General features: G+C 46.9%; 3 protein-coding genes across 5 annotated transcripts; 2 read left to right on the forward strand and 1 right to left on the reverse strand.

Moving 5' to 3' along the window:
- Positions 1–11,412: 11,412 nt before the first annotated feature.
- Positions 11,413–35,189, forward strand: RAD21L1 (RAD21 cohesin complex component like 1). Its single transcript, XM_048497941.1, has 14 exons — positions 11,413–11,489; positions 12,520–12,695; positions 14,933–15,062; positions 16,462–16,561; positions 17,714–17,823; positions 19,857–20,042; positions 22,356–22,448; positions 23,294–23,398; positions 24,919–25,142; positions 26,265–26,352; positions 29,735–29,835; positions 30,148–30,246; positions 31,699–31,776; positions 34,587–35,189. Exons 2-14 carry the CDS (start codon positions 12,552–12,554, stop codon positions 34,773–34,775), a joined length of 1,647 nt encoding a protein of 548 aa, XP_048353898.1. The 5' UTR covers positions 11,413–11,489; positions 12,520–12,551; the 3' UTR covers positions 34,776–35,189.
- A 5,281-nt stretch (positions 35,190–40,470) lies between these two features.
- SNPH (syntaphilin) lies at positions 40,471–100,003 on the forward strand. 3 transcript variants are annotated; one of them, XM_048495830.1, is made up of 5 exons: positions 40,471–40,578; positions 90,061–90,145; positions 92,114–92,320; positions 96,399–96,548; positions 98,043–100,003. In XM_048495830.1, the coding sequence occupies exons 2-5, from the start codon at positions 90,102–90,104 to the stop codon at positions 99,259–99,261; spliced, it is 1,620 nt and encodes a 539-aa protein (XP_048351787.1). In that variant the 5' UTR covers positions 40,471–40,578; positions 90,061–90,101; the 3' UTR covers positions 99,262–100,003. The 3 variants fall into 3 exon arrangements, with proteins under 3 accessions (XP_048351787.1, XP_048351788.1, XP_048351790.1); XM_048495831.1 differs by having other exon boundaries at positions 92,213–92,320; XM_048495833.1 differs by lacking the exon at positions 92,114–92,320.
- Positions 100,004–113,810: 13,807 nt separating this feature from the next.
- On the reverse strand, positions 113,811–128,309 carry SDCBP2 (syndecan binding protein 2). Its single transcript, XM_048497942.1, has 6 exons — positions 128,271–128,309; positions 127,766–127,941; positions 125,127–125,298; positions 120,992–121,083; positions 119,792–119,901; positions 113,811–114,214 (listed from the first exon to the last, which is right to left on the reverse strand). Exons 1-6 carry the CDS (start codon positions 128,307–128,309, stop codon positions 114,195–114,197), a joined length of 609 nt encoding a protein of 202 aa, XP_048353899.1. The 3' UTR covers positions 113,811–114,194.
- Positions 128,310–143,031: the final 14,722 nt, after the last annotated feature.

Genomic DNA, 143,031 nt, shown 5'->3' on the forward strand with positions numbered 1-143,031 from the left:
GTTAAGAGCAGGTGGATTCTAATCTGGAGAACCGGGTTTGATTCCCCACTCCTCCACCGGAGTGGCAGAGGCTTATCTGGTGAACCAGATGTGTTTCCCCACTCCTACATTCCTGCTAGGTGCCCTTGGGCCAGTCACAGTTCTCTCAGAACTCTCCCAGCCCCACCTACCTGCAAGGTGTCTGTTGTGGGGTCAGCTCCCATGACCTCAGGTGTGGGCTGCGTAAGTTCCCATCATCCCCTGCCAGCATCATGCTGGCAGGGATGATGAGGGCTAGCAGCCTGGCTTTATCAAAATGGACTGGCCAGCTATTCCCACCTATCCTAAAGTATGTCTGTTTACGGGAGTAGGAGGAAAGCTCCAGAGCTTGTAAGCCACGCTTGATGCTACGGGAGAACGGTGCATGAATAAGAACCGTCAACTCCTCGCACTTCTTCTTCTTCTTCATTCCACTCTCTCCAGAGGTCTGTTTATCAGGCTGCAACCAGCCGGAACGGCTCTCTTGTGCCCAGCTGAGCCGGGAAGGCTCCGATTTCCCTCCTTCCCTATTAGTATTCATGGATTTGCTCAACGGCCTGAAATCCAGGAGAGCCTCTGCGGCTGAAAGTGACTCAGAGGTCAGCCTGGATGATTGACGGGAGCAGGGCAGCATTTGGTCAGTCCGCACAGCTAGCACAGAGCAGAATAGCGAGCACCTCTTTTAGAATAAGTCGCAGGAATCACGATCCCTTAGCCTTGCAGTGGTAGGCGTCAAATGAAGTAGCCCAAAGATCTTGGATCTGAGTTATGGCTACACAGGGCTCAGATTCAGGGGGGTTATTTTCCATTCCTGACTACCTTTGCAAATAGAAATAGGTATTTTTTTTACCCCTCTGTTTTCTTTAAAGGGCTGTAATGTTGTGGTGTCAAATGGGGAGGAATCAGCTTCAGTTCTTTCTTTCTTTCTTTCTTTCTTTCTTTCTTTCTTTCTTTCTTTCTTTCTTTCTTTCTTTCTTTCTTTCTTTCTTTCTTTCTTTCTTTCTTTCTTTCTTGGATAAATTCATATACCGCTCACCCCCGGAGGGCTCTTATAACCATGTGGGTGATGGTGTGGTGTAGTGGTTAGTGTGCCCCTGCAGACAGAGCTGTGTAGAAACTATATCACATTTTTTTATCTTGTCCTTTCCGTACTGATATTTGGGACATAGTTCTTAGGAGCAGCAGTGGCGTAGGAGGTTAAGAGCTCATGGAGGAGGAACCGGGTTTGATTCCCAGCTCTGCCGCCTGAGCTGTGGAGGCTTATCTGGGGAATTCAGATTAGCCTGTATACTCCCACACACGCCAGCTGGGTGACCTTGGGCTTTAGTCACAGCTGCACCGAACTCTCACCCCACCCACCTCACAGGGTGTTTGTTGTGAGGTGCAAGGAGGGTGTAAGCCTTGAGTCTCTTGGGAGAGAAAGGGGGGGATATAAATCCAAACTCTTCTTCTTCTTCTTCTTAATACAGTTTATCCTTTCCATCACAAGAGTTAGCCCCCATCCCCCCAGGTGATCTGGAAATCCATGTAAACAAATTTGACCCTCCCTTCGTACCCGAGAGTCTGAATTTGTTCTTTTTCTTGTAACTTTAAAAAAGATATTGTGTACATTTATGGTATTAAAAGAGAAAATGCGTTGATATTATACAAAACTACCCGGTTGTCCAGATTAGAGTCCCATAGCCACATGTCTCTGAGATTTCTTTCTGAAAAGTCCACACCCAGAACCCGTCCCGAACAGCAGTCACTAGATGGCAAATCACGGTGTGATTTCACCTGCCCTGAGATCGAATCCTGCAGTGCTGTTGCTGATTAAAACTAGTTAGACAAGACAAAACAAGCCTTTATTGGCATAAAATAAACACGAGGAACAAGCGTATAGTTATTACTCACCAGTTATAAACACTGAATTTACTAAAAAATATATATGTGGTCCTTCTGCTTAACTATAGAACTCTTCCTTCAACTGAATTGGCTCACTTAAAAGCGTCATGGGATACTTACAGAAGCTAGAAAATTACTGCTGAAGCTATATGGCCTGCTAGTACATGGTGAATGTGAGATTAAGTGTCCATCACGATTCTACGTCTATTACCTCCTAGCAGAAATTTTGCTTGTTCGCAGACACTGTGTGGATCCATGTTGTTCAAAAAAGCATAGGTATCTTAAGAGCATCGGTTAGATTGTTATAACAGAAACTGGAATGAGATGCAGATTACGGGCATTCTGATTTTGCAAACCTTACACATTGAAAAGGGTATGACTGGAGTGTCTCCCACCTAAACTACTATTGCATGGACATAGCCTCCTCTGTTTATCGATTTGTTGATATCTGCCATAGAGCAGCATAGAAGGCATTAGGTTGAATCTGGCCAGAGTTAAGGCTCTTCTTAGATTAAAACTAGTTACGGGGACGCAAGCGGTTCTCACGCGCTCTTTTGCTTCCTTCCAGCTGGAAATGCAGCGTGGAAATCCAGTAACTACTGTAGAGAAGCTGGTGACTGCACTGCACAATGACCTTGCGGGGAGCTGAAAGTGGAGTGCACCGACTGGGAGAGTTGTGATCCGAGCCGCAACGGGTTTGCCGCGAGAGCCCGCTCCAGTTCGGAAGACCCGGGTGCTCCGTTCCTACCAAGATCCTCCTTAAAATGCGCGATGGCGGGCGGAAGGGTTACATCAGTAACGAACCTCTGAAGATCCGTGGGGAAGTCCGCCTGTTAGTTGAAATAACCTGAGTCATTTTGCTATAACTTCGTGTGTAACGTCGTACTGGTTTCAGTCTTCAAGAGACCATAAAACTGGGGTGTTGTGTGGTTTCCTGGCTGTGTGGCCGTGTTCTAGTAGCATTTTCTCCCATGCAGCCCGGAAACCACACAACACCCCAGTTCTTCCGGCCGTGAAAGCCTTTGACGATACATTGACCATAAAATTCCTGCTTGTTCTTCCTGCAACCAACACAGCGAGTCCCTTGGATTTGTTCATTACATTTTTTGTTTAAAGCATTTTTCGCTGCCTTTCCACCCAACCCCGGACCCCCAGGGTGTGTATGCCAGCTGTCAAAATGCTGCCATCAACTATCCCAATTTCGGCCACCTGAATGCAAATCAAAGGTTTGCAGAATTCATTTGTGTATGGATAATATACTCAATTATTGGAGCAGCAGTGGCGTAGGAGGTTAAGAGCTCGTGTATCTAATCTGGAGGAACCGGGTTTGATTCCCAGCTCTGCCGCCTGAGCCCCACCCATCTCCCAGAAGGATAGTCGATCTCAGACCACAAAGATCTGTTCCTTGGGGAACAGCAGTGGTGTAGTGGTTAAGACCAGGTGCGCTCTAATCTGGAGAACCGGGTCTGATTCCCCGCTCTGCCACTGGAGCTGCAGAGGCTTATCTGGGGAACCAGATTAGCTTGTGCACTCCAACACAGGCCAACTGGGTGACGGGCTTAGTCACCGTTCTTCGGAGCTCTCTCAGCCCCACCCACCTCACAGGGTGTTTGTTTTGGGGGTGGGGAGGGAAAGATGCTTGTAAGTGGCGTAGGAGGTTAAGAGCTCGTGTATCTAATCTGGAGGAACCGGGTTTGATTCCCCGCTCTGCCGCCCTGAGTTGGCGGAGGCTTCTCTGGGGGGATTCAGTCTAGCTCTCTGCAGCACTCCCACACATGCCAGCTGGGTGACCCTTGGGCTCGTCACAGCTTCTCAGAGCTCCTCTCAGCCCCACCTACCTCACAGGGTGTTTGTTGTGAGGGGGGGAAGGAACTAAAGAGATTAATCAGCTCCCTTTGAGTCTCCTGCAGGAGAGAAGGGGGGATATAAATCCAAACTCTTCTTCTTCTTCTTCTTCTTCTTATTTATCTCTTCTTCTTCTTGTTCTTCTTCTTCTTCTTCTTCTTCTTCTTCTTCTTCTTCTTCTTCTTCGATTCCCATGATTCCGTTTCTCTCTCTCAGATGTTTTTATCTGAGCTGTTGTTTTTTTAAGGGATACATGTTTGGTGGCCAACGTCGTTCTCCTTTCCCCAGGGTATCCTTACAACCACCCTGCAAGGTAGGCCGTCCAGCAAATTTTCACAAATAATTTGGACTCCTTTTCATTTTTTTATAGTTGTATGAAGGAGGAGAGGAAAGGAGGAGGGTCAAGGGAATCTTCCCAGTCTGAACAAACTGGGGTGAAGTCCAAAACGGAGCAAATGAAGTTTGGTTGAAGCTGGAATCAATTGGCTGTTGTGGGTTTTCTGGGTTGTGTGGCCGTGGTCTGGTAGATTTTGCTCCTAATGTTTCACCCGCATCTGTGGCTGGCGTGTTCAGAGGCAGGTCATGGTAAGATGTGTCCATGGAGACATGGGCAGGGTGGAGGGCGCTTGGAGGTAGCAGGGTCTGCTGCCACCGTTTTTAGCAGCGCCGCCCGCCAATGTATCCCTTACTGATGACTGTAAACGGGGTCAGGGGTTCTCGGACTTCCTGCTGCCTCATGGTCTTCGAGTGCCCTGACCCCACCCATGTCGATGACATATGGACGGGGTCGAGGCACGTGAAAACGATGAGGCAGCAGGACTTCCTATTGGTCGCGTGGGGCGATTTGTGCCCCGACCAGACTGGTAGGAAGAAGGCGCCTGGGGACGAGGGGTACCCCTTGTCCCCTAGGCAGATACGCCACTGGTCGAGGCCCACCCACCGTGGTAGGAAGGGGGCGAGAGTGGGCCTGTCATCTGGTCATGGCCCACCCACACTGGGGGAAAATGGAGGGAGGGCAAGGGCCAGACATAGATGCAGGTGAAACATTAGGAGCAAAACCTACCGGACCCACTTGACTGAAACCCCACAGCAATACATGAGGTTTTCTTACACAACGTCAGCCCTTGTCTCTGACTGACAGCAGCTGTCCGGGGTTTCAAGTAGGCGCCTTTTTCATCATCTGCTTCCTGCTCCTTTTATCTTGAGGACTGAATTTGTGACCTACTGCATGCTATGTGGATGCTTGGCCACTGATCCAAAACCACATCCGTTGTGGGTACAGAATCGGCACTACCAACAGCAACATATTTTAACTTAGGGAGCTGGGTACGTTTAGTTTGGTGAAGAGGTGGCACGGTAGCCATGTTTAGATATTTGAAGGGACGTCACGTCGAAGAGGGAGCAAGCTTGTTTTCTGCTGCTCCGGAGACTAAAACCAGGAGTCACGGGTTCAAGGTGAAGGAAAGGAGATTCCATCTAAACATCAGGAAAAAAAAAACTTCCTGACTGTCAGGGCTGTTCGACTGAGGAATTCACTGCCTCAGAGAGTGGTGGAGTCTCCTTCTTTGGAGGTTTTGAAAGAGAGGCTGGATGTGGCTGCCCTGTCAATCGGGAGGATGCTTTGATTGTGTGTTCCTGCATTGCAGGGGTTTGGGCTTGATGGCCCTTGGGGGTCTCTTCCAATTCTATGATTCTATGAGATCTCCAGATCTGTAGGTTTTCTATTCAGATGCTCCCACCAGTGACCTTGCTATCTACAGGGTTACTCCCAAGCTATAGTCTTCATTGTTACTCATACTTCTATTCAGATGCCCTCAAACTATTGACCTTGGTTGCCGCCTTTGTTACTCATGCAGACCTCATAGACAAAGGTTTCCCCACCCACCCTGGACACTCTTTGGCACACACCCTGGACAGATATATACCTCCCACTTGCTTTTCCAACATCAGATCCTCTGAAGATGCCAGCCACAGATGCAGGCGAAACGTCAGGAGAGAATGCTGCTAGAACACGGCCATACAGCCCGGAAACCACACAGCACCCAAGAGAAATTATTAATGCCCCGCCCCCCAGATTGCCTGGCCACGCCCCCGTTGTGCCCCGCCCAGCCCCATTGGCGCTACGCCACTGTTTGAATCCCACCACCATGGGAACCTGTTACTAAAATTTTTGGATCCCACCACTGGGGAGGAGGGTGGGGTTTGGATATGGTTCCCCATTGGGTATAATGCCATGTAGCTTCTACACCCCAAAGCTGCCCTTTTATCCAGGGGAACTGACCTCTGGAGCTAAGTTCTAATACTAGGAGAACAAGGTCCTACCTGGAGGTTGGCAACTCACTGGCTGATGATTGCATCACAGACTCTGACGTTGTGTTGCAATTATCAATTGTAGCAGGCGATGTGATTTATTGAGAGCCTGGCTGCATCGAACATGCGTTGCATTCTGTGCATGTGCAGAGGCACCAAGCCTCTTCCTCCAGAAGACTGATCTGTTTTCAGCCTGCGTTGTGTAATTTGGGAGTGTGTGTGTGTGTGTGTGTTTTAATTTAACAGACCCCAGCATTTTGCACACCCACCCGACCACTGACGGCTTGGATTTGTTACGTTCTTTCTCGTCCCCTCACCCGCACCTTTTTTTTTTATTGAAAAGCCCATGTGTTTGTGCGCATGCCCCATTCCTCCCCGCCCCTCGCGGTTCGCTGATAGATACAGCGCATGCGCTTGACTCCGCGCGCTCTTCCGTTAGCAACCCTCTCGTCCCGCCTCTTTTCTTTCTCACATGACGCCTAGGCAGCAGCTTCGCAGTGCGCATGCGGCCGGTGTCGCTTTGTGAAGGCGAGAAGAACCCTGAGAGGGAGGGGGGGAGCGAGTGAGGTGCGACGAGCGCGCGTGCGTGTTATTTTTGGCGGGAATTTGATCGCTCCCTTCCTCCACAAGAGGCACCCATCTTTACAATTATGGCCCATCTGTTGGCCGCCTGTTGAGGGGTCTGCCTCTCTTCTCACGCATTAGTACAACCCCCTACGAAAACCAGAGAAGCACCAGGGTCCGCTCCCTCTCCCATATACCCTGTTCTGTTCTCTCCCTCAAAGGGGTGGTTTTGGCCATGAGGGGCTGAGTTCATGGAGCCCCCATGTCCAGAGGCAGTTTACCTCAGAATGCTGGGGAGGGCTACTCCCTTCTGTGTGTATTTGTGTGTGTATATATGTATGTGTATGTATGTATATGTATATATATGCATATGTGTGTGTGTGTGTGTGTATATATATATATATATGTCTACATATGTATATATATGTCTATGTGTATAAATATGTATAAATATGTGTATGTATAATTTATATGTATAAATATGTGTGTGTGTGTATATAAGGAGGTAGTATATAGTAGTAGTAGAAGAGGAGGAGGAGTTTGGATTTATATCCCCCTTTCTCTCCTGCAGGAGACTCAAAGGGGCTGACAATCTCCTTGCCCTTCCCCCCTCTCACGGCTCTGAAACAACACCCTGTGGCAGGGTGGGTGGTGGCTGAGAGGATTAGCTCAGAGCTGTAGCCGCCAAGGTCACCCACCTGGAATGTGTGGGAGTGCACATGCTAATCTGAACTCCCCAGAGAAGCCTCCACAGCTCAGGTGGCAGAGCTGGGAATCAAACTTGGTTCCTCCAGATTAGATACACGAGCTCTTAACCTCCTACCACTGCTGCTCTCCTTATATATATTCCTTATAGGCTACCAGAAAGAAACCAAATCCTGGGCTCAGATGATCAGGCCCAGCCGACAGTTTTCTCATAAAAGAGGGCAATTGACCTAAAGCAGGAACCTTCAGCTTTTTTATACTTTTAATGCCCCAGACCTGCTTTCTCATCATTGTTGGCTGTTCTGTCCTGGGGTAACCTTAGCTGATCACTTGTACTCTTCAGCCTGAACCTTCCCTCCTGAAAACTAGAGTTGCACAAACAGGCCTGTAGAAAAATGGCTTTTTCAGGACTGGCTGACTAGACTGCTTGTGATATTTGTTATAGTTGTAATTTGAAATGTTTGTGTGTTTGCTGTACGCTACCCCAAGTCTGAAAGGGGTGGGGCTGCCTATTAAATCTTAATAATCATCACTAAACACCACAATTTGAAAATTGAGTTTCAGCAAATGTGGCAGAAACCAGCTGAGGCCGTCCCAGTGGTAATCGGCACCCTGGGCGCCATTCTAAAAACACATGGGCAGCACTTGAAACGTCTTCAAATTGATAAAATCAGCATCTGTCAGATCCAGAAGGCAGCCCTGCTGAGATCCGCACAAATACTACACCGATTCATTACAACCTCCTGGGCCTCTGGGTGGGGAGCTCAGAATTATGTAATGTGAAAGGCCAACAACCAGCTAAAGAACTGGCAGCTGTAATAATAATAATAATAATTATTATTATTATTATTATTATTTATTTATTTATTTATTTATTTACTACTATTTGTTTTCAAAGCTTCTATACAGCCCCACTCCCGGGGGAGCTCTGGAAGTGCACATACTATCTGATATAAATAAAAGTTATTAAAATCTTTAAAACAGCGATAACAACAACAATAGTAATAATACTAGTAATAATACTAGTAATAATAATAATAATAATAATAATAATAATAATAATAATACAATAATAATAAATAATAATGGCACATACACAACTCAGTGTGCCAAGATGACCCACTGGAATTTATGGGAGAATTACAACATAAGGAACAGCTAAGAACTGGTGGGACACATTGTCCAGAGAGAAGTAATGGAAAATAGAGAAGGTCCAAGATCCTGTGGGACTTTCGAATCCAAGCGGACATAAAGTGTTGAAACCCACAATACTACCAGACATCACCGTGATCGTGAGGGACAAGAAAGTGAGCATCATCGACATAGCAGTCCCCGGGTGACAGCAGGGTCATTGAAAAAAAAAGAACAGGAGAAGGTGCACTAGATACATGGCGATTTGAAAATGCGAGGGCTTCAGCGTCTATGGCACAAAACCAGCTGAGGAATTTAAGTCCCAGTGGTAATCCAGCAAGCTGAAGCACATCCTAAAACACTAGGGCAGCACTTGAAACATCTTCGAATTGACAAAATTAACATCTGTCAAATTCAGAAGGCAGCCCTGCTGGGATCCGCACGAATCCTACACCGATACATTACAGCTTCCTAGGCCTCTGGGTGAGGCTCGAATTGTAATGAAGGCCAACAACCAGCTAAAGATCTGGCAGCTGTGAAATCTACAATTAATAATAATAATAATAATAATAATAATAATAATAATAATAATAATAATAATAATAATAATAATAATAATAAAAAAATAGGTTTAACATGTAGAAAGGGGCAACTGAAGCTTTTCAGGGCGGGCAGGCAAATAACATCACCAAAATAACATCCTGCTGTTACAGGGACAGGGCGTTTTCTTCAGGAAGTTGGCAACCAGTGTTACTGTGAGGATAAAATGCACAAGGGAGAACCATGATGTACATGGACTTGAGTTCCTTGAGGAAAGGGCAGGCTAAAAATCAAATAGAACGAGTAAATGAATTCTCTTTTTTTGCTTAATCCAGGAAAACCCACTTCATAAGTGATGACAATGCCTCTGGCGTGGGTCCGTGAGTTAAACAGAGCTAAATCAGAAAATCTGCCTTTGGTACCCAAACATTGATCCTTGTTGTAAAAGAAAATGTACCGGTATTTCTTCATTATCATCAAGCTTTAATAGACATAGATTAAAAGTTCACATGAAACCGATTAAAAATGCATCAAATACAAAAAAAATACACCAAGTACAAAATACAAGCATAATTTTAAGGAAAGTGCAGAGGGAATTATTCACATAAGTTATCAATCGAATCCTAGCAACTCATACATAAAATCCTTCAAATTAGAAGTAAAGATTAATAAGACAATTAACACATTGATGCTTGTGGAATTTCAATGCATTCTCAAAGCAGGCTTTCATTGTTGAAATCAACTGGCTGTTGTGGGTTTTCTGGGCTTTGTGGCCATGGTCTGGTAGTTTTATCTCCTACTGTTTTAGCTCCTATCTGTGACATGTCTTTGAAGATGCCAGTCATAAATGTGGGCAAAAATTGAGGGCTAAAAGTAGCAGACCACTGCCTCACTGCCCAGAAACCCCACTGCCCAGAAAACCTATATTCTCTATTTATCTGTACACCGCTCTGAGCCCTTCGGGGATAGGGCGGTATACTAAATTTAATAAATAATAATAATATTAATATTAATAGAATCATCCTGTGCAGATCTAGTTTCATCCAAAACCCATTGAAATCGGTGGGACTAGACTTCAGTAATTGCATAAGTGTGCTATAACAACTTGATCCTAAAGAGAGTGACTCCCTTCCAGGCTTATTGACTTCAGTGGAGGTAGAAAAGAGTGTAACTCTCATAAGGATTGCTTGGTAAATCCCATTAGGGACTCACTTGTAAATAAACATACAGAGATGTATTGCCAAAGGCTTTCACAGCTGGACTTACTGGGGGGTTGTGTGGTTTCCGGGCTGTATGGCCGTGTTCTAGTAGCATTTACTCCTGACATTTCACCCGCATCTGCGGCTGGCATCTTCAGATCCTCAGACATTAGGAGAAAATGCTACTAGAACATGGCCATACAGCCCAGAAACCACACAACACCCCAAACATACAGAGAGTCATATGTCAGCCTCCAGGTAGGACTTGAGAATTCCCCAGAATTACAGCTTCTCTCCAGACGAAAGAGATCAATTCCCTTGGAGAAAATGGATGCTTTGGAGAATGGGCCCTGTGCCATGATATCCCACTGAGAACCCTGACTTCCCCAGGCTCCATCCCTAGATTTCCAGGAATTTCTGAAGCTGGTTGCTTTCTGAACCATATTCTACTTCCCATCCTCTTGTGGCCATTCCCTTGTGGCCAGGCGGGACTTGGCAACCCTACTCTAGTTGGTCCGGTATATTTCAAAAAAATAAACAGGGCTAGTGCACGCAAATACAATCAACAAAACGCTTTGCACTCCTTGACTCTTAATAATTCTTCACTGTTCCTTGCTGTCCTCTCACAATTTAATCAGCAAGTCTACAATAAAAGCTGTCACACTTCCACAGGGCAGTGAAGACTTTACGAGATCAGGCTATAACCGAAAATACCAGGGTGGCACTTGAAACATCTTCAAATCGAACAGCCCAGCGGGTTATATTACTGTTCATGACATTGCAATTTGAGTTGGAGCTCAACGGGACCTTCCATGTATGATTTATTTTGAAAGTCTGAGAAGTGCTGGATATTGCGCTGAACTGGAAGTTTGAATATTATTGTTATTTCTGTTTTTTGCATTGATATACAGAGTATTATATGTAGCAGTTTGTGAATGATTTATGGAGATTTTTGGTTTGCTGATTAAATTGCAAAAAACCAGCAAGACATAGTGAAGAAAATAATTCAATATACAGTACGATATACAGTATCGTACTGTGAACTGAGTACAAGGTGGTTGGTTGATTCTACTCTAGTTGGTGGCAGAAAGGGGTTTTTTCCTCCAATTTGAAATCATGATGATACATACGAAATCTACACATTCATTTGTGAAACTGAAGGCTAAGGTTTTCACGTGGTTTTGTGTGTCCTCCTTGTCTAGCAAACTGAGGGGTAATTCCTTCCTGCCAAAGCAACCCTAAGGAGGTAGTATTGTCGATTCCAAGATCTTTACCAGAGCACAACCTTTACAGGTAATCCTAATGTTCTTTTTCTTGTTGGTTTGTTTTATGACTTGGACAGTAACTGCCATTATGTGCAGAGTTTCATCAAGCACATTTAAAATCAAAAGAGCAGAATTGAGATTAGAGTTAACTTGGCTTCCATATTCCTTATCAGTGAAAGATTAACTATGCTGGCAAGCTGAGTTTAAAAAAAAAATGGTTTGCTATTCCAGAAAAGAAATCCCATTCTTCACCATTATTCTGTGACCACACATGCATTCTTTTCCATAATATTCTGCAAGCTTTTTGTTCTTCCCAAAAGAACTATAGTTAACAGTGAAGTCTTATTGTTTCAGACAGTCCAGTTTCAAACCATGGTATAGTTGTTTTGTTACTTTGTGCATATCATCCAAGATCCAGAGGTGGGATCCAGCAGGTTCTCGCAGGTTCCCGAGAGTAGGTGACTAATTATTTGTGTGTGCCGAGAGGGGGTTACTAATTGGTGACTTTGCCATGTGATTTTTGCCTTAGTTTTGCCTCCTCTCAGCAGTAGCGCGCAGAACTGGAAGCAGTCTAGCAGGAGTGCGTGCGTGGCAGCCTGCGCCTGCGTGCATTCGTTTCCCGCCCAACGACCGGCGCAGCGGCTGCGTCCTTGCCACAGCCCAGCCCAGGAATGCCCTGCCCCTGGAATGCCCCGCCCCCGTCGTACCCCACCCATCCCCATTGGTGCTATGCCACAGTTTGAATCCCACCACCATGGGAACCTGTTACTAAAATTTTTGGATCCCACCACTGCCAAGATCTAATATATAAGAAATAGACCTGTTTTTATGCAAAGCCACCTAGAGTGTATACACAAAAGTGTAATTTGTTTTAACCAATTTATAAACAAAGCTTTGAAGTCATACGAAAGCATTGTTTCTCTCCTACAAAGCCCTTATTGCAAGTCATGGTTGGTATTTTTCACTGACTCACTCTGAAAATCAACGGGGGGGAAATGACACATGGAACATTTGAAGTTATGTCTTATTTTGTGCTTTCTGAATTTTTGTTACTCCAGCTCGCCAAGTTGAAGAACACAACACAGGCAAAATGTTCTACGCACAGCTGCTTATGAACAAGCGTGGGCCTTTGTCCAAAATATGGTTGGCTGCTCATTGGGACAGGAAAGTCACAAAAGCTCATATATTTGAATGCAATTTAGAGACAACAGTTGAAAAGATACTTTCCCCCCAAGTAAGAATGTAACTGAAATGACTCATGAAATGTGGCGATAGAAATTTCCCCAAGGGTTTACCAGGGCATCACCAGAGGTGGGATCCAGCAGGTTCTCACCAGTTCCCAAGAGTGGGTTACTAATTATTTGTGTGTGCCGAGAGGGGGTTACTAATTGGGTCCGCTTTTCCACCTCCACGCCCTCGCCTCCCTGAGAGGCATCCTGCCTTTGAACGTGAAGGTTCCATATAGCAATTGCAACTAATAATGTAACTCCCTGAACTGGGTGAATCCCTTTCAGGTACTGCAATTCATGGATTCTCAGCCTTTCATACCTTTTATCTCACCAGTCTCTATCAAAGAACCTGTGTCTTTCACCATTGCTGTGTTCAGATTTGTGAGTTGAGTTGGGGCATTTTCTATAATGTGATGATGATTTAGAAATGACCTGGTGCAAAAAAAGTTTGGGGGGGTTGTAGTGGGGTGGCTGCCCATGGGGGGGGCATCCAACTCAGGTTTTGCCCAGGGCTCAGGTTTGCCTAGGTACGCCTCTGCCCCCTTTGCTGAGTGGGGGCTGGCGAGGGAGCCTGTTACTAAAATTTTTGGATCCCACCACTGGGCATCACTCTGGGCACTGCACTCTGATTGTATCCTTCATTAACTTGAATTGTATCCTTCATTAACTTGAATATATATATATAGTTAAGAATTATTATTGTTATTACAGTTATTACTATTATTATTTAAAACTTTTTACTGAGATCTGATCATGAATCTCCCTCGTTACATGTGGTTTGATCCCATATTATGTGGTGTTTCCAGAGAAGGGTCTTTTTCCTTTAGTATGTACGAGAGAAAGATCTGATCATCGTTCCACTCTGCTTCGTGCATCTGATGAACTGGTTCTTGCTCACAGATATTTAATCCAGATTAAAGCAAGTTAAAGTCTTTATCAAATTATCCTGGGACTCCATTTTTTGCTGCAACATGCCAGCACAGTTGTTGCGTAGGAAGTACCAGATACAATTCCTTTCTCTGCCTGGTGGCAGAAAAGCATAGCGAGTTTATGAGATTTCATATTCCTTCCAGAATGTTGTGCTTTTATCAGTTGCAATGATAGGTGCTCTTTTGATGCAGGGAGGCTGGTGAAAGGCAGGTAAAATTGATTTGGTGGCCAGAAATATACAAAATGTGAAATCAGAAGTAGGTGACGCAGCAGGCAACGTTTCACTGGGATCCCCTGGTCCCATTTTACTGATTGAACAACGGGAGAGGGGGGTTCCCCAGTGTGGTTTCCTGCAGCCTACCAAGAGGTTTTTGAAAGTAGGCAGAGCCAGGTGGGGTTTTTCCCCAGCAGGGCTTCTGATTGGCCATTGGAGGTTTGATTGGCTGTTCACGTTTTTTTAAATTCTGCTTTTGGCAGCAGCTGCTTCGTGTTTGGCTGGAGGCAAGCTGTGGCATCAATTTTGTGGCCGCCATTTGTGACTATGCCCACTGAAGTGTGTCAGAGTTCCAAAGGTGCCCGTGTAACCTCAGCTTGTGGGTTCTGTGGGGCAGAACTTGGAATGAGTTTGCAACAACAAATTTTAAAAACAAAATGGTTTACTTTCTTAACATATAACATCAAACATCAACATTTAACATCACACTTCAAGGTCCTGTTCAGGTTGCATTTTCAAGTCTTTATATTTACAGTCTACTGATACTGCCAATTCTTCTTTGCAAGTGGGTTGGCTCCTGAAGACTCCAAGGGCTTGATGAACAGGATTCAACATGATGAAGGTTTCCAGGAGAACTCTCACCCATTACAAACACAAAAAACCCTGAAACAATAAACTCCAATATTTACAACATAGCAAAAATAAAAAAAGCTACCTTCCCAGTAGTTCCCAACAATATTGCAGTTACCTTAACAAGGTGTTAAGGGCTTATACAAATCAAGGTCTGAGTCTGGTAGCCTTGCTTCTTCCAACCTCATGAGTTCTGCAGCATTCTGCTTCTTTTCAGACTCCACCCCTTTCTGAGTCATCCCATTCTCACACAGGGGTTACACCTGAATGCTCGAAAAGTTGGGGTCCTCTTGTCCTGTAGTTGTCACTGTTCAGGCTAGCTGGTAGAATAGTTACATATTTCATAAGAAGATATAGGAGACAGTTTTATTTGGGAACATGCCTGTGGTGGCCATTCCTGTTAGCCTTGTGCTGTTTTTCGTCAATAAGAATGTAATATTAATGCCATAATTTTATTGTTTTCCCAAGTTTAAAATTGCCCTGCGTATCTCAGGACACCTGTTACTGGGAGTGGTACGAATCTATCATAGAAAAGCCAAGTATCTTTTGTCAGACTGCACTGAAGCTCTGCTTAAAATGCAGTCAGCCTTTCGTCCAGGTATGCTTTAATGTCTGTTCTTCATTCAGGTTTTCTTGATGATTACCATATGCCAGTGGTGGCGAACCTATGGCACGGGTGCCAGAGGCGGCACTCAGAGCCCTCTCTGTGGGCACGCGCAAACAGAGTTCCCCGCACCCCCCACCCCCATCTAGGCTGGCCTGGGCCCCTGGGCTCGATTATTAGCATTAAACCTAAGACCTAGTTTTGGGGAAGCAGTGTAGGTAACCCTGTTAAGTGCTGTTAAACCCCACTGATTTTCATGCGAAGAACTGAAGCGTGATCCTTTACCTGGGAGTAAGCTTGGTTGCTGGCAATGGGGCTTGCTTCTGAGTAAACCCTCCTAGGGTCGTGATTCACCCGTTGGAAGAGTTGCACGGTTGCTTCAAAGCAGAGCCACCGACTACCACCAATCTTACTGCCGAGCAATGGACACCTCGGAGCCAACTGGTTTTTTTTTTAACCAAAACCTCAGTATTCAGGTTAAATTGCCCTGTTGGCACTTTGCGATAAATAAGTGGGTTTGGGTTGCAATTTGGGCACTCGGTCTCGAAAAGGTTCGCCATCACTGCCATATGCTCTGGAAATTTTAACAAACTAGATCACTTTATGAATGTCACATGGAACCATGGATGCAAATTCAAAAGCTTTTATTTTGACTGTTGAAGCAGAAGTTATGTACAATTACCCAAATTCACAGGAGCAGGGCCATAGCTGCCAGGGGGACAGTTGGGCGTCTTGCCCCAGGCGCATGCCGGTGCGTGTATGTTCCAGGGCATTTGCCGTATCCTTGACGTGTATTGCGGGCATTTGCCACGTTCACAAAATATCATATTGCTAACTTAATCCATAGATTGTAGTCTAAAATACCTTTTAAATTGTTCAAAAGTTCTCAAGGAAGGCAGAAAAACAGCAAGGGCGATATAAGAATTGTATTGTTGTAAACTGAGACTCTCTCCACGGTTGATTCAGATGCACTGAAAGCAACCAAGAAAAACCTTGGACATTCATTGTTGACGTTTAGCATAGTCATTCCCAATCCAGCGCTTTCATGTGAGTTTAAAACCACCAACATTCCCCTGGGCCTCCCTATTCATTTTAATAGCAATAGTTGTTCCATGCATTGCCAAGGGATGATTTCTGACTCAGTTAAAACTTATCTTAGAGAGGAAATGGCCTATCAATGTTAATGTAGTTAGTAATAATAATAGCAATGTGTAAAATGTAATTTTGTTGTTGTTAAATTTGATTTGCCTGGTGATGCTTCAGTTTTGTTCTGGGTGTGATGATGATGATGCTTTATGCGTTGAGACACTGTTTGGTGCATTTCGGTCCTGCAGAATATCTAGCTTATTGAGGCATGTCACAGTTAATCTTGTGTTCCATTATTTCCCATTAGGACTTGTTGATCTCCCGAAAGGGAGTTCTGAAGCTAAGTATGATACTATCACATTGCCTGAAGAATTTCATGAGTTTGACACACAGCTCCCAGAGGTGAAGTAGGTGTTTTCCAGACTGGTTCTTTTTCCACTTATATTAATATAGGATGTTGTGGTTTGTATGGTCGTGTTCCAGTAGTGTTTTCTCCTGATGTTTTGCCAGCCACAGATGCAGGCGAAACATCAGGAGAAGATACTGCTGGAACACGGCCATACAACCCGGAAAACCCACAATATCCTAGTGCTTCCAGCCGTGAAAGCCTTCGACAATATATATTAATATACATCAGTGTGTTTCCACTCTATACTAATATTGTGTGAGGTTAAATCCATTACAGCGTTGCTGTGTCGGTCACTGTGTACGTTTTGCTTTCTGGGACTCTTTCATCACTTTCTCTTATTCTGTTTTGCACAAAATCCCATCAGTAAGGAGATGAAGGCTTTTATTATTTACATACTTCGCATATAATCTGTCTTTCTCATGGAGATTCAAGGCAGGTTACGTTTTTTAAAATAGCAATAAAGCAGAATAATACATAAAATAATGCAGAACTGTCTAACATTTCCATGGATATAAAAACTACAACTCTGTTGCCTTTTAAAAATGTACAATTGTGTAAGAACATAAGAACAAGCCAGCTGGGTCAGACCAGAGTCCATCTAGTCCAGCTCTCTGCTACTCGCAGTGGCCCACCAGGTGCCATTGGGAGCTCACATGCAGGATGTGAAAGCAATGGCCTTCTGCGGCTGTTGCTCCCGAGCACCTGGTCTGTTAAGACATTTGCAATCTCAGATCAAAGAGGATCAAGATTGGTAGCCATAGATCAACTTCTCCTCCATAAATCTGTCCAAGCCCCTTTTAAAGCTATCCAGGTTAGCGGCCATCACCCCCTCCTGTGGCAGCATATTCCAAACACCAATCACACGTTGTGTGAAGAAGTGTTTCCTTTTATTAGTCCTAATTCTTCCCCCCAGCATTTTCAGTGTATGCCCCCTGGTTCTAGTATTGTGAGAAAGAGAGAAATTATATCAAATATAATGTAATGTATATAATGTATATAAATATAATGTAATATAATGTAACATTATATCAAATATAATGTAATGAAGTCGAGAACCCTTCTCCATGTCTATCATTTACGCATACCGGAACACTTTTTCCCAGTTTAGCGTTGTCAGTGTTTCCCAGATAGCCGTATTATTTCTCCTCAGTGCCATTGATGTAGCACAGCATTTCACACTGAACCAGAGCAGAGCTGAAGACATTACTTTGTTTGAAGAGGATTATAGACAAGATATACTTTTCCATAGCAACAGCTTGGGTGAGGTGGCCTTCTTTTCCTTCATAAATAAAATTATTAACAGTATTTCAGATCCTGAGGATTTTACACTAAGGGATTGAAATGTTTTTTATAGTTTAGTGTCTCTATCCAGCTGTCTAATGAAATCAGCACTGTCCCATGCAGACTGGGACTCTGTGATAGAACGCTAGAGACTCTGTGATAGAATAAAGTCCAAAATACTGTGAAATTTTATTTATTTCATTTCATTTATTTGATTTATACCCCACCCTCCCGCGTAAGGCTCAGGGCGGTGGGGCGGCGAACAACAAGCAAATAACATCAAAACACTAATCAAATATCAAAACAGCATTTATCAAACAGCATAACAGCACAATAATGGTTAATTGTGAGAGGCTGTGGAAGCACTGCAAAGGTATGACAAGGTCAGGCAGCGCCTGGGGAGCTGACTAGCTTGATATTACTAATTTCAATCTGCCGCACACCGTAAAACTTGTGTGCCAGGTGTAAGCTGCTGTATATAGTATTGATATGATAAAGTGTCTTTGTAGAGACTGAAAGACAAGTCTCACATTTTTGTACGCTATACTGATGCTGCTTAAGTATCAGTGGAGACAGAGAGAGAAAAGACTCACATTTTTATTTTATTTATTTATGTATGTATTTATTTATTTATTGGTCTTATAGACCGCCCTCCCCCGGAGGCTCAGGGCGGTGAACAGGCACAATGGGTGCTGACCTTTAAGGCCTTACGCGGCCTGGGACCCTCATACCTTCGGGACCGCATTACCCCATATGTCCCGAGTCGACCTCTGCGCTCAGCAGAGGCCAATTTACTGGAGATCCCTGGCCCCTCAATGATGCGGCTGGCCTCCACTCGGGCCAGGGCCTTTATGGCTCTGGCCCCTGCCTGGTGGAACACTCTGCCACCAGCTGTCCGGGCCCTGCGGGACCTTGGAGAGTTCCGCAGGGCCTGTAAGACCGAATTGTTCCACCGGGCCTTCAGAGAGACCAGCCGCTGAGGGTGCCCTGCTTTCATCCTCCCCCCTGCTGTGTAGGGTCCCTAACATCATCGGGACCCATCATTCTTCTTGGGAGGGTTGCATATGGGTTCGTGGGATACTATCTTAGAATGTAAATTTTAAACTTTTATATGTTTATGTTTATATATGTTTTTATATTGTTCACCGCCCTGAGCCCTTTGGGGATAGGGCGGTATATTAAATCAAATAGTAAGTAAGTAAGTAAGTAAGTAAGTAAGTAAGTAAGTAAGTAAGTAAGTAAGTAAATAAATAAATAAATAAATAAATACAACGTTAAAATTCAATAAAACTAAATCAGTTTCAGTCAAAACTAAAATCAATTTGCAGGAACCATACAATATCAGATGGCGTTATCCCTTCCCCCTCCCCATCCTTGTGCCCACGGAAGGCCAGATGAAATGGCAGCAATGTATTTAACCAGGTTGGCCAAATGCCTGGCAGGACAGGTCCGTCTTACAGACCCTGCAGAAGCTCTGCAAGTCCCGCAGGGCCCTGATCACCCTTGGGAACCTGTTCCACCAGGTGGGGGCCAGGGCTGTGAAAGGATGTATATACTATACCAGTGGTGGCGAACCTTTGGCACTCCAGATGTTATGGACTACAATTCCCATCAGCCCCTGCCAGCATGGCCAATTGGGAATTGTAGTCCATAACATCTGGAGTGCCAAAGGTTCGCCACCACGGTACTATACTATACTGATACTATTTAACTGTCATAGTGGAGAATAAGTTCCACATAACTGTATACAGTGTTGAAACTTGGTAGATTTGCTTTATATATAGTAGTAAAGCGCATACTAGTATTTTTAAGGTTTTATAAAATACCCATTGTGATTGCCAGCCTTTTGTGATTCAAATTGCTTCAGTTGCACTAAACCCCCATTACTGCAATATGGTGGAACCATGTAACTTGTAACCATCAACCACACTGCAACTACTGTTGCTACTACACATTACATGTGTATATATTAATAAGGATTTATCAGTCGTCTTTCACTTATATGTTCACAGGTGCGGGAATTGAAATACCCAGGCATCCTGGCTTTCTTAGTGACAGCTTTCAAGCTAGTTTCAGCAGTTTCCTGACTGACCGCGATCCTTTGAATCACACTGGAGAGAAAAATGTATTGGACGAAGGTGCCTATTTGTTAACGTACGACGGCTTTGGAGATGAAGGATTTGCAGCTGATATGATTGGTAAGTGTTGATTTTGTTCAGTGACCTCAGGCAGCTGGGAGCTTATCCCGAAACAACCTTCCTGAAATGGATCAGCATTATGCAAGACACACCATTTTAAAACCTGCTGAAAGCATTATTATTTTCTATTTTTATCCTGCCATCCCAAAATCTTTGGGACAGTTTACAATATGGAAACAGTCACACGTACACACATACACTCTGGAAAAAAAAAACCCCAATGAAAGTGAACAGGATACATTTACAAAAAGTAAAAAAGCTATAAACATCTTTAATATTTTAAAACGCATTGTGTAAATGTAATACAAGAGGACATGACTTGAACCCTATACTATAATGTTAAAATTTCTATATTCCAGCTGTTTGAGAAATGGAAGCCTAAAGCCCCTGGGGGCGTGCAGACTAATCACACATTATTTTGAATTCCAGACATTATGCTGGTTTTCCAGATAGGAAAACTCCTCAGTTTGGGATAAAGAGCAGCCTTTTGACTTCATTGGCACTTGGCGGGGGGCGGGGGTTGGATAGAGAGAAAGTACAGGGAAACCACTCTGTGGTAATGGCAAAGGGAAAACCATAGAAGCCTGTCCCTGTGTGAAAAAACCATACATGCTTGAAAATATTTTGTGGGTTTGTTTTTTAAGTGTGATTAATTTTGTGTATTGTCCAGGCTTTCATGGCTGGAATCAACTGGCTGATGTGGGGTTTTGGGGGGTTGTGGCCTGGTAGTTTTTGTTCCTAATGGGGTGTGGGGGTCTGGTAGTTTTTGCTCCTAATGTTTCACCTGCATCTATGGCTGACATCTTCGGAGGCAAACTTTGCCACAGAGAGAAACACATTTTGCTGTGGCATATCTCTGAAGATGCCATCCCTAGATGTGAATTAAATGTTAGGAGCAAAAGCTACCAGACCACAACCATATAGTCTGGAAAACCCACAAGAGCCAGTGATTAATTTTTTCCAAATCGATACGCAATAATGTATATGATGATAACACACTATTGAAGAGCTCATTGTTATTAAAGTTTATCTCTATATCCAAATATGCACATCTCTCAAAATAACACACTTTCTTTTCTTTACTATACATTAAGTGTTTCCTATTTTCAAATTTTAATTCTTCAACATTTCTGTTTTCAAATTTAATTTTTCCTCAGATAGCAAAGCAAATAGTACCATGCAACATGGTACCTTAATTTTTTAAAAATCAAAATTATTTTATTGTCCTCATCAAAGCCTTTCTCGTATTGGTAGCAGGGGAGGTATTACAGAACAAGTAGCTTAGTGCAGTTTTGTGTTGGTATCACACTTGAGTAACTGTACAAACCAGGGGATATATTTATTTATGTAAAACATACCTTTCTACCCTGCAGAATTTGAGATAGCTTACAATATAAATAAAATTATCATTATAAAAACACAAAGACCACCATTTAAAATCACCAATTAGGAGTGCCGGTAAATAAAAACTAAATTAGTCAAATGCAGGCCTAAAAAACATTATCTTCCGCTGCATCCTGAAGATTGACAGTAACGTAGGCTGACCAGATGTCCCACTTTTGGCGGGACAGTCCTGCCTTAAAACAATTTGTCCCGCGTCCTGCGGGTTTTTTCAAGTGTCCCAATTTTTGGAAGGCTGCCACACTGCCTTCTGGGGCAGTGCGGCAGCCTCCCGCGTTCGCGGCCGCAGAAGCATGGCTTTCTGGGGCGCTCCCATTTCCCGCCCTGTGACAGGGAGGCTGTCCCATTCCCCGCCCTGGGGAGGCTGTTCCATAATTATGGGGCTGCCGCTGAAAAGATTCCCTCTTGTGTGTCCACCAGACAAGCTTCTTTGATTGGTGGGATTGTTAGAAAGGCATCTTCCTGTGATCTTATTTCCTGAGCAGGAGTGTATGGGAGACAACATTCCTTCCGACACCCTGATCCCAAGTCATGCAGGGCTGTGTATTCCAGTTGCTTCCTGAAAATTTTCTCTGAAACAGTCATCTGGAGAAAAACTGGTAGGGAAGGTGGTAGGGAAGAGGGACACATAATGGGTGGGAAGAATGTTAAATGACCGAGCTGTTATCACACCATTCCTTCTCCCCCTTCTGTTTTTCCAGTCCAATTTTTTTAGTATATGTGCTGGCGAAGCGAGCACAAGTTTTTCCAGTCAAAAACCTCAGCTTCCCCCAGCTGTTTTTCTGTAGCAATAAATGAAAATTTGAAAACACGACTTTTGGAATTTAAAGATATTAGGCATAGTTCAGCCCTTTCCAATTTCTCCTTTTTTGTACATAACTGTAGTACAATATGACCATCTCTTTTAAAAAGATGATGTGCTAGGAGCTGAGAGGAGTATCTTCATGATAGAACCAGAGGAAAAAATTCCTTTACTCCAAGAGCTTCCTGCTGAAGACCTAGCAGGTGAGTTTGTTTTGCTCCTTCAGAATTCTTTTCAGCCTGCTCTTTCCACGGGTACGACTGGTCACACAGAAATTGCGCTGTTTTCACACGAGAAGCCAGATAGGGAGTTGGATAATCCCTTTAACCATTTGAAAATATTTGTTTGCAATAAACAGGGTTAAATCGGAATGACAGGTGGTGCAGATTATTAGTTTTGGCGTCTGGGACTCCTATTGAAATAGCCATCTTAGGTTTATATGTAATTTTTAGAACTTGGCTATTTATTTTTGAAATTTTAATGTTTTTCTTTTTTTATGTTTTAATTGTTGTAAGATGCCCTGAGCCTGGCTTCGGCTGGGATGGGCAGAGTAGAAATATAAACAAACAAACAAACAAATAATGTATCATTTGTGAAGGAAAAATAAGTGAATACATATTCCTGCCAGTTTTTTTTAAAAAAATGCTGATTCAAAAGCCCATGTAGATTTCATATTCGTGATTAAGGCTGATTTTTTTTAATGTCATCCCAATTGGGGTGATAAATATGACTCATGTATAAAAGTGTTGTTGTTTTAAATTTAGGCAAAGAAACAACAACACTTTCATGCTCCCTTTAACCCGCTCTCCCCGGAATAAATTCGGGTATACCGAATCAGAGATTCGGCTGATTTGGCTATAACTATAGTTTTACAGCTGAATCGAGCCGAATCCAAATTTTGCCGAATTTTCTCAGTATTGCTCAAGCTTATTTGTAGCCCCACTGTGCAGCTAAGAGCCCTGAGGAAAGCGTTCCCTGCATAATGGTCCAGAGATATTATGAGGTACATTGCAGACATTCTGACTGGTTACGGATGGGTGTTTTACAGACTACCCTGGATCCAAGCAGGAAGCAAAACACTGCCAAACTAATGAAACCATATTATTGTCCAGTGAAGAACAAGGATTTGTCCTCGAACCAATTGATAACACAGGTTAGATCTTTCAAGTGTCTATTTTGATTTAAAATATACATCTAAAGGCAAAAAAAAGCATTTTTATTTAATTGTGACGGAACAAATTATTTAATTCATTCCTAATTGATTATCCTGTGGGAAACCACATGGAAAAAATAAGTTCCTCTTGGACCAAACATAGCAATAATTTTTTTTAACTTTCACGTGTGTTACGTCAGAGGCAGCTGATTCTGACAATAAAGTATAATTTATTAGCGCCCTGGTGCACAGCTCTCAGCCAACCAAGCAGAAATGTGTTTAGTTAATTTGCTTTATTGATTTAAAATTTAACCCTTTCATTTATGAAAGAAGGTGCTGAGAATATGAGAAATATAAGAAATATATGAGAAATAACCATACAGAACCAGTAAATAGAAAGTTTATGAATCAGTTATCACATTGGATCACTGTCCTCCTCCATAACAAGTGAAAAGTCCCATTGCGTTCACACTTTTAAGATCCTGTGTTTAATGCTTCCCAATCTACGAGAGATTCTTCCAGAAATTTAAAGTATTTTGACTCCTTCCACTGATTTCTCAATAATTTCCCTGAAGTATAAAACACTGGAAGTTTGCAACAAGGGACAATTGACTATCAAAACTTTGGTGGTGCATGTAATACATTTTTTACTTTGGCAGTCTTTTACGGTTGAAGTAAAATAATGTTGAGCTCTAGCTATTTATGAAGCCTATCAATTAAAATTGGCTCAAACTCAGACAGTGAAAATATAAAGGGCGAGATAAGAAATAACTACTAGAGGGGTCTGCAGACCCCAAATGTTTCTCGCCTCTCCCATTACCCAAGCAGTTCAAATCCCCACATAGAGAATCTCACCTGATTTGTTGTGTTAGCTGTCCCTCTTTCCCCCTCTACTTTGTAAAATTTTTGAAAATCATTTTCTTTCTTCCCGTTGTATCTGAAGAAGTGAGCCCTGGCTCACAAAAGCTCATACTGGAATATAATGTAACAGTACTGTTACTGTCCTCATTCCTTTTCCAGCAGAAATTAACTCAATCCTTTTTTCCTAGGCCCTTTCCCCACTTACCGTTTGCTGCGCACTACTCTTACTGAGTAGCGCGGGGTCCACCTGCACTCCCCACTACAGGGGCGGCAACAACGCAGCCACCCTGACTCTGCTGCTCTTGCGCCCCCTCAGTGCAGGTCATTCCGGTGCTGCTCAAAATGGCGCCTTTTGATGACCCTGCGCAGAGCGCGAGGCAGTGGGGAAGCCCGGGAACAAGACCCTCGCACTAAAAAGGTCCTGGACCAGACGAAACCGACATCATTTTAAAAGTGGGGAAACGGCCCTAGTCCCTCTTCGCATTCTCAAAAGAGGCATTTCCTTTAAATCTCTCATATGTTTACATTTATGTCCTTCCATAATACAATAGTTTCACCTGGTTGTCTTTTTGCAAACATGATGAAGAACTAAGCCGCGGTTGTGTGTGCTGAGGAGGCCACAGGGTAAAGTCTCACTTGCAAATGTTTCCAATACCTAGTTCTTAAGAGGAAGCAAAGAGCTAAAAGGAAGTTACTTGTCGATCCTGTGAAGGAGTTGAGCAAATCGACTATGCAAAAGCAGCTTTTGAGCTACAAGGACACGCTCACCACGCTGGACCTTGCGCCACCCACAAGGAAGCTGATGATTTTGCAAGAGTTGGGTAGTGTGGACAAGCTGATGACCAGACCAACCCAGGCGTTGTTTCATGAGGATCTGCAAATGGTAACGGTTGGAAACTTTGTATGTTTATTCGATATGCTGTACAACCAAAGCAAGAAGCCCCGAGTGGCATGCCCCGAACTTGGACGCCCACTCTGTGTTCTGTCCCTTAAATAGAGGCATAATGGGAAGTTATTTACCAGGTAATGTTGTTTGCTAGGGTGTTGTGGGTTTTCCAGGTTGTTGTTTACCTTCATGCCATGGAAAGCTTCATCTGGTCCTTCGCATACGTTGTATGGAGAAGGCTCATGTTTGAAATGCTTTAGGAAGCATATTAGATATTTGTCTCCATAGAAGCTTTTTGTGGCAAAAAAAATAGACTGGTCAAAACCTTCTTGATTGATTTTACTTTTACTGATAGCCCACTTTTCTCACTAATTCTCAAGGCGGATTACACAGTGCAATACAATGCAATAGCATGAGATATTCAATAAACAATGCAACAGGATGAGATTGCACAAGTCAGAAAGAATGCAAAAAAGTATTACATATGATATTGTTGGAATAAGCGACTTCTGCATGCCTGGACACTGTGGGATGCTGTGTATCTCACTCTAACTGTGATGTTGCCTCTCTTGTTTGCCCTCCTTGTCTGGGCCAGGAGACCGCCCACTAACTTCCTTTCTTCCCCATGCTGGTTTCACTTCTGCTCTAGCCTTTGACCCAAGCGCATGGTCAATGGCAACCTGCTCAGTGGGGCCTTTCCCACTGCAGCATCCTCTCACCTGCACACATGTGATGGCGCGCTAGTTGTGCCCACTTGTCGTAGGGAAAGTAATCTCTTTAGACTAGGATTTCTTTCTATCTACCTTTTTTCTTGGAACAAAGCTGTGAACTGGAGATGCTTGAATAAATGTAAGTTTTACCTTGGGAAGTTTCTATAAATTGCACTCACACACACTACTGGGCAGATCCATGACTCTAAATCTATACGAAATCTAACAGATATCTCATAAACAAATGCAGAAAATGGAATTATAAAACTAGAACAATGCAGTAAGAGCATTTTCCATATGAGCTCAGTCAGAGACCTTCTAGTTTGTCCTGTCGAGTTATTGCTTAATAGTTAATGCAAAGTTCATATTTTGGCGTTACCCAGAAACAGAGGAGTCTGTGTTTTAACAGCTGTTTGGCAGAAGTCTCAGGGATGGAAGAAAAAAGTTGCAGCAGGAGCTTGACGCACAAGATAAAAACAAGCAACAAGATCCCCAAGGTGAGATTTTAGAATTTTCCCTTTTCCAGCGAATCCTTTTAATTTCCCAATCTGCAGTTCTCTTCCAAATAAAAACCATACAATTATTTTAGGGTTCAAATGCCACAGATTCAGTGTGTACAGTTGTAAAGAAGTGGATGCTTACATTTCAAAGATACCTGACTGAAAATACATTGTATAAGTGTAGTGCTCTGTGAGAGGTCTTGGGGACAAAATAAAAATGCTGTCTTTATTTATTTTATTTATTTATTATTGCATTTATAAACCGCCCCATCCCCTAAGGGCTCTGGGCGGTGGACAACAAGTATTACAAACAATATGGCAATAACAATAACATTTAAAATCATTAACATCATTAAAATATATAAAATTACAGCGTTCCGTATGAACCATTTGGCGTCCAACGTTAAAACTGTCAGTAAGCCCCCACCCTGGAGAGGGGGACGGTATAGATGTCACAAGCTCCAAGAATGTTAAAGGGCAGAGACAAAAAGGGCTCAGTAGAAGGCACCTTCGGGTGTTCATGTGTCTTGACAACAATCCTGTGGGGTAGAACCAGAGGTGGGATCCAACAGGTTCTCACAGGTTCCCGAGAGTAGGTTACTAATTATTTGTGTGTGCCGAGAGGGGGTTACTAATGGGTGATTTTGCCACGTGATTTTTGCCTTAGTTACACCCCTCCTCTCAGCAGTAGCGCGCAGAACTTGAAGCAGTCTAGCAGGAGGTACAGCGGCGTGCGTGGCAGCCTGCGCCTGCGTGCATTCGTTTCCCGCCCAAGGACCGGCGCAGCGGCTACGTCCTTGCCACAGCCCCGCCCAGGAATGCCCCACCCCTGGAATGCTAGGCCACGCCCCTGGAATGCCCTGCTCAGCCCCATTGGTGCTACGCCACAGTTTGAATCCCACCACCATGGGAACCTGTTACTAAAATTTTTGGATCCCACCGCTGGTTAAAACTATCAATAAAACCCCCTCCCGGAGAGGGGGGCGGTATAGATGTTGCGAACTCCCAGAGTAATAAAGGGAGGGACAGGAAGGGCGCACACCATCAGCGGCCGGCCTCCCCGAAGGCCCGGTGGAACAACTCGGTCTTACAGGCCCTCCGGAACTCTCCAAGATCCCGCAGGGCCCGGACAGTTGGTGGAAGAGTGTTCCACCAGGCCGGGGCCAGGGCCGTAAAGGCCCGGGTGGAGGCCAGCCGTATCATTGAGGGGCCGGGGACCCCATGTCCTAACCGCCCCCTCTATCTAAAAACCCGCTAAAATCCCATTACCAGTGGGCCTACTCTTGCCGCTAAACTAACTCCACTAGCCTAATTTAACGTCTAATACTATCCATTAAGCAAGATTAATAACCTCACTACCCCTAATCTACGCAATCTACCAACATAAGGTAATGAAAACAGGGAAAAAAGAAGGCAAGGTCACCTACCAGATCTTTTTAAACAGCACCCCAATGCTCCCACCACCGGACAGCAGTAAATACCAGGGGTGAAGAAATCAGTCGCCAGACTCCTGGCAAGTATAAAGATAGTGACATGAGGCCAGCAAAAGGGCGCCAACAAAAACAGGGGGCTGCTGCCACCAGGCCCCTGCACCCTCAAACAAACACAGCACATAGGTCCCAAAATGGCTAAGCACGGGGCTCACACCACTCATGTACTGGATGCCAAATATAGAGGAGGCTCATGGAGCTGATGGTAAGGCAACAGTCAGAGAAACACTGGCTTTGGCAGGGAGTAGCCCCTGGGGCTACTGTTGTCCAAAACACGAGATATTTTTGCTCAGCAATGTCCTTGGAAGTGAGAAGAACAAGAGAAGAGCCCTAATGGATCAGACCAGTGAGCATCCTGCCTCACACAGTGGCCAGCCAAGTTCCTCTAGCGGTCTAACAACAGGGCATAGAGGCTACGACCTTCATAAAAACGTAAGAAGAGCCTTGATGAATCAGACCAGTGGTCCATCTAGACCAGAATCCTAGAGAGTGTGCACCAAAACACTCTCATGAATGCTTCCAACATTGATCTAAATGATTAGCTCCCCACCTCCTGAGAAACCTTCCAAAACTTAGGCCCTTTCCACACGGGCCTAATACAGCACCCTGGGGATGGCAAAAATGCCGTCCCCAGGGAGCTGTTCGTATGGGGGGGCGCAGCTGCTTCTCAGCTGCACCACCCTCACTCCTCCCGAGGGGCGCTAAGCCGCCGTTTTCCCACCTCGCTTCCCAAGCAAGGTTTACGGAAAACGGTGGCTTCCAGCCGCTGCTGTGCAAACGGCAGCGGCTGGAAGGCGCCGTACCTCCCCCCTGTGCCCGGTCAACCTACCTGCTCTGCGACCGTCCGGCGCGTCGCCGAGGCCTGGGGACAGGCCCCCCCTGCCCCTGCGACGCCGGAGCGGTCACGCAGGGCAGGGGAGGCATGTCCCCTGGCCCCGGCAACGCGCCGGACGGTCGCAGAGCAGGTAGGTTGATCGGACAACAGCGCTCCGCGGCGCCGTCTTCTTCACCACAACCAGGACCATTCGTGCGAACGGTCTCGGGGGAAGTTGGGTCAGCGTCATGTATGCCGACCCAACCCCCATCGTGGCCATGCGGAAACGGCCTTGGTTGGGCCAAGATGTAGTGTTTGGAATCTGGTCACATGCTGGAGAATTCCAGGGCATACATGCTAAAATCAACTGAAAAAGAAAGGCCCCTTCCGCACATGCAAAATAATGCGTTTTCAAACCACTTTCACAACTGTTTGCAAGTGGATTTTGCCATTCCGCACAGCTTCAAAGAGCACTGAAAGCAGTTTGAAAGTGCATTATTCTGCATGTGTGGAATGAGCCGAACTTACAGTGGTTTAAGCTGCTTATACAAATGCAGATGTGGATCCAGCACCTTTCACCTTATCACTTCACAATAAAAGGAGCTGGACACATACTTGTAAAAATGAAAACAGGGAACTGGTGAATTATTGTAATAGATCACAATGACACAATTCCAATTTATCCATTCCTGGTTTTTAATTTTAGAAAAAGCTCTCCTATGTGTGTGGGAGATATGGCGGCAAGGGAAACGGTGCCAGTGTGAACAGGACTTGCAGAAACTGCACACTTTCATGTCCATATGGCATCTAAATGTGTTTTACCGGCAATCTTTCAAGAAAAAAGTTATACCAAACTTGATTTAGGAAAGATCGCAGCAAAGCCAAAGCAAGGGGAAATACAGAAGGAGGAAAAATAAAAAATGATGTACTGTAGATTCTCCCCAAAACAGGCAGAACAAAACATCTGTGGGGAGGAAGCATCAGTCACATATGTGAGTGGGCTCCATCACTTGTAAGTGGTTGCAATTGTCATGGGGAAGAGAGTTGTTTTATGTTTTATTATTGCCAATCGTAGAAAGCAGAAGTTACATGCAGGAGACATTTGGCCATCCTCTGCAGCCATCTGAGTTTTTGAAGGAAGACAAAAGGGATAACCGTAAAACTGCTGAAACTATGGTAGGAATTTCCTGTTCTAAGTGCTATACGTAGAAATACAACAGTTATGGGTGTTTTTCACAAGAGTGTGGGCCTTTCCACATTTTTTTGTTGTGAGTTCTGGCCCCATGTGGTTTATCCTTTAATTATCTCATGCATTTTTGAGCCATTCATTTTCACTTCAATTTCTGGGAGGAGGTTTCTGGTTCTTTTGTGGCCACTTTTACCCCATTCATTTTCTGGAAACCTCTGTAGTCTAGCCTCAATTATTCCCTGAAATGAACATGGGGGTTATCAGAACATAAGAACTAAATGTTATTTGCACTCTATCAGGAATCCGTGGATATTCTATCTGCTTTGTCCGATGGTTCCTTAGCTGACTCCTCAGGAAGGCAACAAGAGGCAGAAAGGCAGCAAACTGAGATGGAAAATGTAAGTCTGGTAGTTTATTCTCAATTCTACGAGGCCTCTTCCAAATCTATGACTCTATGGTCTATAAATCCTTGGAATGACGGTCTATCAAAATTTTAGATAATGGCCACAAAATATTTAAGTGTGGCATGTAAGATAGTTAAAACTGGTGGGGTTAGAATGTTGGGTACCCTGGTCCATAGTATCTCGGGCCCTTTCTGCACAGGCTGTTTACAGTGCCCTAGGGACAGCAAAAATGCCGTCCCTAGGGAGCTGTTCGCATGGGGGGCGCAGCTGCTTCGCCCTCACTCCCCCCCCCCAGCGGCGCGAAGCTGCCATTTTTCCACCTCGCTCCCTGAGCGAGGTTTTTGGAAAACGGCGGCTTCCAGCCGCTGCCGTGCGAACGGCAGCAGCTGGAAGGCGCCATCCCCCCCTTTCCCAATCGACTTACCTTCCCTGCGACCTTCCGGCGCGTCGCCGAGGCCTGAGGACAAGCCCCCCCCCCGCCCTGCAACTCCAGAACGGTCACACAGGGCAGGGGGGCGTGTCCCCTGGCCTCGGCGACGCGCCGGAAGGTCGCAGGGGAGGTAAGTCAATTGGGCGACAGCGCAGCACAGCGCCATCTTCCCTGTCGTTACCAGGACCGTTCGTGCGAACGGTCCTAGGGGGGTTGGGTCGGCATCATGTACGCCGACCCAACCCCCAGCGTGGCCGTGCGGAAGCGGCCTCAGAGTTTGTTCTCACGTACTGCCTAAACTAAGCCTAAGTGCGTTTGCACATATTCATCCCGTTATCTGTTACCTCTTAGCTCTAAATCTTAAACTGGAAGCTTCTTGGGGCTGAGACTTGTCATTTGCTTTTGTTACTTCATAAAGCACCATGTACATTAATGGCGCCATTATGCTGACTTCTAGAATCAGCTGGGTTTTTTAAAAACATTCAAAGGTCAAAATGCATACATTTGTAATGTTAACAAGTATTCCAGGTTTCTGAAAAATTACCAACTTTCTAAAAGCTTTTTTCATGCAAATCATCTTTTGCTTTGAGAATTTTAAAATAAAATTATTGTTAGTTGTGGTGGGTCTTCTGGGCTGTGTGACCATGGTCTGGTAGATCTTGTTCCTAACGTTTCGCCTGCATCTGTGGTTGGCATCTTCAGAGGCTCTGTGGATCTGAAGATGCCAGCTACAGATGCAGGCGAAACGTTAGGAACAAGATCTACCAGACCATGGCCACACAGCCCGGAAAACCCACCACAACCAGTTGAATCTGGCCATGAAAGCCTTCAAAAATTATTGTACTTTGTCAGGTACATACTGATAAGGCCAGCCTTCCCCCACTCAATTTAAATAGCCAAAATTAATTCAAAAATCTTGTGTTTAAAATGAGGATGGTGCAGCAGAAGGAAAGACAAACATTTGCATTTGTGCACAGCTTGTTGCAAGTTAAGAGTTGTGTCTATCTCCTGTGCAGGAACTTCAACAAAGCAGTCCAGACTGGGAAGAAAAGAGGAGGAATAAGAGAACACTGGAATTACTAAACACTCTCCGGGTAAGACATTTTTTTAATTGCTATGTACAGTTTAGCAAAGGAATATGTGTGAGAGGTGCTATACATCAAACAGAACCAAAGGTGACATCCAAGCACCATTAAACATTTAAAGTGTCCCACATACATGTATTTTTGATGTGTATATCCCACTGATGTCGTGCCCGTGGGGGCGGGGGGGAACACTCTAGGTGGAGCCACAGCAGAGGTGTAGCCAGGGTGTGGCGACACTGTGGCAGCAATTTTCCCTTGCTCCGCTTCTGGTATATCCTCTTCATACTTCCACCTTCCATCACCGTTGCACTCTTTTCCCAATGCACAGTGCCTTTCTGTCAGATTTTTCTCAGAGCATAGACTGCAGAGGGAAAACATTGGCCTGGATCCCATAGCATCATTCTGTTTTTGCATATTTTCATGGCGGGTGTCCCACAAGAGATTAATGTATTTTGTTTCCTATCTCTATATAGGAGCCGCAGTGGCGTAGGAGGTTAAGAGCTCGTGTATCTAATCTGGAGGAACCGGGTTTGATTCCCAGCTCTGCCGCCTGAGCTGTGGAGGCTTATCTGGGGAATTCAGATTAGCCTGTCCACTCCCACACACGCCAGCTGGGTGACCTTGGGCTAGTCACAGCTTCTCAGAGCTCTCTCAGCCCCACCCACCTCGTAGGGTGTTTGTTGTGAGGGGGAAGGGCAAGGAGATTGTAAGCCCCTTTGAGTCTCCAGCAGGAGAGAAAGGGGGGATATAAATCCAAACTCTTCTTCTTCTTCTTCTCTATATGTGCAAAAGTCTGCAGAAGCAGCAGCCATTGTGCAGAAATAAGGCTTATGCTGCGCTAACACAAATTATTTTGCTTGCACAAATATGGCTCACAAACGTAACTACTGTTAGTTCATTAAAGCACTGTGTAGTATCCAAGCCATTGTGACCAAAAGCCCTGTTAGAAAAAGCCCTCTTCCTGCAGGGTGGTGAAAGGATTGTGCGTCTTACCCTCTTTCCCTTTTCCTGGTAACACTGCAAAAGGATAGACTGACCCACTTCTGCCAAACAGAGACACAGCCCAGCCTCTGGTTCCTGTGGGAACTGCTCATGCAAAACTGCTTGTTTTGTTCTGTCTTTGGGAGCAGTTTTATTCCTGAGGAAGTGCAGAGCTTCCCATGATGAACGGCAGCAGGTTAAGATCCTTCCCTGTGAAAGAATATCCATTACACAAAGGCCCTTTCCGCATGGGCCGAATACAGCGCCCTGGGGACGGCAAAAACGCCGTCCCCGGGGAGCTGTTCGCATGGGGGGTGCAGCTGCTTCGAAGCCGCTGTTTCCCAACCTCGCTCCCTGAGCGAGGTTGTTGGGAAACAGCGGCTTCCAACCGCTGCCATGCGAACGGCAGCAGCTGGAAGGCGCCATCCCTCCCCCCTTTCCCCATTCGACTTACCGTCCCTGCGACCGTCTGGCGCGTCGCCGAGGCCCGGGAGACACACACCACCTGCCCTGCGACTCCGGAGCGGTCACGCAGGGCGGGAGGGGGGTGTCCCCTGGCCTCGGCGACACGCCGGACGGTCACAGGCAAGGTACGTCGATCAGGTGACGGCGCGGTGTGGTGCCGTCGTCCCGGTAGTTTCTGGGACCGTTCATGCGAACTGTCCCAGGGGGGCTGGTTCGGCGTCATGTACACTGACCCAACCCCCACCGTGGCCGTGCGGAAACAGCCATAGTGAATGTGTGATTAGCAAACTGTTATATCTATACAGGAAGTAGACAGTGTGAGTGTGCACAGGAAAGAGTAATCCACAGGACCTGACCTGAATGGCCCAATATCATTAGATCTCAGAAGCTAAGCAGGGTCAGCCCTGGTTTGTACTTGGATGGGAGGCCAACAAGGGAAGTCCATGGTTGCTATGCAGAGGCAGGCAATGGCAAACCAGCTTGGGACATCTGCCCTGAACTGGATGGCTCAGGCTTACCTGATCTCATCAGATCTCAGCAGCTAAGCAGGGTTGGCCCTGGTTAAGACTTGGATGGGAGACCACCAACAACAGCCTCGAGTTACTATGCAGAGGCAGGCAATGGCAAACTACCTTTGTTCATCTCTTGCCTTGAAAACTCTATGGGGTCGCCATAAGTCCGCTGCAACTGAACGGCACTTTCCACTCCCAGACAAGCTGCTCTTTCTGTGCCTCGATGGTGGCCAACCTTCATCAGATCTCAGGAGTTTAAGTTGTGTCGATTAGTTAGATAGGAGACCCACAAGGAACATTAGGGTCCCTTAAACAGAGGCAGGCAATGGCAAACCACCTCTGAATGTTTTTTTGCCCTGAAAACCCTACAGGGTCAGCAGAAGTCGATTTGATGGCACTTCCTATCCCAACCCACAGGAAACCCCCCCCCCCCACACACACACACACCCCTTCCATGAGCAAACCCTGCCATGAAATGTCACACCCGAGTACATTGTATAGGGGCTTTACTCTGGGCGTTTCCCCACTTACCTTTGCTGCCCTTTGCTGTGCGCTACTCTCAGCGTGCGGCATCTCTGGCACGCGCCCGGGCATCCCCACAACCCCGCACTCTGCTCTCCACGGGGTCATCAAAAGGTGCCGTTTCGAAGAGCCAGGGATGCCGCGCGCTGAGGGGGCGCGAGAGCGGCAGCGTCGGGGCGGCTGCATTGTCGCCGCCCCTGTAGTGGGGAGTGCCGGGGGACCCCACGCTACTTGAGGAGAGTAGCGCGGGGCTTAAGGTAAGTGGGGAAAGGGCCTCTCTTCTTCGAATGCAGAATGAATTTCACCGCATTGCTTGTCTCTCTCCTCTGCCCCGCGCAGCACATCCACCAGGCAGGAGTAAAGTCCTTCTGCTTCCTGACCCTCTGTGTGAAGAAGAACCGTGAAGAAGTTGCAACCACATTCTACAGCTTGCTCGTGCTCAAGAAACAACGGGCTGTCGAGGCGGCTCAAAATGCCCCGTATGCTGACATTATTGTGACTGTGGGTCCAAAATTCCATGCAATCTGAAGGTCCGAATGGCCTCTTCTTTTTAGAATAATCCGCTATTTAAATTGAAAGCAGAATTCTGCATTTTTTTAAAAAATAGAAGCTTATTTATACTACAACTGCACCTCTTCCCCAACCAGGAAAGTGACTAGTCCCGAACAGACCTGCATCTGTACGAAAATGAGCAAAAGCTAGTGGACTTCATATTTTATTTCAAAGGGAGAAAGAATTCATTTAGTTGTTGATGAATCTATCTGAATTTCAAGTTGCAAACTTCATGTTTTTAAAGATTGTTAAACTATAAATCTTTTACATTGATTTTATCTGTTTCAGGTGTAGTTCTCACAGAGGACACAAACCAGTTTGGCTCGTATTTATTCTTGTAAACTTTTTTCTCCTATCGGGCAAAGGGAAATAAAAGTGGAAACTAATGAATACTCTTACTGGCCATAGGGAGTCCTCTATTTCACAAAAAGGTTACATGAAACTCTCAATTAATTTTTCTAGTCTTTAACATAACCACAGAACTCTGTTGTTCTTGGTATGCTACTACTCTGTTGGAATAAATAGAACAAACTGAAGGTATAAAAAGACGAGCACCAGTAGAAACGGACACATTGTAGAGACTGACAGAAGATAGCAACGGTAAGTGACTTTTTGGCAATGACGGTTTAGTTCCGAAGATCTTTGGGCCAGAGACTTTTATGTTGCTTATGTAACTATGTGAGAAGCTGAGTATGGGTATGCCACTAACACAGCTATGGAAAACGGATTTGGTTCATGGAAATCTTTCCTCTGACTGTAGTGCCTCTTTTGTTCTGAGAATTCCAGATTACGGAACACACTAACCTGGCATTAGTACTTCAGCTTCTAACTAGTCTTATGATGTCCCTCTGGTTTAAAAATTGGGTTATATAATATTAGTAGTGTTCATATTTCGTAGCTGTTTGAATGGCTTCCTGCTTTCTGGATGCCTACCAAGAATTCTTTCCTCCATGAAAATTTGGCACTTAATTTTATCTAATTCTTTACATGTGAAAATACTTTATTCATGATTATTCTTCATGGTATTTGCAACCAAGAAATCAGAAGGAGTTTGAGACTGGGCAGAGCATCCATGAAGAAGCTAGAAGAGATTTTTTAAAGTGTAAGGACATGTCGCAGACACTCAAGACAAAGTATTGTCAAAGGCTTTCATGGCCAGATTCAACTGGTTGTTGTGGGTTTTCCAGGCTGCGTGGCTGTGGTCTGGTAGATCTTGTTCCTAACGTTTCACCTGCATCTGTGGCTGGCATCTTCAGAGGTGCATCACAGAGAGAAGTATGTTGCTGGACACAGTGTGTAACAGACTTCTCTCTGCGATACACCTCTGAAGATGCCAGCCACAGATGCAGGCGAAATGTTAGGAACAAGATCTACCAGACCACAGCCACGCAGCCCGGAAAACCCACAACAACCTCTCAAGACAAAGTTAACTCATGCCATGGTGTTCCCTATTATGATGAATGGTTGTGAAAGTTAAACAGTGAAGAAAGCTGACAGGAAGAAAGTAGATTCCTTTGAAATGTAGTTTTGGAAGAGAATGTTGTGGGCAACCAAAAAACAAACAAACAAATTGGTTCTAGAACAAATCAAGCCCGAATTGTCCCTAGAAGCTAAAATGACTAAACTAATGCTTTTGTACTTTGGTCACATTATGAGAAAACAAGAGTTATGGGAAAAGACAATAATGCTAAGAAAAGAGGAAGACCCAACATGAGATGGATCGACTCAATAAAGGGAGCCGCGGTCCTCAGTTTACAAGACCTGAGCGAGGCTATTAATGATAGGACGTTTTGGAGGTCATTGACTCAAAGAATCACAGTAAGTCGGAAGTGTCTTATCATTTAACCAGTGGTGGGATCCAAAAATTTTAGTAACAGGTTCCCATGGTGGTGGGATTCAAACTGTGACGTAGCACCAATGGGGCTGGGCGGGGCATGACGGGGGCGTGGCTGGGCATTCCGGGGGCAGGGCATTCCCGGGCGGGGCTGTGGCAAGGACGCAGCCGCTGCGCCGGTCCTTGGGCGGGAAACGAATGCACGTGGGCCAGGCTGCCACGCCCGCCGGTGCACCTCCTGCTAGACTGCTTCAAGTTCTGCGCGCTACTGCTGAGAGGAGGGGCGTAACTGAAGCAAAAATCACGTGGCAAAATCACCCATTAGTAACCCCCTCTCGGCACACACAAATAATTAGTAACCTACTCTCGGGAACCTGTGAGAACCTGCTGGATCCCACCTCTGCATTTAACCCACACACATTAGTTAAAACTTGGGTTTAGCTTTCTCGTGCATTTCTCTTGCCTTTTAAAGGGTCTGTTATTTTGGATTTCACCAAGCCTGAGAGCAGAGTGCCTGCTTATTGATTTAAAGCACATGTATTTGCTTTGATGGGTGACTTCACATGGTGAAACTCCCGCAATCTTTCATAGTGGTGTAAACAACAGAGATTCAATCCCAATCATACTCACATACTCTGCAATGGCCTGAGTCATATTTTCTGAGGTAACTGGATCGGGGCCCATCCTTAAAAGATGCGTCCCCCCTTTAATGGGGTTTCCTCTTTCATTCTTTTCTTGCTAGCCGGTTCATCTCTCCCAGTTTCCATTCTAGGAACCAGTTTTATCAGCCCCCTTTATTATAAGGCGGCTTGTAAACATTGCATCCTCCTCGCATTAGGGAATATAAAAATAAAATTTAATTGACCTTCTGCCTATTACAGCTTGCATTATAGACACCACCATCCATTTTATTTATCCACCCCATTACCAGCTGCTGAAGCTGGTACCGCAGAACCTTGTGTTAAGTTACAATAAACCCCTGTTAAGTCCTATATTAAAGTCCTATATTAAAGTCCTATATTAAAAGCAATTAATAGGGAAATACTCTTAAAGGAAGAAAGGATGATTCTCTAAAGAAATCTGGAGACTAAGACCTACTTTAAAACCATTTAACGGGGAAATACTCTTAAAAGACTAGATTCTCTAAGGAGACCTGGGGACTAAGAGGAAATAATTGGCTAATCGCTTAGCTGATCAGTTAGTGCATCTTTAATCGTGTATATAGCATTTTCATATGCAAAGTGGGAGGCAGTTTTTAGACAGTTCTTCAGGGAAGAGATTTTTTGTCAAAAACCCTCTCCTACAATTATAGATACCATATAAATAATAATAATGCCACACCAAAATTGCATTAAATAATCATAATCGCAAATATGTCATCAGTGGCCAGAAAGAAAAAAAAACATTATTAATCAGTTTCAAACAATGGAAATGTCCACGGGGTGCATTTTAATCTCATGGCACGCTTCACTTCTGACCCCAGGGTCAATATATTTAAATAGAGTTGTTCCCAAGACAAACTAAGGTCCGATCTGAATCTCAACAAGAATCATACAGCTGTGCCCTTCTGCAATGGTACCACGTCAAAATCTAGGTAGAGACCAAATGAGTAAATAATTCCTGACTTGTTGAGGACTTTCACAACCGGAATCATTGGGGTGTTGTAGGGCATCACGCTGTATGGCTCTGTTCCAGTAGCATTTTCTCCTGACGTTTCGCCTGCAGAGGATCCTCTGAAGATGCCAGCCACAGATGTAGGCAAAACGTCAGGAGAAAATGCTACTGAAACATGACCCCACAGCCCAGAAACTTCTGTTTATCTGTAATGCCTTCACTTCCATGCAGGAAGGGGATTATGTGCTTCTTCCTACCTATCTCATAAAAAGGACAATTCAACAGCATATGAGATACTGTTTCCACAGAACCCATGCCACACAGGCATTTCCTTTCTTTATGTGGGATTCCAAGGTGGCGTCCAAGGCTAAAGGAAGAAGGCAGGGCATTACACCTAGCTAAGGTGATTGCTCTATGCCACCGGGCCTCAAATCCAGGAGATAAAGGTACTGGAGCTACAATTAATCTATCTACAGGGTATTCCCAGAGAGATCGGGGAACAGGTTTTATTAGCTTCCTCTAGCATCTGTTGAAACTCTCTGTCAAAAAGTCTCTTCTTGATAGCCCCATAGACCTCCTGCTCTGTTAGCATTAGCAAGGGTTCCTCCAAGGAAATGCCCAACTCATTAAGTTTGGCTTCGATTTTAACCCCACCACTGGGTTGTGTGGAAGAAGGATGGAGCCGTACCCTGGGATGTATAGTCCAGGTCATCTCGATTAAAAAAAAAACAAATCCTGGCCCAAAACTTAGAATGTATGGCACCAGGCCAGAGTTTTCCAGCACGATGCTGTGGGCCTGTTTCTACAGCAACAGGGTCAAAGATAGGGAATAGAAATCGGGGCAAGCCAAGGATTTTTATACAGAGAAGTACGACTGGACCCTTTCAACCTCTCTGCTCCATGCCCCTATCCAGATGGGGATCCCATAAAGGATTTGTTGACTCACTTTGGCATTAAATGCTCTCAACGCTGCAGGGATGTATCCTCGGCCTTTCCCATAGAGGAAACGTATAATGGCTGAGGTACTTAATTTAGCGGCGGAGATGGCCCGATTCCTATGTAGTGTCCAGGAGGCCCTATGATGGTAGGTAAGCCCTAGGTATTTATATGACTGCACCTGCTCGAAACTACTGTGGCCTATCCGCCAATTGGTGGCTTTCCATTTATGGGTAAATACCACAATTTTGGATTTATCTAAGTTAAGTTGCAAATCGTTGAGTGTGCAGTATTCTATACAACACTCTAAAGCTCTCCTTAGTCCGACTCGTGAGCGCGAAAGTACAACTGCGTCATCAGCAAACAGAAGCAGGGGTATGGAAGTTGAGCCCAGAGTTGGACTATGTACTTGGGCCTCACTTAGTGTGGAAGCTAGATCGTTAATAAAGAGCTTAAAGAGTGTAGGAGAGCCCAGAAACGTCTTCTTCTTCTTTCTTCTTCTTCTTGCACCCATTCTCAGTTCTAATGCCAGCAGATCTCCAGCCACAACCTGGAGGTTGGTGACCCTAAATCCCTTCCCCTCCCTTCCCTCCATAATGCACCGCCTGGAAAACCTCCAGAAATTTCCCGGGCTGGAGTTGGCAAGTCTCAAACGCGGGACTCTGCTCTGCTCAGCCTCACCAGAAGAGGGCTGCCCCCTTTTCCCAGCTCTGCCTCTGGATCTCTGCAGCAGCAGCAGCCCCTGCTTGGTTGGCTCCCTCCCTGGCGTGCCGATAAAACGATGGCCGAAGGGAGGAAAACCACAGCTGGCCCCCTTCTCGATTCATCCTTGACCTGGCAGGCTGTCGACGGCAGCAGCGCGGTCGCCCTGGGGCCGGCGGAGGTAGCCCAGCCCTCTACCTATCCAGCCGGCGTGCGGAGGGTACCCCTTTAAGAAGGAAGCGCAGAGCCAGCCGCAAATTGCGCAGCTGCCTGGGCAGCCTCCTCCCCTCCCATCAGCCCCGGTTCAACGCAGCCGCCTCCCGCAAGCTTCGCTGCTCTTGCGGGGGGAGCGCCAGGACCAGCAGCATGGAAGAAACGGGCGCAGGTGACTTAGGGGTGGGGGGTGCGCTCAGGATGCTCTTGTTTGCAGAGGGGGAGGGGAGGTGTCGGGGGAGCGATCTAGGTGCGCGCCGAGCATCCTTCGTCCCCTCCCGGCTGGAAGGCTTGACTCATCTCTTCTCCTCCGCCCCCCCCATGACAGGTTATTAGCTCGGCTCGCCGGCTGCCTCCCGCAAGCGCCGCAGTGGGGCTGCGCCCTCTTCTTCCTCCTCCTTCCCCCCTCCAGGAACCACTAAGAGGAGCCTGGACTCCTGACACCTTCTCTACCTTCCAGCCCCGCTGGCTCTCCCTCAGGTAAGAGAGGACAAATCTATGCATCCTTTCCTGGAGCTATGTGCCAAGTGGGGGGGGCAGGACTTGGGTTTTTGCAGGTCCCCAAAGGGTGGGCCTCCTAACCTGTGCGTTTAAGATGCCCGGCTTTCACTTTCTGGTGTGGAAGGGGTTCAGCGTGACTCATGTGCTCCTCCCCACCCCCACCAGTTTCCCTGTAAAGTTAAACGGTGTCCCCATAACTGGAATGCATTAAATCTGCAAAGGGCGACAGCTAGATCTCTGCAGTCCCAAGAAGAGGGGTGCTTTGGGGTGGGTGTCTTTCTTTGCAGCGTCCAGCCCCTTTCCCTCCCTATTCGGGGCAGGTGGCGAGAAGCCGCACCGACTCCAACACGCCCCTATTCCCGATGGCCTCTTTTCAGACGGGCCCTGGCATTCCCCCATGGGGCTGTGTCAACCCACTCTGTAAAGAATATCCCATAGTCATCCCTGCCATCCTTGGAAGGGGAAAACTAAACGTGGAATTGGGCTAAATCTCATAGGCGGCAGACTGCCCTTTTGGGGGCGCGAGGGCTTTTTGCTTCTCAATTCAAGGTCATTGCTGCGTCTCATCCTTCAATGCGATCGCACGGTTGCTTTTAAATAAAATGCAATATTTGTTTTTTGTAAAGTAGTGATCTTGCTTGGGGAGATACAATAATAGCCCTGAAAATTCCCCCACCCCTGGTCTTCAAACCACTCCATCTTGAATGCAAATGAAATCCACCTTTCCAGCATGGCTGTGGATGAAAGCAAGGGCCGTGCACCGAGTTTTCTATCCCTGCTTGATAGTCTTCAGTTTTAGTTCCGTGTTTCTGGGGTGGGGTTTGCACGGGTGTGCTTTTCCAAGCAATCCCGTACCTTGAGAGTCATGATGGCTTCCCTTCTCTTTCTCCTGCTTGGAAATTAATTTCATCTTGCTTGCCCTTGTCCCCGTGGAGCGTTCTGTTCTTTCACCCACACAGGGTGGCATTTTGCGTTCTGTAAACAGCTGCGAAGCATCGTCAGTTCTCTGAGTCGCTTGTTTTGCCGGGACCGTCCCTCCTGGGTCAAATCCTATAAAATGCTCTCTTTAGCACTGAGGATTCCCCACACCTCGGCCAAGCGATAAACCTTTAACCAAACTGGTGTTTTGAGATCACCATTAAAAGGAGAGTTGGGTTTACGGTTCTATTTATTGTTTTTGGTAAACTGCCTTTGAAATGACATGGTAGAGAGGTGGAATGTAAATATTTTCAAAAATATAAATAATTTTCAGAGATCAAGTATGAAAAAGTGCAAGCCAGTATGCCTTGTGATTGCTGTAAAAATATAGAAGCACAAGGGTTGCTGTAAAATATTTACAGCACAAGGGTTGCTGTAAAAATATAGAAGAAGAAGAGTTTGGATTTATATCCCCCCTTTCTCTCCTGCAGGAGACTCAAAGGGGCTTACAATCTCCTTGCCCTTCCCTCCTCACAACAAACACCCTGTGAGGTGGGTGGGGCTGAGAGAGCTCCGAGAAGCTGTGACTAGCCCAAGGTCACCCAGCTGGCGTGTGTGGGAGTGCACAGGCTAATCTGGATTCCCCAGATAAGCCTCCACAGCTCAGGCCTCGCTAAAGCTGGATGAATCGGGGCTGTGGCTCAGGGGTAGAGCATCTCTTGGCACGTCCCCGGTTCGATCCTAGGCATCTCCAGTTAAAAGGATCAGGTAGGTGGTGACGCGAAAGACTTCCTCCTGAGCCCCTGGAGAGCTTCTGCCAGTCTGAGCAGGCAACACTGGCTGTGATGGACTAGCGGTCTGATTCCGTGGAAGGCACTTTCGTGTGTGTACAGTTCGGTTGCCTTGTAGTTGTGCTGAATTGAGAAGGCGGGGCCAAACTTCAGTGGGAGAGCATCTCTCACCCTGGCCTGCAGAAGTTCACAGATTCTATCCTCAGCATCTCCAGTTAGGACCAGGCAGTCAGTGATGCAGGAAACCTCTGCCTGATGCCCCCAAGGGCTGCTGCCAGCCTGAGTATGGAATACTGACCTTGTAGACCCACAGTCTGATACAGCAGGTGCACTCTAATCTGGAGAGCCGGGTTTGGTTCCCCGCTCTGCCACTTGAGCTGTGGAGGCTTATCTGGTGAGCTAGATTAGCTTGTGCACTCCAACACATGCTAGCTGGGTAAAAAGCAACTTCATTTGTTCAAGAGGGTTACATTCCCCTGTCTTGTTTTTACTCTTTCCTTTCCCGTGAGAGCCTGTGTTGTATAGTGGTTAAGAGCAGGTGGACTCTAATCTGGAGAACTGGGGTTGATTCCCCACTCCTCCACAGGGGTGGTGGAGTCTTATCTGGTGAGCCAGATTTGTTTCCCCACTCCTACATTCCTGCTGGGTGACCTTGGGTCTCTCAAAACTCTCTCAGCCCCACCTGCCTCACAAGGTGTCTGTTGTGGGGAGAGGAAGGGAAAGGAGTTCATAAGCCCTTTGAGTCTCCTTACAGGAGAGAAAGCAGGGTATAAATCCAAACTCTCTCTCTCTCCCTTCCCTGCTTAACTTCCAGCTCAGTTTCTACAAGAACAAAAGCACAAGCAGAATTCTCGCTGTGTGGGGCCTCCCATCTCTTTTGTTTAACTCTATAGTCATTTTTCATGCGGGCAGTTGCGTGAACATGTAAGATGGATTGCTCTCATTCGAAGAAATAGCGGCAGATGTGTCATTATTGCTGCCATTTTGGGGGAAGGGAGGGTCTGCCCTCAGTGGTGGTAGCATCGGCTTTGTATCCAGAATGTCCCGGGTTCGATCACGGGCATCTCCACTTTAAAAAGACCGGGCTGGGGGTGATGTGAAAGTCCTAAGCCGGAGACCCCAGAAAGCTGCTATCAACCTAAGTAAGCAGCAGTGGCATAGGAGGTTAAGAGCTCGTGACCTTGGGCTCGTCACAGCTTCTCGGAGCTCTCTCAGCCCCACCTACCTCACAGGGTGTTTGTTGTGAGGGGGGAAGGGCAAGGAGATTGGCAGCCCCTTTGAGTCTCCTGCAGGAGAGAAAGGGGGGATATAGATCCAAACTCTTCTAAGTGGACAGAACTGACCTTGATTGGCCAAGGATCAGATTCATCTCTTCAAAACCAGACACCTTGAAAAGACAAATTAAGCACAGTCATTCTGATGCAATCCCTGCTTGCATGCTGTTTTTTAAATTTTATTATTTTGTATGATAATCTAACGCTTGCATCGCGCCAGGTGAGAATAAGTTATCCAGGAGTTCAAGCACGGCCTGTGAGTTGCGTGGCCTGCAGAGTGGTGGTGTGGTGTAGTTGTTCGTGTTGGACCTGGGGCCACAGGGTTCGAATCCCTCCCTCGACTGTGGGAGGTAGCCTTGGACCCATCTCTCACCCTGACCTACTCTTCAGGGTGGTTGTTGGGTGGATGGAGCGGAGCAAAAGGAAACGATGAGAAAAGCCGCTTGGCGTCTCCAATCGGGGAGACAAGCAGGACGTAAATAACAAATGGGTAAAATTAGCCAGGTGCTGTAAGGGTAACTTTATAGCAAGTCAAGCCTTTCATAAGCCTGAAAAGTAAGGACTGGAATCTCCAATCTATGATCCTCCAGATGTTCATGGACAGCGATTCCTATCGGCTCTGCCAATTGGCCATGATGGCAGGGGCTGATGGGGATTGTAGTCCATGAACATCTGGAGGGCTATAGATTGGAGACCCCTGGTCTAGAAGGTCATTGAAATTCAAGTCTGACCCCTACCCAACTATACCCTTAAGCAAGCAGATTTTTGTGCCTTTTCCTCCTGTATTCCATTGTTATTATTAGCATATAAAATGTATTAAGAACATAAGAACAAGCCAGCTGGATCAGACCAAAGTCCATCTAGTCCAGCTCTCTGCTACTCACAGTGGCCCACCAGGTGCCTTTGGGAGCTCACCCCCCTCAGCTGTCTCCAAACTAAAGAGTCCCAAATGCTGCAGCCTCTCCTCATAAGGAAGGTGCTCCAGTCCCTCAATCATCCTTGTTGCCCTTCTCTGCACTTTTTCTATTTCCTGTTTCTGTTCAGTCACAAGCAGCTGAAAGGAATGTCCATTTTCCTTAAAAAAATCAACCCTGCTGAAGTGATATAAACATAAAAAAATGTATGAGCATATCCCAAGCCCATCACTCTGTAATGAACTCTTCAGGTCCCTTTCTTGTTAGCATCTTCCTACTCAGCTGCTTCTGGAGTTGCAGGGCCACCACTGAGAAAGCCCTACACACAGAGGTGGGATCCAGCAGGTTCTCACAGGTTCCCGAGAGTAGGTTACTAATTATTTGTGTGTGCCGAGAGGGGGTTGCTAATTGGTGATTTTGCCATGTGATTTTTGCCTTAGTTACGCCCCTCCTCTCAGCAGTAGCGCGCAGAACTTGAAGCAGTCTAGCAGGAGGTGCACCGGCGTGCGTGGCCGCCTGCGCCTGCGTGCATTCGTTTCCCGCCCAAGGACCGGCGCAGCAGCTGCGTCCTTGCCACAGCCCCGCCCAGCAATGCCCCGCCCCCGGAATGCCCAGCCACACCCCCGTCATGCCCCGCCCAGCCCCATTGACGCTACGCCGCAGTTTGAATCCCACCCCCATGGGAACCTGTTACTAAAATTTTTGGATCCCACCATTGCCTACACAGAAGCCCCATAAAAAGGAAGGGCTTAAAGGAGGGCTTCCGCCACAGATCTCAGGAAGCACGGAGGCTCCTGTGAGAAGAAACGCTCCCTCAGATACTTTGGAGCCAGCAACATTCAGGTTTTTTTAAAGGTCGCCACACCATGAATTAGGCTCGGTGCCGTGCATTGTCATTTATGTGTTATATTTAAATCCTCAACGGAGAAATCAATCTTCCCTCCTCCATTTTCCCCCTGACAACAACCCTGTAAGGTAGGTTAGGCTGAAAGCGGGTGACTGGCTGGAGGTCACCCAGCAAGCTTCTATGGCAGAGTGGGGATTTGAACCAGGCTTCCCAAATCCTAGTCCAGGGGTGTCAAACTCGTGGCCCTCCAGATGTTCATGAACTACAATTCCCATTAGTCCTTCCCAACATGAGCATTGGCTATACTGGCAAGGGCTGATGGGAATTGTAGTTCATGAACATCTGGAGGGCCGCGAGTTTGACACCTGTGTCCTAGTCCAACAATCCTGTGCTGACTTGGATGACCCAGGCTAGCTTGATCTGCTCAGATCTCAGAAGCTAAGCATGGTGGTGGTTACCGGTCTCGCAATGATGCGGCTGGCCTCTACTCTGCCAGCGCTTTTACGCAGTGGTGGGATCCAAACATTTTAGGAACAGGTTCCCATGGTGGTGGGATTCAAACTGGCGTAGCGCCAATAAGGCTGGGCAGGGCACGACGGGGGTGTGGCCGGGCATTCTGGAGGTGGGGCATTCTTGGGCAGGGCTGTGGCAAGGATGCAGCCGCTGCGCCGGTCCTTGGGCAGGAAACGAATGCACGCAGGCGCAGGCTGCCACGCACGCCGGTGCACCTCCTGCTAGACTGCTCCAAGTTCTGCCCGCTACTGCTGAGAGGAGGGGCGTAACCGAGGCAAAAATCACGTGGCAAAATCACCCATTAGTAACCCCCTCTTGGCACACACAAATAATTAGTAACCTACTCTCGGGAACCTGTGAGAACCTGCTGGATCCCACCTCTGCTTTTACGGCCTTGGCCCCTGCCTGGTGGAACGCTCTTCCTTTGACCATCAGGGCCCTGCAGCACCTTGGACAGTTCCACAGGGCCTGTAAAACGGAGTTATTCCACCGGGGTTTTGGGGTGGCTAGCCGCTGACTTGCCATCCCCTGTTTTGCCCTGTATGCCATATTTACTGGCTGCCATTATTGGTTTATCTAGTCCCCTCCCAGGAGGATAGGAGGTTGTTTCTCTGAGTTGCCATCTGTGGTTTGGTTTTTATTGTCATGATATTATGCTGATGGTTCTGATTTTAATGATTGTAGTAACGTTTTAATGGTTTTTATCGTTGTGCTCTGACCACAGCCCTCCGGGGGTGGACGGTATATTAAATGTGACAAACCAATATATAAATAAACAAACCCTGGTTAGTGCTTGGATGGAAGACCACCAAGGAAGCTTGGGGCTGCAACACAGAGGCGGGCGAAGACAAACCACCTCTGAACATCTCTTGTCTTGAAAACCATATGGGGGAGCTGTAAGTCTCTTGGAACTTAAGCCAGCATAGTGGTTAAGAGCAGGTGCACTCTAATCTGGAGAACTGGGTTTGATTCCCAGCTCTGCCACCTGAGCTGTGGAGGCTTATCTGGGATATTCAGATTAGCCTGTACACTCCTGCACACGCCAGCTGGGTGACCTTGGGCTAGTCACAGCTTCTCGGAGCTGTCTCAGCCCCACCCCCCTCACAGGGTGTTTGTTGTGAGGGGGGAAGGGCAAGGAGATTGTCAGCCCCTTTGAGTCTCCAGCAGCAGAGAAAGGGGGGATATAAATCCAAACTCTTCTTCTTCTTCTCTTAATATCTCTTGTCTTGAAAACCATGTGTGATAACTGTAAGTCTCTTGGAACTTAAGCCAGCATGGTGATGTGGTTAAGAGCAGGTGCACTCTAATTTGGAGAACTGGGTTTCATTCCCCGCTCTGCTGCTTGAGCTGTGGAGGCTTATCTGGTGAACCAGATTAGCTTGTGCACTCCAACACACACCAGTTGGATGACCTTGGGCTAGTCCCAGTTCTTCAGAGCTCTCTCAGCCCCACCTACCTCACAGGGTGTTTGTTGTGAGAGGGGGAAGGGCAAGGAGATTGTAAGCCACTTTGAGTCTCCTACAGGAGAGAAAGGGGGGATATAAATCCAAACTCTTCTTCTTCTTCTTCTTCTTCCATGACATCCCACCGATTTCCCTCTCTGCCCTCAAAACGTTGTTCCTGGAAGTCAACGTATCTTCAGTCACAGCATGGGGGGCATGGCGAGAGTCTGCAGTGAGAGTCTGCAGAGAGAAGGGAAAATTGCCCGGCATCGCCACCTCTTTTTCTGAAGATATAAGTACCCTTCAGTCTTCAGGACTGTGTTATTTATTAGACGCATGCCACTGTTTTGAAATGAGCAGCCGAGCTTCAGCTGCCAGCCTCTAACTGGACCGTAACAGGTAGCAGAGAGCTCGGAACCTGCAGTTTCATGCAAATCCGCCTGCAGAATCCCCTCCGTGCAGACATCCTGACAACTCCTCATCTGTCTGTGATGTCAGCTCGCCTATTAAAAGAGCTTTCGTCTGGAATAGCTATGAGAGAGCCCTCTTCCAGCCTCTGCACCATTGGCTGAAGTCAGCAATTCTCCTGCCCTCATGTTGTCTGAAAAACTGCTGACATCGGTGAATGAGGCTGGCATTCAGAGGACAAGGAAATAAACAGAGAGCTGTGCTGTTTGGGCTTGCACAAAGGAAAAGCCAAGAAGTGAGCTGGAGTAACCATTTAGCGGAGACTCCCAGAGCCCGAGCATCCTTTTGCTGAATAGACCTGTCATGAGATTAAAACAAACTGAATGGATGTCTTAGAATATATACATTGTGCATCTCATGGTGCAGGGAAAATAACCTGGTTCTTAATACTAACAAGACAAAGGAGCTTATAGTGGACTATGGAAGGAATAGCTCAGAAATTCAGCCCTTGACTATAAATGGAGATCAAGCAGAGCGGGTGGTTAGTTTTAAATTTCTGGGCGTCATGATTAAAGAGGACTTGACCTGGGGCGTACAGACTGCCGCGGTGGTTAAGAAGGCCCAGCAAAGACTGTCCTAACTGAGACTTTTAAGGAAACAACAACTGAATGGAAAACTCCTGGTATCCTTTTACCGCTGTGCTATAGAGAGTGTCTTAACCTACTGCATCTGTATATGGTTCTCCAGTTGCGCAGTGGCAGATAAGAAGGCGCTCCAAAGGGTGATCACTACTGCACAGAGGATTATCGGCTGCCCTCTCCCCTCCTTGGAAGAACTCTATAATTCCCAAAGCCTAAAAAAAGCCCAAAATATTCTGAGAGACCCGTCTCCTCCAGCACACTCTCTTTTTGAACTGTTACCATCCGGCGGACGATACAGGTGTATCAAAACTAGGACAAAGAGGCTTAGAGACAGCTTCTACTCTAGAGCTGTGGCGATGCTGAACTCCGCGGCTTCGTGTTGATGTGTTTGGGGCTGGGTAGGGATGAGTGGAGAAAGGGGAAAGTGAGGATGGGGTATGAGTCTGAAATTGTGTGCATCAAGGAATGCTGCTGTAAATTTCGTTGTGCGTGCACAATGACAATAAAATGCTTATGCTTATTTGAAGTCAGTTTCCATTGAATTGGGCCCCTCAGATTCATCTAAGAACAAAAGAAGATCAAAAGAGTTTGGATTTATATCCAGCCTTTCTCTCCTGTAAGGAGACTCAAGGTGGCTCACAAGCTCCTTTCCCTCCCTCTCCCCACAACAGACACCTTGTGAGGTCAGTGGGGTTGAGAGAATTCTGAGAGAACTGTGGCTGGCCCAAGGTCACCCAACAGGAATGTAGGAGTGCGGAAACACATCTGGCTCGCCAGATAAGCCTCTGCCACTCAGGTGGAGGAGAGCGGAATTAAACCCGGTTCTCCAGATTAGAATTCAATATATCACTGTAAATAGCCGGCCCAGATGAACCCAATTTGGGAAGCGAAGCAGGGTTGGCCCTGGTTATTATTTGGATGGGCAAGCACCAAGGAAGGCCACCAGGGTTTCTACACGGAGGCAGGCAATGGTGACGCAGCCGTGTTTGTCTTTTGCCTGGAACACCCAATTCTGTCTTCCCCTCGGCCTCAACTGCGCATGCTCAAGGGGAGGAGGGTAGTAAGAATGAGACTGCCAGCATCAGAGAAGAAGAAGAAGAAGAAGAAGAGTTTGGATTTATATCCCCCCCTTTCTCTCCTGCAGGAGACTCAAAGGGGCTTATCTGGGCTGAATTCCCCAGATAAGCCTCCACAGCTCAGGCGGCAGAGCTGGGAATCAAACCCGGTTCCTCCAGATTAGATACACGAGCTCCCAACCTCCTACACCACGGCTGCTTCAGTTTGCCGTCTATCTCAAGCAGTGAAGCGTAGAACTCTGCAACGCTTCTTTTTGGGGCGGACAAAACCCTTTCTCGGCAAAGAAATCTTTCCCACTTGCCCTGTGCTGTGCTGAGGATAGATGCCAGGAACTGAACCCGTGACCTTCTACATGCAACTGACCCTGCTTAGCTGCTCCCAGCCAGGTAGCAGAAGAGGAGCATCCTTGTATAACATCTGCCTGCAAAGCTGCCTCTTCTTATAACCATCATCCCCACTGTTCTTTCCAAGAGAGAGCTCTGCTCAGATATGCCCACCACCCCCAGACTTGGAAGCGGTAGACTGCCAGCCATTGCTTAATGCCCCTGCGGCTTCTCTCTGCCAGAGATAGCTTCCTTGCTGAATGGCTTGCGCATCATCAAGCCAGACAGGTTCGGAGTGGGAGCATATGGTCCCCGAAGGGCTGTTTCGTGGTGGCGCTCAGCGGTACAAGGAAAAGGTGACTCTACGCACAAGGGAAAAGGTGACTCCACATCGGGTTTTATTTTATTTATTTATTAATTAATTATTGCATTTATAAACCGCCCCATCCCCTAAGGCAGGGGTGGGCAACTATGGCCCTCCAGATGTTCGTGGACTACAATCTCTGGGCGATGAACAACAGATATTATAAACAATGTAGCAATAACAATAACATTTAAAATCAGTAACATCATTAAATATATAAAATTACATAAAATTACAGCATTCTGTATGAACCATACGGCGTCCAGCATTAAAACTATCAATGAAACCCCCTCCCGGAGAAGGGGGCGGTATAGATGTTGCGAACTCCCAGAGTAATAAAAGGAAGGACAGGAAAGGCGCACACCATCAGCGACCGGCCTCCCCAAAGGCCTGGTGAAACAATTCGGTCTTACAGGCCCTGCGGAACTCTCCAAGATCCCGCAGGGCCCGGACAGATGGTGGGAGAGTGTTCCACTGGGCCGGGGCCGTAATGGCCCTAGCCCGGGTGGAGGCCAGCCGTATCATTGAGGGGCTGGGGACCACCAATAAATTGGCCTCTGCTGAACGCTTTCAGAAAAAGATCAGGGTAAAACGGGACCCAAAGAGCTGGAGGTAAACCCAAGGGGGAACCCCGCCCAAGAAACCGAATGTAAAAACGAAAGCCATAAAAACGAATGGAGAAATGAGGGAGCAAACCGCAGGAGTGTGGGCCGGAACCGATGAAGAAACCTCATGCAGAAAAGCACCAGGTCTAACACGATACTTCAGCTGTGCTTTATAATTACCTTCCGTCACGCAGCGGTAGATGCCCTTTTGTTAGAATTCCTTAACATCTTCCATCGAGGGTGTCCGCTTACTGTGGTGCTTGCAGTCTCTCGGGAATAAAAGCAGTGGTGGGATCCAAAAATTTTAGTAACAGGTTCCCTCGCCAGCACCCCCTCAGCAAAGGGGGCAGAGGCGTACCCAGGCAAACCTGAGCCTTGGGCAAAACCTGAGTTGGATGCCCCCACCCCATGGGCAGCCACCCCACCACGACCCCAAACATTTTTTTTTGCACCAGGTCATTTCTAAATCATCATCCCATTATAGAAAGTGCCCCAACTCACAAATCTGAGCACAGCAATGGTGAAACACACAGGTTCTTTGATAGAGACTGGTGAGATAAAAGGTACGAAAGGCTGAGAATCATTGAATTGCGGTACCTGAAAGGGATTCACCCAGTTCAGGGAGTGACATTATTAGTCTCAATTGCTAGATGGAGCCTTCACGTTCAAAGGCAGGATGCCTCTCGGGGAGGCGAGGGCGTGGAGGCGGAAAAGCGGACCCCATTAGTAACCCCCTCTCGGCACACACAAATAATTAGTAACCCACTCTCGGCAACTGGTGAGAACCTGCTGGATCCCACCTCTGAATAAAAGCCTGCATTCTGTCTTCCCCGTAGTCCTCACGGAGGTATGTATGGTTGACCTTCTACCAAGGGGTGCCATTTTCCAGGTGAGGCCTGGAAATCGCCTGGAATTACAGTTTATTTATTTATTTATTTATTTCTTAAACTTTTATAGTTTATTTCTTAATTATTTCTTAATTATTTCTTAAACTCAGTTGATCACAGAGATTAGCTCCCCTGCAGGAAACGACTGCTTTGGAGGGTGGACTGTAAGGCAGGGATGGCCAACCTACGGTGCTCCAGATGTTCATGGACTACAGTTCCCATCAGCCCAATGTAAGGAATTCCATAGACGCAGAAATAAAAGGCTTTGGTAGTAAAAGTCCATTTATTAAGACATCTTAGAAAGCTCAAGTACACGCAGTGGCAGGAATGACACTTCCCGCCAGAAGCACAGGTTATAATACCAGGCACCCCATCCCCCCTTCCTGCTTCCCATGGGAACAGAGGCTTCATCTCCCGCGCAAAGATAAAGTCTTCGCCGATGCATCTGGCCCATCGCCCGGGCTGTGGAATGCACTCAAGGTTACTTCACCATCAACACCATTGAATCCTTTACACCCCTGCCAGCATGGCCACAAACATGGAAGTGTAGCCCATGAACATCTGGAGCACCGTAGGTTGGCCACTCCTGCCTAAAGCATGATACTCCCCTGAGGATCCACCCTCCCCACGTTCCCCCTTCAAAGATCCAGGAATTTCCCGCCCCGGAGTTGGCATCCCTACATTCTACCACAGCTCAACATGTGCTACCGTGTTTCCCCGAAAATAAGACAGAGTCTTATATTAATTTTTGCTCCCAAAGATGCACCATGTCTTATTTTCAGGGGATGTCTTATTTTTCTGTGTTCTGTTCGTTGGGCATGCTTCCAAACAAAAACTTTGCTACATCTTACTTTTGGGGGTGTTACTGGCCTAACAGGGGTAAGGGTTTTATTGAAGGGAATCTCCACCAGCTGCTAAAAGTGTAACAGCACACATATAGTTTTAAAAAGTAGATCAATGGGGAATGAACGCTCACGTTGGCAGCGAGAGGGGCCAGGAGGAGATCTTTTAGACTGTATAATACGGGGAAGGAATTCTGGCAATGGATATTCCACAGAGAAGCAAGAGTCCAAATTGAGTTTAAACGTTTTATATAAATTTGTTCAAAAATACACACACACAGTAAGACTTAAGGGCACATACATTCAAGTTCCTGGTATATAAAAAAGGTTTGAAAGATAGATTGGATGATAGAGAAGGGAATGGGGGTTGTTGTGGGGTAATACGTTACCTAACGATACTTAGAAGGGTAGAAGTAGAAGGCAGGGATTCCATGCCAGCACAGAAACCCAATGAAGGACGAATTCATGTCTCAACACCAACAGGACCATGTGGCAATGAGCAAACCATTGCAGGTGAACTAAACTTTTATAAGGTGGGTCGTTCCTTGGTGGGAAAGGAACCAATCACGCTAAGTTTCACATCTGTGCTGGGTTTGGGGGTGCTGAGGTAATTAGTCAGCTCATCTACTGCTAAACCCAGGACAATGGGGCCAAAATTGCTTTGTTAAGCTAAACGAGGAAATGCTGAAAGACTTCCATGCAGATTAACTCTTGAGAGTCACTTCCCAGGATATTCAGATTTAGCTGAGACATTTAGATCAGGATAAGGTGAGTGGTTTAGGAGTCATAACAAAGGTAGAGGAGATGCAGAGAAGCAACCCTTTGTTGCTAACTTGGTTTCCCAGAAGAGATAGGGAAATGACAGTATCTGATAGCAAGTTGGCTTTCCATATTCTTTGTCTTTAACAGTATCTTTGCAAGGTGAGGTAATCAAGCTCATGCCCACAAACAAAATGAGACCTCCAGGTTATGCAGGAGTAACTCATCCTCTTGATTAGATTTTGTAAAGCAGACCTGTGACCTTTGGACATGCTGCTACCTGCATAGAGAAGTGTATGACAACTGGCTTCTGCCAATATGATTTTAAAGCAGAAATATATATATATAATATTCTGGGGGTCCTTTGGGTCGTTACAGGGGATTCCTTATATTTCGCACTTCAGCAAAAACTCTACTACGTCTTATTTTCAGGGGATGTCTTATATTCAGGGAAACAGGGTATTGACTTCTAGCTTTTTGGGGGGTTCAGTTTTAGACAATGTGCTGATAAGCATGCAAGTTTTGGCAGCGGAGCAAGCACGATAAGCTGTTTTTATTTTAGAAGTTCTTTTTTTTACGAGCAGAGTTAATTGGCTGCTGATTAAAACGCTTAATTACAGCTGTTCTTTGTCGCCGTTTGTCTGTTGCAGGCCTTCCTCACTTGTGACCCATCAAGCCAAATGCAGCCTGCCAGCCATGTTGTCCTTGACAACCCTTCCGTTGCAGTCCCAGGCAAGTTTACTGAGTCCCTCGGGGGCCACCAGGACATGGTTAGTGGGCTGTGTTTAGTTTGGGACTCAAGTTGTGCAGGCTTCGGCTGTTGACCAGCTTCTAACAATAGTAGCATTTGCAGAACGCCTTCAGAATGTCTAAAGCGCTTCTTTGGTATTCTTCGTAATCCTTCAGAAGAGATTAGTATTATTCTTATGACGTATTTATGGGGAGCGCTGAGACTGAGAACGTGGCATGCTTGAGACCACCTGTTGATCTACGTAACGCTTCGACTTCTGTTTTGAAAAAGGGATTGCAGAATTCTAAGGTGAAACGCTGCACATTTCCCCTTATAACTCTGCAACCAAAGGGGCATGGGCTGACTTTTGAATGAAAGCTAGGAACTCTACGTCACGATAGCTGCTACTGCACTATTAACAGTTCGTTATGTAATAAGGCTATTGCTTGAAAATTTTGGAAACCTGAGGAAATCTTGTTAGTCTTTAAGAGGGCCTTTGGAGGGACCAGCCACTGAAATGGTGCCCCCCCCCCCCCCCGTTGGCTCTTTCATCTGGGCCTATCATCTAATGCAGGGGTCCCCAAACTTTTTAAACAGGGGGCCAGTTCACTGTCCCTCAGACTGTTGGAGGCAGAGGCGTACCTCCCATTGGGCAAAGTGGGCAGCTGCCCTGGGCGCCACCTTGTGGTGGGCGACAAAATTGCAGGTTTGTGAGGGATTTTGTATTTTCAGTGTTTTTCCGTTTTTGGCCTGCAGGGGGCGTAGAATTTAGGCTAGCAGCACCAAAATTTCAGGGATTTTTTGGGAGACTCTCCTGATGATGTCACCCAGGTTTGGTGAGGTTTGGTTTAGGGAGTCCAAAGTTATGGACTCCCAAAGGGAGTGCCCCCATCCCCCATTGTTTCCAATGGGAGCTAATAGGAGATGGGGGCTACACCTTTGAGGGTCCATAACTTTGGACCCCCTGAACCAAACTTCACCAAATCTGGGTGGTATCATCAGTAGGGTCTCACGAAGACACTCCGAAATTTTGGTGCTGCTATCTTAATAATTGCACCCCTGACAACAGGCACCCCCTAAATTTCCCCAGATTCTCTTTTTAAATTCACTCCCTTCCCACCAATGCTTGTTTTCTTTCTTTCTTTTATTCTCTCAGTGCCTAATAAAGGTGGTGGTGGTGGTGGTGGTGGTGGTGGTGGTGGTTGTTAAATCTACCCCCTTTGGCATGGATTTCAAGGGAGAATCTGAGGCCCCCAGTTTAAACACCATTTAAAATGATGCTGTTTGGGGGTGGATTCCAGCATCACTTGTTTAAACCAGGGAGCCCAGATTCTCCTTTTAAATCCACCTTAAAGGGAGAGTCTGGGCCCCCCCAGTTTAAATAACATTGAAAGTGATGCTGTTTCCCCCAATTGGGGGGACTGGATACAACACCATAAAATGTTTTCATAGCAGTAATAAAACATTTTGAAAGCATTTTGAAAATGTTTTCCAAATATTATTTCGGCTGTGTGGCATGGCCCATTGCTATGTTCAGATTTGTGAGTTGGGGGATGTTCTATAATGTGATGGTGACTTTGAAACGACCTGGTGGAAAAAATTATTGTTTGGTCATGGTGGGGGCCACCCGTGGGGGGGGCATCAAACGCAGGTTTTGCCCAGGGCTCAAGTTTGCCTAGGTACGCCCCTGGTTGGAGGGCCGGACTAAAAAAAACTATGAACAAATTCCTATGCACAAATGATTGTAAAATGTTTGATTTCACCTTTCAGCCTTTCTGTCATGGTCTATTTTTAGAACAGTAACCAAAGTATGTCAAGTACTGAGTGGGCTCCAAATATTGTTGGGGAGGCTGTGGAATACCTTCCCCTGTAAAAAAAAAAAAAAGCAGAACTTTCCCAATGAAGCATTCCATCTAACCCAGGATCAGGTATCTTCCTGGGTTCTTTCCTCCCTAGCAGCCAGCGAGCGATTCGCCAGCCTGGCTGATGCCAATGGGAGTGAGGCGGAACAGAAAGCCTGAGAGCAACACATGGAGTAGCCGAGAGGGAAGGTCGGAGCAGGCGTTGGAGATTTGGGGATGCCATCATGTAATTGCAATCAACAGCCGTTGGGGCCGGTTCCTCCTCTCCCTCGAGCCCCCACTGCACATGAATGGAGCCATCGCCGCCATGCCTGGCGGGCCGAATAAATGCCTTCAGGGGGCCACATTTGGCCCCCGGGCCGTAGTTTGGGGACCCCTGATCTAATGGGACTCGCCGCCCCCCTCTCTCGGGGAGAATTTTAAAAGTGGGGTTGGTTGGACGCCTCTATTATTGTTATCGCTGTTTTAAAGGTTTTAGTAATTTATTTATAATTATATTTTATGCTGTACACCGCCCAGAGCCCCTCGGGGATGGGGCGGTATAAAAGTCCAAACAATCGATGGATGGATGGATGGATGGATGGATGGATGGATGGATGGATGGATGGATGGATGGATGGATGGATGGATGGATGGATGGATGGATGGATGGATGGATGGATGGATGGATGGATGGATGGATGGATGGATGGATGGATGGATGGATGGATGGATGGATGGATGGATGGATGGATGGATGGATGGATGGATGGATGGATGGATGGATGGATGGATGGATGGATGGATGGATGGATGGATGGATGGATGGATGGATGGATGGATGGATGGATGGATGGATGGATGGATGGATGGATGGATGGATGGATGGATGGATGGATGGATGGATGGATGGATGGATGGATGGATGGATGGATGGATGGATGGATGGATGGATGGATGGATGGATGGATGGATGGATGGATGGATGGATGGATGGATGGATGGATGGATGGATGGATGGATGGATGCTACTGGACCAGTGGCGTAGCACCAACAGGGTGGGTCGGGGATACAATGCCCCGGGTACACGCCACTGCAGGGGCATGCCTGGATGTGGAGGGACATTTCGAGAGGCATAAGAACAAACCAATTGCAGAGCGTTGTCCTCACTGATTGTATATAAATTTAAGAAATAAATAAATAAATAAAAAATAACCATTATTGTATTTGAAAAACCCTGACCTGCCTTTAACAGCCGTGAAGTTTAACGAGGCCAGTTGGTTAATTATCTAGAATCTGGCTAGCTGTTATATATTTACATTGAGATTACTTTGCCGTGCCGTTCCAGCTTTTGTTTATATATATTACTCCAATGGGAGAATGAAAACAGTTTTCCAAAACATTTGGTTACTGTTTGTAAAATTATAAATTTATTTGGATTACTTAAAAGTAAAAGGCTACTCCAGTGGGAGAACTATTTTTTGCAGTTTTCATTGTTAGCCTGTGGGTACAAATTTTCTTCATTTTCACTGAATGTGGAGGGGGCACGGCCGGGGTGTTCTGGGGCAGGGCGGGGGCAGGTGGCACCGCAGCAGGGGCGCAGGGCCCACACATGCCCTGGGCACAGTTCCCCCTTGCTCCGCCCCTGTCCTGGACTCCAATATTGTTCTGCTGAGACAGGTGAACGTAAAACTAGCATTACTGCCAAAGACAGCAAAGCTATTAACCTTTCACTACGTAATAAGGCTATTGCTTGAAAATTTTGGATACCAGGGGAAATCTTGTTAGTCTTCAAGATGCTGCTGGACCAGTGGCTGTCTTAATTCAGATTAGCCATCCCTAGTTTATACATCTTGTCTCTGGCAATCTGCTCTCTCTGATTTCTCTCCACTAATGTCTGCAATATGGGCCAAAATGTTGTTTACATAAACAAAAAATGTAGATATTGCCTTTCCATTAGTTTAACTTTATTTATTTAAAGAAAATGTTTTAATACCTCTGTTTCTATGTGCGATGCTTTACTGTGGAATATAAGATATCACAATGTTCAAAACACCATCTGTTCAACAAAATTCAGATTAGCCTGTACACTCCCACACACGCCAGCTGGGTGACCTTGGGCTAGTCACAGCTTCTCGGAGCTCTCTCCGCCCCACCTACCGCACAGGGTGTTTGTTGTGAGGGGGGAAGGGCAAGGAGATTGTAAGCCCCTTTAAGTCTCCTACAGGAGAGAAAGGGGGGATATAAATCCAAACTCTTCTTCTTCTTCTTCTTCTTAAATGATACTGACAGCATGATACTTAATGATACTTAAATGATAAGACAGCTAAATGATGCTGAACCAATGATTAAAGGAGCTGAATATTTAACTGTATATTGAACGGGCTGCTGGACTGGAGGAAGGATTGGTGAGGAAGTGACAGTTTGACTCATTGTTTTCCCGTTCCGTAATCTTGGCTGTTTTCCAAAGTCCATTGATCGTTTTATGGTGTTTGATCGCATCGTTTTATATTCTGCAACAGCCGGAGAAGAAAGGCTGGCTGTAAATAAATGAAATAACCACGTTCCATTGATGCCGATGAGATCTAAGCACATTTAACTTTTTTTTAAAAAAAATTGGATTGTAAATGTTTGCCATTTCAATCGTTCAGGGCAGGGCATGGGCGGCCATTTCTTTTCATTATCGCTCATTTTAAAGTTACAACAGTCTTGGTGAAGCCTACAGTGGTGAAGCCTACATCTGTCCACTGGCTAAGTGCCCCTCAAATGGCAGGAATATGAATGGAGTAACGTTTCTGGCTGGCCAGCTGTCCATATTTACGCTTGATTGGTTGCTTCTGGATTTATAATAGTCTTTGCTTTGCTTTTTCTGAAGTATGTCGGTTGCTAGGCATGTAGATACTTCTGTGATGATTATAGGGATTGGTTTGGTACCTCTTGAAGTCACAAAGACATTCATGTCTCTCTGAGCTAGAGGGAAATGATACTGTTGTCCTTTGCAGTTACTAGTGGGCAGAGGCGTTCCTCCCATTGGGCAAAGTGAGCAGTTGCCCAGGGCGCCCCCTTGTGGGGGGCACCAAAAATGCAGGTGAAATTTTTTTGAATTGTCAATGTTTTTTCTGTTTTTGTAGCCTGCAGAGGGCGCAGTTTTTAGGCTAGCAGCACCAAAATTTCAGGGATTTTTCAGGAGACTATCTTGATGATATCACCCAGGTTTGGTGAGGTTTGGTTTAGGAAGTCCAAAGTTATGGACTCCCATCGGGAGTGTCCCCATCCCCCATTGTTTCCAAGGGGAGCTAATAGGAGATGGGGGCTACACCTTTGAGGGTCCATAACTTTGGACCACCTGAACCAAACTTCACCAAACCTGGGTGGTATCATCAGTAGGGGCTCGTGAAGATACTCTGAAATTTTGGTGCTGCTATCTTAATAATTGCACCCCTGACAGCAGGCACCCCCTAAATTTCCCCAGATTCTTCTTTTAAATCCCCCCCTTCCTGCCAATGCTTGTTTTCTTTCTTGTTTTCTTGTTTTCTTTCTTTCTTTCAATGCCTAATAAAGGTTGTTGTTGTCGTTGGGGGGGGGCATCAAACTCAGGTTTTGCCCAGGGCTCCAGTTTGCCTAGGTACGCCACTGCTAGTGGGGAATACTTTGGGGGGACTCTCAGAGCAAAAGATGTCAGGATGCTGAATCTTTCATTCCAACCTTTTTGATTTCCTGTCTGTCTTCACCTTTCCTGTTCCATCTGCATGAGAAAGGGATTCAGAAGTAGGAGATGGATAAACTCACAGCATTTTAAGGGGCCATTGTACAGTCGATATTATCAGGCCTGGCTGGCACGAAACTGTTCAGATCTGCTATTGATCTGTGTTAACAGCTAATAGGTCTAAATGGATTCACATCTCTTAAGGGTCACATGTTTAATCTATCTCTGTGGTGCAATGAATACTGTAAAATAAAATCTGGCATTACTGCTTTGAAAATGATTATCCAGGGTTCATGATTTGCTGTTGATCTTTTTTTTAGATGATCTGGAGGCGACTGGTTCTCCTCCTGTAGTTTCAGCACAAACTGGTTCTCCTTTACAAAATGAAATACATTTAACTGGACTATTTAACCCTTTGGTGTTAACTGAGTCGTCCTTCTTGTAGAAACATAGTTACAGATTGACCTCTCTTCCTGAAAGCACCAGCAGAGAGACTGACAAGGCCCAAATATTAATCTGAGCCGTTGGGGAGGGCGGTATATAAATAGAATAAATAAATAAATCTGATATTAATTAAAATATCAGGGTTTTGCCACATTAGTTGTTGAATCAGTCTCTTTAACTCTGTTACATAATCTGATAAGAAAATAGCACCCACCTCTCTAACACTTTGCTGGTGAAGTTCACTGATATGTGAATGTTTAACCCAGTGGGAGAAAAAAGAAGTTATGGAGAAAAACCTTTGTCTGGGTGAGGTGACTTGCAGACAGACAGAGCCCGCTGGGTAGAAAGTAATTATTTCCCTTCTCACATCAGCCCCAGCTCTGCTGCAAGCGTGCCCCTCCCCCATGTTGTTGAGTTGCAGGAAGCAAAGGCTGCCCTTTTCAAGCGCCTAAAGTGAAATTTTCATTTCATTTTCTTTTAACACCCATCACTTCTCCACCCATGGGCTTCTTGCCCTTACAGGTACAGGTGGCAAAGTTTTCCATTCACTTGATAATTGCTGTAGGAATATAGTTTCAAAGGGTAGCCAAGTTGCTCTGCAGTAGAAGAACTAGATTTGAATCCAGTAATCCAGAGGTGGGATCCAGCAGGTTCTCAAGGGTTCCCGAGAGTAGGTTACTCATTATTTGTGTGTGCCGAGAGGGGGTTACTAATGGGGGATTTTGCCATGTGATTTTTGCCTCAGTTACGCCCCTCCTCTCAGCAGTAGCACGCAGAACTTGAAGCAGTCTAGCAGGAGGTGCACCGGCGTGCATGGCAGCCTGCGCCTGCCTGCATTCGTTTCCCGCCCAAGGACCAGCGCAGCGACTGCATCCTTGCCACAGCCCCGTACAGGAATGCCCGGCCACGCCCCCGTCGTGCCCCGCCCAACTCCATTGGCGCTACGTCACAGTTTGAATCCCACCACCATGGGAACCTGTTACTAAAATTTTTGGATCCCACCACTGCAGTAATCCCTTGAAGACTAACAAGATTTCCAGGGTCAGAGCTCCCTTGGCCAGATGCAAGTTGAAATGGAGATCCTTGATCCGTTATATCACAATCTGAAAGCAGGACAGGGGTTGCAAAGAACGGAGTCGGGGTGCAGAAGGACCGTGCAAAATGCTGTATAAATGTCTCTTCTTTCCTCTCTGCCATGGGGATGATCAGTCTGTATCATGCAAAAAAAATGTGGTCCTGCTGGAAACTGCACTGACTGGATTCTTTCACAGCTGTACGCTGATCGTAGTTGACCGGGTCTTTAAATCTTATAATTCCTTAAATACCCCCTCTCACCCCACATATTTTACTCTCCAGAAAAGTCTAATAGATTGTGCTTAGTTGAATCTTTGGGCCACCAATCGTTACATTGCCACAGACTCAAGGAGATCAGATCCAAGTGTGTGAATCTTACTCCCTTATTTTCAGCTGATCTCCCTGATTTATTTAGATGACATTACTTGCTGGATAATCCAGATCCTTCCTTCTGTGTGGCAGAGGCAGACTTCCTCTTGGAAACGATCAAACGCCAGCAGCAATTTTTTACTTAACATTGTATTCTTTGCTCAACGTGTCCATGCTCTTTACCAGTTTCTCTCGTGCTGTATTTATTTTATTGTTCATTGTGCCAATAAAGGCTTGATTGAGATAGTACATCTCATTGTCCTAAGATTGCAGACTGGGAATATCTAGGTTCTGGTTGTTCCGTGGATATCACGGGTTGCAAAGAATCATTTCCTGTTGGCTCGTGGCCCACCTCACATCAGCTGTGCCAAATATTGATTTCTAGTCGAAACCGAAGCTGCACATTAGCTGGGTGGCATTTTAGATGGAGCTAATTCCACATCTTACCCCGCCCACAGCAGCATCAGATGCTCCCTTAGCCTTGTCTGGCATCGCCTTGACAACCTCTTCAACTAGGGTTGCAGGAAGAAGAAGAAGAAGAAGAGTTTGGATTTATATCCCCCCTTTCTCTCCTGCAGGAGACTCAAAGGGGCTGACAATCTCCTTGTCCTTCCCCCCTCACAACAAACACCCTGTGAGGTGGGTGGGGCTGAGAGAGCTCTGGGAAGCTGTGACTAGCCCAAGGTCACCCAGCCGGCGTGTGTGGGAGTGCACAGGCTAATCTGAATTCCCCAGATAAGCCTCCACAGCTCAGGCGGCAGAGCTGGGAATCAAACCCGGTTCCGCCAGATTAGATACACGAGCTCTTAACCTCCTACGCCACTGCTGCTCCTTACTTCTCCTTACAATTTTGTCTAAGATTGCAAAGGAGTCGAGGGCCTGAAAAGAGACAAAAGTTCTGCATCACATTCAGAGCCAGCGTGGTGGCGTAGTGGTTAAGAGCAGGTGTACTCTAATCTGGGGAACCTGGTTTGATTCCCCGCTCTGCCACTTGAGCTGTGGAGGCTTATCTGGTGAAGCAGATTAGCTTGTGCACTTTAACACATGCTGGCTGGGTGTCCTTGGGCTATTCACAGTTCTTCGGAGTGCTCTCAGCCCCACCCACCTCACAGGGTGTTTGTTGTGAGGGGGGAAGGGAAAGGAGATTGTCAGCCCCTTTGAGTCTCCTTACAGGAGAGAAAGGGGGGTATAAATCCAAACTCTTCTTCTTCTTCTTGTCAGCATATTGAACACAGAGACTATTCAGGTATTTGTTAACTAAATTTTAAAAGGTCGCATGGAAGAGAGTTGACTGGGTCCGATCTCTATTCTTCCATGAACATTTGGGATAGTCACTGTGTCTCACACTGTCCTACCTAACAGGAGTGGGAGAGAGGTAAGCATAATAATAATAATCTTGTGCTGTCAAATCATAACCAGTTAATGCAACCCCAGGACCATGGGGTTTTCAGGGCAAGAGATGAACAGAGGCCATTTACTTCCTCTGCATCATTTCAGGAGGGAGACATGCTGGTCAGCTAACTTCTACTCCAATAGCACCTTAGAGACTAGCAAGATTCACGAGTCAAGCTTTCAAGAGTCTATAGGCCTTTCCCCACTCACCGTTCTCTGCGCGCTACTCTTGCCAAGTAGCGCGGGGTCCAGTGACACTCCCCACTACAGGGGTGGCGACAACGCAGCCGCCCCGACTCTGCCGCTCTCGCGCCCCCTCAGCGTGCGTCATTTCTGGCGCTGCTGAAAACGGTGCCTTTTGATGAGCCCACGCTCTGCGCGGGGCAGTGGGGAAGCTGGGGAACACAATCCCCGCGCTGAAAAGGTCCACGCCAGATGAAACAGATGTCATTTTTAAAAGTGGGGAAATGGCCAAAGATCCCTTCATCAGGTGTCTGACGCTTTGACTCTTGACAGCTTACAGCCCGTGAATCTTGCTAGTCTCTAAGGTGCTACGGCTTTCAAATCTAGCTGTTTCTCTGCCTATTAACTCCAGTCCTTTTTATTTATTTTATTTTATTTATATTTTAGATTTATTAGCCGTCCTCCCTGGAAGGGCTCAGAGCGGCATACAACAATAAAAGCATAATAAAAATGTATATAGCATTAAAACCAACAGCAACAAAATTCATTATAAAACAATATCCCAGAATTTTTTTGTAAAACTCAGATGGCGATTAAAAACCCCCTCTCCTTTCCTCCTTCTTGGTGGGTTTCCTGTCCAAGTAGTAACCAGGTCTAGCTGCTTAGTTTCTAATCTCTGATGAGATCAGACTAGTCGGAGTTATACTTAAAAAACAATGTACTGTGCAGAACAATATAAAAACAATAATGAAAATGATATCTTTCTTAACCTAAAGACAAATTTTAATGTATGTATGCTCCTACTGCTATGAAAAAAATATTAAGGTACATAGTTGCACTCTCTAAACTTATTAGTACTCTAAACCATAAAAGGGGTGCATGTTTACACTTCCCAAACCATTCAAATTTCTGACCAAACAATAACACAACAATATACAAGGAGCTCTGCAGCATTTAACAGTGAGCTCAAATACAAAAAATTCAAGGATCCATCAATAAATTTAACTGAAGAAAACTGTATCAGAGGAACATTCGGAGCCAGCGCGGTGTAGTCGTTAAGAGCAGGTGTGTTCTAATTTGGAGAACTGGGTTTGTTTCCCCCCCTCCTCCACTTGAATGACAGATGCTTATCTGGTGAACCAGATGTGTTTCTACCTTCCTGCTGGGTGACCTTGGGCCAGTCACAGTTCTCTCAGAACTCTCTCATCCCCACCTGCCTCACAAGGTGTCTGTTGTGGGGTGAAGAAGGGAAAGGGGTTTGTAAGCCACCTTGAGTCTCCTTACAGGAGAGAAAGGGGGGGTATAAATCCAAACTCCTCCCTCTCCCTCCTCCTCTTCTTCTTTGTCAAGCCGTCAGGTAATTCATAGCCTTCAGAAGGACATCAGTCTCCAACTGAGAACAATTCAGACTGCTGAGCTATATGAGCTGCCCAGAATTATTTCAAGGAAGGATGGGACAAAAATACATAGTTAGATTTAGTTGTAGCAGCAGCTCCAGGAGTAGCCATATGTTGTGAAAACAGTCTGTCTGTGATGTGCCCATAGCAACCTGCTAGTTAATGATCTAGCAGAGACTTCCAGTTTCAGGTGTGTTCTGCTCCCCAGGTGGTTGTTTAGGTGCCCTGCACCCGGCCAAAGCAGAATGTAAGACTCACTGACTCAGTTAACAGTTCAATACTTAAAGCTTTAATTGTAACAATGTTGACAGACCCTGACTCCTCCCGGGTCTAACTAAATAAAGGTTACTTTGTTGCAGAAACTTTCTGGAGTCTGGAATTTATTGTAAATACTGTGAGACTATAACATCTATAACTGTTTAACTTAAATACTGTGAATCTATAACATCTTTGACGGTTAAATACTGAGAGTCTAAAACATCTTGGACTGTCTAACTTGTTGCTGTCACCCAGCTTCCGTTGGCCCCTAACTGCCAAATCAGACAGGTTGCTGGGTAATAACTGCCGTAGAACACCAGCCCTAGGGCTTCTTACAGGGACAGAACTAAATTCGGTTCCCTCCCACTGAATACTGTACAAAACATAGCTAAACCCATACTAACTGTGGGGAAACTAAAGGGGAAATAAACAAAGGCTCTGTGGGGGCATGACACTCCCGCCTAAAACTTCCTCTGGAAGTTTTACCTTTATCAACTTCCATTAACTATACTTAACTATTCTTACTGTACTACTCTTAATAACTATCTATCCCTAATACATAATATCAACTATGCTAACTGTAAACTTCTATGCTAACTATAACTATAAACTTCTATGCTAACTATAAACTAACAATCTTGATTGCAGAATTCAAACTGCTTGTGGTTCACTGAAGTTCAACGTTCAGGAACTCTGAATAAAGAAGAATCTCCATCTTCATTCTTAAAATCAGGGTTAAAGTCATTAAGTAGCAGAAAATGGACGTTTTCCACAAGACATTTATCCACCGCTACAAAGAGAGGAATCTTTTCTTTCATGTTTGTCTGTTGCAACACTGTGGGGTCTGAAGCTTTCAGGGTTATTTCTAGAGTATGTTTGTTGAGTTGAGCTGCCGCATCATGTAAAGGAAGGCAGCCATCTCCGTCTTGCTCCTGGAAAGCTGAACTGTGGCTTATCAATTTCAGCAAAGTCTCTTCTTCACCTGTTGCTTTAGTTGTCTTTATTTTAACCTTACGCACTCTGTGGTCCTCTCCTGGAACTACTTCTATCACAATGTCCAATGGCCAGAACCTCCATGGAGATTCTTTTTCCTTCATCAAGACCACGTCTCCTACTTGAAGATCTGGTTGGGGTTCTTCCCATTTGCTTCTTTTTTGTAACAATGGCAAATATTCTCTCCTCCATCTCTTCCAGAATGCATTAGCCAAAGACTGCACCTGTTGCCATTGTTTGTAGTGTATTCCTTTTAAATCTGAGGCTATAGTTATATCGGTCCACTCTGGAGTATTAAAAGTTAACAAAGTTGCTGGTGTTAAAATGCTTGGATTTTCTGGGTCCGATGAAATTGGCGTTAAAGGCTGACTATTGACTATAGAGACTACCTCTGCCATCAATGTAACTAAGACTTCGTGTGCAAGATTGCTAACATTCAAAGGCATAGCATCCAGGAGTCTTTTTATTATCCCTATCACTCTCTCCCATGCTCCTCCCATATGGGACACATGTGGTGGATTGAAAAGCCATTTGCAGCCTCCCTGCTTTAGAAATTCTTTTGTGTTTCTGAGAGAGGATATTTTCATTTTTACTTTCTGTTTGTGTTGACCTGTTATTTTCTCGAACTTGTCCAGAACAACATTCGATTCTGTGACATGTCTGGAACGCCTCTCGGAGTTCCAACTGTTTACTATGAGATCTTCTGGATCTGTGATGTTTTCTATCTCCTTTCCTGATGCACCTCTCTCCTCTTGCTGCACAGAGGGTGTAACAATCAACTTAGGCATCAAATCCCTCTATCTCAGGTTCTGATTCAGTACCATCTCTTCTCACTTGCCTTGATTTTTACAGCTGAGCTGATTTTTGCTTTTCTGTACAAGACTTCGTTTTCTGCCCTGCTGATGGTCACAGGAGCATCAGGTACACTGTTATCAGATGAATTACTGATGGATTCATCATGCTCTAAATACTGGGGGTTTCCATGCTTCTTTGTAGTGCTTTCAAGCGTTGCAGTGCCATGACGCGATTATTTGGTAACTTGTCTCTGGGTTCTTTGAAAGGTAAAGGTGCGATCCAATTTCCTTGCTCATCCTGCTGACACTCTCTTTCCATTATGGCTAGGAAACGCTTGTCTTCTATGGACAAGGCTGGCTGGTCATCATGGACTGTAATTTTAAACACTGATGACTCCAGCGCCTCTATGCTATGATGTTGTATCTGGATGTGATTTGGGCAGTCCAACATCTGCGTGGAGTGAATCCATTTGGCATAAACCCCATGCAGAAAGTGTGTGCATGTTCAGGTATTCTTTTGTGGTTCAAACAAACTGGGCCTAGAATGGTCCACCCCAGCCCTAACCTCTGAGCAAATGGCATTCCTGGGGACCTTTCACTTGTTCTTTGACTACGAACACCTCTGGACAATCTGTGCCGATAAGCAGCAGAATCTTAGCATTTGGGTCAAGCTCTGGTATCTTGTCTGCTATAGACTCCAGGTGCTTGTGATGCGTGGCGATGCTTCTTGTTGGGATTTGTCTTTCGTCTTTAGGAATATGTTGACATTCAAGGAGAGTAGGTAGTTTAAATTGCTCTGTCCCATCAGTTGATTGCAGAACAAATCCTGGTGCTGTTCTTCCCTGTCATGATTTGATTTCCACTACATGTGGTCATGACATATTCTATCTCTTCTGAGCGTATGTTAAACATCTCAAAAAACTCTGGAGTGGCTAATGACGTATCGCTTTGTGCGTCTAATACCACATACATCACGTTGGGCTTGATCTGCGGTGAAGCTTTTGAGTAAACATCTCGCGAGACAAATCGGATGTAAGTAATGCATTATCTTTTTTGTTCCATCGCACACGGCAGTGCATGTCGCTGTTGCCGTTCTGTCCTCCTTTGGTTGTGATGGTTTCTCCAGGATATTTTCTGCCTCTTTGGTCCCTTTCTTTGGTAACTGAAGTGGTTTTGTGCGATGTAATGCTGAACAATGCTGTTCACTGGAGCATTCTTGGCACTTTACCTTTCTTTTGCATTCGTTGGCCATATGGTTCTTGAAAGAGCAACATTTAAAACACAGTTTCTGTTGCTTTATGTAGGACAGGCGCTCTTCATAAGGCATTTCTCTAAACTCTTTGCAGTCATTGAGGTTGTGCAATTTTTTATGAACTGGACACATAATTTCCAGTGGCTTACTTGAGAATTGTTTAACTGAGTTTGTATTTGTCTCTGTCTTCCTAACCATAACTTGAGGTTTACCTTTAAACTCTTGGTACGACTTCTTCTCTTCTCTAACACCTTGGTACAAAGAAGGGAATCCTGTTTGAGGATCATTTCTTTCTTTAGCCATTCTTGATATAAATCTTACAAGATATGAATATGGTGGATACCTTTGCTGATGGTTCTCTTTGTAATTAAAACTTCTTTTACCCCATTGCTCTTTCAGGGGGGAAGGGCAACTTGTCGATAACTTCTCTTTGGAGTCAAATGCTGATCCAAACATGCAAGTCCTGGCAGCTCGGGGTTTTCTTTCGCATGAACTCCATCTCTGAAAGCAGATCTGTCAAATCCACAGTTTCTTGCAATCTTTCATTGCAAGTTTGGGAAAGGTTTTAAGCCTTTGTAGAAGTGAAGCTTCTATTTCTGAAGATGCTCCATATCTTTTGTCTAATCTACTCCATGCTCGTTCTAAAGCCATGTGAGGGTTTCTTACATGTGCTGCATAGACTCTTCTTATTTGCGCTGACGATGTTGTTCCCAACCAAGCTATAAGCAAGGTCAGCTCTTCCTCGGCATCTAGTTTCAGGTCTTTGAGGGCTCTCTGGAATGTAATTTTCCAAAGTAAGTAGTCTTCTGGCTTATCAGAAAACTTCTGAATGCCTCTGTCTGCTAAATCTCTTCTAGGATTTCTGGAAAGGGTAGCTTTCAAAACATCTGACAAATTTGGGATGTCAGGTTGCATAATGGGATTGGTTGCCTGATGATGCGGCGTGGAGTATAACTGTGAAGCTGATACTCCAGGTACAACTGTGTCTTCAGGAGACTTCTGCTCCTGTCTAAAAACTGTAGAGTCGAAATTGGGCATCCCAACTGGATTTGTAAAGGTTTTCCTCCCCTCATTCTGTTCATTTGCTAACTGACTTTGCTTGTTGATTGCTTGGGGCAGCTCATTTTGTGGTACTGTCTGCTGACTCACCACTACTAGGCTAACCATGCTATGCTGTGGTTGGAACTGGACCATGGATTGCTGCACTCTGGACATCTGGGACATTAGTTCTGCTGATTCTGCAGCTGCCAGATGTTCTGTCACTCTGAATTCTTCCGAATCAGCAGTCACTTCTCCAAAGTTGGATGACTGTTGGATTAAATAGGAAGATACCTTCATCATAGGGTCTTCTTCCTCTATTTCCTCAGAGTGGAAGGTAAATAAACTCTCTTTAAGGCCTTGCTCCAAAACTTGAGCTCTCGTTATCAGCTTTTCTGCCTTTGCTCTTTGTTTTAGTGTTGACAAGGCTGCTTCTACTTTTGCTTGTCGAGCCTCTTCCTGAGCTTTCAACTGGGCTTGATGTGCCTCTTCCTGAGCTTTCAACTGGGCTTGATGTGCCTGACGGGCCGCTTCCTGGGCTTTCAAATGAGCTTGTTCTTCAATGATTTCTTCTTTTCGTTTTAAGAAATCTACTTGTTTTGCAGCTGCCGCTGCATCAGCTTTGGCTTCCAGGATCTTCATTTCCATAGCCAATCTTTGGGAACGACAAGAAGCACTGCTATAATTTTGTGAGCCTGACTTAGTGCTTCTTGTTCTGTGGGATGTGTGGGAAGAAGGCGAGGTTTTAGTTGCAAGATTTACTGCCACACTTGCTTGGCACTTCAGGTGTAACCTTTCTTGGAATGTGAGGTGACATTCCTCTTCCCTATTCCTCTGCGTGGGGATGCAGTGTCTACCACAGTTGGTTTGGTGGATTGTTCTTCTTGCGCGTGCTGGGTCTCTGATTGTTGACTTGCTTGCAATCCCTGAAACTTGCTGGATAAACCACACATAATGTTGTTAAAGAAGTTTGCCTTTTCTCTCTGATCCTTCTCCATCTTTGTCTTGATATTCAAGGCTTCTGATGTATTCATACACTCTAGGAGGGAAATCGTATCTCCTAGCTGACCTTTCCATAAAAGGTACCGTTGTTGTAAGGTCTCCTTACAACTTAATATTTCTTCTTCTTGTACAAGGCATTTTCCAGATTGATAACTTGCTAGGAGGTCTTGCCACGCCTTAGAGCATTTGAGCTGCAATACATTCACCTGATCTTGCAAAGATGCTAACATTTTGGTAGTGGGCTTTTTATTTCTAGCATTGCTTTGTGAAATAGAGCTTGTTGGCTCTGAGTGAGTTTCTTCTCTTTCTTGCATTGCCGGTGCTCCTAACAAAGAAGACTTCAATTTTCCTAAGCCATCTACTTTAGGGCTTGTAGGAACCAATCTCTCTCTTCTGCCGGTGCTCCTAGCAAAGAAGACTTCAACTTTCCTATGCCCAGCTTCTTTAGGGCTTATAGGAACCAATCTCTTACTGTTGCGAGGCAGACTTTCTTTGTTCCTTTACTGCAAAGGCTCCCTGCCTTGCTTCTCACCGACTGAAACTTTCAATTCGGCCTTTTGGAAACTGGAAACATTCAAGTTAGACTGTTCTGCTCCCCAGGTGGTCATTTAGGTGCCCTGCACCCGGCCAAAGCAGAATGTAAGACTCACTGACTCAGTTAACAGTTCAATACTTAAAGCTTTAATTGTAACAATGTTGACAGACCCTGACTCCTCCCGGGTCTAACTAAATAAAGGTTACTTTGTTGCAGAAACTTTCTGGAGTCTGGAATTTATTGTAAATACTGTGAGACTATAACATCTATAACTGTTTAACTTAAATACTGTGAATCTATAACATCTTTGACGGTTAAATACTGAGAGTCTAAAACATCTTGGACTGTCTAACTTGTTGCTGTCACCCAGCTTCCGTTGGCCCCTAACTGCCAAATCAGACAGGTTGCTGGGTAATAACTGCCGTAGAACACCAGCCCTAGGGCTTCTTAAAGGGACAGAACTAAATTCGGTTCCCTCCCACTGAATACTGTACAAAACATAGCTAAACCCATACTAACTGTGGGGAAACTAAAGGGGAAATAAACAAAGGCTCTGTGGGGGCATGACAAGGTGGAATTCTTTGGGTGAGATCCAGGGAAGATTAACCCTTCCTAATTTCTGGAAAACCTGGAATCGGACAGGCATGTATCCTGATTTATTCAAAAATTAATCCCACGCCCTTTAGTGGGGCTTACTCCCAAGTGAGCAAGTCCGGGATCACAGCCATCGGCGCAGATCACAAAAAGCACACCTCAGCCAGCGCTAGGACTTTTTAAGCCCAAGCCCCAACCTGGTAGATCACTCTGTTGGAGGAGATCTGAGCCCTGTGGAACTTGGCACAATTTTACAGGGCCTGTAAGACATAGCTGTTCTGGCCCTATGGTTGGGACAGCAGCGATATTCCATCTAACCTCCTAGCAGTGGTGTAGGAGGTTAAGAGCTCGTGTATCTAATCTGGAGGAACCGGGTTTGATTCCCAGCTCTGCCACCTGAGCTGTGGAGGCTTATCTGGGGAATTCAGATGAGCCTGTGCACTCCCACACACGCCAGCTGGGTGACCTTGGGTGACCCCCCCCCCCTCTGCCATATAGGGGCCCCTAACATCTTGGGACCCACTGTGCTTTCTGGGCGGGTTGTATGCGAGTTTTGTAGGGTACTGTTTTTAGAATATGCTTATTTTAATTCAGCTGTATGTTTTATATATGGTATTATATTGTTCACCACCCTGAGCCCTTCGGGGATAGGGCGGTATAATAAATTAAATAAATAATAATAATAAAATAATAATAGTCACAGCTTCTCGGAGCTCTCTCAGCCCCACCTACCGCACAGGGTGTTTGTTGTGAGGGGGGAAGGGCAAGGAGATTGTAAGCCCCTTTGAGTCTCCTTCAGGAGAGAAAGGGGAGATATAAATCCAAACTCCTCCTCCTCCTCCTCTTCTTCTTCTTCTTCTCTTTACCTTCCTCTTCTTTTACTCTGTTGTTTTTTCCTTCCCCTTACATTGATATGATTGTATAATATGGGAATTAGTGGCATAAATTAACACCATCTGGATTGGATCATCAGAGACTATTGTAGGCTTTATATGCATTATATCAATTTTATTGCATAATTTTATGTTGGAAGCTGCCCTGAGCTCGGAAGGGGAAGGGGGGCTATAAATGGAATAAACAAACTAACTTTCTCTGGAATGCATCCTCTGTTCAGTGGACAGACCTGGAAATAGCCAGTTTTGAAACTTCAGCCTTTTAAGGCTTGCATTCATACTGCTAATCCCCTTGAACTTGCGAAGATAATGTGGGGTGTCCGTATTTTGGATGGATGGATGGATGGATGGATGGATGGATGGATGGATGGATGGATGGATGGATGGATGGATGGATGGATGGATGGATGGATGGATGGATGGATGGATGGATGGATGGATGGATGGATGGATGGATGGATGGATGGATGGATGGATGGAGTGGAACCTCAGTTTTCGTTGCCTTTGGTTTTCATCGGTTTCAGTCTTCATCGATTTTTTCAGTGAAAAATTTGTCTAGTTTTTCATTGATTTGCCTCGGTTTTCATCGATTTGCAGTAAGGTTTGTGGAGGGTTTGTGCAGGGGTTTGTGGAGAAAAATCACCCGGACAAAGCTGTTGCAGGCTGTATCTGCAACTTGTTTAATGACAATGTCTTGCCCCATTTCAGACAGATCTTAAAGAGGCGTCAGAAACAGACCTCTTTGGACAGCTTTCTGGTGTGACATTCGCCCACTGGCTCTGAAGCTGGTCCTAGTGTCATTGTTTGTTACTGTTTTCAGCATTAAACTGCTATGTTTATTCACCCAAAAATGTGTTTTTGGTATGTTTTTTGGAGTGCCTAGAAAGGATTAATTGGATTTGCATTGATCCCTACGGAAAAGCTTGCCTCGGTTTTCATCAGTTTCGGTTTTCATCGATTATTTTCGGACGGGTTACCAACGAAAACCGAGGTTCCACTGTACTGCTAAAGCCAGGGTTCTGTGTAATTGGATACCTAACGTTGAATTTGCAGCCTTGAGCATTCTTTGCTTCTCTTTCTGCAAAGTTTCTAGAAGTTATACATGAATCTATGTATGTGCTGCCTGGTGATGGCCACAGAGGATGATCCGGGGATGGATGAGCATCTTTCCCAGGTGTCAGTGTAACCTCAGCTTGTGGGTTCTGTGGGGCAGTACTTGGAAGGAGTTGCAAAGAACCAAATTTAAACAAAACAGTGTACTTCTCTTTACAAATAACATTAAACATCAACATTTAACATTACAATTCAAGGTCCTGTTGAGGTTGCATTTTCAAGTCCTTCTAGTTACAGTCTACTGATACTGCCAAGTCCAATTCTTCTTTGCGAGTGGGTTGGCTCCTGAAGACTCCAAGGGCTTGATGAACAGGATGCAACATGATGAAGGTTTCCAGGAGAACTCTCACCCATTTCAGCCACAAAAAGAAACCCTGAAACAATAAACTCCAACATTTGCAACATAGCAAAAACAAACAACTACCTTCCCAGTAGTTCCCAATAATATTGCAGTTACCTTAACAAGGTGTTAAGGGCTTATAGAAATCAAGGTCCGAGTCTGGTAGCCTTGTCTCCTCCAAAGAGCTCTGCAGCCTTTCTGCTGCTCTGAGTCTCCACCCCCTTACTGGTTCAACCCATTCTGGGCATGGGGGTTACATCAGCAGCAAAATTATGTGATGGTTTGGAATTAATTCCAGTGTGGTGTATAGGTTAAGAGCAGGTGGATTCTAATCTGGAGAACCGGGATTGATTCCCCACTCCTCCACCTGAGTGGCAGAGGCTTATCTGGTGAACCAGGTGTGTTTCCGCACTCCTACATTCCTGCTGGGTGCCCTTGGGCCAGTCACAGTTCTCTCTGGACTCTCTCAGCCCCACCTGCCTCACAAGGTGTCTGTTGTGGGGAGAGAAAGGGAGAGGAGCTTGTAAGCCACCTGGAGTCTCCTTACAGGAGAGAAAGGTGGGGTATAAATCCAAACACCAAGGGAGCAGCAGTGGCGTAGTGGCTAAGAGCAGGTGCATTCTAATCTGGAGGAACCGGGTGTGATTCCCCACTCTGCCGCCTGAGCTGTGGAGGCTTATCTGGGGAATTCAGATTAACCTGTACACTCCTACACACGCCAGCTGGGTGACTTTGGGCTAGTCACAGCTTCTCGGAGCTCTCTCAGCCCCACCTACCTCACAGGGTGTTTGTTGTGAGGGGGGAAGGGCAAGGAGATTGTAAGCCCCTTTGAGTCTCCTACAGGAGAGAAAGGGGGGATATAAATCCAACTATTCTTCTTCTTCTTCTTCTTCTTCTTCTTCTTCTTCTTCTTCTTCTTCTTCTTCTTCTTCTTCTTCTTCTTCTAACTCTTGTTCGTCTTCTTCTCTAAAACCATGCATTTCACCAGACCCAGAGTTTTTATCTTAAATTGCTCGTATGGATTGATGGCTATCATCACAAATAACACCCAGCTAGGGTTTGCCCCCTTCTTTTTTTTAGGCAAGATGCTTCTGCGGATCCATCCAAGTCAGATTTTCTCTCCCTTGTTTGCAACTGCAGCAAAGGACGGCTTCACATTGCTGAGTCACTGCTCTGCCGGTGATGACTCACTTTTCTGTCCAAGATCCTTGATAATCCCCCCCTGTTCTTTTCAGCAGCGGGAGTGCTAGGAAAATTGCTGGCCTGTGTGTTTTCCCCCCTTGCTTGTCATTTTATTTTGGTCCTCAGAATTAGCAGGATGTTTCTTTGCTTTTTGGTACAGGGGCGAAGGAGGAGGGATGAGGCCAAGGCATTGCAAAAAACTCCCGGCTGCTGCGCACTGCAGTGTCTGAAAGGAAGGATCGGATTTGTGCCTTTCTGTCTCTCACATGTACATACACGCCCGTGTAACTTCTACCTGTGGGTTCTGTGGGGCAGAACTTGGAATGAGTTTGCAACAACAAATTTTAAAAACAAAATGGTTTACTTTCTTAACATATAACATCAACATTTAACATCCCACTTCAAGGTCCTGTTCAGGTTGCATTTTCAAGTCCTTCTGTTTACAGTCTACTGATACTGCCAAGTCCATTTCTTCTTTGCAAGTGGGTTGGCTCCTGAAGACTCCAAGGGCTTGGTGAACAGGCTTCAACATGAGGAAGGTTTCCAGGAGAACTCTCACCCATGACAACCACAAAAAGAAACCCTGAAACAATAAACTCCAACATTTACAACATGGCAAAAATAAATAACTACCTTCCCAGTAGTTCCCAACAATATTGCAGTTACCTTAACAAGGTGTTAAGGGCTTATACAAACCAAGGTCCGAGTCTGGTAGCCTCGTCTCCTCCAAACTACATGAGCTCTGCAGCCTCTTGCTGCTTTGAGTCTCCACCCCTTTCTGGGTCAACCCATTCTGAGCATGGGGGTTACACCCGAACACATGCGTACCTGCACTGTCCTGATTGGCGCTAGGGTTACCAGTTCCTAATTAGGAAATTCCTAGAGATTTTGAGGGTGAAGTTTGGGGAGAACGGAGTTTGGGAAAGGGAAGGAGCCAGTGGTGGAATCCAGCCGGTTCGCACCACTTCGGCGGAACCGGTTGTTAAAATGGTGCTTGTAAACAACCAGTTGTTAAATTATTTGAATCCTCGTCCCTCCTCCTTCGTCCTTGCCACAGCCCCGCCCAGGAATGCCCCGCCCCAGGAATGCCCGGCCACGCCCCCATCGTGCCCCGCCCACCCCAATTGGCGCTACGCCACAGTTTGAATCCCACCACCATGGGAACCTGTTACTAAAATTTTTGGATCCCACCATGTCCCTTATGTCTGCAGCTTTCTGATACTGCCAGAGGAGCAGGTTTTCCCCCACTTGGTGCTGCAGTCAGCATCTGGCTTCACTTGGGCCGCGGCGGCTGTTCGCTCTCTCTCAGCGTGCAAGCGAGCTGGGTGATGACTAATCTTGGTGCATTAGCCCAACGCCCTGCTGCTTTGCATCCTAAAAGGAGGCAGGCTGGCTTTATTTATCAAGAGAGGCTGACTGGCTTTTGTGCACAGTTAGGGACGATTCCCTCCTTCCCTCCCCCCCCCCCGCCCACACGCACACCTGCCTGCCTCCTGCTAGCATTCATTCTTGGGAATGGCAGGATGCAACCAACTTTGGAGCCGGCTGAACGTTCCCGCTGCGTCGGTCCTCCCTCTTCCCGAGTTGTTGTTGATGGTTTCTTTTTGGCAGAGACAATTTGAGGCATCTCTGTTTGCAGAATGGGAAGAATTCTAGCAGGCATTTCAAGTACCGATTCCATGAGAGTCCCTGACTTCTATGTGCTCAGCGGATGCTGAACTGTGACTGGCTAAGCCCTGTTTGTCAATGAGAAGCAAAGGGCCAGGGCTGAAACCAGAGGTGGGATCCAGCAGGTTCTCACCAGTTCCCGAGAGTGGGTGACTAATGATTTGTGTGTGCCGAGAGGGGGTTACTAATGGGGTCTGCTTTTCCGCCTCCACGCCCTCGCCTCCCCGAGAGGCATCCTGCCTTTGAACGTGAAGGTCCCGTATAGCAATTGCGACTAATAACGTCACTCCCTGAACTGGGTTAATCCCTTTCAGGTACTGCAATTCATGGATTCTCAGCCTTTCGTACCTTTTACCTCACCAGTCTCTATCAAAGAACCTGTGTGTTTCACCATTGCTGTGCTCAGATTTGTGAGTCGGGGCATTTTCTATAACGTGATGATGATTTAGAAATGACCTGGTGCAAAAAAAATGTTTGGGGTCGTGGTGGGGTGGCTGCCCATCCAACTCAGGTTTTGCCCAGGGCTCAGGTTTGCCTAGGTACGCCTCTGCCCCCTTTGCTCAGGGGGGGCTGGCGAGGGAGCCTGTTACTAACATTTTTGGATCCCACCACTGGCTGAAATCCTTATAAATAATTCACTGAGGGCTGGAATGTCAGGAAGACACACTTCCCACCAATGAGCATGCAGGACTCGCAAAGTGAGTCCTGCATGCCCATTGGTTGGAAATACATCCCTCACATTCCAACCAGTCCCCCACCTGCCTTCCCCTGACTCAGGAGCAAGCCAGCTTTCCCATTGCCCCATCCCCCCCCCCGCCCCAAGTAGCCAGCCTGACCCGGCGGGGCAGTGACGTCATGTTGCTCTCCTGCCGAGCCTGGCACTGGTGTCTCCCTCCCCGCGCCTTCCATCCCCTCAACCAGAGGTGGGATCCATCAGGTTCTCACCAGTTCCCAAGAATGGGTTACTAATTCTTTGTGTGTGCCGAGAGGGGGTTACTAATTGGGTCTGCTTTTCCATTAGCAATTCCATTAGGTCCAAAAATCATCAAGTCCTGTTGTTTCCTATGTGGCTGGTTAGCGAAGGTAGAAAACGGGATAAATTCTCCCTGTTGTTGGGCTGTTTTAAAAACATGTTTTAGAAATATGGGAAAGTTCCTTGTTCAAGGAAAGTATCCTCCTTTTGATTTCTTGAAAGAAAATTAAGTATTTGAAAGTATTAAGTATTTGACAGGCAGTCAGTTAGAGGAGAAGTAGTTGTTTCTGTTGGCAGTAGACGATAGGACTTGCTATAATGAGTTTAAATTATGGACAGAAAGATACCAGCTGGAAATTAGGAACTTTTTTTTACAGTAAGTTTTTTACAGTAACAGAGAAAATATTAATGCCCCGCCCCCGGAATGCCCGCCCACGCCCCCGTTGTGCCCCGCCCAGCCCCATTGGCGCTACACCACTGTTTGAATCCCACCACCATGGGAACCTGTTACTAACATTTTTGGATCCCACCACTGGGCTCAACTCAGACATACAGCAGGATCCACCTTGCAAGGACGAGGAGCAGCAGCCTCAGATAAGTCCAGCTGGGGTGGAGGCTGGTGTGCGGATGCACTCCTTAAAATGTTCTTTAGTGCTCGTTTGGCGTTAAACCAGGGGTGTACCACCCAGGGAACTTATGGGGTCCAATGTCCCCGGGCTGCGGCCATTTAGTCACTGGGGGTGTGTGGAAAATTGCTCCCCACATCCCTCCTACTTCCCCCCAGGTCCATACACTGACTTAAGACCTGGTGCAAAAAAAGTTGTTTGGTCGTGGTGGGGAAGGGTGGCCGCCCATACAAGGGTAGTGGGGTGGAAAGCTCAGATTTTGCACCGGGCTGCATTTTTCCTAGATACACCTCTGCATAAAACCGCATAGAGTTTTGTGGGCAGTGCTCTGTTACTCCATTTGGTGTATTTACTCTGCCTGCTGCTCCCTCTTCTCTGTATTAATTACCCAACCGTAGAAGAATAGTTGAGTGTTACACGATTGCCAATGGACTAGGAGCAGCAGTGGCGTAGGAGGTTAAGAGCTCGTGCATCTAATCTGGAGGAATCGGGTTTGATTCCCCGCTCTGCCGCCTGAGCTGTGGAGGCTTATCTGGGGAATTCAGATTAGTCTGTACACTCCCACACACGCCAGCTGGGTGACCTTGGGCTAGTCACAGCTTCTCGGAGCTCTCTCAGCCCCACCCACCTCACAGGGTGTTTGTTGTGAGGGGGGAAGGGCAAGGAGATTGTCAGCCTCTTTGAGTCTCCTGCAGGAGAGAAAGGGGGGATATAAATCCAAACTAGTCAAAGGCTGTTTCAGTGGCTTCTAGGATACAAGAGGTTAGCGTCGGGAGGGCGTGATTTGGACTCATCCATGTTGCAAGCCAGATTTTGGACTTTTGTCACCTAGCAAGGTGTTCTAGCTGAATGTAATAAATATGGTTTATCTGTCCTTTAATATTACCAAATTGAAAGGGGTGGTCCAGAAATTCCTTATATTCCGAGTGTTCGTAATCACTGTTCTGGTGGGTGCCGATAGAGCTTTCCTGGCGACCTCGGTTTGAGATTCCGGAGTAGTCAGTCACAAGCCTTTATTGGCATAAAATAAACATACAAAATCAGCATACAAAATTTGCCCATTATTGCTCACAATTATAGACACTGGTACTAAAATACTAAATACTAAAATATATACATGGTCCTTCTGTAACTATAGGACATTCCTTCAGCTAAGTTAACTCACTTAAACGTCATCGGATACTGACAGAAGCTAGAAAAATTACTGCTGGCTATATGTGGTCATAATACATAGACATTGGTTGGTATTCATCTAGACTTACGTCTATTATTGTTAGCAGAAATTTTGCTACATTCTCACACACTGTGGGATCCATGTTGTTCAAAAGCATAGGTATCTTAAGAGCATCAGTTAGATTGTTATACAGAAATGGGATAAGTGCAGATTGTGACATTCTGATTTTTGCAAACCTTACACAATGAAAGAGGGTATGATCGGTGTCTCCACCTGACCCATATTGCATGGACATAGCCTCCTCTGTTTATCAATTTGTTGATATCTGCCATAGAGCAGCATAGAAGGCATTAGATTGAATCTGGCCAGTGTTAAAGCTCTTCTTAATTTAGGGTTGGTGATCCACTGTAAATAATTGACCATGTGTCCTTGTTCAATTGGAATAAGCAGGGTCAGGGGGGAACACGTTTTCCTCGCAGCTGTTATCATATCCCGATACTCTTGTTCTAATAGCTTAGTTTTCAAGCAGCTATATGCTTCTGATAGGGAAAGAGGGACTAACGACTCTAATGAAAAGCCAAGAGTGTTGATTTTTCCCTCAACTAGTTTCAGCCACCCAACTTTAGTGAGACCAACTTTAGTGTGGGAAAGAAGAACGGTGTCGTCAGCATACAGTAACGCGGGCACGTGTTTAGTGCTTAGTTTGGGAACATGCCCATTGGCCTTCTGGAGGGTTGGCACTAGATCACTAAGGAATATATTGAACAAAGTGGGGGCCAATGTACAGCCTTGTTTGACCCCTCTGGTTGTGATGATATTTTCTGTGAGCGGTCCTTTTGTTGCGGCTCTTATTCTGCAGCTAGTGCAAGTGTGTAGCTGTTTTATAAGAAACAGTAGTCTGGGGTCCATGTGTAACGCCGTCAATTTTCTCCACAGTAGGGCTCTAGATATGGAGTCAAATGCCCCTTTTAAATCCAGGAAGGCTGCAAACAGTTTACGGTTATTATGAGTTATACTTTTGTTAGCTAAGTGTGCTAAAACTGTTACATGATCCAGTGTTGATTTATTTTTAGTGAATCCAATTTGCTCCGGTCCTATTACTTCTGCTTGCTTGACCCAATCTTCCACTCTCCTAAGGAGTAGTTTTGCATATAGTTTGCCAATTACAGATAATAGGCTTATAGGACGATAGTTTGAAGGATTAGTAATATCACCCTTTTGTAGATTGGGACAACTATAGACGCCAGCCACATCTTTGGGATGCGGCCCGTGTTATTTACATGGGTAAATAAGGAAGCCAGAGTTGTAGCCCACCACTTTCGGGTGAGGATTTAAGTATTTCTGGTATTATTGCATCAGGACCTGGGGCCTTACCGCTCAAACCACTGATTAGTTTACTCACTTCTTGAGGATTAACCTCAGGCCAATCTGGTAGCTCCTCTGGTATTGAAGTGGAATCAGGGTATTCAGTTAGGCTAGCATTGAACAGATTAGAAAATAACTGAACCATCGGTCCTAGTGAAATATGGGGCAACTGGATACTGCACGTTTGGGCCCTTCTATTTATGATCTGCCAGAATTGCTTAATGTTATTTGTTAAAGTGGCTTGATATAGTTGTTCCCACTGCTGTTCGAATTGATTTTTTCGTTTCCATTGTACCATAATTTGAAAATCCTTTTTCAGTTGGGTTATATTGCTGAGTAGCTTTTCCTCACCTGTGCTGCGTAACTTCTATATAATGATCGTATTAAGTTGTTAAATTCAATACAGTAGCGATCAAACCATTCTCTATGACCGTTTACAGCCTTAGATTTGGTCGAGGAGATGGCTTGAAGTTCCCCTGCTAAATTTGAAACTAATTGTTCAAAGTGATGTATTCCACGTTCTGGTGTGTCAGCCTGTAATATATTCTCTTTTAATTTATTAAATGTAAATGCGCTCAGTCTGTTTTCTTTAGCAGCTGCCACCTGAGGTGACCATGTTATTTTCTGATGCCTAAAGTTGGTGGGGTCCTCTGTATTGGTCTTTACCTCAAATGAAAAAGTTACATTGAGTGGAAGATGATCACTTAGCAATAAGTCCCCAACGCTAAAAGATGTGACACACTGGTGTAGATAGGGGATATTAAGATGTAATCGATCACGCTAGCACCGAGCGAGTTTACCAAGGTAAAGCTATCTGCATTCCTATAGCACTTGAGGCCGTTTAACCATAATTTGTTAAATTTGATGGCAAATTTGATTAACTGAATTCCTGCCGCATTCACGAGAGCCTCCTTTGAGGAGCGAACACCTGGCGTTAGAAGAAGCTGTAATGAGATCATCCTCCTGATTCAAATGGGCCAAAGTGGTAGAAAGGTCCGTACCCACTCTGGCGTTAAAATCACCTACCAGGATCACCTCCGTAGATGGTTGTTTATTTTCTAAATTTTCTACAAATGATGATATCCTACTCCATGTGTTGATTAAGGAGTCTCGTGTCAATCCAGCAGGTATATACAAGTTCACTATAATCATGTGAAGAGCTTCCCCCTCTACCAAAACAGCCTGTGCAAGAGGGGGACATGAGTCGAGAGGAGTTGCTTTGATGCTGTTGGCTACAAATAGTGAAAGTCCTCCAGAATAACGACCAAACTTGGATACTCTTGTAGCAGGAAGAGAGTATTGTTGGTAGCCATTTAAGGCAAGCTCTGAATTGGACCAAGTTTCTTGTAAGGCTATAAGCGTAAATTTTTGTAGATAAGTGAGGAAATCACGATTATCGCATTTCTTGATCCATCCGGCTATATTCCACGAGATGAGGGAAATCACATCTCTTCTCTGACTTGGATTTGGAGATACTTCCGCCCTTTGCTGTGTTGGTCCCAGATTTGCTAAGAGATTTTGATAAGGGTTGGCGTCACTGAGATTGGTCTATGGTTGTAATTTAAAGTGGTCATTTTGGACCACACATCCATTACCTTGTAGCCCTAATCGGGTCTGGCATGGAGGTATGTGTATCTGAAGCCGTGGAAGAATAGTCAATTATAATCTCTTTGGTGGGGCTTGGCTGAGTTGTATTATCCAAGAAGCTCTTAAATGCATGTATTTCAATCGGTACTTGAATGGAAATCCCAGATGATCTGTTATTATCTATAACCTGATCTGTCTTCTGAGACGTAGTAACCTCCTTTGACAGAGGGATGCTGATGTTTGGGTGGGCTTCTGTTGATTGAAGTGGGGTCATCCTCAGCTCTTTCCAGTTCCTCGAACCAAGATTTCTTTGGAGCTTTTAGGAGAGTATCTCTATCCAGTCCATTTGTGGACCTGAGGTCTACTTCCCAATGTAAGGGGGAGGTTTGATGATATACATTCTCAAGTGCTAGAGACGTAGCTTGCGCCTGGATAGGTGTTGGAGTAAGATCAGTATTTGTTGGGGAACAGTGTGTTTCACCGTGAGCTGCTGTGGGTGGCTTTGACACAGGCTCTGGCATTGTAATAGGGTGGTCTGTGTTCTTGGCGAGGTGCAGCCTCAAGGCCTTTGTAGTAGGGCTGGTTGAATAAGGGTTGCCTTTAGCCTGACTGGCAGTCCCCCCCTTTACTTATGGGCACACAATTTGCTTCATTAGGAGAGTTATCTGGAGAACAGTAACCTTGGATTGCAGGATTATAGGCAAGTAAGGTTGGGCTGAGAAGGGGAATTTCCAGAGCATAATACATCCCCAAGGCCTCTGGAACAGAATTGGGAGCAGAATTGAGGCGCAAACATCCTCCACTTCCTCAAGGATATGTTGGTGGGAAGAGTGGATTTCATTCAGGGACATCTCAAGTTGCTTCCACTCAACCGCTAGTTCTTTGATTCCTTTGGTAAAAGCTTCTGAAGAGTGTCCAGTTTTGTTAGGGTTGCCAAAAGCAGTGTCTTTGTTGAACTCCTTTGAATTTGCATTTCTTTTGTCAGGGTGTAGCATGGGTGTCCTCAATGAGTCTGTGGATAGTAGTATTCCTAAAGAGACGCATAATTTTAATATCATACCTTCTGGAAAAAAAGTGGCGATGTTTCAACAATAGTGAAGGCATTTTAGATGTGCTAAAAGTTAGGGCAATTCTTTTATAGTAATCCACAGGGGCAAGTATTCATATGAAGTCAACTGAATCTTGTATGGAGCACACTCTAACAACTGGCTCAAAGAGAACCTAATTGCACTATAATTTGACCACCTATTTTGGTTTAGCTTGGAATGTCCAATATACAACACCACTCACTCTTTTGCAAAATTAACGAATTCATATTAACTAGCTTTAGCTGCCGGGTGGAGTGTAGGCCTTGAAGGCCAATGGGCAGTGTCTGAATAAAAGGGAGCTACCACGTCAGATCCATTTCCTGAAGCTTGTGTCTTTAAAATTTGATGGGAGATCAAGTCTAACTTAGCCCCCAGGGTGGTAAAATTTGTTAAAAGTAGGTCAAGAGTTTTTGAAATTAAAATCAACTCATTAGAGAAAAGTTCCTGTTGAATGTGTAGAATTGTCATGTGTTTGTTAGTTCTTTATTCTTATTTGGAGGCTTTTGTAAACTTGGAATTAAAGCATCCTGTTTTCCTAAACCAGTTGGAGATGGGCTTGTTGCAAAACTTCTTCTGCAGGGCTAGGAAACATATCCTCCAGCTCCAGGTTAGCTTCCAATGGAGCAAATCTATTTGATAGTGTTAAGCCCTCAATTAGTGCCTCCACTGGAGAATTGTCGGTGAAAAACTGGTCAATTTTAGTCTGTTTACTAGACTTCTGGCATGGAGAGTGTGGGGATGAAAGGTACCGTTTCCTCCCGTTCTTCATTTTAGATAGCAGCCGTAAAACAATCAGACAATGAGTAAAATATTCACACAGGAGCAATTATTTACACTAAGCTAAAACAGACGCTTAAGACGCCAAAGGCTGGTAAAAAATACTAAGTAGCTAAAGGCTTAGAGCAAACTTCAAAAGTTCATTAAACTTCAGAAGTTCATTAAAATATATAATATAAAACAAGAACCTTAACAGCTGGTGTTAAAACCTAAAAAAACTTTAGTAGAAGTCTCAAGGCTTTTAGCTGAGAATTGGGGAAATTGGCGTCTCCACACCAGCTGGTCAGGGAATGAGGAATGAGCCAGCAAAAAAAACCCTCAAACACTCTGGTTGAGCCAAGAAAATAAAAAATAAAGATAAAATAAAACCAGCAGTTCAACCACACCTGATGATAGGGAAGCTCCAGGCTTCAGAAGTACACAACTTGTTTTAAAAACAAAAGGGAAACAGACTCATTAGTCAGCATTGCTATTATTAAAGTATTGTGGATTTTAGCCTGGTTTTAAAATATCAACTCAGAAGGTTCTTTAATATAGTCTCTCTCAACAAAATTGCAATAGAAAGCTCTAAATTAAAAGAAAGTGCTAAATACTAAGAGATAAAACTACAAAGGGTAGGAGAAATTTAAAACTTATCTTTAAAAGGTGGAGGAGCTCAACAAAGAGCGACCGCTCGGCACCAACCCAAGAGGAAAACTCAGATTCCGGAGTAAACATAAACCCTAATTAGCTCCAACACTTTATACTGAGGATTACCACAGTTCTCCAGGCCCCACCGCCAATCAGGGTAAATACTTCTGACCTTGACAAACTAAGGATCTGATTCAGTACAGGGCAGAGCTAAATTTGAGTCTAGTAGCACATTAGAGAACAAGATTTTCGGGGTGTAAGTGTAACCTCTATCTGTGGGTTCTGTGGGGCAGAACTTGGAATGAGTTTGCAACAACAATTTTTAAAAACAACATGGTTTACTTTCTTAACATGTAGCATCAACATTTAACATCACACTTCAAGGTCCTGTTCAGGTTGCATTTTCAAGTCCTTCTATTTACAGTCTTCTGATACTGCCAAGTCCAATTCTTCTTTGCAAGTGGGTTGGCTCCTGAAGACTCCAAGGGCTTGGTGAACAGGATTCAACGTGATGAAGGTTTCCAGGAGAACTCTCACCCATGACAACCACAAAAAGAAACCCTGAAACAATAAACTCCAACATTTACAACATAGCAAAAACAAACAACTACCTTCCCAGTAGTTCCCAACAACATTGCAGTTACCTTAACAAGGTGTTAAGGGCTTATACAAATCGAGGTCCGAGTCTGGTAGCCTCGTCTCCTCCAAACTACATGAGGTCTGCTGCAGCCTCTTGCTGCTTTGAGTCTCCACCCTTTACTGGGTCAACCCATTCTCAGCATGGGGGTTACATAAGCTTGCGAGAATCAAAGCATCCTTTGTCCGATACAAATAAAAATGGAGATCCCCGAGCCTTTTAATCGCCAGCCAGATGGTAGGAGGAGTGTTGCTAAAAAGGGACTCAGGATGCAGAGGTACAATGGAAAATGTAAGCAATTTATAGCCTGAAAATTGTTGTAGGTCTTTAAGATGCTACTGCCACAACCCCAAGAACAGTGAAGAACAGGAAGGACAGAAGGGAAAGTGGTCTAACCCTAACCCGGCACCCCCAAACCCCAGTGCACCCCCTGGGACGTGTTCCCAGGGGGAAAGAAAGGCAAAAACACCTAACCCTAATAGCCAACAACTGCACAGGTTAGTAAGCACAGGTAGGCCTCTAGGCCACAACCCCAAGAACAGTGAAGGACAGGAGGGGCAGAAGGGAAGTCAGAAAGGGAAGGGGTCTAACCCTAACCCAAACCCTGCGCCCCCAAACCACCAGTGCATAATTGTTGCTGTTGGTCTCTAAGATGCTACTGTAAGGTGACCAGATTGTCACCTTTTTAAACCGGGACCAGGGTGGGCATGCGCACGAGTCCACGCAGGAGCGCACTGCCTTTTGGGGCGCTCCCCGGTTTCCCGCCCTGTGACAGGGTGGGAAAAGGGGAGTGCCCCAGAAGGCAGTGCGGCAGCCTTCCAAAAATCGGGACAGTAAAAAAACCCGCGGGACGTGGGACAAATTGGTTTAAGGCGGGACTGTCCCGCCAAAAGCAGGACGTCTGGTCACCTTGTGCTACTGGCCTCCAATCAAGCTGTTTTGCAGACTGACGTGCCTATTACCCATCTGAAAAGTTTCGTGTGCCTATTACCCATCTGAAAAGTCTCGTGTGCCCACACCCACAGTGGGGAGCTGAAAGGTGCAAAATGGGAACTGTTCTTGGTAAGTGAACAGAACATGACTTTCACACCAGCCCTTTGTCTCTGGAGGCCCTTGCAAACAGGAATTATCGCAGCGAGCCGTCAGGACCGGGGCGCTAATTAACACGTCCGTTCTCCGAGCTGGTTCAGGCGGAGACAAAGCACGTCTGGTAGGGTTTTGCTCCAAAAAAATAGGCATAATGAGTAGGAACAAGTAGAGAACGGGGCAAAAGCTTCACGTAGCTCGTAAAACCGAGCCAAGTTGCAAATGGCACTCTTGGCAAAGTCAGCGTTCATATTCCCTTCGCCCGATGCTGAGACAGCAACAAACAAGCAGTTTGCAAAGGAGGAGAGGGGCGGACCTTAAAAATCTGAGCCTTCCACAAACACAGGAGGAGAAGAAGAGGAAGAGGAAGAGGAAGAAGAGGAAGAGGAAGAAGAGGAGGAGGAGGAGTTTGGATTCATATCCCCCCTTTCTCTCCTGCAGGAGACTCAAAGGGGTTGACAATCTCCTTGCCCTTCCCCCCTCACAACAAACACCCTGTGAGGTAGGTGGGGCTGAGAGAGCTCCGAGAAGCTGTGACTAGCCCAAGGTCACCCAGCTGACGTGTGTGGGAGTGCGCAGGCTAATCTGAATTCCCCAGATAAGCCTCCACAGCTCAGGAGGCAGAGCTGGGAATCAAACCCGGTTCCTCCAGATTAGATACATGAGCTCTTAACCTCCTACGCCACTGCTGCTCTTCAGCAGAAGGAGGCTGCCTTCTGCTGAAGAGCTTGGATTTATTCTCTGCTTTCCTCTCCTGCATGGAGTCTCAAAGTGACTTGCACACGGACAGGCAGGTGAGGCGGAGAGTTGGGAGAAAACTAAGTCCAAAACTGGGCCCAAGGTCACCCGGCAGGCTTCATGCGGAGGAGCGGGGGAAACAAACCCTGTTGTCCAGATTAGTCCACTTGCTCTTAACCACTGGAGCCAGCGTGGTGTAGCGGTTAAGAGCAGGTGCACTCTAATCTGGAGAACCGGGTCTGATTCCCCGTTCCGCTGCTTGAGCTGTAGGGGCGTTTCTGGTGAACCAGATTAGCTTGTGCACTCCGACACACGCCAGCTGGGTGACCTTGGGCTAGTCACAGTTCTTTGAAGATCTCTGAGCCCCACCCACCTCACAGGGTGTTTGTTGTTAGGGGGCAGGAAGGGGAAGGAGATTGTAAGCCCCTTTGAGTCTCCTTGCAGGAGAAAAAGGGGGGATATCCTCCTCTTCCTCTTCTTCTTTCTTCTTCTTCTCCACCACCACTGTACTACACTGCCTCTGAATCAGAAGAAGAGGAGGAGTTCGGATTTATATCCCCCCTTTCTCTCCTTATAGGAAACTCAAAGGGGCTTACAATCTCCTTGCCCTTCCCCCCTCACAACAAACACCCTGTGAGATAGGTAGGGTTGAGAGAGCTCCGAGAAGCTGTGACTAGCCCAAGGTCACCCAGCTGGCGTGTGTGGGAGTGCACAGGCTAATCTGAATTCCCCAGATAAGCCTCCACAGCTCAGGCGGCAGAGCTGGGAATCAAACCCGGTTCCTCCAGATTAGATACACGAGCTCTTAACCTCTTATGCCACTGCTGCTCCTGAGGCTACTGATGCATCATTGGTGCACCAAGGTCTTGCACCGGTTTTCCAGGATTTCTCATCTCCTGCCTGGTCCTGTTTAAACTGATGGCTTTAATTGAGTCCGGGACCTTCTGCGTGCAAACAGACCCCTTAGCCAGGATCTCAATTCAGTATTTTTCTTTTTAGCTGGAGGCGGCAAGGATCGAACCAGGAATCCTCTACATGCCGGGCAGACGTTCTCCACTGAGCCACAGCCCTTCCCAATGGCTTATCTCAGCGATGGCGAACCTTTTCGAAAGCGAGTGCCCAAATTGCAACCCAAAAACCCACTTATTTATCGCAAAGTGCCAACCTGGCCATTTAACCTGAATGCTGATGTTTTAGTTTAGAACAAGCGGTTGGCTCCGAGGCGCGCGTTACTCGTGAGTAAGCTTGGTGAAGCAACTGTGCAGCGCTTCAAATGGGCGAATCACGACCCTGGGAGGGTTTTCTCAGAAGCAAGCCCCATTGCTGGAAACCGAGTTTACTCCCACGGAAAGGATTGTGCCCAGACCAGCCTAGATGTGTGTGTGTGTGTGTGTGTGTGTGTGTGTGTGTGTGTGTGTGTGTGTGTGTGTGTGTGTGTGTGTATGTGTGAGAGTGTGTGTGTGTGTTTGGGGGGGGGGTGATTTTCCATCCCCCACATGATGAACACTGTGTGCGCGTGCCCACAGAGAGGGCTCTAAGTGCCACCTCTGGCACCCGTGCCATAGTTTCGCCACCACTGGCTTATCTGGTCAATCAACCAAACTTTAAAATCCGCCCAAGAAGGGAAATGGTCTGGTGGATCTTGTTCCTAATGTTTCGCCTGCATCTGTGGCTGGCATCTTCAGAGGTGTATCACAGAGGGAAGTCTGTTACACGCTGTGTCCTTCTCTCTGTGGACACTTTTCTCTGTGATACACCTCTGAAGATGCCAGCCACAGATGCAGGCGGAACGTTAGGAACAAGATCCACCAGACAATGGCCACGGCGGCACAGACCACGGCCCCACAGCCTGCAAAACCCACCACAACCAGTTGAATCCAACCATGAAAGCCTTCGACAATACAAGAAGGGGAAACGTCGCGGCTGCAGTATCTCAGTAGGAACGTCAGTGTAGTTGAGAAGGAGAACTTGGGCTTAAATTTCCATTCTGGCAGGGCTGTGATTTTGTTTTGGGCCCTGCCTTTCCCCTCCCAGCCTTTTTTTGATCCGGCGCTGGTCTTTTGTTTGATAGTCTGCTGTTTTATTTCTGTTTTATTCATTTTAATGTAATCGCTGATGCATCTTTGTTTTAATGGGGTTATTCTATGTTTATATGCTACGGCACTGTTATTGCAGAACCTGTGAACCGCCTCGAGCCCTTCAGGGGTGAGGCGGTCTACAAATATAATAAACTAGCGGGGCCTGGCCACGCATTGCTGTGGCAATTGTCCTTCTCATCACAGTCCGCAACCCACACAGATGTCCATGCAGGTCCAATGATCCCCAGCATAGCCTTTTGGGGTGGTCAAATGGAATCCCTCTTTCCCTTTTCAATGCACATCGTTATATGGTGCTGTCTTGTTTTTTTAGTATAAGGTAACCCTTTCCATTCTACAACGGAACTGTCCAGAGTGCGAATCCCGCTGTCCATGAGGCTGGTTGACACGCACAGTCCTGGCTTGGGTAAGGCAGAACTGGGGCAAGGAGGCTATCCCAGTCAGGCAGCAGAGGCGGGGGGGGGGGGGGAGGTGCTCAGATCGAGGCCAGCTCCCTGGGTTCTTAAAGGGCCACGTGCAAAAGAAGCGGAGGCAGTAGTGTAGGTTCGCCCCCACCCCACGGATTTTCTTAGAAGAAAAAGGCAAACTCCAGCTCGCTTTTAGTAAAAGAGAGCTGTGGCGAATATGGGTGAGGAAGTGGGTAAGTGGTGGTTGGATGTGAGGGAGGGCAGAGTGAGGTGTGTGAGCATGAGCCAGATGTGTATGAGAATATGTGTGTTGTGTGGTAGCAGTGGGTGAGGCACAGAGAGTGAAAGTTACCTGCGTGTGAGGGGGGGAAACCCCACCTGACGTCTCACACGACAAAGTGTGTTTGTGTTTCACTTTCACTCGTATTACCTAACGGTATTGTCTATTTACTGTTTCCACTGCTCATCTCTGCCCATCCGCACGAACATCCTAAGCCCATGATCATACCAAGCCCTCAGGCCACAGACAGACAGGCTGCACGAACACTCTAAGGGTGACAGTTAAACACAGCCAGCTTCATGGTCTGGTATGCCAGGAAAAAGATGTTTTGTCTGGCTCAGGTATGGACTTTCGGCTATTTGAAGATCCGATTACCTGCCCGCAACAGGGAGGAAAGTCATGAGAAAATTTGGGGGCGATCCGTCCAGCCGTTTCGGTGTTAGGGCATGACTAACAAAGTCACTGTTACCTTTTTTTATATATAGAAGATAAAATAAATAAATAAATGAATGAATTTAACCGTTGCCAGATGGAGTTGTGGCTGTTTCTCACCCAGACCTCTCTCTTTCTCTCTCTCTCTCTCTCTTTTTCTAGGTGGGGCTGGCTCCACCCACAGGCCTTGCTGCTCTCTTGCTATGTCCCTGCCAGGCAGCAGACGACCCTCCACGGGATCCCGAAGGTGAATACCCTTTAATGTTTGCTGCGGACGACCTGGAGCTTCCTGCAGCCTCCCGTGCCCATCCGCTGCCAAGGATTTGCCCCAAAGACATCCCTACCCCACCTCTTGCATAAGCTATGCAAGGCCTTCCCGCAGCGAAGAGAGCAATGTGGAAGGGATCTCCCTTCCCCGTGGAAAGAACCAATGCCGGACGCTGCTTGGGTCTTAACGCAGACCTCTGGGAAGGAGGGGAAGGCGGTCTCTTGGGGCTGCTGCAATCCACTGTTGCATGCCCGTGGCTCACACTTCACAGCCGCTACGCTCACCACGCCTGCCTTTGTATGCATGAATGGGGTGACGGCACAAGCCCTCCACCCCAGAAACGGACACTGGGATTTTGCAGTTCAGTTCTGCTTCGCCAAAGGCAGGCACGGGAGCCTCGCTTCTTCAGCCGCAAGGATAGTCTGTTGGCTGTTCTGGGGAGGAGGTTTCTCTTTGCGATGCTGAATGGCGCCGATGGATAGCACTCTGGAACGGGTCCAGAGGAGGGCAACCAAAATGGTCAAAGGTCTAGAGTCCATTCCCTACAAGGAGAGACTGAGGGAGCTGGGGGTGTTTAGTTTGGCGAAGAGAAGGTCAAGAGCAGAGGTGGGATCCAGCAGGTTCTCACCAGTTCCAGAGAGTGGGTGACTAATTATTTGTGTGTGCCGAGAGGGGGTTACTAATTGGGTCTGCTTTTCCGTTAGAAATCCCATTAGGTCCAAAAATCATCAAGTCCTGTTGTTTCCTATGTGGCTGGTTAGCGAAGGTAGAAAACGGGATCATTCTCCCTGTTGGGCTGTTTTAAAAACATGTTTTAGAAATATGGTAAAGTTGCTTGTTTAAGGAAAGTCTCCTTCTTTTGATTTCCAGAAACAAAATTAAGTATTTGAAAGTATTAAGTATTTGACAGGCGGTCAATTAGAGGAGAAGTAGTTGTTTCTGTTGGCAGTAGACGATCGGACTTGCTATAATGAGTTTAAATTGTGGTCCGAAAGATACCAGCTGGAAATTAGGAACTTTTTTTTTACAGCAAGAGTTTTTTACAATAACAGAGAAATTATTAATGCCCCGCCCCTGGAATGCTCAGCCACGCCCCCGTTGTGCCCCGCCCAGCCCCATTGGCGCTACGCCACTGTTTGAATCCCACCACCATGGGAACCTGTTACTAAAATTTTTGGATCCCACCACTGGTTAAGAGGTGACATGATAGTTTGTTTTCTACTGCCTGAGAGAGTAGGACATGAAGTAATGGGTTCAAGGTGCAGGAAAAGAGATTCCACCTAAACATTAGGAAGAACAAGAGAAGCAGTGGTGTAGTGGTTAAGAGCTCGTGTATCTAATCTGGAGGAACTGGGTTTGATTCCCAGCTCTGCCGCTTGAGCTGTGGAGGCTTATCTGGGGGATTCAGATTAGCCTGTGCACTCCCACACACGCCAGCTGGGTGACCTTGGGCTAGTCACAGCTTCTCGGAGCTCTCTCAGCCCCACCCACCTCACAGGGTGTTTGTGGTGAGGGGGGAAGGGCAAGGAGATTGTAAGCCCCTTTGAGTCTCCTTCAGGAGAGAAAGGGGGGATATAAATCCAAACTCTTCTTCTTCTATTCTAATCTGGAGGAACTGGGTTTGGTTCCCTGCTCTGCCGCCTGAGCTGTGGAGGCTTATCTGGGGAATTCAGATTAGACTGTACACTCCAACACACACCAGATGGGTGACCATCTGCAGTGGGGCGGGAGGGGGCCAACGACCTCCTGGCCAGGTTGCATTGGGTGGGCGAGAGGCTTACAGCACCTATCTCAGCCGGGCCTGCCTGCCTTTGCTGCCGCTTCGCTCACCGTTTTGCAGAAGCCGCTTCCGTTGTGTCCCATTTTGAATCCTGCTTGTCTGTTCTTGTCGTTTCTTGTCCCCGTCTTGTGTGTTTGTGTCTCTCCTTTCTTTGGTGGCTTTTGAAGTCGTGAGTTTTACGGAAGGAGCGGCTTTGCTTCGTTCTTTAAGCCTGCTGCGGCCCCGGCCCCTCCGCCCGAGAAACAGCCTCTTCTTCCTGCCTCCAGGCGCCCCTCTCCGCCCGTGAGCATGCGGGACACGTACGGCACCTCCTCGCTCAGCAGCAGCAGCAACTCCGGCTCCTGTAAGGGCAGCGACAGCAGCCCCACCCCAAGGTAACCCTGGGCTCCCAGAAAGGCAGCGTGCCACAAGGGGGCGCCCTCGGGCTGAGAAACCCTACGTCAGAACTGCACTGCTGCATCTAAGGCACGATGGCCAACCGACGGCGCTCCAGATGTTCATGGACTACAATTCCCATTATGGACTACAATTCCCATCCCATCATGGACTACAATTCCCATCATGGACTACAATTCCCATCCAGATGTTTATGGACTACAATTCCCATTGGCCATGCTGGCAGGGGCTGATGGGAATTGTAGTCCATGAACATCTGGAGCGCCGTCGGTTGGCCACCCCTGACTAAGGTAAACAACCATCTAAGAGGTAACCAACCATCTCAGTTTGGCCACCCCTGACTAAGGTAACCAACCATCTAAGGTAACCAACCATCTAAGGCCACCCCTGACTAAGGCAACCATCCTGCTTGTAAGGCACGATGGCCAACCTACTGCGCTCCAGATGTTCATGGACTACAATTCCCATCAGCCCCTGCTGGCATGGGCTGATGGGAATTGTAGTCCATGAACATCTGGAGCGCCGTAGGTTGGCCACCCCTGACTAAGGTAACCAACCATCTAAGACCACCCCTGACTAAGGTAACCATCGTGCATCTAAGGCATGATGGCCAACCTACGGTGCTCCAGATGTTCATGGACTACAATTCCCACCAGCCCATGCTGGCAAGGGCTGATGGGAATTGTAGTCCATGGACATCTGGAGCGCCGTAGGTTGGCCACCCCTGACTAAGGTAACCAACCTCAGAATTCTCCTGGAATTACAGGCAGTATGGTGTAGTGGTTAATGTCGGACGAGGATCCGGGAAACCCAGGCTCAAATTCACCACTCTATTGTAGAAATTTGCTGAGCGACCGTCGCACACTCTCAGCTTAGCCTACATCGCATGGTTGTTGTAAAGACTGAAGGGAGGGGAGACGATAAAAAAAACCCCAAAGGCAATGGGGCAAAATAGAATAAAAATATATTTTATTGTCTGCATGGGCACTTGCTGTCAAGTCACAGCTGACTTATGCCATATTACTCGGTTAAAATTTCCAAAATATATATTTTAATTTATTTTCCATTATCACCATTGGCCCACTTTTTACAATCTCTAAGTGACTAGTGTGGCCCTTTTATTTCTCCCTTCGCTGATGACAAAGTCATAATATAAATAATCAGTCATTATTACCATCATGGGCCAGCACAAGGTAAATAAAATAAAACTAAAAGATGAAATGTTTTAAAAATCTACATATATCTCTAAAAGAATCTACTGATAATAAGAAATTTGAAACATAATACAATAGAATAAAAGCAGGTGCTTAAGAGCAGGTGCAGTCTAATCTGGAGAACTGGGTTTGATTCCCCACTTTGCCACTTGAGCTGTGGAGGCTTATCTGGTGACCCAGATTAGCTTGTGCGCTTCAACACACGCCAGCTGGGTGACCTTGGGCTAGTCACAGTTCTCCGGGCGCCATTTTCTCCCCCTGCACCACTGGCGTGGAGTTCCTTGAACCAGCGGTTATTCTCAGAATGAAAAAGAAATCAAAGCACAAAGGATTTGGACATCTAGGCCTTTAAAACCCCAAAATCATTCCTCCCCACCCCCTGGTGGCATTTCCCTGTGAAAGGAGGGTGGATTCTGTGGAATTATACCCTGCTTAGCTCCCTGCCCGAACACTGCAATTCCCAATCTCCACCCCAAAATCTCCAGGAATATTTCAGCCTGGAGTTGGCAACCCTACCTGCCCTCGGCAGAACTGTGGTTCTCGTCCATGACTCCAGCAGGTGGGTGTAACTGTTAAATTCTGGGATCAAGGAACATCAGTGCTCATTAACAAGCCTGTTTAGATGTCAGGTCTAGAGAGAAAGAGAGAGATCCCTTCCCTGGACACTACAGAACAGAGTGGTTGTATTTTATTTCCATAGTATGTATTCTATATTATATTTGTGGGAACCCATTTCAGATCTCTCTCCATAAAGACAGTGGTCCTCGGATGGTAGCAGTGGGCAGACACAGGGAGAGTTCTGGAGTTTTGCAGGCCACTCTGTGGCAAACCCAAACGTGCAACGTGTGGGCAAAGATTTGTCCTTGTCTTCCGTGTCGATCGGATTTCCTTCCCCTGCCGTGGCTCTGTATTTCTCCATCTGTTGCTTCACGCTTCTCTTACATCACTGCATTTTAAGCCGGGGCTAAAGACGTTGCTTGGAAACCAAATTTCTGCTCTCCTTCATCATCGATGGGTTTGGGAATGGGAACCCGGACAAAGATTGCAGACGGCGTTATGTCCGGCGGAGTCCGCGCTCTGAGCCTAGGCCTGTGGTGGCGAACCTTTGGCACTCCAGATGTTATGGACTACAATTCCCATCAGCCCCTGCCAGCATTATAACAATATACCAATTGGCCGTGCTGGCAGGGGCTGATGGAAGTAATAATCCCTTACATCTGGAATATATTCACCAATAAACAAAGTAACCCTTTACAGCACAGGTGTCAAACTCGCGGCCCTCCAGATGTTATGGATTACAGTTCCCATCAGCCCCTGCCAGCATGATCCTGGCAGGGGATGATGGGAACTGTAGTCCATAACATCTGGAGGGCCGTGTGTTTGACACCTATGCCTTACAGTGACTTTTTTTTGTTCGTTTTTTGAAACTAAAAAGTCAGGTTTCTATCTCAAAAAGCTTGCATTTCAACTCGGGAAAGAGAGACGGGGGTAGTGGCCAACGGAAGCAAAGTGAAGAACGGGAGCAGTAAAGCTTTATAGGGATGGATGTTGGCAGACACGGTCGCCTGTCGTTCTGCTTCCAGTGAACAGCTTCGAAATTGTGTTGTGCAGTAGTGGCGTAGTGGTTAAGAGCAGGTGCACTCAAATCTGGAGGAACCGGGTTTGATTCCCAGCTCTGCCGCCTGAGCTGTGCAGGCTTATCTACGGAATTCAGATTAGCCTGTGCACTCCCACATGCGCCAGTTGGGTGGCCTTGGGCTAGTCCCAGTTCTTCGGAGCTCTCCCAGCCCCACCCACCTCACAAGGTGTCTGTTGTGAGGAGAGGAAGGAAAAGGAGATTGTCAGCCCCTCCTCCTCCTAAGGCCACAAGCGCTGTCTGCCGAGCTGTGCCGCTCTCTAGCCCGGGGTCCCCAACCTTTATTGGTGGGCATCATTAGAATTCCAGCCCAACCACAAAATGGCCACCATGAGTGGCCGAGCCACACATGAAGGGCGCTCAAGTGCAGGGAACAAGAGGAGGGGTTTTAAAGAACGCACTGGGAAAGAAGAGTGAGAGAGAGAACCAAACTATGACGCCAACTGGCACCAAAGCAACGTCATTTAAATTTGCACACCCAATCAGAAGCCTTGCTGGACAGCAGCCCCACCCCCACCCCATCACATCCACTTTCTAAAAACACCTGGCGGGCTCTGGGGAAAGAGCCAGTGGGCGCCTTGGCACCCCCAGGCACTGCCTTGGGAACCCTTGCTCTAGCCTTTTACCCAACAGGCACTGAGAGGTCGATTCCGCACTTGCGTTATCGACCTAAGTTCGAGCTGCGTCCGACCTAACTGCTCCGCACAACCACTGGGATCGGCGTGGTTTTGTACCAGCTTCGCCCCGTGTCACGGTCAAATTCCCGACTCCAGTTGGGAACTGCTACTTTTTCAGGGAACCACGCTCGAACTCAGCTCGATTCCAGTAAAGGGCGGAATCTCTGGTGCCAGGAGTGCCCCATTCAGCCAATCACAGCTGAGTGTTTCGGGCAAGCGTACAGCTGGCCAATCAAAAAACGCCACCTTCGTCCCTCCATTCCTGTGGCAGTTTTTTTTATAACGTGTGTGGGGATAGACGGAACGTGGCCGTAGAACAGTAGCCAATCGGAACGGAGCGGCGAAGAGGCACGGGATGATCCCGCCCTCCGAGCTGGGATCAAGCTGGTTGCAGTGGGGAACAACATGGCTTCGACCTAGGTTAGTACCCTTCTCAGGGAACTGGGTCGAACCTATTTGACTCGTGTGCGGAATTGCCCAGAGTGTTCTTGTGACTGGTTGCATCAGTGACTTCTCGTCCTCTTTCCAGACGTCCCGTCAAATACCTGCTGTGCAGCGACAACCATGGCATCAAACCCCCGACCCCCGAGCAGTACTTGACCCCTCTTCAGCAGAAGGAGGTCTGCATTCGACACCTGAGGGCCCGGCTGAAAGACTCGCACGAGAGGCTGCAAGACAGGTCAGCAACGGAGCCGTTTGGATCTTGGGGCCCGTGGGTCTTAGATACAGGATGCCAGACAAGTCGGGTCCAGCATCTGGCAGCATTTATTTATTTATTTATTTATTTATTTATTTATTTATTTATTATTTTTATTATTATTGATTTATTTATTATTCATTGATTTATTATTGATTTATTATATATTTATGAGTTATGATTTATGAGTTATGAGTTATGATTATTTATTTATTCCTTCATTCCTTCATTTATTTATTTATTTATTCATTTATTCATTCATTTATTTATTCATTCATTTATTCATCCATTCATTCATCCATTCATTCATCCATTCATTCATCCATTCATCCATTCATCCATTCATCCATTCATCCATTTATTTATTTATTTATTATTTTTATTATTATTGATTGATTTATTATTGATTGATTTATTATTGATTTATGATTTATTTATGAGTTATGAGTTATGATTATTTATTTATTCCTTCATTCCTTCATTCCTTCATTTATTTATTTATTTATTCATTCATTTATTCATTCATTTATTTATTCATCCATTCATTCATCCATTCATTCATCCATTCATTCATCCATTCATTCATCCATTCATCCATTTATTTATTTATTTATTTATTTATTTATATAGACCGCCTCACCCCCAAAGGGCTCGAGGCGGTTCACAGGTTCAGCAACAACCAGTGCCGCAGCACGTAAACATAGAATAACCCAATTAAAACAAAGATGCATCAGCAATTACGTCGAAATGAATAAAACAGGAATAAAACAGCCGAACATCAAACAAAAGAACAGCACATCTAGAAGCAGTTGTGGGACTGAAATGATTTAACAACCGGTTCTGGTGGTGGGATTCGAATAATTTAACAACTGGTTGATTACAAGCACCATTTTATTGATTTATTGATTGATTGATTGATTGGTTGGATTTATAGGCCGCCTCATCCCCGAAAGGCTCGAGGCGGCTCACAACATACTATACACCAACAATCCATAAAATACATAATAACAATCTCGTTAAAAAAAATCATTAAAATGATCAGTTAATTTAAGAGCAGCAGCAACCGGTTCTGCCGAATTGGTGCGAACCGGTTGAATCCCACCACTGTCTAGAAGTGCTTTAGAGGTAATTCTTGAGTTTCTCCAGGCTTTTTAAAGAACTTTTTTTTTTGGGGGGGGGGTTAATTTATTTTTAGTCATAGCTAGAAACACTTTGAAGAGTTACATTGATTACAGATATAGATAAGTACATTTATGGCAGGGACTTCCATGGTAAAGAGCCAGCATGGTGTAGCGGTTAAGAGCAGGTGCATTCTAACCTGGAGAATTGGGTTTGGTTCGCTGCTCTGCCACTTGAGCTGTAAAGGCTTATCTGGTGAACCATTACATGCTTAGAGTTTTAATAGTGCAGGCTTCGCCGAGACGTTCTTTTGTTTGTCACAGGGGTGGTGACCGTCTGCTTACTTGTGTTTCCCAGAGACTCCGAGATCGACGATCTAAAGACGCAGCTCTCGAGGATGCAGGAAGACTGGATCGAAGAAGAGTGCCACCGGGTCGAAGCCCAGTTGGCGTTGAAGGAGGCCCGGAAGGAGATCAAGCAGCTGAAGCAGGTGATCGACACCGTCAAGAGCAACCTCATCGAGAAGGACAAAGGGCTCCAGAAGTACTTTGTGGACATCAACATTCAGAACAAGAAGCTGGAGACTTTGCTGCACACCATGGAGGTCGCGCAGGACGGGACGGTCAAGGAGGAAGGGGCTGCGGAATCCGGCGGGGGCTCCCCGGCCCGTTCGCTCACGCGCAGCTCCACCTACACCAAGCTGAGCGACCAAGGTGCAGCAGACCGGAACGTGAGTGGTTCCCAGACCATCTCGGTGGAGGAGATGGCGGACAGCGGCTTCATGGAGCAGAGCAGCCTGTTCTCTTCTGGAGCGGAGTGTGGCGGAGACGAGACTTCCACGCAGGCCTCGTTCACCCTGGGGTCCCGGATGCCGACAAGCTCCACATACGAGAAGCTAATGGGGTCTCAACACAGCGTGGAGGCCGCAGTTCAGGTCAGCTGCATGCAGGAGCAAGCCATACAGACGGACTTTGTGCATTACGAGCCGGATCTTGACACGATCTTGGAAAAGGTCATGAAGTCCCAAGCGGGCAGCCCGGGCAACTCCACGCTGGTTTGGGTGTCCGAAACGGAAGATGCTACCGAGCCAAATAACTCGGAGGCTCGCGTCCAAAATTGCCCCAACGGGGACATGGATTTGGCAGCCGCGGATCCCAACTCAGTCCCGTTGGTTGCTACGGGAGGCCATACCGAGGATCCCTCTGGACAGCCAAACCCCCGGAGGTTGCCCGACAACAACCCAGCAGTCCATCAGCCTTCCAGCACGAGCCAATCAGTGAGCGTCGTGTGTGCCGTGGATGAAGAGGCTGCAGAACCGAGCCCAGAAGGGGCAACGGCTGCATCAGTAGAGCCCAAAAGTTACTGGAGCCGCCACTTCATTGTGGATCTGTTGGCCGTGGTGGTGCCGGCCGTGCCTACCGTGGCCTGGCTGTGCCGTGCCCAGAGGAGGCAAGGCCAACCTATCTATAACATCAGCTCCCTTCTGCGGGGCTGCTGCACGGTTGCCTTGCACTCCATCCGCAAGATCAGCTGCCGCTCTGTAGGTGGCGCCAGCGGTACCTGCCCCCAGCCGTGACCCCTCCTTCCCGGCCAGTTAATCGCATCACGCACACGCTTTTCTCGAGAGGGAGTGGAAAGAGCCGGCGTTTAAGTTGACCACTGATTGTAAATTCCGTGTACAGGCACTGGAACGTTTTATTTTTTAAAGAAGTTATTATTTATGTATTTATTTATTTTTTGGGACACGCCTGAGCAACTAGACCAGAGTTCTCACTGCATCTGGATTTATGCAAATGACTTTGAAAACGGCATTCTGGGAGCTGAGGCCGCTGCTATTTCTACTAGAGCCAAACCTTGGTGGGATTTTGGACCGGACGAAATCTGTTCTTGGGGTCACCGGCTCCAAGAGAGGTCAGCCCACGCCTCTGTCGAAGGGCCCCGAGGTCAGTGGCGAATGCTGTCCTCTCGTTTCGCTTCAGGAAAATGGAGGTCCTTTTCCAGAAAATCACCCGTTCGTCCCATTTCTCCTGCCTCCCTCCAGGGTCATCTTGCCGGACCTTGAGGTTAACCACTGTCTGTTTTTCCTTCATTTGTCAAGACCAACTCTACATGTCACCCAGCTTGAATGTACCACACCCTGACGGGCCACAAGCACTGCCTCTTCCGTTCATGTTCCAATGCCTCGCAGGATCCGTCTCCCAGCTAAAAACAGATAATGATTCCTGGCCATTTATCTGGTTCTGGAGGGAAGGGAGGCAGAAGGGAGCTTGTGACGATTGCGTGGCCGTGGTAGGGTTTGTTCTGATCGGCTTCCTGGGTGATTCAGCCTAAGGTCGGGGTCTGCCACCTGCAGCTCTCCAGATATTCATGGACTACAATTCCCATCAGCCCCCACCCACCATGGCCATGAACATCTGGAGAGCCGCAGGTGGCAGACCCCTGACCTAACGGGTGGATTTGGCAGATGTGGGGAGGAGTGGAAGATTAGCGTATCCTCCAACCCACGGTCTTCAAAATGATTGGTGTTGTAGGTGTTTGTAAGATACAGCCAGAGCTCTTCGTTTCCTTGATTCCCAGGCCTTCCTCACACCTTTGTGGTCTTTGTGCTTCGCGCTGACGGGCTGTGCTACTGCACAGAGCTACAATTCTGGAATTTTTAGAGTTTGCTTTTAGGTTCTCCTCCAGCTCAGACTCAGCCTGCCTGAAACCAGGGGGAACCCTTCCTTCCTTCCTTCCTTCCTTCCTTCCTTCCTTCCTTCCTTCCTTCCTTCCTTCCTTCCTTCCTTCCTTCCTTCCTTCCTTCCTTCCTTCCTTCCTTCCTTCCTTCCTTCCCTCCTTCCCTCCTTCCCTCCTTCCCTCCCTCCTTCCCTCCCTCCCTCCTTCCTTCCTTCCCTCCCTCCCTCCCTCCTTCCTCCCTCCCTCCCTCCCTCCCTCCCTTCCTTCCTTCCCTCCCTTCCTCCCTTCCCTCCCTCCCTCCCTCCCTTCCTTCCCTCCCTCCCTCCCTCCCTCCCTCCTTCCCTCCCTCCTTCCTTCCTTCCTTCCTTCCTTCCCTCCTCCCTCCCTCCCTCCCTCCCTCCCTCCCTCCCTTCCCTTCCTTCCTTCCCTTCCTTCCTTCCCTCCTTCCTCCCTCCCTCCCTCCCTTCCTTCCCTTCCTTCCTTCCTTCCTTCCTCCTTCCCTCCCTCCCTCCTTCCCTCCCTCCCTCCCTCCCTCCTTCCCTCCCTCCCTCCCTCCTTCCCTCCCTCCCTCCCTCCCTCCTTCCCTCCCTCCCTCCCTCCTTCCCTCCCTCCTTCCTTCCTTCCTTCCTTCCTTCCCTCCTTCCTTCCCTCCCTCCCTCCCTCCCTTCCTTCCCTTCCTTCCTTCCCTTCCTTCCCTTCCTTCCCTTCCTCCCTTCCTTCTCTTCCTTCTCAGTCCCCCTTCATGCTCTGCAACGGCAGTTAGGAACCTTCCAACTTTTTTGCCCTCAACCCACTTCAAATTTCCCTTGTTGAAAAAATGGCATAGGACCAGAGGTGGGATCCAGCAGGTTCTCACCAGTCTCCGAGAGTGGGTTATTAATTATTTGTGTGTGCCGAGAGGGGGTTACTAATTGGGTCTGCTTTTCCGTTAGAAATTCCATTAGGTCCAAAAATTATAAAGTCCTGTTGTTTCCGATGTGGCTGGTTAGCGAAGGTAGAAAACGGGATAATTCTCCCTGTTGGGCTGTTTTAAAAACATGTTTTAGAAATATGGTCAAGTTCCTGGTTTAAGGAAAGTATCCTTCTTTTGATTTCTAGAAACAAAATTAAGTATTTGAAAGTATTAAGTATTTGACAGGCAGCCAGTTAGAGGAGAAGTCGTTGTTTCTGTTGGCAGTCGACGATAGGACTTGCTATAATGAGTTTAAATTATGGACAGAAAGATACCAGCTGGAAATTAGGAATTTTTTTTTTACAGTAAGAGTTTTTTTACAGTAACAGAGAAATTATTCACGCCCCGCCCCCGGAATGCCCGGCCACGCCCCCGTCGTGCCCCGCCCAGCCCCATTGGCGCTACGCCACTGTTTGCATCCCACCGCCAGGGGAACCTGTTACTAAAATTTTTGGATCCCACCACTGTGTAGGACCACCGTACCCGCGGCTTCTGAAAGAGTGCTTTGACAGGATTGGGCCCTTGCAGCATTTTTTTAAATTGCCCATTTTAGGTTTTAAAGCAGTGGCAGCTGACTGCGTGGCAGGAGGCCATCCCAACTGGTTTGACCCTCAGATGTGGAGTAAAAATTTTGTGGAAAGCTAGTTATAATGTGGGGCAGGGGTCTGCAACCTGCAGCTCTCCAGATGTTCATGGACTACACATCCCATCAGCCCCAGCCAGCATGGCCAATGGTAGTCCATGAACATCTGGAGAGCCGCAGGTTGCAGACTCCTGCATTGTGGGGGTTAATGTGGAATTGCCAGGTAGCAGTTGATGCTATAGCATCCATTGAAAATGCTGGGGGGAAGAATTAGGACTAATCAAAGGAAACACTTCTTCACGCAACGCGTGATGGGTGTTTGGAATCTGCTGCCACAGGAGGTGGTGATGGCCACTCACCTGGATAGCTTTAAAAAGGGGCTTGGACAGATCTATGGAGGAGAAGTCGATCTCTGGCTACCAATCTTGATCCTCCTTGATCTCAGATTGCAAATGCCTTAGCAGACCAGGTGCTCGGGAGGAGCAGCAGCAGCAGGCCATTGCTTTCACCTCATGCAGGTGAGCTCCCAAAGGCACCTGGTGGGCCACCGCAAGTAGCAGAGTGCTGGACTAGATGGACTCTGGTCTGATCCAGCTGGCTTGTTCTTATGTTCTTATAGCAGAAGCAAGAAGGAAGACAGCTCGCCTGTTCAGGAAAAGTCAATGTTTCTGTTGGACAGGCTATTGTGGAATCTCTAGGCTGTGTGACTGTGGTCTGCTAGTTTGAGCTCCTAATGTTTTGCCCACTTCTATGGCTGGCATCTTCAAATCTAGCAAGGTATGTTTCCCTCCATGGCACAGAGTGGAGTGTTTTGTGTAGCCGGGTATTTGTTTTGTCCACCTCTGGGGAGGGGGTGAGGTGCATTTGCATGGGTCTGGATGGAGTTCGTTGCATTTGCATTTGTGTGTGTGTGTCCTGGCTGTGTTAAACAGCTGGGTCGACTTCTTCCCAAGCTAAGGCAGTATAACTACGCAAACAGATCACAAAACTATCCACTATTTTAGCGACTAGCTTTGTAATCTGCAAACAGATCTGGGGGCTGGTTGTGGTGGGCTGTCCGAGCTGTGTGGCCGTGGTCTGGTAGATCTTGTTCCTAACGTTTCGCCTGCATCTGTGGCTGGCATTTTCAGAGGTGTATCCCAGAGGGAAGTCTGTTACACACTGGTAACACACTTCTCTCTGTGATACACCTACCAGACCGCAGCCACTACTAGCTGGTGAAACGTTAGGAACGTTAGGTCTACCAGACCACGGCCACACAGCCTGGAAAGCCCACAACAACCAGTTGAGTTTGGCTGTGAAAGCCTTTGACAATAGATCTGGGGGCCTTCAGTTGATAAGCAGTAGGTGCTTGGTAGACATTTGAATGTAATTGAACAAGTGTCATTTCAGAGGGTAGCTGATTCGGTCTGCGCTAAAAGAGCAAGATTCAAGTCCAGTAGCCCCTCAGAACCCAACAAAGTTTTGAAGACATGAGTTTTCAAGAATTCCTTTGTCTGACTTTCAGGTTTGAGCCTTGAAAGGTCATAGTTCTAAAATAAGGTGGCCAGATGGTCACCTTTGTGAACCGGGACGAACGGGTAGGCTGCACGCACGTCACAGGGCGGGAAACGGGAGCGCCCCAGAAGGCCGGGAGGCTGCTGCACTAACTTGCGCCCCAGAAGGCAGTGCGGCAGCCTTCCAAAAATCGGGACAATTGAAATAACCCATGGGACGCGGGACAAATTGTTTTAAGGCGGGACTGTCCCGCCAAAAGCGGGACGTCTGGTCAGCCTATTCTAAAACCTTGGTGTGTGCGGTGGTACTGGACTTCAATGTTGTTGTTCGAATTAGAGTAAGAACCACTTAATTCTGGAACTCTACGCCCTGTTAAATTGTAAATATATGGCAGACTCATAAGCCTGCCTGCAAGATGCTACGTTCTGCTCTGATGTTTTGTTTTGTTTTTGCCTAGTAGAGAGAGTTGAGGTTACCCAAAGTTAGAAGAAAATACTCTGTCGGATGTTCGCTTTGTTACTGCGCTTCTTCCAGGAGTTAAAAAATATGTTCTAAATGTGGGGAGTCCTGCCTCAGGTGTAGCCTTCCTGCAAGCATCTGACGACCAAAACTATGGCTCATTCCGCACATGCAGAATAACGCACTTTCAGTGCTCTTTGAAGCTGTGCGGAATAGCAACTGCTTTCAGTGCTCTTTGAAGCTGTGCGGAATAGCAAAATCCACTTGCAAACAGTTGTGAAAGTGATTTGAAAACGCATTATTTTGCGTGTGCGGAAGGGGCCTATGCCTTGCTGTTTCAAAGTGTGGGTCTCTGTTGTGGCAGTTGGAGTGATCTGGCTTCTAAAATAAGCCTGGGCCCTGTGATTGTTGTGGTTTTTCCGGGCTGTGTGCCCGTGGTCCAGTAGATCTTGTTTCTAACATTTCACCTGCATCTGTGGCTGACATCTTCAGAGGTGTGTCACAGAGAGAAGTGTGTTACACACTGTGTCCAGTGAGAGGGGGATGTTTAGTGGGGTATATATTGTCCATGTCCCAGGGTAGACAATATATGGACAATATATATCCACTGGTGAGATCCAAAAATTCTAGTAACAGGTTCCCATGGTGGTGGGATTCAAACTATGGCATAGCACCAATGGGGCTGGGCGGGGCACGATGGGGGCGTGGCCGGGCATTCCAGGGGCGGGGCATTCCTGGGCGGGGCTGTGGCAAGGACACAGCAGCTGCGCCGGTCCTTGGGCGGGAAACGAATGCACGCAGGCGCAGGCTGCCACGCGCGTCGGTGCACCTCCTGCTAGACTGCTTCAAGTTCTGCGCGCTACTGCTGAGAGGAGGGGCGTAACTAAGGCAAAAATCACGTGGCAAAATCACCCATTAGTAACCCCCTCTCGGCACACACAAATCATTAGTCACCTACTCTCGGGAACCTGTGAGAACCTGCTGGATCCCACCTCTGTAATATACCCCACTAAACATTCCCTTCTCACTGGACACGGTGTGCAACAGGCTTCTCTCTGTCATACACCTCTGAAGACGCCAGCCACAGATGCAGGCGAAACGTTAGGAACAAGACCTACCAGACCACGGCCACACAACCCAGAAAACCCACCACAACCAGTTGAGTCCGGCCGTGAAAGCCTTTGACGATACCTGTTTCGTTTATTTCTAAGAGGGTATGCAGAATCTAGAGCCGTGGTGGTGAACCTTTGGCACTCCAGATGTTACGGACTATAATTCCCATCAGCCCATGCCAGCATGGCCAATTGGCCATGCTGGCAGGGGCTGATGGGAATTGCAATCCGTAACATCTGGAGTGCCAAAGGTTCTATGACACTCCAATTGGCCATGCTGGCAGGGGCTGATGGGAATTGCAGTCCATAACATCTGGAGTGCCAAAGGTTCGCCACCACTGATTCTAGAGAGAGGAATCAGCTGCTTGGCATCCCTCTGTACCCTAGAGTAGCGATTCCCCTGCCTTTTTGAGCCTGTGGGCCCTTTTGGAATATCGATGCTGCCACAAAATACCCGCCACTAGAAGTGGAGCCGACCACAAACGGCCGCTGCAACCGACCTTCAGTCGTGAAGTGACGATCCTTGTTCCGTGGTGGCAGATTTTGCCAAAGCAACTTTGTTTAAAAAATCTGCTGAGTGAATCAGATCTCCAGTAGCCAGTCAGAATTCTTGCTGGCCCAAAGGCCCACCCGGCTCCAGCGCTTTATGGGCCCCACGCAGATCCCCGCCGTAGAGTGTCGTGGAATGTCGTTGATCGCAACCGTGTGCAAAATTCACTTTGGACGGCTGTATGAATGTCTCTTCCTGCTCTCTCCTCCACCTCAACCACATTCACGAGACTTGTTGAACTCTTCGCTCTGGCAACTCATTTTCCACATCCGCTTCTTGGGAGCAGCCCCAGGGAAGGGCTCCTGGCCCAGAGAGAAAGAAGCCCACGATATACCTCGCGTAGAGCAGCCTGCCGTCCCACCCCCTCTCGGGACAGCGTTTGAGGAACCCTCAAGTTCATTCTCGTCCTGCTTTGCACTATGTTCACTTTTGGCGAACTTGGACTCTTGTTGTTTTAAAGTCGCGGCCCGGAGAACTCTGCTCGTGTCGTCTCTCGGAACTGCTGGGGAAACCTTCATGATGCTGTTTTGGAAGCAAACGGGATGAAGATCAAGCGGTAGAAATCGGGATCCCGTGTTTGTTTGTTTCCTGCTGGCTGTTTCTTCTCTTGTTTGTATCTGCTTTGGAGGAAAGGAATACACAGCTCGAGCGGATGGCAGTTCCTATTGTCTGATTTAAACTATAAGCAGTGGCGTAGGAGGTTAAGAGCTCGTGTATCTAATCTGGAGGAGCCGGGTTTGATTCCCAGCTCTGCCGCCTGAGCTGTGGAGGCTTATCTGGGGAATTCAGATTAGCCTGTGCACTCCCACACACGCCAGCTGGGTGACCTTGGGCTAGTCACAGCTTCTCGGAGCTCTCTCAGCCCCACCTACTTCACAGGGTGTTTGTTGTGAGGGGGAAAGAAGGGAAAGGAGATTGTCAGCCCCTTTGAGTCTCCTGCAGGAGAGAAAGGGGGGATATAAATCCAAATTCTTCTTCTTCTTCTTCTTCTTCTTCTTCTTCTTCTTCTTCTTCTTCTTCTTCTTCTTCTTCTTCTTCTTCTTCTTCTTCTTCTTCTTCTTCTTCTTCTTCTTCTTCTTCTTCTTCTTCTTCTTCTTCTTCTAATATTTGAGAACCAGCGTGGTGTAGCGGTTAAGGTGTCAGACTACGATCTGGAAGACACGGGTTCGATTTCCCACCCTGCCGTGGCAGTTTGCCAGGTGGCCATGGGCTAGTCACACACTCTCAGCTTTGACCCTGGCGAATATTGGGGTGGGAGACCACCAAGGGAGCCGGGGGGCATGATGCAGAGGCAGGAAATGGCGGCCCACCCCTGAGCATCTCTTGCCTGGAAAACCCTCTGGGTTCGCCCCAAGTCAGCCGTGACTTGATGGGAAAAAAATAAGCTATAATATGCAGCTGTTTGAACTATGCAAGGTACCGGAAGGCAGCGGATTCTGCCTCCACTGGAGCCCTGAGATGTCGGAGAGGGAGGGAGGTCTGGAATAATTGGGGGGGGGGGGGTAGACGAAGCAATTGGTAAAATAGTCAGATCTCCCTGTCGTCACACAAAGGACACTGGGCGACCTGTCTTGCCGGGTTAGTTTCTCTCTCTGGTTCTCCAGCTACTAGCAGTGCTGTTAAATATGCATTAATAATATGTCCATCGATGGGAAAGGAAAAGGATGGGAGAACAGCATTGACCTCTGGCAGGATCCCTGTTTGGGGTGGGAGCAGATTGTGTGCTTCCAGTTTGTGCGGAAGGTAGATGTAGCTTTCCTTGCAAGCATGCCCCACACAAGCAAATTATCACTGGCTTGGACAGATTGATGGGCTCGGACAGATTGATGGAGGAGAAGTCGATCTATGGCTCCCAATCTTGATCCTCCTTGATCTCAGATTGCAAATGCCTTAACAGTCCAGGTGCTCAGGAGCAGCAGCAGCAGCAGAAGGCCATTGCTTTCACCTCCTGCAGGTGAGCTCCCAAAGGCACCTGGTGGGCCACTGCGAGTAGCAGAGTGCTGGACTAGATGGACTCTGGTCTGATCCAGCTGGCTTGTTCTTATGTTCTTATCATTGTTCATTGACAGAAAAGAGAGAGAAACACTGCGTTCAGGGACAATTCCCCAGGTGGATATCCCAGGTGATGAATGATCTCTGTTCCTTCCTGAAGTCTGAAGTTCTTTTTAAAATTATTATTATTATGGTTGATTTCACGGCTGTAGATTAGCCTGCGCACTCCCACACACGCCAGCTGGGTGACCTTGAGCTAGTCACAGCTTCTCGGAGCTCTCTCAGCCCCGCCCACCTCACAGGGTGTTTGTTGTGAGGGGGGAAGGGCAAAGAGATTGTCAGCCCCTTTGAGTCTCCTGCAGGAGAGAAAGGGGGGATATCAACCCAAACTCTTCTTCTTCTTCTTCTTCTTCTTCTTCCTCTTTAGGCCAGCTGGACTTGATTTTTCTGTTGCCCACATTTCTTGCAGCATGCTTGTATGATATTTTGTCAGATGGTCCGGCACCTCCCCTGTTTTGGACTGCCCCAGCCATGGTTCTATGTTTTACGATATTAGCAATACATTCTCCACACCCTGTCGTTTCTTCTGCTTAAGGAGTCACTGCCCCTTTAGACAGTCATTGAGCATTAAGCATACCTTCTCTTCAGTTTGGATTCTCTGTTACGCACGTTTTCCCCTCTTCGGAAGTCACCGCTTTCTCAGATCAGAGAAGCTCCACAGTTTCCAAAAGCTATTTGAAAGTGTGACTTTTTCTCTCTTCGCAGGGAAAGCGAAGGACGTCGCTGCATTAGGCTTTCTTTGAGTTCTCTCTCTCCTTCCCTACCCACCCAACAGGTGTGTAATGCCCATTGGGCAAGGTGGACAGCTGCCCAGGGCATCATCTTGTGGGGGGCACCAAAAATGCAGGGTTCACTTTTGGGTATTTTTAGTGGTTTTCCATTTTTGGCCTGCAGGGGGCGCAGTTTTTAGGCTAGTGGCACCTAAATTTCAGAGTATCATCAGGAGATTGTCCTTTTGCTACCCCCCAAGTTTGGTGCAGTTTGGTTCAGGGAGTCCATACTTATGGACTCCCAAAAGGGGTGCCCCCATTGTTTCCAATGGGGGCTAATAGGAGATGGGGGCTACACCTTTGAGGGTCCATAACTTTGTCCCCCCTGAACCAAACTATACCAAACTTGGGGGGTAGCAGTCTCCTGATGATACGCTGAAATTTTGGTGGCAATATGTCTAAAAATGCACCCCCTGCAGGCACCAATGACCTGGTTCAAAAAAAGATTTTGGTCGTAATGGGGTGGCCGCTCATGAGGGGGCATCCAACTCAGGTTTTGCTCAGGGCTCCAGTTTGCCTCGTTATGCCCCTGCCACCCAACACACTTCAGGCGACCATTTTCAAATGATCAGAGGAGCTTTCTTTCTTTTTAACGCCTAATATCTAGTGATAGAACTGAAATTGACATGAAATTGACCACACCTAGCAAAGTAATGCTAGACCAAAGATGCGCCCCCCCCCCAAAAGCCAGCAGACACCCTCCCCGAATGGAGGTTACATGTTAAAAACAAGGGTGGGCAACATGGTAGATCAGCTTGGCTAGGGACACTTCACAACTGGAGAATCCTTGGGCAAACAAACAAAAACCCACAAAGAAAATCCCACTGCGAAGCAAACAGCCGCCAGGTGAGTAATGCCTGAGTAAATGGGCTAAGTTAGACAAAATGGTTCTGATGTTCTGACAATCTTTTAATTGAATTACCGTGTTCCCTTCGAAGAGGTCCCCCAAATGAATTTAACAAACGTATTGTCAAAGGCTTTCACGGCCGGAATCACTGGGGTGCGGTGTGGTTTCCGGGCTGTATGGCCGTGTTATAGCAGCATTCTCTCCTGACGTTTCGCTTGCATCTGTGGCTGGCATCTTCAGTTGTATGGCCGTGTTCTAGCAGCATTCTCTCCTGACGTTTCGCCTGCATCTGTGGCTGGCATCAGAGCCTCTGAAGATGCCAGCCACAGATGCAGGCGAAACATCAGGAGAGAATGCTGCTAGAACACGGCCATACAGCCCAGAAACCACACAGCACCCCAATTTAACAAACCTTTTTTCCCATTGGGTCAGGTCAAATTCCCCTTTTTTTCACTGATTAAGGGTTCCCCCTCCCAAGCAATTGCTTCCCTTTCCTGTATGTTCTTTAATACTGGAGCCGGGGGGGGGGGGCGGGGGTCACCATTTACCCTTGGTTGATTTTGAATTCTGTCCTATAGATCTAAATTGCCTGCCCTTTGTTTCACCTTGTCCAAAGGGAGATTGAAAACAATACATCATCCTTTAATCTTCCATAATCTCTTTGATCCAATATACCGAACAATTTCCTATGTTCAGTCTTCAATATATAATTAGGGTAAACACTAAAGTGGTGAAAATATTGTTTCTGTGTCATAATTTGAGAAGCCAATTTAGGAGAAAAGAATGTAAGCGCCAACCTCTCCCCATTAAATGATCTTTGCATCCTTTCAGTATAGATCTGAAATATATATTAACACCAGTTAATATATATTAACACCAATATATATTAACACCAGAGCTGTGGAGGCTTATCTGGGGAATTCAGATTAGCCTGTGCACTCCCACACACGCCAGCTGGGTGACCTTGGGCTAGTCACAGCTTCTCGGAGCTCTCTCAGCCCCACCCACCTCACAGGGTGTTTGTTGTGAGGGGGGAAGGGCAAGGAGATTGTCAGCCCCTTTGAGTCTCCTGCAGGAGAGAAAGGGGGGATATAAATCCAAACTCTTCTTCTTTTTCTTCTTAATATATCTGGTAGGCAAATTTAACATATATGTTTTCACCTGCCATTTTGCACTCCCATTTATAAATCATTCTTGATTCGGATGGACTATAACTATAATTGAAAGGGGTCTATTCACATGGGGTTTCGTGTAAGGCAAAACCTCTGAATACATTCTGTAATGGGCCGATCCGTAATGAAACATATTTTCTTGGTCCATTTATGTGATGAAACATATTTTCTTTTTTATATCATACCTTTCTTCTTGCCTTCTTGTTTTGTTTATCCAGGCAATCGGAGACATTAGAGAAGCAAAGGAGTTAAAAACCAAGTTGCAAGCGGTGGGGAAGGGTGTTTAGTTTCTCTAGCTTTGCGTCTTCAAACCGTCCACCTTCCCTTTTCCTGAGATCATTCTCCCTTGGGGACAGCGAGGCGTATGACTTGGGAAGTTTTTATAAAAGCTGGGGTGCTGTGTGGTTCCCGGGCTGTGTGGCCGTATCCTAGTAGCATTTTCTCCTGACATTTTGCCTGCATCTGTGTCTGGCATCTTCAGAGGATCCACCCATTTTAGCAACAGTGGCGTAGTGGCTAAGAGCAGTGGCTAAGAGCAGGTGTGCTCTGATCTGGAGGAACCGGGTTTGATTCCCCGCTCTGCTGCCTGAGCTGTGGAGGCTTATCTGGGGAATTCAGATTAGCCTGTGCACTTGCACACCCGCCAGCTGGGTGACCTTGGGCTAGTCACAGCTTCTCGGAGCTCTCTCAGCCTCACAGGGGGTTTGTTGTGATGGGGGAAGGGCAAGGAGATTATAAGCCCCTTTGAGTCTCCTGCAGGGGAGAAAGGGGGGATAGAAATCCAAACTCTTCTTCTTCTTCATATGTAAGTAACAATGAAGTTGCATAATCAATTAGTGAGGGCATCTGAATGGTAGCGGATTCCACTCAACACATGCAAATCACACTTGCGAATTGCACCCCTTTACACTTGATATCCAATCCAAATGGTTCTTTCTGCCACCCTGGACATTCCTCAGGTTAGGTATAGATGCTCCACTTGCTTTACTACCATCAGATCCTCTGAAGATGCCAGCCACAGATGCAGGCGAAACGTCAGGAGAGAATGGTGCTAGGATACGACCATACAGCCCGGAAACCACACAGCACCCCAGTGATTCCGGCCGTGAAAGCCTTCGACAAGACATTTATAAAAGTTGTCGGGAGGCCCGGGATGTGAAATGGTACGATATAGCAGGGTTGGTACTTGGATGGTAGACTGTGCAGACGAAGGTAATGGCAAACCACCACTGCTTCTCACTTAATTTGTCCCCTGCCTTCCTCCTCAGTAAGGACCCAAAGTGTTCAAATTATTCTCCCCCCCCCCTCCATTTTATCCTCACAACAACACTGTGAGGTAGGTTAGACTGAGGAAATATGACTGGGCCAAGGTCACCTAATGAGTTTCCGTGGCACCAGTGGGGATTCAAACTCAGGAATCTCAGACGCTAATCCTGCACTCTTCACAAAATCGTCGGAAGTAGCGAAGCGAAAAAACCTAAACACTCTCACTTGCTTCACTGTGGTGGAAGATTTGATGGTGGATGGTTGGAAGGAGCAAAGCAAGAGAAGCTAAATGTTCCCATTTGCCTCAACAGGCCCTTGCTGGGGTTGCCGTAAGTTGTTTGCAACCTGTGTACTCACATGGTGAATGCTCCCCCCAGAGCCGTAGCAAGGCGGACTCTGCCTGGGGCATGCAGGAGCTCTGCGCCCCACCACGACTTTGCACCAGCGCACGCCCAGTGTGTCGCACCCCTCCTGTCCCCTTGGCGCTACGCCACTGTCTCCCCCTTCCTGATAGTCCAGTGAAGGCTAACCTTTTCGAGACCGAGTGCCCAAATGGCAACCCAAGACCCACTTATTTATCGCAAAGTGCCAACACGGCAATTTAACCTGAATACTGAGGTTTTAGTTTAGAAAAAACGGTTGGCTCAGAGTCTTGCGTTACTCGGGAGTAAGCTTGGTGGTAGTCGGTGGTTTTGCTTTGAAGCAACCGTGCAACTCTTCCAACGGGTGAATCACGACCCTAGGAGGGTTTACTCAGAAGCAAGCCCCATTGCCAGCAACCGAGCTTACTCCCAGGTAAAGGACTGTGCTTTAGTTCTTCGCATGAAAATCAGTGGGGTTTAACAGCGCTTAACAGGGTGACCTACTCTGCTTCCCCAAAACTAGGTCTTCGGTTTAATGCTAATAATCGAGCCCAGCGGCCCAGGCCAGCCTAGATGTGTGTGTAGGAGTAGGGGCGACTCTGTTTGCGCGTGCCCACAGAGAGGGCTCTGAGTGCCACCTCTGGCACCCGTGCCATAGGTTCGCCACCACTGTGATAGTCAATTAAAACACACCACACAAAGAATATCAGAAGACCAAGGAGTCAACACATTTGGCCTGTTGTCAGATTTGCCTTGCACCTGGCCCCTTGTCATGCTCCTGGGCCTTTTCACAACTTTCTACTGCACCCTGTGAATGTTCAGCCGGAGGGCCGATTTGGACAGATATGCCCACAGCAGGGTTCAAAGTGCAACCGGAGAGCCACTTGGGTGACGGGTTTCTTGCCAGGGGCTGCACCCAGTTCTCCGGCTCGCTCAGGCAGAGTTGAGGCTGACGCACAGAATCGTGGCTGATTGTCGTGAGAAAAGCGCCCGGCTCTCTACGAAAAGGTGTCGCTGCCAGATGAGAAACAGCCCCGAGCGTAGATGGAATCCGCCCTGGAAAAGACGATCGATCGGGGAAAGGGGGAGGGATTTGGCGGTCATGTCGGTGATGCTTCTGTTCTAAGTGTAAAGTGTTTTTTGGGGGGGGGGGAGTGCATTTTGGCGAAGGGCCCCGAGCGATTGGTCCACTGGGAAAGCAGCAGTTTGCGCGACGTACTCGTGGGCACACACGCACATCCGTTCAACTATCCAAAGCTCCGCCGAGAAATAAATGTACGATTATATTTGAAAGAGGAACAGAAATCTATATATTTTTAAATACAGAACTGAAAAAGCTGTATACTCTTTTGCGGGGGGTGGGGGGGTCACTTTCCATTGTCTTGTAGTCATTGTCTGTTTGGTGGCTGTAATAAACGTCATCTGGGTCTCCCAACGGCGTTGGTATTCCGTACGAGGGCTAGCCTGAACGTCCGGCAGAGTTGACACGTGTTGGCCAGACAGAAGATGGTTTTTGACTCACTTGGCAGAAGTCAAGTTAGGGGTAGGTCACATGACCCTTGGCCCCTCGAGATTCGAACTCTCTGCCCAGACTGGCACCCGCTCTCTAGGGTTTCAGGGAGAGGCCTTTCATAACACCTGCCAGCGCAGTGTAGTGGTTAAGAGCAAGTGCACTCTAACCGGGTTTGATTCCCCGCTCTGCCACTTAAGCTGCAGAGGCTCATCTGGTGAACCAGATTAGTTTGCGCACTCCAGCACACGCCAGCTGGGTGACCTTGGGCTAGTCACATTTCTTCGGCGCTCTCTCAGCCCCACCCACCTCACAGGGTGTTTGTTGTGAGGGGGAGGGGGGAGGGAAAGGAGATTGCAAGCCCCTTTGAGTCTCCTTACAGGAGAGGAAGGGAGGGGGATATAAATCCAAACTCTTCTGCTGCTGCTGCCATCTTGGGAATTGAGGTTCTATTAAGAGTCACCAGAAAAGGGAATGATATTTGTATACCTTGACACACAACTCTGCAAGGAGTCAATAAAAGCATTAAGGATTTGGGTGGGTCTCTCTTTGCCTCTAAATATTCTCCGAAGAGAAGCGCCAGTTCTTGACGTCATTCCGGTGGTGTAACTGGTGGTGTTTCGCGCCATACGGGAGAAGGGCTATGTGTGAAAATCTTCTACAGTTTTAAACATCAGCGACTGAGCGATCCGTAGATGCTTTCAGAAGTCATGGGAGCAGCCTTAAAAGAGGAAGAGAAAGGGAGAGAATCAGGCGTTGAAAGAGAGCAACACAGCCTTACAAAAACGGGGGGGAGGGGGAGGTATTCTACCATTCCCTACCTGATCACCTGCAGCCCACAACCGCTCACCAGTGACAAGCAAGCGTGCGGAAGTTTTATTCTGCGGGACGGAGCACAACACAGGTCACGCCATTGCCTCATCCAGAGTACCCAACTGTTTCGAGCTAACGTAACCAGTGGGATTCTGACACAGCATACCGGGGGGGGGGGGGGGGCGGGCAATCACAAAATCACTATCCTAAAATGGCGGCAGCCGGAAGCGGAGCCCATTACAAAATGGCTACCCCGGCTGACCTTCAGTTACACAGGAAAGCTTCGTATGCTGTTTGCTTTTCTAGACATTTGCACAGCCCATCAAAACTCTAGTGGACAGATGTTAACCTTGCAGCCCTCCAAATGTTGTGGACTACGGTTCCCATCATCCCCTGCCAGCATGATGCTGGCAGGGGATGATGGGAACTGTAGAACATAAGATCTGGAGGGGCGCGAGTTTGACACCTATGATCTAGAGCAGTGGTGGCGAACCTTTGGCACTCCTGATGTTATGGACTACAATTCCCATCAGCCCCTGTCAACATGACCATTTGACCATGCTGGCAGGGGCTGATGGGAATTGTAGTCCATAACATCTGGAGTGCCAAAGGTTCGCCACCACGGATCTAGAGTAACACCTTCATTATCGTCTGGCTGTCGCAAGACAGTTCCTTTTTCTCCCCCCCCCCCTTTTATTTTGGGCGTTGAAGGTGTGAAGCTACACAGGTGCAGCCAACTGGACTGCGGGAAAATCGGCATGGCTGTGAAAGTTCATTTCTGTACCCTTCGCAGCTCCCCATGGGATGATGGGAACTGTAGTCCATAACATCTGGAGGGCCGCGAGTTTGACACCTATGCCTAGTGGCTACTCGGAAGCCCTGAGAGGGAAAAAACGCACCTGGCCGCATGTCAGGGCCCTGGATCAGGGCCCAATAATCACTCAATTGGTTCAAGGATTTTACTGGCAGACTTCAGGGAACAAGTAGAAAGACGATTCTGGCGAAAAGGCACCAAGCGAGTGATAATATGCCCCCCACGCCCCGCACATGAGAACAGTACAGCACAGAGAAACCCAGACACTCAAGGTCAGGCCAAAAGGTAGCCAAGCACCTGCAAAAGTGAAAGCAACACACAACACTCCCTCCCGCAGCCAGGCATGACATTTCTGATCCCCCTAAGCCCCTCCCCCCCCCTCGGAGGATCGGGATAAGCCTCGTGAAAAGCCGTAATCAATCCGGGTGCTCTAACATGATTACCATGAACCCACTTGTTTTGACCAGCGTGACAATGAGTCCCGGCAACCAGATATGGTAAGTGTTTGCGACAGATGCGAGAGTCCCGCACCTCCTGGACTCCACGACGTGGTGGAGCATCAGAGTTAGGAGAGGTGTAGGCCTAGTCGGATGCCAGGAATCCGGAGGCCGACTGCAACAGAAAGCAGGATGGATTCTTCGTCAATTCTCGGATGGGTCTAATCGCACAGCAACCTCATTGATCTGGCGCACCACCCGGAAGGGACCCAAGCATCCCCCCCCCCCCAGATTTTTACAAGCCTGATTACCACGCATGTTCTTGGTAGAAAGATATACCATGTCTCCCAACGCTAGTTCAACTGGTTGCCTGTGTGGCATCATGCCAAGGCGACGGGGGCACGACACACAGGGCGCACGCCTGTGCAGGGGGATGGCTGGGAGCGTTCCGGGGTGGGGGGCATGGCAGGGTGCAGGATGCAGCCGTGCCCTGGGCACAGTTCCCCCTAGCTCCGGCCCAGATCCCGCCCTTGTATGATCTGTTGAATCCACTCCTGCAGCTCAGGAGAATCGACAGCAGGTTGCCCCAGAAAGGGGAGGGGATTGCCTGATTAACCCAAAACTGCTTCAAAAGGGGTTTTTCCCAGTGCTACTATGAACAGCGTTATTGTAAGCATATTCTGTGAATGGTAAGAGCTCCACCCAGTTATCCTGATGGTGGTTGATATAGCACCACAGGTACTGGAGGTTTGGTTGGGCAGACAGCTGCCAGGTGCCCACTTTCCCCCCCTTCTGGTTTTTAGGGGATTGATAGTAGATGCCATCTATTATGCTGATTTTAGTATGCTGCATTTTAATGGGGTGGGGTTATTTTATTTTATATAGAGCCAATTGAATTAATATCTAATGGATTTTAGTCTTTGGTTTATGTGCTCTATTTTTGTCTTCTTGTTCACCGCCCTGAGCCTTTCGAGGGAGGGCGGTATATAAGTTCAACCAATAAATAAATAAATATAAATAAATACAGACACAGCCCCAATCAACACCTCCGCGTGTATTGGGACACCCCAGGCTCCTGAACTCAAGCTACACTCGTACAGCTGCGCTGGGAGGTAGCCAGTGGTCATCTTGAGGTGGGTTTGTCTTCATACCTTAGCACATCCATCTTATGAGCCTCAGCTTCACCTGCTTACACAATCCAATCCATCAGGGGGTCCAGATCTCCATTCACAAAGGACTAGCGCCGGAGCTCCGGGTGAAGCGCTGCTTTGAACGTATGGAGAAGAACATGCTCCGACCACTCCTCAGTCTTGTTGGCCAAGGCCTGAAACTCGGCTGCAAACTCGGCCGGGGGCCGGTTCCCCTGATGTATGTGCTGGATATCTCGTCGGGCCTTAGACCCCTGGGAGGGATCCTCATATCTACATCGGAGGGCCATCATGAAGCACGGGAGGGACTGGAGTTCTGGTGCATGACTCCGAAACAGTCCCATGTACCAGGCCTTCCGGAAGCGCTCCAACTTCGTGCATTCAGTCCGTTTCATTCAGGTATTCTGTACCATGGGCCTGCATGTACGTGTCCACATGGACTAGGACAGGGGTCTGCAACCGGCGGCTCTCCAGATGTTCATGGACTACAATTCCTTGGGCTTCTCTTGGGAGGCCCTACAAATGCTCACTGCTCCGGAGATTTACCATCGCTTAAAGACTAGATTATTCGATCAAGTATATCAATTTCTCCTGAGCAAAGCGCAAAGCTCTTGCTCTCCAATATTCTTTGGAATTATCCCTCAGAAATCTAGCCCTGCTATATACCCGGAACAACTTGTTAACTACAATGGCAGATGGGTCATGACTAGAGCAAGGTGTAACTCTTTTCCGTCAGTACATCTTCCAGGTCGCTTCTCTAGTATTCCACAAAATGAGCGTTGCTGTCAATTTTATCCTGATACAACTGATTCACTTTCTCATATTCTGCTTCATTGTTCAAAATACAACAACATCAGAACTGATTTGAGAACTGTATCACCAACAGGATTTATGCTCCTTTCTGATAAGATAAAAATGGCTAAGCTTCTAAATAACTCTAATGTTGAAATCTCTGAAGCTGTTGCTATATTTTTACTCTGTGTACTGCAAGTTGCGCAATAATGATCTTCTTATTGTATTTGAAATTCTTGACACACACCGGTTTTATGCCTAATAAAGGTTTTGGATTTGGATTTGGACTACAGGGGCTGATGGGAATTGTAGTCCATGAACATCTGGAGAGCCACAGGTTGCAAATCCCTGTCCTAGGGAAAAGGTTGTTGTTCACCATCTCCACCAACCAGACCTACAGCTTCTGTCGATGAAGCACCCCTGAGGCAGGCATCCCCACCACCAGTGGCGCCGTTTGCACCGTTTGCCCTGGACCAACTTGAGAAGGTGGAGGTGGTGGTCAAAACTTGACCAAACTGCCTCTGCACCCCGACCAGAGGCACCAGCCGGAAACTCGAGTTGCCTATGTGGCCGCCCTGTAAGTTGCTGTTCGCAGACCGAGTATTCACCACCTCCGCTGCCTCAGCACAAGCTGTGAGAAGATATATCTTGGGATTCAACTGGCAGATCTCTTTCTAGAGATAGTCCTGCTCCTGGCGCCAAAGGCTAGCATCGTGGTGGAGGGTTCCAAGGGGCTGCCAGGTCACCTCAACCAAATAGCACCAGGTTCACCAGTCGTGTGAGTCAGGCAGAACTCTTCCTCCTGCGGTGAGCCTGCTACCGTGCAAACACCCCAGGAGCTGAACCAGTTTATTTTCCCCGCCCAGCCGCCTGATCTCCCCGCCTCTCCACCCGCCCCCCCAATCTCCCCGCCTGATGTTCATTCAAGCTGCCACTCAAAAACAACAGTCAATCAGAATGCGGGACACTGAGAATGCTCAGATAGGCATGCAATGTAAATACAGAAGTCCCGTGCTCGTGCAAAAGAAATTGGAGCATTTCCTCCCGGTCTTCACTGGATTCCTTCACAAAATGGTGATCCCTGGCCCTGAGGCGATCCGGCTGGGCTCTACAAGGGCCAGGGCCTTTACGGCTCTGGCCCCTACCTGGTGGAACAGGCTCCCGGGTGAGATCAGGGCCCGGCGGGTCTTACAAAGTTTCCGCAGGGCCTGCAAAACGGACCTGTTCCGCCAATCGTTTGGCCAGCCAGGATGATGTCAACTCCGCCATAAAGAACATCTGGCCTCCCGTGGGTATATAAAGGGGGAGGGAGGGGTTGAAGCCATCTGCAAGGTTTAGTATTTTATGTATTATTGCATGTAATTTATGTATCATGATATGTTTTAAATTGTTTTATCACTGATGGACCCCGCCCTGAGCCTTTGGGGGAGGGCGGTATATAAATATAATAAATAAATAAATAGAGATAGATAGATAGATAGATAGATAGATAGATAGATAGATAGATAGATAGATAGATAGATAGATAGATAGATAGATAGATAGATAGATAGATAGATAGATAGATAGATAGATAGATAGATAGATAGATAGATAGATAGATAGATAGATAGATAGATAGATAGATAGATAGATAGATAGATAGATAGATAGATAGATAGATAAAAGGTGTCAGTGAACACCCTGGCATCCATGGGCACCACGTTGGCAACACTGGCCTCTTTGATCATTCCTCCTTCCAAAAGTGGTTCCTTTTATGCGTTGGGCAGAGGTGAAAGGCTGTGAAGCAGAGGCGTGAGGGGGGGGGGAATGGCGCCTGGGTCAACACCTGCTCTGGCCACTCCCGCGCACCCCGCCCCACTTACCTTAGCCAGCAGGAGCTAACAGGGTGGCAGGTGCCTGGTGGCAGCTCAGCCAGGCTGCTCCTTCGGTCGGTGGAGGCCCCACCAGCTGGCGGAGCAGCCTGGCACGGGAGGTCCAAGGGGCGCCTAGTGGCAGCCTAGGCTAGAAGTGTGGGGGGCAATTTTCCGCCTCCCACGTGACTGGATGGCGGCCGCCCAGGGCGTTTGAACCCCCCCCCCCGACTGTCCCGTGGACGCTCCGCCTCTGCTGTGAAGGTTTTTACAGCTTCTCAGAGAAAACCAGTGCAAAAGACCAGCCGTCTTTTGCCTTCATGAGTTATCAGGGCTCACATGTAAAGCGGGCACAATTCTAGCTTGACGAGGGGACCCAAGCGTGTGAAGCTGATCCCAGCTGCTGTCCATCCCCTTCGCTGCCAGGAGGCGAAGACTCACCAGAAAAGCCCCCGGAGTGCACGCAGTCAGAATCAAACCCAGCGGTTGAGGAGCTATCCATGAAAGGTGAGAAACTCGTCGTGGACTCATCGGACGAATCGTCACGTAACCTGCAGCGACAGAGGAGAAATGGATGAATGAAGCGACATCCGTTGACACTGTCCTTGGGCCCAAGGTGAGCAGGCGCCACGGAGGCCCCTTCCGCACATGCAGAATAATGCACTTTCAATCCACTTTCACAACTGTTTGTTTGCAAGTGGATTTTGCTCTTCCGCACAGTAAAATCCAGCTGCAAAGTGCATTGAAAGTGGATTGGAAGTGAATTATTCTGCATGTCCGGAAGGGGCTGCAGTGGGCCATACTTGCTCCCGTGTAAATTGCCTAAACAACTCCTGTATTTTGGCTTTTCTTTTTTAAAGCCACATTATGCAAAAAGGTTCCAACAGGCCAAGAGGGGGAGTCATACATATTATTGTTGTTGTTGTTTGTTCTTTGTTGTTTTTTGTTATTGTTCTTTGTTGTTGTTTGTTGTTATTGTTGTTATTGTTTAAATTTAATAAACTGCCCACCCCCTAAGGGCTTTGGGTGGTGTACAACAAACAGTGCACAAATGCAGTACATAATAAATAAAACAAAATATACACGGGATATTAAAACCCTTAAAAACACAGCAGCATTAACACAACCACCATTGGCCGACCTCAATTCGTTGATGGCGCCCGATCCCAATAAGATCTTACATTGGCAGTGCCGGAGATGGCACATCAAAAGGCACGGGGGCATCAGAGGGGGCAGGCGATCTGCGGCCGGCCTCCCCAAAGGGGAGGGGCCAGCTCCTTGCACACCTTCGAGTGCTAAATCCCCACATTCAAAGGGGAGCTAACATAGTTGCCTTGCAAAAGCCTATTTGGCCCTGAACCCATATTATTATTATTATTATTATTATTATTATTATTATTATTATTATTATTATTATTATTATTATTATTATTCATTTGCTTCTTGTACACCCTGCGTTTCTCCCCCAGGGGTCCTCAGATCAGTCTGCATCCTTTTCACCATCCTTTTTATTCACAACAGCCCAAAGTTAGGTTAGGTTGAGTGGACGTGATATGCCCAAGGTCATCCACCTGCCGCTCCCTTGGAACCACGCCTCTGTGCTCGGCTGTCGTGCCGTTCCAGCTCTCACGAGATACTTACTTTCTGACCATGTGCTCATAGATCACCACCGGGATGATGGTGAGGGTCACAGCGTCAACGGCGTCGGTCAGGATGTTGATGATCTTCTTGTCCTGGACAGGGGAGAGAACAGGAGGTCATTCACGGCAAAGGCTGAGAGATTTGCTGAGCTGATTTCCTGAAGCACAGTTGTGTAGCGCATTAAAACTCTGGCCCGAATCCTACCCGTCTGCTCTGCCGATCACTGAAGTTTTCTCGCGCTGCACGAGACAGATTGCTCTTATCACCATCTTAAGAACATAAGAACAAGCCAGCTGGATCAGACCAGAGTCCATCTAGTCCAGCTCTCTGCTCCTCACAGTGGCCCAGCAGGTGCCTTTGGGAGCTCACCTGCAGGAGGTGAAAGCAATGGCCTTCTGCTGCTGTTGCTCCCGATCACCTGGTCTGCTAAGGCATTTGCAATCTCAGATCAAAGAGGATCAAGATTGGGAGCCATAGATCGACTTCTCCTCCATCAATCTGTCCAAGCCCCTTTTAAAGCTATCCAGGTTAGTGGCCATCACCACCATCTTGCAACTCTCAACAAAACTGTTGGTATCTCTCATTTGAGATTTATTTGCATTATAGCAGAGTGTGTAGCAACAGAACTTAGGGGAGCTTACCTGGGGGGCTGCTGGGAACAAAAGAAACGTGAAGCCAATTCAGAGTATCAAACTAATATAAGAAGTCTTTATTAGAGAACTCCATTCTAGATAGGAAAGTGAAAAGACACCACTGGTTGTTGGGGGTTTTCGGGGCCGTGTGGCCGTGGTCTGGTAGATCTTGTTCCTAACGTTTCCCCTGCATCTGTGGCTGGCATCTTCAGAGGTGTATCACAGAGGGAAGTCTGTTCCATGGTGCCTCCCAGCATTATTAAATATACAGACACAGTAGACACAGTGTGTAACACTCTTTGTGATACACCCCTGAAGATGCCGGCCACAGATGCAGGAGAAACAAGAGCCACCAGAGCACGGCCGCACAGCCCGGAAAACCCACCAGAACCAGTTGAGTCCGGCCATGAAAGTCTTCGACCACACAATGAAAAGACAAAGTTTCTCTTGGTTAATCTAACTAGCTGGGCGGGCCAAGATGCAGGCCTTTTCCGCACAAACCTTTAAAAACGTTTTGAAGAAGGAAATAAAACGTTTATTCCATGGAGTTCCACATTGTTTCCTCCCCACCCCCTCGGTGCTGAAAACGTTTTATTTCCAGCCTCGGAATGTTTTCAGTGAATTACATTTTAAAACGATTCTTTGGTTGAAACGTTTTCAAAACAGCTTCATGGGGTGGGGTAGGAGATTGCAAGCCCCTTTGAGTCTCCTTACAGAAGAGAAAGGGGGGGGGGTACAAATCAAAACTGTTCTTAAGAACATAAGAACATAAGAACAAGCCAGCTGGATCAGACCAGAGTCCATCTAGTCCAGCTCTCTGCTCCTCGCAGTGGCCCACCAGGTGCCTTTGGGAGCTCACGTGCAGGATGGGAAAGCAATGGCCTTCTGCTGCTCCTGAGCACCTGGTCTGCTAAGGCATTTGCAATCTCAGATCAAGGAGGATCAAGATTGGTAGCCATAGATCGACTTCTCCTCCATAAATCTGTCCAAGCCCTTTTTAAAGCTATCCAGGTGAGTGGCCATCACCACCTCCTGTGGCAGCAGATTCCAAATACCAATCACACGCTGCGTGAAGAAGTGTTTCCTTTTATTAGTCCTAATTCTTCCCCCCAGCATTTTCAATGAATGCCCCCTGGTTCTAGTATTGTGAACTTCCTGCTTGGCACCATATTGTGAACTTCCTGCTTGGCACCATTTCCGGAACACGCTCCGTTCCCTCTTGCCTGCGTTTTTTTCATATTTCCAAATATTTCAAGAGTTGTGTGCAGAAAGAGTCACGGTCTTTATCTCTCCCTTCATGGTGTGAGGTTGAGAAATGTGCTTGCAAAATTGGTGGTGTGCAGAGAAGCAGGAAGGAAGGAAGTTCCCTGGGAGTAGCTTTCGACACATCAAAGGGACAGTATCAGAGCAGCAATTGCCCGGTGTCTTAACTTCTCTGACTCTCTAGTCAAGCCCCGCTCCGTCACTGAGGCTGGAGACAGGAAGTGCTTCACTTCCAACAAAAACAACTTCAGAAAAGCTCTATACCCACATTTCTAGATCCATCAATATGGGCAACTAGCCCAAGGTCACCCAGCTGGCGCGTGTTGGACGGCACAAGCTAATCTGGTTCACCGGATAAGCCTCCACAGCTCAAGTGACAGAGTGGGGAATCAAACCCGGTTCTCCAGATTAGAGTGCACCTGCTCTTAACCACCACACCAAAAAAAACCTCCAAGGAAGGAAACACCACCAGACTCCGCAACATCCGACAATAAAAATATAACCTTTGCAAGGTCGGCTTGCCAGTTGAAACCTCTCCGTAATCCAACAAGAAATTTGGCCATGAGTTCCATGTACCAGGGACAAATCCAAGTGTAACCCCCATGCCCAGAATGGGTTGAACCAGTAAGGGGGTGGATACTCAGAGCAGCAGAAAGGCTGCAGAGCTCTTTGGAGAAGACAAGGCTACCAGACTCGGACCTTGATTTCTATAAGCCCTTAACACCTTGTTAAGGGTTTCTTTTGTGGTTGTAATGGGTGAGAGTTCTCCTGGAAACCTTCATCATGTTGCATCCTGTTCATCAAGCCCTTGGAGTCTTCAGGAGCCAACCCACTTGCAAAGAAGAATTGGACTTGGCAGTATCAGTAGACTGTAACTAGAAGGACTTGAAATGCAACCTGAACAGGACCTTGAATTGAAATGTTAAATGTTGATGTTTAATGTTATTTGTAAAGAGAAGTAAACTGTTTTGTTTAAATTTGGTTCTTTGCAACTCATTCCAGGTTCTGCCCCACAGAACCCACAAGCTGAGGTTACACAAGCATAATGTGGAAGTTCCTCCATGACAGCCTCTCCACCAATACAACGCCGGAAGTTTACTATATCTTCCAGACCGCAGGTGTCAAACTCGTGACCCTCCAGATGTTATGGACCACAGTTCCCATCATCCCCTGCCAGCATCATCCTGGCAGGGGGTGATGGGAACTGTAGTCCATAACATCTGGAGGGCCGCGAGTTTGACACCTGCGTTCCAGACAATGCTGCCATCAGCATAGTTTGAAAGCACAAAGTGGTAAAAGCCACTCTGAATTTCAGAATCCTGAGATCTAGGTAAGAGTATTCTAAGGTGGTCCCTTGATGATCTTCTTCTTATGACTGCTAATGAGATATACCGTCTCATAAAACAAAGACTCTTTGAGCAGGACTACCAGAAACTGATGGCACAAGCAAATAAAACCTGCTCTCCAATCCATCTGCATATTTTGCCTCGTTTTCCCGCTCCTGCTAACTATCTACATCTCCTACATAAGCCCACGCTGAGACGCGCTGTCACCTTAGCCAGATGCAATGTTCTTCCTTCTACCAGACGATACAACAGAGAGCACCATCTCCCATCCTCCGATAGATCTTGCACCTGCAACCCTGGTCTTGAAGAAACCGTCCATCATGTTCTATTATATTGCCCTCTATATGCTGTAGAGCGGGAAAGACTACTTAATCCTCTCTTAGCTGATCTAGGCAACACTACAGATGCTGTCAAAACTTTGTTCTTGTTAGACAGCAACTCAACTGTTACCATCGAACAAACTGCTAGATTCTTGTGTGTTGTCATCACTGAACGTTCCCAAATGCTTAGCAGACTCAATCCCAATTCCGTGGCTTAGTATTCCAGCTCTCCTGATGCTTGTTTTTTTTAAAAAAAAAATTTCCCAGCCAATTTTAATTTCCATTGTATAATTTATATATATGCCATTAAAGGTTTCTAAATCTAAAAAAAAATATAAATCTAAGGTGGTCCTTTTTGAAAAGTTCAACTGAGAGGTAGGCAACCTATGGCGCTCCAGATGTTCATAAACTTCAATTCCCATCAGCCCCTGCCAGCATGGCCAATTGGATGATGGGAATTGTAGTCCATGAAGGTCTGGAGCACCATAGGTTGGCCACCCTTCGTTTAAACCATGGTGAAAATATAAATTGTAAAATTATCTGTCGATCCAACTCTCCAAGACTGGACTCTCACCTTGAGGCCCATGACGTTCTGGCCGTTGACCTCGCAGATGTAGTGGCCGGTGAGGAGCCCGTTCCAAGCCGCGGGGCTGCCTTCCGTGATTGAGGCGACCTTCCCTTTCTTGACCACAAAGCCCAAGTGGCCGGTGCCATCCCTGTGCAAGGTCACTGTGCGCTGGAAAGGCCTGAATGTGACAAGGAGATTGAGTAGAAGGGGCCAGAAAGAGAGATGCTTCCTCACATGTTCCTGCCAACAATTTATCATTTTCACTCTATCAGCAAAGGGAGAGGGAGCATTTGCGGCGACGCCTGCGCCCACCACAACACACAAACATTGCCAAGGAAAGATTGGCAGCACAGGTATGGAGAGCCAGCGTGGTGTAGTGGTTAAGACCGGGGCGGAGCTACAAGGGGACAGGGGGTGCGCCGTGCACTGGGCGCACGCCTGGGGGTGCAGAAAATTGCCCCCAGGCCCCTCCCCCTTCCCCCTGTCCTCCCCACGGCGCCCCACCACCACCCTTCCCACACTTACCTTAGTTCCTTTCCTTTTCCTAGAACTTTTTCAGGCTGAAAAAAAAGGCCTGTTCACAGTACAGGCTAAAAACGGCCTGAGGAACTACAGTTCCTTGGGGCTCGCAAGGTCTCCTGGGAAGTATAGTCTGCATCAGGACGTTTTTAAGCCTGAACTGGGAGTAGGAAGGGGGAAGGGGGGCGCCACGGGGGGGAAGGGTGTGTGTGGAAAATATAGACTGCGCACTGGGTGCAGTTTGGCCCAGCTACACCTCTGGGTTAAGAGCAGGTGCACTCTAATCTGGAGAACTGGGTTTGATTCCCTGCTCTGCCACTTGAGCTGTGGAGGCTCATCTGGTGAAACAGAGTAGCTTGTGCACTGCAACACATGCCAGCTGGGTGACCTTGGATTAGTCACAGCTCTTCTGAGCTCTCTCAGCCCCACCCACCTCACAGAGTGTTTGTTGTGAGGGGGGAAGGGCAAGGAGATTGTCAGCCCCTTTGAGTCTCCTGCAGGAGAGAAAGGGGGGATATAAATCCAAACTACTACTCCTCCTCCTCCACCACCTCCTCCTCCTCCTCCTCTTCTTCTTCTTCCTCTTCCTCTTCTTCTTCTTCTTCTTCTTCAGGTGGAGAACATCCCCAGAACTGTTTCACGGGGGAACAGCATCCTCACGTGATCTTTTCAAGCATCTTTCATACCCAAAGAGGTTGCTGAACGGTGGTTGGGAAGATACACAAAACATGCACATGTGACAACATACTGAAAACTTAACAATAGAAGGCTGGCAGAGGAATTGAAACGGGATGTGAAACTTCCCTTCCGCAGCAGGCAACCTCTTGCTTCTCTTCAGTATGTTTTCATGTGTGCTCCTCACATTGGATCTCAAAGGGGAAGCCAAGGCTCAGAGGTGCAGTATCTGTTTGGCAACCGAAAGGTCCCAAGGTTCTATCCCTGCCATCTCCAAGGGAAAAGACCTGGGGAAGTATTGTCAAAGGCTTTCACGGCCAGAATCACTGAGATGTTGTGGGGTTTCCGGACTGTATGGATCCTCTGAAGATGCCAGCCACAGATGCAGACAAAACGTCAGGAGAGAATGCTGCTAGAACACGGCCAGACAGCCCGGAAACCACACAGCACCCCAGATCTGGGAAAGACTTCCATGGAGACCTTGGAGAATTGCTGCCACCATAGCTGATACTTTATGAATCAATGGTGAGACTCAATATAAGGCAGCTTCATGCGTTCATCTATCTGCTAGAAGCCAGGTGCGTTCTTGTTAGAAAAGCGAGAATTTCTACTGCTGTTTCATGCCTCTGGTGTTCTCTCAAAAGCTGTTTCTGGGACTTTTTTTCCTTTTGCTGAAAATTTATGTCACAAACAGGATCTTGTCCATCCATACCACTGGCCAGAGTTTCTGCAGCAGACTGGTTGGATCGAACCCAATGTTTATAATGCACAGAGAGGAGGAGGAGGAGGAGGAGAAGGAGAAGGAGAGGAGGAGGAGGAGGAGGAGGAGGAGGAGGAGAGAAGAAGGAGAAGGAGGAGGAGGAGGAGGAGGAGAAGAGGAGGAGGAGAAGGAGAAGGAGAAGAGGAGGAGGAGAAGGAGAGAAGGAGAAGGTGAGAAGAAGGAGAAGGAGGAGAAGGAGGAGGAGGAGAAGGAGAAAGAGAAGAAGGAGGAGGAGGAGGAGGAGGAGAAGGAGAAAGAGAAGAAGGAGAAGGAGAAGGAGAAGAGGAGGAGCAGGAGAAAGAGAAGAAGGAGAAGGAGAAGAGGAGGAGGAGGAGGAGGAGGAGAGAAGAAGGAGAAGGAGGAAGAGGGGGGGAGAAGGAGGAGCAGGAGGAGCAGGAGGAGAAAGAGAAAGAGAAGGAGAAGGAGAAGGAGGAGGAGGAGGAGGAGGAGGAGAAGCAGAAGAAGAAGAGGAGGAGGAGGAGGAGGAGTTTGGATCTACATCCCCCCTTTCTCTCCTGTCAGGAGACTCAAGATGGCTTACACAAGCTCCTTTCCCCTCCTCTCCCCGCAACAGACACCTTGTGAGGCAGACTTCCAGGGCACAGCAAGGGATTCTCACCATTCTGAAGGGCAGCCATTTGGGGTGGGGGTCAGCCACCTGAAGGGGGTTTGGCCCAGCCCCAGTTCTCACCTCTCTCGGACGACGACGATGATTTTCTCCGAGGGCGCCTTCTTCAGTGCCTTCTTTGCCTTGTACGCGCTCCATTTAGCGCAGTCCTTCCCGTCAATTTGGAGGATCTGCTCCCCGATGCGCAGCCCCACCAGCGCTGCTGGAGAGTTGTCTTTGACCAGCAGAACAAAGACCCCCTGAGGAAAACGAGGCGGCTTGTGAGAAGAAAGCCAATGCAATTCTGGGCCGTATCAAATAGGCTGACCAGACGTCCCGCATTTGGCGGGACAGTCCCGCCTTTAAACAATTCATCCCGCGTCCCGCGGGTTCTTCAAATAGTCCCGATTTTTGGGAGGCTGCCGCACTGCCTTCTGGGGCACAAGACAGTGCAGCAGCCTCAGCCCTTACACCCGCAGGAAGCGCCGCGGCCTTACAGAACTTGCCGTTCCCCGCCCTGTGACAGGGCGAGAAACGGCAAGCCCCAGAAGGCAGTGCGCTCCTGCGGCTAAGTGCATGGAAAACTTACCTCATGCTTTTGCTGCACAGGATGTAGTGTGGTCTCCATGCTTCAGACTCACATCACGAGCCATGCTCTGCTTGCCCCATCTACCCTTTGCTGCCCCGCAGCATCTCCTGGTTCTCGTGACCCGCCTTTAAGGGACAGATCTCATCACATTTATAGTTGTGATGATAAGGCTTTGTTAAAAGCCTCCCTTTAAATTGCATCATTTATATTGCATTTATGCCAGCAGGTATATTGATATTGTGCAGCCCCTTTCCCAAAAAAGAAAGTCCCCCAAAAGAAAGAGGCAAAGCAATTCCCTCATGATCTAAGAAGAGGACCATGGGGTAGATCCTCCCTTGCCTCTTCACACACACACTTTCTCCTTGCTACTGCTGCTGCTGAGGAGAAAATGCTTTAAAGAAGAGGCCATTCTGAAAGAGCAAGAAATCCTCCGACATCAGAGAGGGTGGTTTAACTGGGGAAATGGAGCTCTAGACGAGAAGAGAAGAGAAGAGACCTGTTTATATTGTTGCTTGGAAAATCCAACCTGTTATTATCTTGATATGAGCATTTAGAAGAAGAGTTGAGATTATATCCCACCTTTCTCTCCTGTAAGGACTCAAGGTATTTCTGCTACCTATTCCCTTCCTCTCCCCACAACAGACACCTTAGAGGTAGGTGGGGCTGAGAGAGTTCGGAGAGAATCAAGCATCAGCCCAAGGTAATCCCCAGCAGGAATGTAGGAGTGCGAAACACATCTGGTTCACTGGATAAGCCTCTGCCACTCAAGGGAGGAGGACCCGGTTCTCCAGGATTAGAATCCACCTGTCTTAGCTACGCCACCCATGCTGGCAACATGGAGCAACGTGGGTGAGGGAGGAGGCGATGGCAGCGATGGGAGGGAAGGGTGGAGCTCGGGAGAAGCTGCCATAGGCACAGGAACATGTCCAGGGCAAATCTGTCCTCACCGGCAAATCTGCTTGCTCTGGCAGAAAGTGCCAAATTAAAAGTCATGCTAGAAGTGGTCTCTCTCAATACAAGAGAAAGAATGGAAAGTGAAAAGCAGGGCTCGAGGAACACATCCATAAGCTGTAAGAAATCTTAGAAGGCATACTTAGTAGATACCTTGTGCATAATTGGCCATCAGCTGATATTTGTTTCAGACTGCCGGATACCAAAGGGACAGCTAGAAGGCCCAGCTTGGACGACAAGTTAATTTGCCTAACTGTTTGGTGACAGTAGATGTTAACTGTTAGTGTGGGGAAATATATCTGGGAGATTTAGGGTGGAGTTTAGAGAGTCCACCCCACAAAGCAGCTATATTTCTCCAGAGGAGCTGGTCTCTGTTGTCAGGAAATCAACTGAAATAGTGAGAGATCTCCAGGACACATCTGGAGTTCGGTAACCATATAGACATACTGTCCCTGTCCATATGTGTCTTAGCGAAATCCATCCACATAAGATATTGTAAAAATCGCAAGAGATTTCAAGCCACACATATCCTTTACACCTGCAAAGGTAGGTTGCCATTAACAGGAGAGCTCACCCGGCTCCAAAGAAATGCAACCCCAAACTGCAATTCTGTGAAACATCAGAATCATTTATATTTATACACGCATTCCTTAGATTTCATGTAAGCTTACCTCTGTGTGAACAGAAAGCTCGCGATCTAAGCTGTAAGTAAATGCCGTTTCCTTGTTCCATGACACTTCCAGATTGTGAAAGTTAGTATAACTAAGGTGTGTGAACAAGGAGCCGGGCAGGTTACTTGTTCGTGACAGGTAGGTGACTCCCAGGTTTTAAAACGTGACTCCAAGTAATAAATAATTAACCGCCTTACATGACATTTTGTGGGAACTTTTGGCTCACATAAGTATTGCAACCCCTGACATACAAACAAACAAAAAAAAAGAGCAAATTTTACTGCTCGCTGCTTTGTACTTTGATCCTTGCTAGTAGAGGCACAGTTGTAAACATCCCCCCAGTCTACTTTTAAACCTTATAGGCATAAGGTTGGTATAGTACAGACAACTAGGAAAAGACAAGCTATATTTCTTCGTGAAGCATATCTGTACATGAGATTTTAAATACATGTTTTAGTTTTCTCCTGGCAAAGGTTTATAATGCGTGCTGACTTTGGAGAACATATGCATTTTTGAGTTGCAACAGGGATTTACTCTACCCAAAATTATCCTTGACAAAGTTTGCCGGAGTTACAACAAAGTTTTTTACTGAGTTACTATCTTCTGCACGCTAGCAATCTTTGAATACACATTCACACACAGAGGCCTTTACAGATACCACTGTAATGTCCACCAGTCACAACTGGAATAGGCCACTACAAAAAGACATTGGTTGCCATGTACACTTGTGTACACATGTACCCTTATATTTATTTACTGTGGTTTTCAACTCAAATTCCAATTGAGGAACCTATAAAGACACGAATTCCTTTCCGTTTTCTCCCTTACAATAAGCCATGAGAAAGGTTAGAGTCTAGACCACTTGCTAGGAAAACTCATTCCTTTCTTCTCAAGATTTTCGCGAGGAATCTCTTTCTTCAAAATCAGTATCTCCTTCATTTATTTTCATTTTGACTACTTTTCTTTTGTGTGTGTTCTTGGTCTTGTGTTATATTTTTCTGCCGTTGTGGGTAGATGGTGTAGATGTTTCTCTATACGCTTTGTAAGCATGTAACTGAAATGCATGCTGGAGGTGATGTGTGATGTACTGTTGATTAAAACGATAAAAAATAAAGGAATAAACAAGTTATATTCTCTTGCTGGGCCTCCTATCCTTTAATTTTGAACAGGTCACACTTGTTTCTCCAGGAAACCTGCTTGGGCAGGCTGACACAATCTTAATACCCACCCACCCCAAAAAATAGGACCTAGGGTATATAGATAGGAACAGGCTTTGTTCCCTCAATCTCAGCTCTTAGGAGGACATGTAAAAGCACAACACTTCTAGCAAGGGCGAAAAGAGAACAGAAAATGAGCTCTCCTCACTCCTGAAACATAAGTGGTCCAGTCTCCACAGAGAAGCACAGCTGGCTACACCATTTCTTCCCCACAATATTGTGCCTCACTCCCAGACATCACAACTTCTGCTAGCTTAGGGAGAGGGAGTATCTTTCCTCACATTGATCACATGCACTAGCAGCACTGATTCAAGAGGTTGTGGAGGATAAATATCATTTAAAAGGGAGTCCTTTTCTCTGTGCAGAGGAAACCTCAGAAACGGGCCTTTTGATAAGACTCCCCAGACTGAGGGCACCTGATCTAGTTCCACGCAGAATGTGGCTAGAAACCACACAGGAACTCCATAGCCACTCTGGAGCTTTTTGGAGAAAAAAGGTGACAATTATTAGTCACTCTTTTAGCATTTCTTCAACTATCTCCATATACATAAGAAAAAATGTAAAACACACCTATATGACACAAGGATTGGGGTGTTTTTTAAACCCAAACATACCAGTTCTCTGAGTTCTGTCCTTAAGCAGAACTGTTTTGAAAAGTAGTGCAAAATGGAAGAGCTTCCCACAATACCAACAATAGAAGATTGATAATTAACTCCTGGGAGCTAAAGTTTCATAGGATGAATTCTATCTGGGGCAGTTAAGTACTGAAAGCAATTATTTAACTTGTTATTCTGGGAAACCAGTGATTAATTTTATAAAAAATGAGGTGACTATCAACCATTTCTTGTTTTCATGCCCGCAAATGTTGAGAAATTACCGATTTGAAGTGCTTGAATTTACGTAGATGAAACAGTTAAAACCTGAATATTCATGACTCGACAGATTGATTCCAAGCGAAGTCATATGCACTAAGGGTGGGGTGATGGTTTTATGTAATGTGAATGTAGTAATTGTAAGGAAATATATAATGTATAGGTAGGCAATTATGTATGCTTTGCATGAATTTATTATAATAAACTACCAAAAGAAAGTAGTGAGAAAATTAAACAAAAAAATCAGCTACTTAGTCAATTTTCAGGTTTCCACAGAGACTCGCTGAATTCCAATGCCACACAAAACCTGAATGTGCATAAAGCTAGTTCATTGACTTGCCATGTTCGCAAAGAATGACAGAAATATCCCTTCCAAAACAAACTTAGTACTGGTTGTGGTGGGTTTTCCAGGCTATGCGGGTCGTGGTCTGGTGGATCTTGTTCCTAACATTTCCGCATCTGTGGCTGGCATCTTCAGAGGTGCATCATTAGAGGAAGTCTGTTACACACTGTGTCCAGGAAAGGAATGTTTCGTGGGTATATATTGTCCATGCCCAGGATAGGGAAACAATCAGTAAGTGTTTGGGTGGAACCCGCGTGCAGCGGTACCAGACTTCCCTCTGTGAATACACTCTGAAGATGCCGCCACAGATGGCAGGCAAACGCTAGGAACAAGATCCACCAGACCATGGCCACGAGCTCGGAAAACCCACCACAACCAGTTGAATCCGTGGTGAAAGCCTTCTACAAAATCCTGGGTAGTTGTGATGTATGAATGCATCGTAACTCTGCATGATCCAGAATTATAAACTGAGTTTAACCTGCGCTCAGAATTTTAAGGGTGGGTGGGCTATTCAAGTGTGCATTATGGGAAAGGGGTAGAAGAACTAACATGGTGAAGCCCAACTACAAACCAGGTTCATCCACACAAGACTTAATGGGCACCTCATGATATTCAAACTTTGCAAGAAACCGAAATGGCCCACCTAAGCCGCTCTTTAATTTGTCCATCTTTTAAGACAGAGTTGAACTAATGCTGAAATCTGAAAACAGGTTTTGTTCCAAACGCTTTGGTGAAGAAGCCGCATTGAAGAGAAAGAGTACCACTTTTTTTCCCCGGTGGGAAAAAAGAAATGTTAAAAGTAGATTTGTTCTACTAAATCAGTCTGTCCCAGAACCAACATGTACCACCTTTGCCTGTCTCTTCTTTTTAGGAACGGTGGTGGTGGCAAACTCCATGGCACGGGTTCCAGAGGTGGCACTCAGAGTCCTCTCTAGCACACACTGTCAGGAGTCGTGCCCACCCACCCCACACATCTAGGGCTGGCCTGGGCCGGGGCTACCAATTATTAGCACAAACCCACTTCAGCTATGTAGGAAACCCCTGTTAAGCCGCTGTTAAACCCCACTGATTTTCATGCTAAGAACCAAAGTGCAACTTTACCTGGGGAGGCAAGCTCAGCTGCGCTGGCAATACCTACTTCTGAGTAAACCCTCCTAGGGTTGCGGATTCACCCATTGAAAGAGTTGCATCGTTGCTTCAAAGCAAAGCCAAATTAACTATCACCAAGCTTACTCCCCGAAAGTAACGCATGCCCGGAGCCAACCGGGTTTTCTAAACTAAAACCTCAGGAATCAGTTATATTGCCGGTTGGCACTTTTGTGATAAATAAGTGGGCTTTGGGTTGCAGTTTGGGCACTGTCCTCGAAAAAAGGTTCGCCATCACTGCTTTAGAACCTCTTGTTAAATGTCCTTACTCTCATGGGCTTGGATTTCATTTCCTCATTTGTTTTCTTCTTCCATTCTTCAATAGCAGATTTGTTTCATAACGTCCAGTGAGCTAACCAAGCTTCCTTCCTGCTACCAAACTTCTTTCTAAGGTTTCACAGGTTTCACTCAGCCATATTTTGTAAAAAAACTATATCGACATGCCACAGTGAATGAACGCAGAACTTGTGTATCAGCATACATCTGTTTGTGGTGAGCGACTTCAACCTCGATATCTCTGGGAGGAAACCAGCCCCAGCACCTGATAAATGGGGTTTGTGTATGTTCAGCTGTACATGCATTGAACGAACATGAAATTCAATTCAACAAGCATATTTTAAAATCATGTACACTATACACAGATTGTAGAAGTGTTCACTGTAACTTATGAACAGGGTTTTAGTTCGAATCAGGACCTTTCAAAGTTTCACTTGGAAGGGGAATAATATGAAGGCACAGAATACAGTAAATCTAAATAGTATATTGTCAAAGACTTTCAGGGCCAGGAATCAACCGGGTTGTTGTGGGTTTCTGTCAGCCACTGATCCAGGTGAAACATTAGGAGCAGCAACTACCAGACAATGCTCAGGCGGCAGAGCTGGGAATCAAACCCGGTTCCTCCAGATTAGATACACGAGCTCTTAACCTCCTACGCCACTGCTGCTCCTTGTGGGGTGTCTGTTGTGGTGTCCGTTGTGGGGAGAGGAAAAGACAAGTGCTCCTTTGAGTCTCCTTACAAGAGAGAAGGGCGGTATAAATCCAAACTCCTCCTCCTTCCTCCTCCTCCAAATCTTCAGGAATTTTCCAACCTGGAGACGGAGACCCTATCTCCTATTGCAAAGCCACCTGATTTTATAATTAGGGTTAATTTCCCTAGGTGCACACAGGAAACTCTTTACAAATCAACTTAGTGAGTTCAAAGTACAACCGTGACTGGAATCCAGGAAGAGCCTGGATTTTTTTCCTTATGACTAACACTTAGCATTGAGCAACTCCTGGCATGATCTGGCCATCAGTGACGCTTGGATCTCTGGGCATGGCCCTGTTACAACAGGAATGCTCCCACCTATGAGACCGTGGAATAATCTTTCCTGGAAGTTAGAGGAGGGGGAAAACAACATGGTATAACTTCAGGATAAGAACATAAGAACATAAGAAGGAGCCTGCTGGCTCAAACCGGAGTCCATCTAGTCCAGCACTCTGCTTCTCGCAGTGGCCCACCAGGTGCCTTTGGGAGCTCACGTACAGGATGTGAACGCAATGGCCTTCTGCGGCTGCTGCTCCCGAGCACCTGGTCTGCTGAGGCATTTGCAATCTGAGATCAAGGAGGATCAAGATTGGGAGCCATAGATCGACTTCTCCTCCATCAATCTGTCCAAGCCCCTTTTAAAGCTATCCAAGTACGTGGCCATCCCCACCCCCTGTGGCAGCATATTCCAAACACCAATCACACGTTGCGTGAAGAAGTGTTTCCTTTTATTAGTCCTCATTCTTCCCACCAGCATTTTCCATGAATGCCCCCTGGTTCTAGTATTGTGAGAAAGAGAGAAAAATTTCTCTCTGTCCACATTTTCCACCCCAGGCATAATTTTATAGGCTTCAATCATATCCCCCCTCAGACGTCTCCTCTCCAAACTAAAGAGTCCCAAACGCTGCAGCCTCTCCTCATAAGGAAGGTGCTCCAGTCCCTCAATCATTCTTGTTGCCCTTCTCTGCACTTTTTCTATCTCTTCAATATCCTTTTTGAGATGTGGCGACTAGAACTGGACAGAACTGAACAGAACTGAAATACTTAATTTTGTTTCTAGAAATCAAAAGAAGGATACTTTCCTTAAACAAGGAACTTTACCATATTTCTAAAACATGTTTCCAAAACAGCCCAAAACAGCCCAACAGGGAGAATGATCCCGTTTTCTACCTTCGCTAACCAGCCACATAGGAAACAACAGGACTTTATAATTTTTGGACCTAATGGGATTTCTAACGGAAAAGCAGAACCAATTAGTAACCCCCTCTCGGCACACACAAATAATTAGTAACCCACTCTCGAGAACTGGTGAGAACCTGCTGGATCCCACCTCTGGGCGATGCTGGGAATTGAACCCGCGAACATCTGCATGTCAAGCGAATGTGCTATATCACTGAGCCAGTTCCCCAAAAGGCCCAGGGGGACACCTGAAGCCGCCTTCTCTTGAAGCAGACCCTCGGATCGTCAAAGTCAGTCTTGTCTCCTCTGACTGGAATCTGCTTTCCAGGGTCTCGTGCAAAGAAAGAACTCTCACATCCCCTGCTGCCTGGTCCTTTCTAACTGGAGATGCCAGGGCTTGAACCGGGGATCCAAGCAGAGGCTCTGCCCCTGAACCTCGGCTCCTCCAGCGCGGTGTAGTAGTTAAGAGCAGGTGGATTCTAAAATGGGGAACCGGGTTTGGTTCCCCACTTCTCCATAAGTGCAGCAAACTCTTATCTGGTGGATTTGTTTCTCCGCTCCTGCACATGAAGCCTGCAGGTGGTGACCTGGGGCCAGTCACAGTCCTCTGAACTGTCTCAGCCCCACCTGCCTCACAAGGTGTCTGTTGTAGGGAGAGGAAGGGAAAGGAGCTTGTAAGCCACCTTGAGTCTCCTTGCAGGAGAGAAAGGTGGGGATAAATCCAGACTCTTCTTCTTTTTCTTCTTTATCCTAATGTTTCTGGCTACAGTCCTGTTCGCATAGAAGAGAGGGATTCTCAAGTCTCCTTTCGGGGGGCTAGCTCAAAGGAAAATGTCTCTGGGGAGGCCGCCCAGTAAGAAGTTTACAGACGCCTCACAAAGAAAGCAGCTTACAAACTCCTTCCCATCCTCTCCCCACAACAGAAACCTTGTGAGATCGGTGGGCCCGAGACAGTTCCAAAGAACTGTATATGCCCAACACCACCCAGCAGGCTTCATGTGCAGGAACAGGAACCAAATCCAGTTCTCCAGATTAGAGTCCACCTTCTCCTAACCACACTGACTCTTAAGGGGAGCTCTTTCCTTGTGCTCACTGCCAATTGGCCATGCTGGCAGGGACTGATAGGAATTGTAGTCCATGGACATCTGGGGCGCCAGAGTTGGACACCCCTGCCCTAGAGCATCCCAAGAAGAAGAAGAAGAAGAAGAAGAAGAAGAAGAAGAAGAAGAAGAAGAATGATGTTTGGATTTATATCCCCCCTTTCTCTCCTGCAGGAGACTCAAAGGGGCTGACAATCTCCTTGCCCTTCCCCCCTCACAACAAACACCCTGTGAGGTAGGTGGGGCTGAGAGAGCTCTGAGAAGCTGTGACTAGCCCAAGGTCACCCAGCTGGCGTGTGCTGGAATGCACAAAGCTAATCTGGTTCCCCAGATAAGCCTCCACAGCTCAGGCGGCAGAGCTGGGAATCGAACCCGGTTCCTCCGGATTGGAATGCACCTGCTCTTAACCTCCTACGCCACTGCTGCCAGTGGCGAAGGAGCTCCCCGCCCCCCTGATTCTACAGGTGATTCTACTGTTGAGTTCCTCTCAGTGTAAAAAACTGTCCAACACACAGTACCGAAATTTAGACTCATTGTGCGTCCTCCTGCCCTCTGCTGCCAACAAGAACAGCTCCCCGCCCTTAAGTTCTGCTTCTGGATTTCAGGCAACGACTGACAACACCCAGAAAATGTAGAAAGGAAGTGATACCCACAAACACGCGCCGCTCCCTTGGCTGACACACTCCCCCATAACGGCTGGTGGCTTACCTGGGCAGGATTTCAGGTGAGAATGCTGCTCCGGGCGTTTGGGCTCTGGGATTTGAGCTCTGACACTTCGGGCAGTAGCAGAAGCTGAGTAATGGGAGGAGGAAATTGCTGATTAGGAAGTGAAACCAGGAAAGCATATGATGAGTAACTCCTGTGTTCAGAATGGGATGGCCCAGAAAGGGGTGGAGTCGGAGCCTGAAGGCAGCAGAAAGCTGCAGAACTCTCATGAGGTTGGAGGAAACAAGGCTACCTGGCTGGGATCTTAATAAGATCTTAATCATAAGAACATAAGAACTGGCCTGCTGGTGTAACCTCAGCTTGTGGGTTCTGTGAGGCAGTACTTGGAATGAGTTGCAACAACAATTTTTAAACAACAAAATGGTTTACTTTTCTGTACAATTAACACTTTTAAAACATCAACATTTAACGTTACAATTCAAGGTCCTGTTCAGGTTGCATTTCAAGTCCTTCTATTTACAGTCTACTGATATTGCCAGTCCAAATCTTCTTTGCAAGGGTTGGCTGGCTCCTGAAAGAACTCAAGGGGCTTGATGAACAGGTTGCAACATGATAGAAGAAGGTCTTCCCAGGAGAACTCTCACCCATTACAACCACAAAAGAAACCCTTAACAAGGTGTTAAGGGCTTATAGAAATCAAGGTCCGAGTCTGGTAGCCTTGTTCTTCTGCAAAAGAGCTCTTTCAGCCTCTCTGCTGCTCCGAGTCTCCACCCCTTACTGGGTCAACCCATTCTGGGCCAACCCATTCTGGGCATGGGGGTTACACTGGATCAGACCAGAGTCCATCTAGTCCAGCTCTCTGCTACTCGCAGTGGCCCACCAGGTGCCTTTGGGAGCTCACCTGCAGGAGGTGAAAGCAATGGCCTTCTGCTGCTGCTGCTGCTGCTGCTCCTGAGCACCTGGTCTGCTAAGGCATTTGCAACCTCAGATCAAGGAGGATCAAGATTGGGAGCCATAGATCGACTTCTCCTCCATCAATCTGTCCAAACCCTTTTTAAAGCTAAAATAATCTTGAGAGATTATTATAAGCTCTTACCACCTTGTTTAAGGCAACTGCAATGTTGTTGGGGACTAGTGGGGAGCGAGATGTTTATTTGCTATATTGTAAATGTTAGAATTTATTGTACTGTCGAAGGTTTTCACGGCCGGATTCCACTGGTTGCGGTGGGATTTCCGGGCTGCGTGGCCGTGGTCTGGTAGATCTTGTTCCCAACGTTTCGCCTGCATCTGTGGCCGGCATCTTCAGAGGTGTATCACAGAGGGAAGTCTATTACACACTTTGTCCGGAGAAAGAAATGAGAAGAAATGCACTTTTCCAAACATCTTGGTAGTACAGTCTGCATGTTTCGGGGATCCGTGATGGGCTACAGTTCCCCCGAAAGGACTTGCATTTGGAGAGGTGCGTCTTCCCTTTGCACGTTTTGTATTTGCTGTTACAGACTTCCCTCTGTGATACACCTCTGAAGGTGCCGGCCACAGATGCAGGCGATACGTTAGGAACAAGATCTACCAGACCACGGCCACGCAGCCCAGAAAACCCACAACAAACTGTTAGAATGTATTGTTTCAGGGCTTTTTGTGAGAGTAATTGGTGAGAGTTCTTTTGGAGACCTTCATCATCTCCCATCCAGTACACCCAGCATCTGAAGTCTCCATGAGCCAACCACCAGCAGGAAGAATGGACTGGGCATTATCGGACTGTAATTAGAAGGACTTGAAATGAAACTTAAACAGGAGTTAGAACTGCTATGTTAAATGTTAATACTTAATGTTACGAAGAGCTCCAAGCGGACCTTGATAAATTAGGTGAGTGGGCTAAGAAATGGCAAATGCAGTTCAATGTAGCAAAATGTAAAGTGATGCACATAGGGGCAAAAAATCCAAACTTCACATACACGCTACAGGGGTCAGTGCTATCAGTCACAGACCAGGAAAGGGATTTGGGCGTCTTAGTTGATAGTTCCATGGGAATGTCAACTCAATGCATGGCAGCTGTGAAAAAGGCAAACTCTATGCTGGGGATAATTAGGAAAGGAGTTGATAATAAAACTGCAAGGATTGTCATGCCCTTATATAAAGCAGTGGTGCGACCGCACTTGGAGTACTGTGTCCAGTTCTGGTCACCGCTTCTCAAAAAGGATATCGAAGAGATAGAAAAAGTGCAGAGAAGGGCAACGAGGATGATTGAGGGACTGGAGCACCTTCCTTATGAGGAGAGGCTGCAGCGTTTGGGACTCTTTAGTTTGGAGAGGAGACGTCTGAGGGGGGATATGATTGAAATCTATAAAATTATGCACGGGGTAGAAAATGTTGACAGAGAGAAATTTTTCTCTCTTTCTCACAATACTAGAACCAGGGGGCATTCATTGAAAATGCTGGGGGGAAGAATTAGGACTAATCAAGGAAAGCGGCTTCTTCATAGCGTGTGATTGGTGTTTGGAATATCCTGCCACAGGAGGTGGTGATGGCCACTAACCTGGATAGCTTTAAAAGGGGCTTGGACAGATTGATGGAGGAGAAGTCAATCTATGGCTACCAATCTTGATCCTCCTTGATCTGAGAATGTAAATGCCTTAGCAGACCAGGTGCTCGGGAGCAGCAGCAGCAGCAGGCCATTGCTTTCACCTCCTGCAGGTGAGCTCCCAAAGGCACCTGGTGGGCCACTGCGAGTAGCAGAGTGCTGGACTAGATGGACTCTGGTCTGATCCAGCAGGCTAGTTCTTATGTTCTTACGGAATACTTAACTTAATTTTAAGCACTTAATACTTAAAGTTAAGGAAAAGTAAACAATTTTGTTTGAAAATTTAGTTGCTGCAAACTCCTTCCAAGTTCTGCCCCACAGAACCCATTAGCTGAGGTTACACATACCTGCCAGGTGAGAGAGGGCACTTGTGTGATGCAAGCCAGCTGTTAGGACTTTCAGGTCTGGGTTGAGAAATCAAGGAGATTTGGGAGGCGGAGCCAGAGGACAACTGAGTTTGGAGAGGGGAGGGGCAAGTTGCCAGACTCCAGGCTGTATTAATAACTGCACCAATGGCTCAAAACTCAATTATAATGTGTTATTCTTAATTAAGAAATGTTTTTGCCAGATAAAAGTCTCTGCGTATTATTTAACCCATTCATTTACAAAATCAACAACAAACTTTTTTCCCCAGAAGTAACAACTTATACACCTCTAAACTTTTTCTAATGTTCTATTTTGTAGGAGAGGGACACGTTGAAAAAAATTGAAAAAAGAGAAACAAATCTTTGTGTGTTAATCATCAAGAATTTATTGCAAGGTCTTAATTACAAGAAGCAGCAGTGGCGTACTGGTTAAGAGCAGGTGCATTCTAATCTGCAGGAACCAGGTTTGATATGATTCCCCGCTCTCCTGCTTGAGCTGTGCAGGCTTATCTGGGGAATTCAGATTAGCCTGTGCACTCCCATACAAGCCACCTGGGTGACCTTGGGCTAGTCACAGCTTCTCGGAGCTCTCTCAGCCCCACCCACCTCACAGGGTGTTTGTTGTGAGGGGGGAAGGGCAAGAAGATTGTCAGCCCCTTTGAGTCTCCTACAGGAGTGAAAGGGGGGATATAAATCCAAACTCTTCTTCTTAATGTTATGAGTACAATAATATATGTTCAGTAGTCATTTATTATTTTATAATAGACAATGTGATTTCTCATTAGGATATTTTGTGCTTATGCTTCTACAGATGGGGCCATAGAAGAAGAAGAAGAAGAAGAAGAAGAAGAAGAAGAAGAAGAAGAAGAAGAAGAAGAAGAAGAAGAAGAAGAAGAAGAAGAAGAAGAAGAAGAGGAGGAGGAGGAGGAGGAGGAGGAGGAGGAGGAAGAGGAGGAGGAGTTTGGATTTCTATCCCCCCTTTCTCTCCTGCAGGAGACTCAAAGGGGCTGACAATCTCCTTGCCCTTCCCCCCTCACAACAAACACCCTGTGAGGTAGGTGGGGCTGAGAGAGCTCCGAGAAGCTGTGACTAGCCTAAGGTCACCCAGCTGGCATGTGTGGGAGTGCACAGGCTAATCTGAATTCCCCAGATAAGCCTTCACAGCTCAGGCGGCAGAGCTGGGAATCAAACCCTGTTCCTCCAGATTAGATACACAAGCTCTTAACCTCCTACGCCACTGCTGCTCACGGGGCATAACCTAACCTGGTGGTTAGCTGTCCCTTGTATATTGTATACTTTATCTTATGTCCACCTGGACGTTGGTAACTCTAAAATGATAGTCAAGGACATGCTTCGTCAGTTGATTCTGTGGGCCTGGGTCTCTTCCAGCAAGGGGCTCTGCTGAACAAGTTGGACTTTGGATCCAATCCAGTGGTTCTGCGGTACCACAGTTGTCCACTGCTGCTAGAACAGGAACACCTGCGTTCTTGAGACGTTGAAATAAGACATCTTGGGCTGGCCATGTGGGCAGATCACCAAGGAAGCCAAACAGCAGGATCCAGGGCCGTTTGCCCTGACTCATCATGGGCTGCTATGACATCCGGTACCCGTGACTTCTCTTTCTGAGAGGTGTGGGCGTGCTGCAGCCGTCTCCAGCAAGAACGAGCCGTCCCTAGAGATTCCTTGCTAATTGCTACCCAAGACACGGAGCTACTCCAACAATGTATGTTAACAGTCTTCCGGGGAAATGTACGCCTTTTACTTTTTCAGTAGTCTGAAAACCAAAGCAATTTAAGCTCGACAATTATCAGAAAGAGAATCACAGAATCGCAGAGTTGGAAGAGACCCCCAAGGGCCATCCAGTCCATCCCCCTGCCACGCAGGAACACACAATCAAAGGTGGCCATCCAGCCTCTGCTTAAAAACCTTACTTTCTTATGTTCTTAATCTCCAAAGAAGGAGACTCCACTGCCATCCAAGGTAGTGCATTCCACTGTTGAACAGACCTGACTGTCAGGAAGTTCTTCCTAATGCAGTGATGGCGAACCTATGGCACGGGTGTGAGAGGTGGCACTCAGAGCCCTCTCTGTGGGCACACGCAAACAGAGTCGCCCCCCCCCCCACACACACACACACCTAGGCTGGCCTGGGCTGCTGGGCTCTATTAGAAGGAGGAGGAGGAGGAGGAGAAGGAGGAGGAGGAGGAGTTTGGATTTATATCCCCCCCTTTCTCTCCTGCAGGAGACTCAAAGGGGCTTACAATCTCCTTGCCCTTCCCCCCTCACAACAAACACCCTGTGAGGTGGGTGGGGCTGAGACAGTTCAGAGGACTGTGAGTGGCCCAAGGTCACCCCTTGCAGGCTTCATGTGCCGGAGCGGAGAAACAAATCCAGTTCACCAGATAAGAGAAGCTGTGACTCGCCCAAGGTCACTCAGCTGGCATGTGTGGGAGTGTACAGGCTAATCTGAATTCCCCATATAATCCTCCACAGCTCAGGTGGCAGAGCTGGGAATCAAACCCAGTTCCTCCAGATTAGATACACGAGCTCTTAACCTCCTACGCCACTGCTGCTATTAGCATTAAACCTAAGACCTAGTTTTGGGGACGCAGTGTAGGTAACCCTGTTAAGCGCTGTTAAACCC

Source organism: Sphaerodactylus townsendi, linkage group LG05, assembly GCF_021028975.2.
Source record: "Sphaerodactylus townsendi isolate TG3544 linkage group LG05, MPM_Stown_v2.3, whole genome shotgun sequence".
Lineage (NCBI taxonomy): Eukaryota > Metazoa > Chordata > Lepidosauria > Squamata > Sphaerodactylidae > Sphaerodactylus > Sphaerodactylus townsendi.

Excerpts from the sequence above, each read along its gene's own strand:
- RAD21L1 (XM_048497941.1), top strand. The coding sequence starts at position 12,552 with ATGTTCTACGCACAGCTGCTTATGAACAAGCGTGGGCCTTTGTCCAAA. Across the intron at positions 16,562-17,713 it reads ACACAGCTCCCAGAGGTGAA|TGCCATTGATGTAGCACAGC; the intron begins GTAGGTGTTTTC and ends ATTTCTCCTCAG. Across the intron at positions 23,399-24,918 it reads CGAACCAATTGATAACACAG|TTCTTAAGAGGAAGCAAAGA; the intron begins GTTAGATCTTTC and ends TCCAATACCTAG.
- SNPH (XM_048495830.1), top strand. The coding sequence starts at position 90,102 with ATGTCCCTGCCAGGCAGCAGACGACCCTCCACGGGATCCCGAAG. Across the intron at positions 92,321-96,398 it reads GACAGCAGCCCCACCCCAAG|ACGTCCCGTCAAATACCTGC; the intron begins GTAACCCTGGGC and ends TCCTCTTTCCAG. Across the intron at positions 96,549-98,042 it reads CACGAGAGGCTGCAAGACAG|AGACTCCGAGATCGACGATC; the intron begins GTCAGCAACGGA and ends TGTGTTTCCCAG.
- SDCBP2 (XM_048497942.1), bottom strand. The coding sequence starts at position 128,309 with ATGGAGACCACACTACATCCTGTGCAGCAAAAGCATGAG. Across the intron at positions 125,299-127,765 it reads ATCGTCGTCGTCCGAGAGAG|GCCTTTCCAGCGCACAGTGA; the intron begins GTGAGAACTGGG and ends TGTCACATTCAG. Across the intron at positions 121,084-125,126 it reads AGAACGTCATGGGCCTCAAG|GACAAGAAGATCATCAACAT; the intron begins GTGAGAGTCCAG and ends TCCCCTGTCCAG.